Raw genomic sequence first — 144,179 nt, 5'->3', positions numbered from 1 at the left:
CAGACATAGTTCCAAGAATAGATTTATTGTAAGGTCGATGTGAAGTGGTTTCACATCCTATGGAGGGAGCTCGGCTTTTGTCAGGTCTTAACACCACATTTATACCGCACAAATTTAGTTTTGATGCTTAAAGAAAAAAGTGCTTTGCACCAATGCTGAACTTGTAATGTGAAAGAAACTAAGTATGGTCTGACCACTTTCACTGTTCGTATCTGTATGTCCCTGCCTCCTATTAGCTTTTATAATTGTTTTATCACAGTGTCGAAACATTAGAAATGAATCTGCTCTACTCCACTCTGAGGGCCAGTACTTCCCATTTATCAGTATTGAACTGATGCTGTCCACTCTCACTGCTTTCAAACTAGGGAGGGCAAGGTTCAATTCATGCAGGTCTGCTCACTGGCCATTTGCCATAGATGAAAATTGTAATATATTTTCCCAATTTTTTGCTCTCTGTTTCTGAAGGCACAGAATCCTTTGGCGGTACTGTTCCACAGATGCCAGTAACCTCAACAAAGTGTCATTCTTTTCATGGGTGCATTTTGGCACTGAGCAATGTAATGCAAGGCACTTCCAGCTGAGTCTGAGGCTAACCTCATCCCACATCCACATACAGTTTCCAATAAAACACTGAATTCAGTTTCAAACAGGATCCCTAGTTCTCTGTTTATTTGACACTGATCTTTAGCTGCTAAGGCCCTACACTCTGGAATTCCCTCCCAACACCCACCATTTCCCTCTCTTCCTTGAAGATCCCTGCTAAAAGCCACTCTTTAGCCAAACTTCTGCTCACCCCCACCAAATACCTCCCCACAATTTATTCTGATTAACACATCGCTGAAGGGGCAGCATAGTGGCACAGTGGTTAGCACCGCAGCCTCACAGCTCCAGGGACCTGGGTTCAATTCTGGGTACTGCCTGTGTGGAATTTGCAAGTTCTCCCTGTGACCACGTGGGTTTTCGCCGGGTGCTCCGGTTTCCTCCCACAGCCAAAGACTTGCAGCTGATAAGGTAAATTAGCTGTTGTAAATTGTCCTGAGTGTAGGTAGGGAATATGGGATTACTGTAGGGTTAGTATAAATGGGTGGTTGTTGGTTGGCACAGACTCGGTGGGCCGAAGGGCCTGTTTCAGTGCTGTATCTCTAAATAAATAAAGTGCTTTGGGAATTTTTCTATGTTAAAGGTTGTTTAACTTCAAGTTGTTGATTTTTCTCTTCCTACCCCAGAGACACTGAGATCAAATGGAACACCCCACTGAGGTCTGGCCATCGATCTTGTGACTTCCCTGATACATGTGGCTGGCTGTTACACTCACTAGTGCATTGAGGTATGAAGGCATCAGTGTAACTAATATTTCTAATGTTAGACATAATGTGATGCAGTAGTTTCTTCCTATCAGTAGAAATTTAAAGGTGAATCAGCTCAACACCTAAGTTAAAAATGTCCAATAAATTAATTATTTTATAAAAATGGAATCATTTATATTGACATTATGATTAATACAGCCTGATTGACATTTGCATGAAATGCACCCTCATCTGAGGGTTCACAGCCTTCTAAGCACTGGCTTAGTACATTAGTATCAACCAGATGGTGTAATTTGTCCCTTAATTTAATGGCAAAACAAAAGTTGACAGAGAACTTATGAAAAGTATTCTAACTACATTGCAAGATGTTGCAGATCGCAGAGCAGGCAACATCAAGTGCACATTAGAGAAAGAAAGTGACTTGAAATTTCTGCAGCAGTTGTAATTTAAGCAAATTGGAGAGTCTGGATTTTACCATTAGCAGTGAACCCAAAAACATTACAGAATTCAATACTAATACAAACTAGAAATCGAAAACAAAAACAAAAAGTGCTGGAAATACTCAGCAGGTCTGGCAGCATCTGTGGAGAGAGAAAGAGAGTTAATGGGCAGAATTGAACTGCCTTAGTTTTTGATGGAGCGTTGGGTCCATTTTTGGTTCGAGAACCCAAATGTAAGAATAGTGGGCCTCCCGGTAGCTCTTTCCGGAAGGCAAACAGTTAAGAGGCTCCCTAGCCAATTAGGGAGGGTGGGCAGGATGACACAGCTATTTTGTCAGAGGAATTATTTCTACTTAAAGGGACCACACCATGTTGCAGAAAACCAGCACTTGGTGTTTTTAGCCTGCAGCACCCGCAGGAATGGAAAGAAGACCTGAGAAGGCTGCTCCTCAGATCTCTCACTCTTACCTGGAGGTCCTGCTGAGGGATCTGAGGGGCTGCAGTGAAGTGATCTCTCCCAAGGACTGGAGGGAACAGGTCACTCTCCAACCATGCAGGCGTGAGTGGAAGTGGCCGAGGAAGTCAGCAGCAGGAGTGTGCTCCCTACAACCTGGAGACAGTGCATCGAGGATCCAGGACCTCAGGAGGATGGGAAAGGTAAGTGGCATAACACTTTCAGGAGCCAACCCCACACTCAGACTTGTCCGGCATGTTCCTGCATAGCACTCCTCAGGACCACACACCTTGCATCGCCGCTCATTCCTCTCCCTGCAGGCACCTCACATCCCCATCTGAGCAGCCAACATCCACACTCATTCTCAGCCTACTTCCTCTTGCAACCATGTCTCACAGCCACCCTGCACAAATGGTATCCTTCACTCCTCTGCACACAAGACATTATGACAACTCACACCTCTCTGCTTTCCCTGCACAACCTGGCAAGAGACAGAGATGCATGATTGGTGGGTGGGGTTGGTGGTTGGGAGGCGGCAGGGGCGTGGGCCCCCAGTGCCAGGCACCTTGTCGGCAACTGGCTATGAGTTCCCACCTGGACCACTGTGAAGGCAGTCTAGAACAATATGGATGCAGATGTCAGCTGAGCAGCTGATGCAGCCTGAGCCTGCTGAGGCACTGGTGCTCACATGTCGGGATATCTGGTCCTCTGCTAATAGACTCTCTGTTGGAGGTCTCACCTCCTTCCAGCTGCATTTCAATGGCCATCCCCTCTACCCGTGGAGGGACATGTGGCTGACGAGAAGGCAGCTAACGCCTCTGCTGGTCCTGCTGCAGCTGAAGCATGTTGCACTGTAAAGTCCCCTGCCCTAGACCCTTAGCAGAAGTGGATGGGGTTACTGTATAAGCTACTCCATGCCGCTCTAAAGGCTGATGGCTGGTCAGGTGAAATGCCTTCCAGGAGCTGACAATCATCTATCATGCAGTAATAGCACTCTCTAACAGAAGGAGTGCTTTGCAAGGCAGCCTTGCAGCCTTACCATGTCTGTGGTTCTTCAATGTAACTGTTCAAAGAACTTCATAGCTTGTTAATTAAAATGAGGATGTCCCTCCTGCTGTGCTCTCAATTTCTTCAAACTGTTGAGTTGGAGACACAGCATGGGGCTGATCCCCTGTTGGGAAAGAGGGAATCTAAGCGTAAAAACCCTTTTAATTGCCTGCTTAACAACTTTAATTGCAGTACCGCTTCAGTCACGGAGCTTCCCAATTTTACTCCCTACCTTCACTTGGGATAGAAGGAAGGAGGTGGGAGCACGTCAGGATGGCATTTTTTGAAATTTTGCTGGCCCCATTACCTCCAAACCCCCAAAGTTTCCTGTCAATGACCTTTTGCCAGGACTGGAAAAAGTTAGATATGTAACAGTAGTTAAGCAAGTACAGAGGCAGCTAGAGGGAGAGGAGAGGAAAGAACAAAAGGAAAGGTCTGTGATAGGAATAAGGCAGGAGAGATTAAATGACAAAAGGATGATGGTGCAAAGCAAAAGGAGGTGTTAATGAGACAAGAAACAAAATCTAGGTCCTAGTTATACCTGCCTTTTTTAATGGTAGAGTCATAGAGTTATACAGCACAGAAATAGGCCTTTCGGCCCATCATCTCCGTGGTGGCCATCAAGCACCTATCTATTCTAATCCCATTTTCCAGCAATTGGCCTGTAGACTTTTATACTATGACTTTTCAAGTGCTCATCTAAATACTTCTTAAATGTTGTGAGGGTTCCTGTCGCTACAATCCCTTCAGACAGTGTGTTCCCGATTCCAATCACCGTCTGGGTGCCCCTTACCTTAAATCTATTCCCCCTAGTTATTGACACCTCTGCTAAGAGAAAAAGTTTCTTCCTACCTACCCTATCTATGCCCCTCATAATTCTGTGTACCTCTATCAGGTCTCCCCTCAGCCTTCTCTGCTCTAAGGAAAACAACCCTAGCCTATCCAGTCTCTCTTCATAGCTGAAATGCTCCAGCCCAGGCAACGTCCTGGTGAATCGCCTCTGCACCCTCTCCAGTGCAATCACATCCTCCCTATAGTCTGGCAACCAGAATTGTACACAGTACTCCAGCTGTGGCCAAACTAGAGTTTTATGCAGCTTCATCATAAACTCCCTGCTCGTATAATCTCGGCTAATAAAGCTAACATCCCATATGCCTTCCTAACCACCTTATCTACCTGTGCTGCTGCCTTCAGTGATCTATGGACAAGTACACCAAGGTCCCTCTGACCTTCTGTACTCCCTAGGGTCCTACCATCTATTGTATATTCCCTTGCCATGTTAGTCCTCCCAAAATGCATCACCTCAGACCTCAAGATTAAATTCCATTTGCCACTGCTCCGCCCATCTTACCAGCCCATCTATATTGTCCTGTAATCTACGGCTTTCCTCCTCACTATTTACGACACCACCAATTTTTGTGTCATCTGCGAACTTACTGATCATACCTCCCATATTCACATCTAAATCATTAATGTACACTACAAACAGCAAGGGTCCCAGCACCAATCCCTGTGGTACACCACTGGTCACAGGCTTCCACTCACAAAAACAACCCTCGACCATTACCCTCTGCCTCCTGCCACTGAGCCAATTTTGGATTCAATTTGCCAAATTGCCCTGGATCTCATGGGCTCTTACCTTCTTAACCAATCTCTCATGCGGGACCTTATCAAAAGCCTTACTGAAGTCCATGTATACTACATCACCTGCTTTCCCCTCATCTACCCATCTAATCAACTTCTCAAAAAATTCAATCATACCATTGATGTTAGACTCACTGGCCTGTAATTACCTGTTTTATCCCTGCTACCCTTCTTGAATAATGGTACCACATTCGCTGTCCTCCAGTCCTCTGTCACCTCTCCTGTGGTCAGAGAGGATTTGAAAATTTGTGTCAGAGCCCCTGCTATCTCCTCCCTTGCCTCACATAACAGCCTGGGATACATCTCATCTGGGCCTGGGGATCTATCCACTTTTAAGCCTACTAAAACTGCGAATACCTCCTCCCTTTCAATTTATTTGAGTGTATCACAATCCCCCTCCCTAATCTCTACACCTACATCGACCTTCTCCAGCATGAATACAGATGAAAAGTAATCATTTAAAACCTCACCTGCATCCTATAGCTCCACACATGGATTGCCACTTTTGTCCCTAATGGGCCCTACTCTTTCCCTGGTTATCCCCTTGCCCTTAATATACTTATAAAACGCCTTGAGATTTTCCTTTATCTTGCCCGCCAGTGTTTTTTCATGTCCCCTCTTCGCTCTCCTAATTATTTTTTGAAGTACCCCCCTACACTTTCTATACTCCTCAAGGGGCTCTGCTGTTTTCAGGCCCCTGAATCTGCCATAAGCCTCCTTTTTTTCCTTATCCAATCCTCGATATCCCTTGATATCCAGGGTTCCATGGACTTGTTGGTCCTACCCTTCACCTTTACGGGAACATGTTGGCCCTGAACTCTCACTATTTCCTTTTTGAATGACTCCCACTGGTGTGATGTAGACTTTCCGGCAAGTAGCTGCTCCCATTCCACTTTCGCCAGGTCCTGTTTTATCATATTGAAATCGGCCTTCCCCCAATTCAGTACCTTTATTTCCGGTCCATCTTTGTCTTTTTCCATCACTACCTTAAATCTTACAGAGTTATGGTCACTATCCCCAAAATGTTCCCCCACTGACACTTCTATCACTTGTCCGGCTTCATTCCCTAGGATTAGGTCCAGTACCGCCCCTTCTCTTGTCGGACTTTCTACATGCTGGCTCAAAAAGTTCTCCTGTATGCACTTTAAGAATTCCACCCCCTTTAAGCCTTTTGCACTAAGAATATCCCAGTTAATATTGGGGAAGTTGAAATCCCCTACTATTATTACCCTATTATTTTTACACCTCTCTGAGATTTGCCTACATATCTCCTCCTCTATCTCTCCCTGACTATTTGGAAGCCTGTAGTACACTCCCAGCCAAGTGATTGCCCCCTTTTTGTTTTTAAGTTCTACCGTTTGGCCTTATTTGAGGAACCATCTAAGATATCATCCCTCCTTACTGCAGTAATTGACTCCTTGATCAATAGTGCAATGACACCTCCTCTTTTACACCCCCCCACCCCCCATCATGCCTGAAGATTCTATATCCTGGAATATTGAGCTGCCAGCCCTGCCCTTCCCTCAACCATGTCTCTGTGATAGCAATAATATCATAATCCCATGTGTTAATCAAAACCCTCAATTCATCTGCCTTACTTGTAAGACTCCTTGCGTTAAAATAGATGCAATCCAGCCTTGCATTATTCGCTTGTGCCTTAACAGGTCTATATTTGCTCTGTTTTCCACATTGACTTAATTTTTCTTCTATATTTGACTGTGCATCACCCCCTACTGTCCCTCCACTCTGTATCCCATCTCCCCCCCTCACCCCAACAGCACTAACAAACCTCCTAGCAAGGATATTGGTTCAGATGCAACCCGTCCAACTTGTACAGATCCCACCTTCGCCAGAAATAGACCCAGCGATCAAAGAACAAACAAAGAACAAAGATAATTACAGCACAGGAACAGGCCCTTCGGCCCTCCATGCCTGCGCCGATCCAGATCCTCTATCTAAACATGTCGCCTATTTTCTAAGAAAGAACAAAGATAATTACAGCACATCCCCGAAACAAAATCCTTCCCTCCTGCACCATCTCTTCAGCCACGCGTTCATCTGCTCTAACCTCCTATTCCTATACTCGCTAGCTCAGAGATTACAACCTTTGAGGTTTTAAACCTGATATCTAGCTCCCTAAATTCTTGTTGCAGGACCTCATCCCTCTTTCTACCTACGTCGTTGGTACCAATGTGAACCACGACCTCTGACTGTTCACCCTCCCCATCAAAATGTCCTGCAGCTACTCCGTGACATCCTTGACCCGAGCACCAGGGAGGCAACATACCATCCTGGAGTCACGTTTGTGGCCCAGAAATGCCTATCTGTACCCCTTATGATAGAATCCCCTATCACTATAGCTTTCCCTCCCCTCCTGTGCATTCTTTGTTCTAGTCCTACTCAGGCCTCCTCCCTCACCTTTTTTCTGGTACAATGGTGACTGTATCCATGTTATTTACTGCCCTTGCCCTGAACCGGAAAATTTCATTGACTTTGCTTCCAATTTTCACCCATCGCTTGCCTTCACATGGCCCATCTTGGGCTCTTCCCTTCCCTTCCTTGACTTCTCTGTCTCCATTTCTGGGAATAGGCAATCAGCCAATACTCACTTATAAGCCCATGGACTCCCACAGCTACCTTGACTACACTTCCTTGCACCCCACATTCTCCCAGTTTCTCCGTCTCCGTCACATCTGTTCCAATGAGGCAACCTTCCATACTAGCACTTCCCATATGGCTCCTTCTTCCACAATTGAGAACTCCTCCCCCCGCCCCACTTTTTCCAGTTCTGATGAAAGATCTGAAACTCTGTTTCTCTCTCCACAGATGCTGCCAGACCTACCAGGTATTTCCAACATTTTCTGTTTTTATTTGAGATTTCCAGCATCTGCAATATTTTGTTTTTGTATGGGTCTAGAGGAGATGTAAATGGAAAAAGCAGAATCATCAACAGCTGCTGTCTGAAGAAATGGGAGCAGAGGTTATGATCTGAAATTGTTGAACTAAATCTTGAGTCTGGAAGTTTGAAAAGTGAAAGATGAGGTGTTTTTCCTTGAGCTTATGTTGAGCGTCATTGGAAGAGTGTTTTTTATTCCCAGAAAACACATATCATATTCCTAACATTTTAAGATACGAACTTGATTCTATGTGGACACCTTGAAATTGACTTTTCGTTTAAAAAGTGGACAAAGTGCTGCAAAGATGGCTGCTGAAGGTCAGATGACCTGGCTTTTATATTCAAAAACTGCCTCACTGTTTCAAAAGGACAAAAGGATTCATTCCAGACTAAGAGGTATCAACTACACCCATCCTGAAACCATCAAGAGACATTCCTGAATTGAATGGCTTTCTTCTGAGATAAAAAAGGTGTGAAGTAAACACATCAAAGCAGAATGGTACCCATCCAGAGATCAATAGATAGCCATGGATTCCACATCCTGGTCCATTGTGTGGTCACACCAGAGAAGAAGGCCATGTGTCAACTAACGGAAATGCTAATGTGATGAATTTTTACTTTAAAAAGGCAACCCTCTGGAGACAGAGGGAGCGATCACAACAACATCACAGAAAGCATTCCAGCAAGAGGCTGTGGAAAGAGATCCAGCCTAAACAAGGAAGAAGCCCTGCTGTTAAATCTATAATTCAACTTGCTGAAGCAGAGAATTGAAAGTGACCACCGCTTCTAGTCTGCAGTCTTAACCACCAGAAATCTACAATACCTCAATAAGCTCAAGACTACAAACACCTAGACCTGCACTTTAAAAGATACTGTTCTGTTTAGAATATTCAAGAGGTTTACCTTGAACCACGACATGTACCTCACGTTAAACCAATTACCCTTTTCTTCTTCTGTGTAGGCATGCGTGAGTGAATGTGTACGTGAGTGAGGTTGTGACCATATGGAGAATTGTGTAAAAATAGATATTTTTAATCTATAAGAAAGCCTGTCATTTGTCTGTTTATTTGACCCTAAAAAGCATTCAGCGACTAACTTATTGTTTTAAACAAAACACGATTGTGGTCAGTCGGGAGGTGAAAAGTGGGAACCACCGACATCTCTTACCAACTGTTTGTAACAGTAGGAGGCCAAGGACAGAGAGTTCAGAGTGAGAGTGGAGCAGAAAATTAAAATGACTGATGACCAGCAGCTCAGGGTTTGACGAACCTACCTCCACCTCGTGGGCACTGAACGACATCTCTCTGTCACCTCCTCCTATCTCCCCCGAACCACGATCTCACCACCAAATATCAAACCATTGTTTCCAAAATTGTCACTAACCTCATCTCCTCTGGCAATCTACCTTCCCCAGCCTCCAAACTCATATTCCCCCAACTACACACATCTCACTTCTACCTCCTTCCCAAGTTCCGCAAACAGAACTGTGCTGGTAGACCCATCATTTCAGCCTGCTCTAGCCCCATGGAACTGATTTCATTCTACCTTGAATCTATTTTTACTTGCCTTTTCTAACTTCTCCAACCGACATCTATGACTCTTCCAATACCATCTGCCACTTTTACGGTTTTATGTTTCCTGTCCCTAACTGTCTACTTTTCCGCATTTTTTGGTTTAATTATAGAATTTAAACTGGATATAGGAGGTAACGTGAATGTCATATTTCAGCAAAATTTCAAGAAATTACAGCATAGATTTAAATTATAAGAGGCTAAGGTAAAAGTAATTGGATATGTGGGAACAGATATACTCTTTAAAGGAAAGTTTGTTGCCAGTATTATGTATAAGAATGTCACATGCCAGTTTTCTGTTGTAAATGTACCAAAAGATATGCGGTCAATTTTAGGTTTGAGTTTTGGTGGGAAACAATATCTTGTGAAAACTGAGCTCACAGTAAAGGAACAGGATGACATAAGGTATGAAATGCCTTTACAGAAACATATCTCTTTTAGTGATTGGGCTACACATCAGGGGATTATTAAATCAGAATTGTGAAAAAATTAACTCCAGTATTACACCTTTGCAGGAAAATATCAACAGAATGGGCAAACTCATTATTCATTAGTAGGTGACAAAAAAGGTAAATGGCAAATTTGCTTGGACCCCAGAAACTTAACGGGTAAAATTTCAAGATTCCACCTTTTGTGGAAATGGTGGTGGTTTACTAATACAGAATATTTTAGCAAGTTAAATGCATCATCAGGTTGCTGGCAACGAAATGAACACGAAGTGCATTCTAAGTTATTCACATTCACCACTCCTTATGGAAGATACAGATTATTATGGCTAATGTTTGGCATCCTTCAGGTCCAAAATTGTATCATAAACTGAAATATAAGAACGTTGAAGCTGCTGACACATCAAGCTCCAATCGAAGAGAAACTAAGCTCAAAAAGGACTTGAAGTTACCACAGGAATCAATTTGATACTTATTAAGGACAAATGTGCTTTTAAAGTCGCGGAGTTGTCATTTATTGGTGGCATCATTACTGAAGCCATTAAGCTTGACAAGATGAAGCCTTTGGCTATGAGCACATGCATATCCAAAGTGCAAGAAAGAAATGCAGATAGTTGTGGAAATGGCCACATTAAATCTTTAGGAGAAAGTACCGCCTCCCAGAAAACTGTCGAAAAGACTACGGAATTCTGTTGAAATCAGGGTCAAGAAAAGGGTAGCAGACATAAAAGACCAGATTTCCAAACCCCGTTGAGAGCAGGAATGGTTGCGAGTGCAATTTAAAGATAGTGTTCTTGGAGGTCGGCACTGTGTCCTGTCTCCTCTGGATCGTGATGCTATTTTCAAAGTGCCGGTGGCAGGGTAGGAACAGGTCAAGTGTACACCTCCAATTATGTGTATGTTGAGCTTATAAAAGAGCTCATTAACAGGTTTGCCAGTACCATTGAGCAATTTTTAAAGGCTGGGAACAGGGAAGACCCATTGGGGAACAGTGGCCATGAGGGCTATGGGAAGGGCTGATTAAATTAATTCCAAGGCAGCAAATAAAGTTTAGCTGCTTCAGATGTGTCTCAGTGTGGCTATTTCTGCAGCTGGACGAACTTACTGTCAGTGACAGGAAATCAGAGAGGAAAGTGAACCCACTGTTAATACTGTGGCAGCTGGGGTTGGCATGGGAAGACATGGTGAACATTCAAGGCCCAGGTAAGGGAGGTAAAACGGGGAGAGACTGCTCTGACATTGGACAGAGCAGCCAGGGTGAGCTGCGACAGATGTAAACTCCTGGATCGCAGGAGGTCAGAGGAGCACAGATGGGAGCGACTGGGGGATAAAGGTTTTCCCCTCAGGAAGCGTTTCCTGACATCTGTTCGAAATCCAGGGACAGATGAAGAGAAGCGCTATAACATGAGTCATCTCCTAACACAAACTTTCTTAGAACAGATCATTGGCCTCGTGAAGACATGCTTCTGTTGCCTTGATGGGTCGGGTGGTGCTGTCTAGTATGAGCTAGCCGGAGTGTCTCATTTCATGGTCATCTGCTGCACCCTGCACAACATGGCAATGCAAAGAGGCCTGGAGACGGATGAGGAGGAGGAGCAGGAATGCCAATTGAACTCAGAGGAGGACTGGGAGGAAGAAGAGAAGGAGGAACAGGAGGGCGAACTGCTGATTGCCGAGAAGGCCAATGAGCAGGAAGCAGAGGAAGGTTGGCCATGCCATCTCAGAATTCAGGGGTGATCTGCCGACTGGAATGGCAAGGGCCACACTGATTCTGCAGCATTTTACCTGATCTCCAGCTAACCCGACTACTCATCTTCAACATACAGAACTATTACACTACTTACAGCTTAGACTGCGAGGTTGTATTGGCAACCATAAAGATGCATGTGGCGCTTTCCTCCATCCACTTTTCCAACATTGAATAGCTTGGCACATAGCCATCTCAGATCTCCATCCACCCGCCATCGTCATCACAATGAGGCATCCTCTTTTTCAAAGGATACATCAACAACACACATGTCTGAGTGATGACAAGAGATTTGTATTGTGAGGCCGTATAAAGTAAAGACAGAAATGATCATTAGCCCCCAGGTGACCCTAGAGGTGAAATCAACGGTGGCACCTTCCTCTCCCTTACACTTCTACAAGGTGCAACCCCCCCTCCTGTGGTAGAACTGGAGTCAGCCTGCTCCCTATTCTGTGCCACTGGCTGAGCTGCCCTTCGTTTCTGTCCTCGTCTTGCAGTTGCTCTTGGGGGCTCTTCTACAGGCTGCTGTGCCTGCGTCATGGCAGGGGCTGCCTCTGTCACAGGGCCCTGACACACAGTTGGCCCCTGAGTTAGAGGAGGTGAGGGGCCAAAGGGTGATGCTGGAACCCCCGAGGATTTGCCCCATCATCTCCCACTCAGAGTGCTCCTGCATATGGCTCTCCAAGAGATTGCCCAATGTCTCAATGGAAGAGCTCATGCGATTGAATCTCTGAGTCATAATGGTGCAAAAGCACTGCATGGACTCCTCCATTGGCTGCCCATGACACTGCAATGCCTCAGGGAACTCTGACAAATGGGAACTTATCTGCCTCTGGTTGTCCAGGATGCCCCTCCTTGTCTATGACACCTGAGGCGCAACATCTTTGCCCAGCAAAGCATCACTGTGTTTGTCCTCTTTCCTCTGAGGGAGACTGTCCACAGCTGAATCTGCCTCATGCTCATTCTCCTACTCATACGTGATGTGAGGTTTACCCAGTGCTCCCCTTTCTATGCTGCTCTGTGGCTGCCATGGTGGAGGTTGCTGAGGTATGATGTGACAGTGCAGTTTCCATGGAATTCTCCCCAGCCATGGATGTAGGCACCGATATGGTAGGTTTGCTTGAAAGCCTCTCAATGACTGGCCCTATGGGAGACAGAAGACAATGTTAAAAGAAGTGGTTCTAATCAACAAGTGCCCCATGCATTCAGTTCCTTATATGACTGCGGTCTTAGATCCAAAATTTGCATTGGGCAGGAATCTCCTCCATGCCTTTTACCTCAAGAAAGAGCTATTAAATGACACTGCTGCTCACGACCTCCCATCTTGCCATTCCCCCACTGAATGCTGGGATGGCACCCTGGTGATCTCCAGCGCCAATGCCTCCACTGCTGTTAGCGTGTGGAGCTGAGTCACTCCACCTCCTTTGTATTATGGACTCTCTTCTCCTGCAAGGTCAGATGAGAAAGATGCAAAAAATCTGCTGCTCCCCACCCTCCCCACCATCTCTTCCAGCATGACATTCAAGTGGGCTCATGTCCCCTTCAGTTTGGTTACCATGTGAGAGTCTCTGTGCAGCAAGTGCACACTTAAACTGACAACATGAGGGAGAAGTATGGACATGCTGTGAGGTCATCTTATGTGCATTCGAGTGATTAGAGGGTTTGTGCCCATTCAGCCAGCTACTTACCAGATTGTAAAGCTCATTAAACCTTGTCTTGCACTGCACCCTGGTACTTCTTGTGGGTTGCCAGCTGTAGACCTCCCTGCCCACTTCCATCCATGCCCTCCTGGTCTCGCTGAGGGAATTTCTCCTCCCTGAGGCTCGGAAGAAGACCTCTCCCCTCTTGGACACAGCATCTATTAGAGCCTCCAGAGAGGCATTGGAAAAGCGAGCTGCCACCTGGGGATGCGTTCCTATGTCCACACAGGCCCTCCAAAATCCTTGGTGACTCATTTGTATAGGTAACAACAAGCCCAGTGATGGCTTGCCTTTAAAATTGCATTCAATTCCCCATTCCCACTTCCGTAATGCTTCCGGCACCTCTAATTGAGTGCCAGCCTCGCTCCCAGCCCAGTTACTTACTTTACATTTAAAAATAGTGCCGCGTCCCAACCCGAAAATGAAAATCTGGCCCAAAGAAACTTGCTTATGGAACAATCAGCTCTGATGTTCTCAGATTATGAAAGACCAATTGAAATTTCAGTTTATGCATCAGAAGTAGGATTAGGGAGATTCTGCAGCAGATGTAGTGTTCTTGGTGGGACAACCCATGCATCATGTTCACTAACTGATATGGAAATAAGATAACCACAAATCAAGAAGGAAATATTGAGCATTGCACTTGCTTGTAAAAGATTCAATCAGTTTCTGTATGGCTGCTTTATTAGTGCTTGGATCACAGACAATTAGTTAATTGCTCGTTCAGGAAGTCTTTGAATAGTTAGCACTGGGATTACATGGAATGATAACAACATCACAGAAGTGTGGCATCAGGGATTCATATACAGCAAAAAAAATGTACATCACTATGCATTACCTACAGCTATTAATCAGAATGCAAAAATCCAATGACAAGCTTATATGGATACTCAGGTTTATATTTAACATGGTTATTATGACCATGCAAGTGTTGTATGACTTTGAGAGTGATGTCCCTTTAAAATCTCATTATGCCAATGAGCTAAGTATTAGGATGTAGTCATGTAACTAGAAGCCATAGTCTCTCTGCAACTGTAACATCGTAGACAAGGTTTCTGTATATAGTTTGCTCCGTATTTTATATACTAGTTTAGATGTTAATAAACAGGTTAGAGATCTTCAAAGAACTGGGAATCCAAGCACCTCATTGTGCTGCATAAGACAACACAAAGAACCCATGATATGGTGGCAGCTGCGGTGAAAAGACAATATCTAAGCGTGAATATCACGGGTAAAACAGCTGTGAAAGCAACCCTTCCAACAGCCAAAAGAGAGAAAGTTCAAAAGAAATCCTGGCACAAACAGTGGAAAGATGAAAAAACTGACCTCCAGCTGTGGGAGATAGAGCACTGACAACAGGCTGCAAATAAATTCCTGTGATTGGGTGAGACATTTTGCCAATGGTCAAGGAATCCCAGTTTAAAATAAATCTTTGAAGTACTTAAAAAATTGATTTTTTAAAGACTCCATTAAAAAAAATGGGGAAAACCCAATTCTTCTCTCAGGCTGATTGAGGTCAGCGCCATTACAGGAGGGGTCCAAGAATAAAAAAAAAATTGGGAAACACCAAACACTGCAGAGTCTCCATTCATGCAGCCAAAGCTGATAAAAAATAATTAAAGAAGTCAAGTGTGAAGAACTTAAATAAACTCTTAAAAAAAAGAAAGGGAAAAACCCTTGAACTGCCTATCGAACAGCTGTGTAAACATACAAGCTGAAGTGCTGAAAGCAAAGTAAACAGAGAACACTGTCAAACACCTGTTACTCTTCATCAAAGCAGTTAATCTAAATAAAACAGAATTTCTTCAAGGGGGTTAATAGAACAAGTTTTAAAACCAGTTTCAAACCACAAATGGGAAAGTCATAATAAATACAGTGCTGAAGGCACACACAGAGCCAAACAAAGTTAAATATAGTACAGAAAGCGAAAGAACAGCAGAAAGACGGATGTCAAATTTTCCAGCAAAAACTGGAAGGCCACTGATGTCCTATCTGAAATCAAACTTTTTAAACAAAGAATGCAGTTATGATTCACAGACCAAGTGGTTTTAGAACCAGAGAAGCAGGCTGTGAAGATACTAATAGCAGTTGGAAATGAGGGGTTACACAGAATCAATACCTCTGGCTTATCTGAAGAGGACCAGAAAGATCCCACAAAGCTATGGAATGTGCTAGAAGATCAGCTCTGGGTAAGAGTGAATTTTAGAATTCATCGTCCGGAATTGATGTCGTATAGGCAACAGCCACAAGATTCAATAGATCAGTTCATCAGTAGATGCCGTAGTAAGGGCAATGAATGCGATTTTTCTGAAACTGAGCTGTCGGAGCAAATAATGGAGCTGGTGATTGTCTCAACACCTAGTGAAGCTTTTCAAAAAGACCTCTTTGGGAAAGAGAAAGCTCACTGCATTGATGTGCTGCAAGAAGATGGTAGGAAATATGAAGCCATTGTAGCTGGATAACAGCATCTATAAGCACTAGGTGCAGCCAACAGTATCGGCGTGGTAACCAGGTCGCAAAAAGCAAGCAAGCTGTATAGTAAGTGTGGTTTGTCCCATTCATTGCAAATTGCCCTGCATTTGAAGACCTGTACAAGACGTGCGGTGCAAAAGGACACTGCCTATGCAAGAAATCTGGCTCCAAAGGCGCAGTCAGAAGTTACAATAGGACACAAACAAAGAGAAGATGGGTGCAGCAACAGGGCAACAGCAGCAAGGAAAGCGCCAGAGACCTGCGTTAACACGAGCCGATACATGAAGTCCACAGTGATTCAGACCTGAGACAAGACTCAGAGTGGAGCAATTCTCAGCCAGAAGATGAGCAGGCATTTCACATTGTGAAACTGACACATTATGTTGATGAAGTCAAACAACTGGAAGCTTTTGCTACTATCAATATTATGTGCTCAAAGGAAGTTGGGAAACACACACTCAGGATTAAGATTGACACTGGAGCTAGTGCAAATATCCTACCAGTTCGAATCCTGAAGGATATGTACCGGAGACGTTGGAAGTCAATGATGCAACGGACAACTGCAAAGTTAACTCCATACAATGGGTCACCCACCCCTTACAGTGGCACACTAACAATACAATGCAGCTATGGCAAGTTGGCATGGAAACTACAAATTTTTTACCTGGTAGACATGAGTGGACCAGAAGTAGCAGGACTATCAGCGTGTAAGGACCTCAACATTGTTACTATCCGCGAGATCACCAAGGTATCCATTATAGCAGAAAAGCCCAAAGATACCTGCATTGAGTCAGTCCAGGTCTTACAACAAATGTGCCCGGACAAATTCGACACCACAGGAGATTTCAAAGGCAATGCTGTACTGCACCTCAGAGAGGATGCACTCCCTGTCCCCAGCTCCCTGATGTCTGAGATTGAGTCACAGTTCTTCCAGGATCTCAGTTGTTCTGGTTTGGAGAGTATCAGCCCCTTCTCAGAGATGTCGCACCAAGAAAATGAAGATCCAAATTAAGATGGTGGAAGTTCTTTGACAAAGGCAGTGTTTCTTTGTGCTCCAGTGACTCAGAAGAAAAGATTGACGTTGTAACCATTGCGAAGACACAGAGGAGGAGGAGAGATGAAGGACACACACTGTCTTGAAGAGACTGAGGAGGAATGAGTTGAAGCATTGTTTGTTGGCTCTTCGAGATGAGGTGCCGGAACCTTCCAAGAATGACAAGGCCTCAAAAGTTGTCATCCTGAGAAAAATATATTAGCAGGCTGAAGGCAGAGCAACAGAAACTGAATGCAGGGAGGGAGAAACTTCAGAGACGCAACAACTGAGAAGCAAATTCTCCGAGCAAGAGCTGTCAAACCACAAAAACGATATATGGACTCTTACGCTTCTGCACTCATAAATGTTACAATCCCGATCCTTATACCTGTAAATTTTATAATCTCTATCCCGTATAACTAATTTTGATATTATCCAATTTTCCGTGTTTTTACTTGTAGCATATGAGACTTATCTTTGGAAAGAAAGGGGATGTTGTATGATCGCTTTGAGAGTGATGTCCCTTTAAGATCTCAGTATGCAAATGAGCTAAGTACCAGGATGTAGTCATATGAGTAGAAGCCATTGTCTCTCTGCAACTGTAACACCCTAGACGAAGGTTCTGTATATAGTTTGCTCTGCATAGTATATGCTAGTTTAGCTGTTAATAAACTTGTTAGAGATCTTCAACGAATTGGAATCCATGCACCTCATTGTGTTGCATAAGAGAACACAAAGAACCCATGACAGCAAGTATCTGAACAGAAGATGAAGTTAATCTAAACTGAGACAAAAAAGATGACATCATTTGTCACCACCGCTGAAAATTAAAAACAGCTATACAGGTTTTTAGCACTGAAATCTGATTTACCCTAGAAAATACATCACAAATACATTTGCACAGAAAGGTACCATTGAGGACCAAATGTACCCAAGGCCATACTTGATGTTATGTTTTTGTTAAATATCCTTTCAATTCTAAATATTCTTGGCTTCTGTGACTACTCTGATAGGTGAGCCCTCCCTCCCTTTGTTCTTAGTCGTGTTTCAATCTTCCCTGATATTCAGGTAAATTTGATAGCGTTCCCAGGATAAGAATTCTTTAGACTGTTCTAACCACTAGTTCTTCCCATCCCTACCCAGAGTTCTCCTTGTCTTTAAAGAGCAGTAGATAACATTACTTTAGAACTTATTTAGGCCCCAACTTGCAAGTAAATTGTTTGCAACTCTGTTAAACTAATGGTGATCAATCTTTTGACATTGTGAATCTTTTTTCCTTATTCACATCCACTACATCACTTATTCCCTTTGAAATGTTCTCTAGAGGTCTCAGAATGTCTCTGAAAGTGCCAAAGAAATTTCACTGGTGTGTGAAAGTCGGTTTCTAGCTGTTGTTACTGTTGCAATAAAGGTGCTATGAGCTCACAGGACAACAGTCTTGCTTGTACTGTGTCTTTATTGAACTGCCCTCTGATGGATGCCTGCAGTGAGTGCCTCATGGTAGAGGTCACATGACTACGGCAAGCCAGGAGGCACATTAGTACAGTATTGCATTTCTATCCCAAACATCCCCCCTTTCATACAAAAAAACAAACAAAAAAATTGCATGCATTATCATTTACACTGTGAGTTGCCCAAGTTACCCACTACGCACACAAATGTTCTTATGCATTAGCTATTCCTTATTCTCATCTGTCTCTGCACATGCATTGCACACATTGGGCTGGATTTTAAGGAGCCCTCAGTGTCGGGATCTGTGGAGGGGTGCCTGAAGATGGCCCCGGGTGAGATCTGCCATGGACCTCAATGCCGGCAGGGCCTGGCCTGATATTCCCGGCAGCAGCGAGGCACAGTGGTGGCAATAACTTACATCACCTCCTGATGTCCCACTGCGATCTTCAGCCCGGCGGCTGGCACTCCTGCGTCTTTGGATACCCGTCCGGGGAAACAAGGCGCAACACTGGTGGGGAGGGGGGCGGAGGTAGGTTTATCAGCGCCAGGGGTGTGGGGGGGGGGTGTGGTGGGGAGAACAGGATCAAATTAAGATCATGGGTGTAGGGGATCATGGGAAGGGTTATAGTTTAAAGTTTATGCAGTTTGGGGTGTGGGGTAGGTCAGATGGTAAAAGTATGTGTTTTTTGGGGGGAAATGGCAAATAATTAATTTAATTGTTATTGGGGCGATTCTCTCTTTAAATATTTAAATTAGCTGGTAGCGCGAACAGCCCTTTAAAAATGGCATCAGCATCTGCGCACAGACAGCTGATGCCATTGCCGGGGATGGACAGCCCGCCTCCTCCATGTGATTGGGGGTGGGGAGGGGGGTGGTGGCCGGCCATGGCTATTTAAATGGAAGGCCGCCATGTTTGAAGCTCGCCGCCGGTGGTGAGTTTATAAGATCCAGCCCATAGTCTTTGAATTGTGACAGTCTCATAATGGTGCATGTGCGTGCTGCCATTGCCTGTTCATCTGGATGATTTTCCTTCTCCAGGCAGTGTTTTTCCTGGGTCCCTTGTTGCTGGTATGGAAACTGTTGTTGCTCCTGTTATGTCTTTATGTTGTTTTCTGGTTCCCAGATGTTGGAAAGAATCACACTTTAAACTTGGAAAAGGCTGGAGTCAGTCTTGTTATTACAGCACCATGTTGTCTGCTAGAGAACCTGATTTAACTGGTTGTTGTGCAACATATAAGATGACTCCCCAGTGCAGCTGTCATTGTAGCACCCCCCACCCCCCCCCCCCCCCCACCCCACTGGAACACTTACACATAACAACTAGTCTTGCTGGTGTTTTGCATAGATTTTTCTTGTATATCTGCTCCAGTGGACGATGATCACTCTCCATTGTGAACTTTCTCCCATAGAGATATGTGTGGAATTCCTCACAACCATACACAACTGCCAAAATCTCTCTCTCTATGTTGGCATATCTTGTCTCAGCTGATGTTGGAGCTTTGGACACAAATGCTATTGGCTTTCCCTCTTGTACCAGGGCTGCTGCCAGTCCTTTTGTGGAAGCATCTACTTTCAGAGTGACAGGTTTTTTTCTGTCGTAGTATGACAGACTGGTCTCCTTGCATACTACCTTTTTGAGTTTGTTGAAACTCCTGTCATGTGACTCTGACCACTGGTACTCTACATTTCCTTTCATCAGGTCCCGCAGGTTTGCTGTGTGTTCCAACATGTGCGGAATAAAGGAGCTCATGTATTGCATCAAACCAAGGAAACTTCTCAACTCTCTCTTATCTCTTGTGGCTTCCATCCCAGAGATGGCTGAGATTCTTTCAGGGCTTGGCTTAACTCCGGCAGGTGTGTACACCATTCCAAAGAACTGTCATTCTGTCACTTTCACAATGCATTTGTCTGCATTTAGCTTAATCCCTACTTTCCTGGTTCTCTCCATGGCTTCATGTAGATGGTTGTCATGATCTTTTCCATCGACATCATATATCTGGAGAAGAAGGGTCACTGACCCGAAATGTTAACTCTGCTTCTCTTTCCACAGATGCTGCCAGACCTGCTGAGTGATTCCAGCATTTCTTGTTTTTGTTTCAGATTTCCAGCATCCGCAGTATTTTGCTTTTATTCATATATCTGGATATCATCAGCTATGCCGACTGCTCCTTTGCATCCCCGGTATGTCTCATCTACTTTCTGTTGGAACACATCCTGGCTCACTTTGAGGCCAACGGGTAGACATAGGAATTTGTACCGTCCAAAGGGTGTGTTGAATGTTGTCAACAGTGAAGATTCTGCATCTAGCTTCACATTCCAGTAGCCATTTCTGGCATCAAGCTTGCTGAAAACTTTTACCCCTGCCAGTGCTGGTGTGATTTCTTTCAATGTTGGAATAGGGTAGTGATCCCTCTTTATTGCTTGGCTATGATCTTTGGGATCTAGGCAAATTCTTAGCCATCCATTTGGCTTCTCTCTCAACATGATGGAATTTACCCAATCTGTAGGCTCTGTGACTCTGGCGATCATCTTCTTTTCGTCCACTTCTTGGAGCTCTCTTTCAAGCTTTTATTTTAGTTCTATTTACGTGGAGGATGAATCACTGGTTTCAACATTGGGTCAATAGTGATGTGATACTCAAAATCTTCGAAGCATCCAACCGTCTCATCAAAACGTTCTAGGTACATTTGTACCAGATTTTCTTTGCTTCTGATGGAGTGGGCTTTTCAATGGGTGCACTATCTTCATCTCTCAGTGTCGCCTCCTCCACCTCATGGTTTACTGAGATAATCTGCAGCTCTTCACAGCTGGACCATCTGTTTCTGCGACGTAGAACATACAGTTAACCTCTTTTCCTTTGTGTATGGATGTTTTGGTTTCTTTCACTATTCCTTTGCCCTGTTACTCTGGCTCTGATGACTCGTCTACCACCTTCTTGCCTTGTTCTGTACACCTTTTCCCAGTGATTGGTCTTTCTGCAAGCTCTGAAGGTTGATCCATATGCGGGACATTTCCTTCTATCTGTCAATTCATGTGGTCATCCAAAGCTCCTGCACGTCTTTCTCTGTTTGCTGTACATTCTTTAGTTGTCGTTTCAGTGCATCGACCCTGCTGCCTGTCTCTTGGCTTAACTGAAGGATAGTCATTTGGGAAGTCAGAGTCTTCATCTGTCTGCTTGTGGCTTCATGTGCTTTGGCAGTGTCTACGGCCTGCAATATTCTGAGCATGTCCTGTCCAATTAGAGCTTTCTGTACTTCAGGATGTGCAGAGCCCCAAATGAGCTGATCTATCAGCTGTTCATCTGTGTCCTTAAATTTACATTTTCTGGCTGCATTTTTCAATCTTGTTACAAAATTGTCAATAGGCTCACCTAGTTCAAATCTGAGGCCTTGATGCTGAATCTTTCAAAGATTTTGTCTGGGTTTCTGCTGTCTTCTTCGCTTAGGTCCCAGCTGTTAAATAAATTTAATCCTTTATCTCCAGCCGACAGAAGGATATAACTGACCCTTTCCACTTCACTAGTGCCTTTTAGGAAGCTACTGAATGTCAAATTGAACTTTTGTAACAAACTTCTCAAATGCCTCTACGACATCCCAATTCATTATGGGATGTAGCTGTGCATTCATTCCTGTCCCGGCTGTCATTTCGTTTTTTGTTTTCGCACGAGTCACTCAGTTTTTCTTCCTTTCTCTCTGGCACTGACTTGGGTCACTTTTCTCAATCTGATGCCTTTAAAAATGTTCTAGGTTTACTCACAGGCACTCGCTGCCACCATGTTACGTCTTTATGTGGTTTTCTGGTTTCCGGGTGTTGGAAAGAATCACACTTTAAACTTGCAAAAGGCTGGAGGCATAGACTCATAGAGTTATACAGAAACAGGCCCTTCGGCCCATCGTGTCTGTGTCAGCATCAAGCACCTAACTATTCTAATCCCATTTTCCAGCACTTGGACCGTATCCTTGTGTGCTATGGTGTTTCAAGTGCTCAACTAAATACTTCTTAAATGTTATGAGGGTTCCTGCCTCTACCATCCCTTCAGGCAGTGCGTTCCAGATTCCAGCCACCCTCCGAGGGAAATTTTTTTTCCTCAAATCCTCTCTAAATCTCCTGCCCTTACTTTAAATCAATGCCCCTGGTTCTTGACCCCTCCGCTAAGGGAAAAAAGTTTCTTCCTATCTAACCTATTAATGTCCTTCATAATTTTGTATACCTCAATCATGTCGCCCCTCAGCCTTCTCTCCTCTAAGGAAAACAACCCTAGCCTTTTCAGTCTCTCTTCATAGCTGAAATGCTCCAGCCCAGGCAACATCCTGGTGAATTTTCTCTGCACCCTCTCCAGTGCAGTCACATCCTTCCTATAGTGTGGTGACCAGAACTGTACACAGTACTCCAGCTGTGGCCTAACTGGTGTTTTATACAGCTCCATCATAACCTCCCTGCTCTTATATTCTATGCCCCGGCTAACAAAATCCAAGTATCCCCAATGCCTTCCTAACCACCTTATTTACCTGTGCTGCTGCCTTCAGTGATCTATGGACAAGTATACCAAGGTCCCTCTGACCCTCTGTACTTCCTAGGGTCCTACCACCCATTGTATATTCCCTTGCCTTGTTAGTCCTCCCAAAATCCACCACCTCACACTTCTCAGGATTAAATTCCATTTGCCACTGCTCAGCCCATCTTTCCAGCTCATCTATATCGTCCTGTAATCTAAGGCTTTCCTTCTCACTATTTACGACACCACCAATTTCTGTGTCATCTGCGAACTTACTGATCATACCTCCCATAGTCAGGTCTAAATCATTAATGTACACTACAAGCAGCAAGGGTCCCAGCACGGATCCCTGTGGTACACCACTGGTCACAGGCTTCCACTCACAAAAACAACCCTTGACCATTACCCTCTGCCTCCTGCCACTAAGCCAATTTTGGATTCAATTTGCCAAATTGCCCTGGATCCCATGGCCTCTTACCTTCTTAACCAATCTCCCATGCGGGACCTTATCAAAAGCCTTACTGAAGTCCATGTAGACTACATCAAACTGCTCTACCCTCATCTACACATCTCGTCACTGCGTCAAAAACTCAATCAAGTTAGTTGGACATGATCTCCCCCTGACAAAGCCATGCTGACTATCCCTGATTAATCCCTGCCTCTCCAAGTGGAGAATAATCCTGTCACACAGAATTTTTTCCAATAGTTTCCCTACCACTGATGTTAGACTCACCAGCCTGTAATTACCTGGTCTACCCCTGCCACCCTTCTTGAATAATGGTACTGCATTCACTATCCTCCAATCCTCTGGTACCTCTCCTGTGGCCAGAGAGGGTTTGAAAATTTGTGTCAGAGCCCCTGCTATCTCCTCCCTTGCCTCACATTACAGCCTGGGATTCATCTCATCTGGGTCTGGGGATTTATCCACTTTTAAGCCCACTAAAACATCTAATACTTCCTCCCTTTCAATATTAATATGTTCAAGTATATCGCAATCCTCCTCCCTGATCTCTACACCTACATCGTCCTTCTCCATAGTGAACACAGATGAAAAGTATTCATTTACAACCTCTCCTATGTCCTCTGGCTCCACACACAGATTGCCACTTTGGTCCCTAATGGGCCCTACTCTTTCCCTGGTTATGCTCTTGCCCTTAATATACTTACAAAATGCCTTTGGATTTTCCTTTATCTTGCCCGCCAATGTTTTTTCATGTCCCCTCTTCGCTTTCCTAATTACTTTTTTAAGTACCCCCCTTCACTTTCTATACTGCTCTAGTGCCTTCACTGTTTTCAGCGCTCTGAATCTGCCATAAGCCTCCTTTTGTTTCCTTATCCAATACTCTATATCCCTTGACATCCAGGGTTCCCTGGACTTGTTGTTGGTCCTACCCTTCACCTTAACGGGTGCATGTTGGCTCTGAACTCTCATTATTTCCTCTTTGAATGACTCCCACTGGTCTGTCTTGTTTATTACAGCACAATGCTGTCTGCTACAGTACCTGATTCAACTGGTTGTTGTGTAACATATAATATGACTCCCCTGGCCCCCTACTGGATCACTTACACATGACAACTAGTTCCTAGCTAATTAGTTCTTAACACTTTACAGATGGTATAATAATATATAACAGTTCCATTTCTGTTATTGGTGTGCTATGGACCTCTGGGACTGGTGGATGACCTATGGTCTGTGTAGATGGTGAGTACACATCTTCCTGATCGGCTGCCTGCAGTGAAGGAACTGCTTCTCCAGTTGTGCGTATGTGCCTGCGGTTGTGATGGTATATCTGGTCGTTCACTTCCACCGTGTACGATCAAGGTGACAGCTGCTCTATGCAGGTCCCAAGTTGCCACTTGGGCTGACTCTTCTTGAGAGCGTTGAATGCTTGCACCTTTACTGGTTCTCCAATGCTCAATTCTGGCAATGGTTTGGCAGTTTTGCCAAAATGAAATTTGGCTTTCTGCTATTTCACCTTGATTTTGTCACTCACGCCTCTTACTACTTCTGACTTCAGTATCTTTTTTGCTATTGGAAGAGTAGTTTGGGTGCGGAATGACATTAGTCTTTGTACTGGAATACTTTCCTTGCCTTCAGTAGGTGTGTTTCTCCACTCGAGGATTGCCTTGTATACATCTATGCTGAATTTGTTCGATTTCTTTATGATTTCTTTGGTGATTTTCACTGCCGCCTCAGCCTTGCCATTTGACTGGTGATAGTGTGGCGATGAAGTATGGTGTTGAATTTCCCAATCCTTTATGAAGTGGCTGAAATTTTCACTTGTGGACTGAGGGCCATTGTCGCTCATCACAATGTCTGGAATACCATAACAACCAAAGTGTGCTTTCAGGCATTCTACAATCTCACCAGTAGTCATTGAGATCAGCTGTTCTATCTCTCAGTAGTCAGAATAGTAGTCTATGATGACAAGATAATAATTTCTTGCGAGAATGACGAGGTTTACTCCCAGCTTCACCCAAAGTCTGTCCGGGATGTCATGTGTCATCAGCGGCTCTTTAGCTTGCTTAGCTTGGTACTCATTACATGCACTGCACTGGCTGATGTGGTCCTTGATTTCATGGCTTATGCTTGGTCAGTAGAGAACTTCTCTTGCCTTCCTCAGATTCGACTCAATTCCTTGGTGGCTTGCATGGATATGCTTTAGTATCTCTCCTCTCAACTCCTTAGAGTTAATTACTCTATTCCTCTGTAAATGATGCCATCTTGGGCTGTCACTTTATCTCTGCATGCCCAATATGCTGTTGTGACCACAGGAGTGTCCTTGATGCTGTCAGGCCATTCTTTCATCACTACTTCTTACAATACTTGGAAAGTTGCATCTTGTTGGGTAGTTCGCTTGATTTGAGCAAGGTGCATGTCTGTCAGATTCAATGTCTCTGCTGGGTTGATGACTTCCAGAGCATGTCGAGCTGTAGCTTCACACTAGATCAGGAAGATTTCACACTCTGTTGTAGCATCCTCTACTTTCTTCACAGGGAGTGCTGCTCTCAACAGCATGTCAGCGATGTACATCTGTTTCCCTTGCTTGTATGTCACATCCAGATGATATCGCTGTAACTGGAGTAACATTCTTTGCAGACGCTTTGGAGCAGGTAGTAGCAGCTTGAGGAAAATGCTTTGAAGTGGCTTGTGGTCGGACTCGACTATCACTTTGTCTCTTCCAGTAGGTATTGATGAAAATGTTCACAAGCGAAGACAATGGCCAGGCACTCTTCCTCAATCAGAGCGTAGCATCATTCCGTTTGTGTTAACGCCCTGGATGCAAATGCAACCAGTTGTTCTTGCTGCATTAAGGTTTCTCCAAGTCCTGTCTAACTGGCATCACACTGCAGGGTAACTTCATCATTTACGTCACAGTATTTCAGCACTGGCGTTGCTGTCACCAGTTTCTTGATTTTAGTGAACGTTGCTTCTTGTTCTGTGTCCCAATACCACGGCATGTCCTTGGCAGTGAGTTGGTGTAATGGTTCACACTCCGGCGACAAATTAGACAAAATTTGCTAAATAGTTGATGAATCCAAGAAATGGTTGCACTGCTTATACATCTGTTGGTCGCTGCATCGCTGCTACTGCTCTCACCTTTTTGGGATCGGGGTGAAGATCTTTTGCTGTCAGTACATGGCCTGTGTACTTGACTTCGGGAATCTTTAATTGCAAATTTTTCTTGTTCAGCTTCAGGTTCATTTGGTGAGTTCTGTCCAGCAGTCGCACTAGATTTTGATCATGGTCAGCAATGGCTTCTTCCATTGTGTCTCCGCATCCATAAACTAGCAGATCATCCACTGTAGCTTCCACTCCAGGAAGATCACTAACTATCTCATGCTGTCTGCGTTGATACTCCTTTGGAGCTGTGGAAATGCCAAAAGCATGCGCAACCATCTGTATCTCCCGAATGGTGTCCAGAATGTAGTTAGAAAGCTGCTGCTTTCATCCAGATTCACTTGCTAATAACCATCCTTCACATCTAGGGAGTGAAGATTTTTGCCTTTGCAAGTTGTGGCAAAATTCCTTCGATGGTTGGCATGGGGTAGTGAGATCTCTTCAGAGCTTTATTTAGACCCTTTGGGTCGATGCATTCCAGCTTTCAGGGTTGTTTCACTGCTACCATGGTGCTAATCCATTCTGTAGGGGTTGTCACTTTCTTGATTACTCCCTTCTTTTCCAGCTCTTCTACATTGTCTTTCAGGCTGGAGGATTCCTCAGCAGATACTGAATTGGTCTTACCCTCTCATCTACTTCAAGATGATATTCTCCAGGAAGACATCCTAAACCTGTAAACACATCATTGTACTCCTCTGGGATCTGTTCACAGTCAATGGTTTGGTATGCTGCGACACGTTGCAAATCTCTTTCTGCACGTTGAGGGTTACCAGTCCAAGCTTTAGACTTGCTTTGGCTTTTGCTTGCCGTCTATGATCTGGAACTTCAGATCTTCGTTCTTCTCATTGTATTGGGCTCTCAGAGTAACTTGTCCTCTTGGCACGAGTATTGTGCCATCATATAGCCTCAACCTTACTTTCAAGGGTTTCAATTTTTGAATTGCCATGTTGAGCCACTTCACACAGGTCTATGAAGGTCATGATGTTGCATAAGGCACCGGTGTCTATCTGACACTTTATGTTGACTTGATGTTCTCCTTCTGCAGTCATCATTCCAACTATCATAATCCATTTATCACCTATCAACCTGACTGATCCAACCTGTTGTATGGCATATAGTGATTCATCAGAATCTTCAGCTGATACTGCTCCAGTGGCCATCTGTACCTGCTTGTTGTGCTTGCTTCTAGCCAAACATTTTTGTGCAAAATGATTCAGCTTCTTGCAGTGAGAACACTGCTTTCCCCACGCTGGACATGCCTTCTTTTCCTTTGTGTGATGTCCTCCACAGTATTTGCATCCTGCCCTTTGTCCGTGATCTTTCTGCCCTTTTGGCAAGGACTGTCTATCAGCATAATGCAAGACCTAGTCTGTTCTGCCATGAACATGTTCAAGCTGCTGATATACAACCTCAGCATTTCTGCACATGTCGATCACTTTCCTGAGAGTAAGTTTCTCCTTTCTCAGTAGACAAGCTCTCTCTATGGGATCTCTTATGCCTAATATAATCCTGTCTTTAATTAGGTCATCTTTTAGTTGCGCAAATTCACAGGATACTGCGAGCTGTGTTAATGCAGTCACATATTGATCAATGCACTCTTTTTCAACTTGGGCTCTGATATTGAACACATACCATTCATAAGTTACATTCATTACTTGGGGTTCAAAGCGTGCCTTCAAGGCTTTCAAAATTTCTGCTGCCTGTTTTTTTTGTTCTTCAGAGAAATTTAGAGTGGAATATATTTTGTAACAGTCTCTCCCCAACAGTGATAAAAGTGTAGCTACTCGTGGCTGCTCTGGTTTGTTAATTAAATCTGTCGCAATTTTGTAATTTTTCCTTTGCAAGTGGAAAAGCTGCCAGTTCTGCTTCATATCACCTTTCATTTCGACCAGTGGCAGGAGAGGAAAATTTACAGCCATCGTGTCTTACCCAGTGCTTTCTGCTCTCTTTGTTCCTTTTTCTGTGGCTTCCTGTGACTTTTAGCAGCTTTCATCAGCTCATTCCTATGTTCATCTTTTAGTAACTGTGCTTCTATACAGCTCTTCAACGCTCAATTTCAGCTCCACTCTGACACCCTGTTACAAGCTCACAGGACAACAGTCTTGCTTTTACTGTGTCTTTATTGAACTGCCTTCTGATGGGTCCTTGCCATGAGTGCTTCATGGTAGAGGTCTCATGGCTATGGTAATCCAGGAGGCACATTAGTACAGTATTGCATTTCTATCCCAAACAAAAAGGTTGTTAGTTCTGCAATAATAATGTCTGCATGATTCAGGCCTGAGTGGGTTTTAACAATGAGCCTTCAAATATTGACCAATAACAGTATTGTTCTTATATAATTGTACCTGCATGTACACATCTCTGTCTTTATCTCTTAGTCATAAACTATCCCATCATGTTGATTCTATATTAACTGACAGCATATGGATTGTGCCAAGTGTTGTCACCTATTTCCAGACAACCGGCACAAAATTTGGATGCCGAGCAACGGTTTTTTGGGCACAACAAATGGTCTTACAAAATGGCGTCTGTGGTGCATGCGCAAACATCTGGTGTGAGTTGCACTGGAGGGCGTTAGTGCGCACACAGGGAGCATCCATGAGAAGGAAGATCATGATGTGAATCAGCGTATAACGCTGATTTGAAGCCAGCGCTGCTATTTTGGAGCTCCAGCTAACACCCTCTCTTAATCACATACTGCTCAACATGCATTCAGCAGCAGGAAGGACCCACCCCCACACTCCCCCACCCCCAACCCGACCAATGCTATTTTAAGGGATAAACTACCTAAATTACCTTTAGGTTAGTTGCTGATTGATTTCTACTGGCTGTTGTTATGGTGTTTGGTGGATTCTAGAGTCCTTTAGAGTTGCTAAAGTCTATATGCCCTGACTGCAAGGATTCCGCACAAACCAGTTGCTCCCAGATATGGGTGTAGTAGTAGGTATTCCCCTTGGAATATAACATGCTTGAGGGAATGACAGATCATGCAGAGCAAGACAAGCTGCTGGAAGTTGGAGGATTAAGAGGGGGTGAAGGGCTCTCAGCAGGAGGCCATATTCACCCAGGGTGTTCAGGGAACATGTTTTTTTATTCGTTCTGGGGATGTCGCATCACTGGTTAGGTCAGCATTTATTGCCCATTCCTAACTGCCCTTGAGAAGATGGTGGTAAGCTGCCACCAGTTTTCAGTGGTGAATCATCCAGGTCAATGCCCAGTATCCTGGCAGTAGTCATGATGCCTTCCCTCTGCGGCAGTCCATTGTACCATCTGCAAACCAAAGGGGTAACTACTGGGTGACAAGGACTATCTACTGATGACATGGTGGATTATTCCAGTGCGCAACCCACGCATACGTGGGCAGCATGCATACAATAAAAGCCATGCTGCCATATGATATGTGATAGAGCAGACCATTGGAGTGCTGAAGCAATGATGCTGCTGGCTGAATCACTCCAGAGGTGCCTTGCAGTACTTGGCAGAGCGGGTGTTAAGATTCATTGTGATCTGCTGCATGCTGCACAACATCGCCATCATGAGGGCACAACCCTTGCCACCAGTTGTACGAGGAGCAGCAGAGGAGAAGGAGGAGCAAGAGCAGAGGAGAAGGTGGAGCAAGAGGAGGAAAAGGGGCTAAAAGGAAGGGAGGTGGCAATCCAGGCAGCCTCTTTCTGGCCAGGTTGTCCATGACCCACTCATCCGATTGTGGTACCAGTATATGCAACGTCAATTCCCCATTCACAAGCAGGCCCACATACTTTTCTTTTCCTCTGCATATAAATGTCAACTAATCATCCTTCTGCATTCCCTTACGTCCTGTCTTCCATGTGCCTTTGCCTGTCCTAGTGCTCCTATACAGTGTGACCCAAGTGGCTGCAGCATGGCTGGCGGAAGGCTGCTGACTTTCAGTGAGGGAGACTGCAGATGACCTTGGAAAACAACCTCAAGCAGCTCTGGCCCTTGAAGCCTGGCTTTGGATTGCACCATTTTGGCGCCGGCAGCAGCAGACTCGATTGGCTGGCTGACAGGCAACAGCAGGAGGCACTGGTGGAGTGGCAGTGGTGGTAGGACAAATGCTCTCATGCTGAGAGAGGACAGCACATTCATGCTCCATGCTGCCACTGCCACTGCCACTCTTCTGCAGCAAACCTGTCTGTGACCGCAGTCTCTGCTGAGCTGTTACTTGTCCTGCCTTTGCCCCTGCCCTGGCTGCAAGCCATTCATACCCAGTATCACACCATGTGCAGATTCTGCCTCTAAGCTGTCTTCTAAATTATACGCCGTGTCAGTATCTGAGCTGGTAGCTGCAAGTGTGAGATTGTGTGATGGTGTTTCTTCATCATCACTGTCCTTCTGCTTTTGCAACCTGTTGCTCATCCACCATTGCCTGCCTGAGGTTACAGTTTTCAGAAAACTAAGAGGTGGAATCTTACACCATCTGCAGCTTGTTAATCAGGAGGAATTGTGGGGTGTGGTGGAAGGGGAATATGAGAAATCTGCTGCTGGCTAAAGCTTCAGTTCTTCTGTGAAATGCCTTGGGATATTTTACTACATTAAAGGTGCTATATAAATTCAAGTTGCTGTTGCTGTTATATTATCTCTCACTTGCCTTGTTGACCCAAGTTATCTACTTTTATGAAGAGCTCTTGCCCTTTAGGAGTATGTACTAGTCTTGTATTCTACCAATTGTTTTTTTTTTCCAAAAATATACTTTATTCATAAAAATCTGTAAAAAAATACATTACAAAACAGTTCCAAAAAGCACCAAGTCAAAAGAATACAAAGAGTGCAAAGGAGGTCAGTTTTCCTCAATACAGGAGTGAATTGCCTCACAACCCTTCCATTTCAATTTACATGCCATGTACATTTTACACCAAACAAATATTTTCCGGATACAGTTCGAGGGGTTTTCCATGGATCCAGCCCCTCCGTTCAGCTTGGTGGGGGGACCTTACACAGTGGTCTTTCCCCATTGAGCCTTTGCTGCGGCTGCGTCAAGCTTTAGTGCATCCCTCAGCACATAGTCCTGGACCTTGGAATGTGCCAGTCTGCAACATTCGGTCATGGACAACTCTTTGCGCTGGAAGATCAGCAAGTTTTGGGCAGACCAAAGGGCACCTTTCACCGAATTGATAGTCCTCCAGCAGCAGTTGATGTTTATCTCAGTGTGCATCCCTGGGAACAGCCCGTAGAGCACAGACTCCTGTGTTACAGAGCTGCTTGGGATGAAACTTGACAAAAACCACTGCATCTCTTTCCACACCTGCTTTGCAAAGACACATTCCAGGAGGAGGTGGACAACCATCTCTTCCCCACCACAGCCACCTCGAGGGCATTGTGCAGAGGGGTTGAGACCTCTGGCGCGCAGGAAGGATCTGACGGGAAGGGCTCTTCTCACCACCAGCCAAACTACATCTTGGTGCTTGTTTGAAAGTTCTGGTGATGAGGCATTCCGCCAAATGACTTTGGCAGTCTGCTCGGGGAACCATCCGACAGGAGCCACCATCTCCTTTTCCCGTAGGGCACTGAGGACATTCCGTGCAGACCACTGCCTGATGGTTTGGTGGTCAAAGGTGATTTTGCTCAGAAATTTTCCCACAAAGGATAGGTGGTACGGCACGGTCCAACTGGACGGAGCGTTCCACGGCAATGTGACCAGGCCCATCCTTCTCAACACCGGTGACAGATAGAACCTCAGCATGTAGTGACACTTGGAGTTTGCGTACTGGAGGTCTACACACAGCTTGATGCAGACGCACATGAAGGTAGTCATCAGGATGATGGCGACGTTGGGTACATTTTTCCCGCCCTTGTCCAGAGGTTTGAACATCATGTCCCTCCGGACCCGGTCCATTTTTGATCCCCAGATGAAGCGGAAAATGGCTCGGGTGACCGCCACAGCGCAGGAGTGGGGTATGGGCCAGACCTGCGCCACGTACAGCAACAACGTGAGCACCTCGCACCTGATGACCAGGTTCTTACCCACAATGGAGAGAAATCGCTGCTCCCACATGCTCAGCTTATGTTGTACCCTGGCTACTCGCTACCTCCAGGTTTTGGTGCACGCCGCAGCCCTTCTGCACCATATCACCAGCACCTTCATGTAGTCTGACCTAACGATGAAGGGGACAAAGGATTGGTCAGCCCAGTTCCCAAAGAACATGTCCTCGCTCTTGCCATGGTAACTTTGGCTCCTGAGGCCAGTTCGAACTGGTCGCAGATGCTCATCAGTCTGCGCACAGACAGCGGATCCGAGCAGAAGACGGCGACGTCATCCATGTACATGGTGGCTTTAACCTGAGTGCCTCCGCTGCCTGGAATTGTCACCCCTCTTATGCTTGCATTCTTCCTAATAGACTCAGCAAAGGGTTCAATACAGCAAACAAACAAGACCGTGGAGAGAGGACAGCCCTGACTGACTCCAGATTGGATCGGGAAACCTTCCGATTCCCACCCGTTGATTGAGACTGCGCTACTGATGTTTGTGTAGAGCAGTTTGATCCAATTGCAGATTCCCTCCCCAAACCCCATTTTGAAAAGCACGTCCATCATGTGGGTGTGCGATATCCTGTCAAAAGTCTTCTCCTGGTCCAGGCTGATGAGGCAGGTGTCCACCCTCCTTTCCGATTCCCACCCATTGAATGAGACTGCGCTACAGGTCTGATCGGGGTGGATCACCAACTCCAGAGCAGACTTGACTCGACTGGCTATGACTTTGGACAGAATCTTGTAGTCAACATTAAGCAGTGAGATGGGCCGCCAATTTCTGATTTCTGCCCTCTCCCCCTTCCGCTTGTAAATGAGGGTGATGATGCCTTTCCTCATGGATTCTGACATGCTGCCGGCCAGGAGCATACTCTCGTACATTTCCAGCAGGTCTGGGCCGACCCAGTCCCACAGGGCCTAGTACAACTCGACCGGTAAGCCGTCGCTTCCGGGAGTTTTACTCGTCTCGAAGGACTCGACGGCCTTTGTCAGCTCGTCCAGAGTTAGCGGCTTGTCCAGTCTCTCCCTCCTGCTGTCATCTAAGACCTCTGTGATAGATGACAGGAAGGACTGGGAGGCTGTGCTGTCTGTGGGCTTCGCGTCACACAGCCCAGCATAAAAGGATTTGCTGATCTTTAGTATGTCGGACTGCGAAGATGTTACCGAGCCATCTTCTTCCTTCAGGCTGCTGATAACAGAGCTCTCTCTGTGTACCTTTTGGAAGAAGTAACGCGAGCACGTCTCATCCTGCTCGATGGAGCGGACGCTGGACTGAAAGATGATCTTGGAGGCCTCCTTGGCAAAGAGCGAGGCCTGCTGGCTCTTCACCTCTTGGAGGTCCTCCTTGACCTCGACCCCCATTGACTGCAACCGGAGCAGATTTTGCATTCTTTTCTGGAGTCGGGACATTTCCCTCTGTCTCTCTCTCTCGCCCTCTGAACACCTTTGGGGATGAAGAACCTCTTGATGTTCTCCTTAATCGCTTCCCACCAGTGAACTGGAGAAACAAAGAGGGGTTTCACGGTCCTCCAACCTTTGTAATCCCTTTTGAGTTCCTCAACGTTCTCTGGGGTTAGCAGTGTAGCATTGAGCTTCCACGTCCCTCTGCCAACCCGCTGGTCATCCTGTAAGTGACAGTCGGCCAGTAAGAGGCAGTGGTCGGAGAAGAACAACCGGCTTGACGTTGGTGGATCCGACCGTGACGGCACGGGACACAAACAGGAAGTCAATCCTGGAATGGGCAGACCCGTCCGATCTTGACCATGTGTATCTGCGCTGCGCTCCGTCTGCAGGTTTGCTGAAGACGTCGTGCAGTTTGGCATCTTTAACTGTTTCTATTAGGAATCTGGACGTAGCGTCCAGTTTGCTGTCGTCACTGCCGGATCGTCCAGCCGCATCGATGATGCAGTTGAAGTCACCGCCTAGAATGACCGGCCTGGACGTCGCCAGCAGCAGTGGGAGCTGCTGGAAGACGGTCAGCCGCTCGCTGCGTTGTTCCTGGGGCGTACACATTGATCAACCGGAGCGGAGCGTTGTTGTACATCACGTCTGCTACGAGGAGGCGACCGCCCATCACCTGCTTAACTTTGGAGATGGTGAAGTTACCTCCCCACAGCAGAATACCCAGGCCGGAGGAACGGCAATCATTACCCCCCGACCAGATCGATGGCCCGTGGGATCACCATCGCGACCACTGCCTGTAGGTGCTGAGGCGTGGTATTCCACACTCCTGCAGAAACAGTAGGTCGGCTTTGACCTTGGCGAGGTAATCCAAGGTTGAAACACATCGCGTAGTAGATTTAATGCTACGCACATTAATGGAAGCAATCCTTACACCCATTTTTTTAAAGTTAGTTGTTGCTTCCCATACCATTTGTCCTTTCTAGTCCCAGTCCTTCGGGATGTTCCTGCATACCCATCGTGTGCGCAAGCAGTTTCACGTTGGTTGGGCTCAGAAACCCCTCCTGGTTTTTCATGCAGGGTTTGCTCCGCTGGGGTGACATCGGGGGAGTCTTGTAGTCAGCAAGGATTGGGTTGTCCTCTGCTGCTTCCCTCTGTTCCTCCTCGAAAACATCACTGCTCCTGGCGTCCCGGAGCTGAGGTGCGCCAGACGTGTCTTTGCTCTCGGTGTCCCGGAGCTGGGATGCGCTGGCCGTGTCATTTGGTGTGGCGCTTTGGGGTTGGGGAACACCGGGCCCATCACAGCTTCCAGTGCCCGGGGGCTGGGATGCTTTTTCTTCCATCTCCTTGGAGTTCTGCCGCCTCTTTTGAAGGGGCCGTTGTTCCAGCATTTCCCCGTCCAGTGAAGAGGAGCTGCTGTAGTCTGTTTCAGAAGGAAGCCTCCTCTTGCCACTGGTTTGGGTGGTGGCCTGTTCCGCTTTTGGATGTTTTTTCTTGGTGGTTTTCCTTTGTACCACTTGCCACTGACCTGTTTGTCTATCTGCTGCCTCCTCCTCCATTGATTCTGTCTGTGGAGGAGGGGTTTCCGGGTGCAGGGTAGGTGCTGGGTCGCTGGTTTCAGCTGCCTCCCGTTTCTTCTCCTTCTCAGGTTGAAGTTCCTCACTGCGGAGAAGGTTGCTGGTCTCCTTTTGAACACCGGACGCCTTCATCGAACCTTCTCCCGGCCTTTCCTTGGACCTTGCCGCCTGTGGGGGCAGCGATCTCTCTCCATTGTGGGTAAGAACCTGGTCATCAGGTGTGAGGCGCTCACGTTGTTGCTGTACGTGGCGCAGGTCTGGCCCATACCCCACTCCTGCGCTGTGCTCCAGAGCCACTCTTGTGATGGACATTGAAGTCTCCCACCCAGAGTACATTTTGTGCCCTTGCCACCCTCAGTGCTTCCTCCAAGTGGTGTTCAACATGGAGGAGTACTGAGTCATCAGCTGAGGGAGGGCGGTAGGTGGTAATCTGTAGGAGGTTACCTTGCCCATGTTTGACCTGATGCCATGAGACTTCTTGGGGTCCGGAGTCGATGTTGAGGACTCCCAGGGCAACTCCCTCCCTACTGTATACCACTGTGCCACCACCTCTGCTGGGTCTGTCCTGCTGGTGGGACAGGACATACCCGGGGATGGTGATGGCAGTGTCTGGGACATTGTCTGTGAGGTATGATTCCGTGAGTATGACTATGTCAGGCTGTTGCTTGACTAGTCTGTGGGACAGCTCTCCCAACTTTGGCACAAGTCTCCAGATGTTAGTAAGGAGGACTTTGCAGGGTTGACAGGGCTGGGTTTGCCATTGTCGTTTCCGGTGCCTAGGTCGATGCTGGGTGGTCCGTCCAGTTTCATTCCTTTTTATTGACTTCGTAGCGGTTAGGTACAACTGAATGGCTTGCTAGGCCGTTTCAGAGGGCATGTAAGAGTTAACCACATTGCTGTGGGTCTGGAGTCACATGTAGGCCAGACCAGGTAAGGAAGGCAGATTTCCTTCCCTAAAGGACATTAGTGAACCAGATGGGTTTTTACAACAATCAACAATGGTTTCATGGCCATCATTAGACTCGCTTTTAATTCCAGATTTATTAATTAAATTCAAATTCCACCTTCTGCTGTGGTAGGATCCGAAAAAATACCTTAGGTCTCTGGGTTACTAGTCCAGTGATAATACCACTACACCACCGCCCACCCCTACTGTATACCACTGTGTCCCGGCGGCTCCACAAAGTACAGCCCACGTGTGCGGGCCACTATTGCTTACGGCCGCCGCCAATTTCAGTGGCGGCAACGTAAAATCCAGCCCAGCCGCCTGGTCCAAGTAAGTTAATTTGCATTTATTAGAAGTAATTTGACTATGTAAATGAAGGCTTCGCTGCTGTGCGGTGAGGAGTCATCGAGAGAGAGTCATAGAGAGATACAGCACTGAAACAGGCCCTTCGGCTCACCAAGTCTGTGCTGACCATCAACCACCCATTTATATTAATCCTACATTAATCCCATTTCCCTCTCACATCCCCACCTTCCCTCAATTCTCCTACCACCTACCTACACTAGGGGCAAGTTACAATGGCCAATTTACCTATCAACCCGCAAGTCTTTGGCATGTGGGAGGAAACCCACGCAGGGCACAGGAAGAACTTGTGAACTCCACACAGGCAGTACCCAGAACCAAACCCGGGTTGCTGGAGCTGTGAGGCTGTGGTGCTGACCACTACGCCACTGTGCCGCCCAGTGGGGGCCGCACCGAGGCCTGGCCAGTGCTGGTAAAATGAGATGGGGCCTTCCTGGCACCGGGGTCGTGGCGGGCCTCTCCCAGAAGAATTTTCCGGGTTTCCCTGCTACAACTCCCGATGTCGGAGGGCTAGTAAAATTCAGCCCATCATAATGGGATTATTCTCATCGTGCGCCATTGTGTGATCACCATGAGGGAGAGACGAAAGCGTCTCCTACCAGAATCTGATGTGACACATGTTTTACCATAAAAAGGCAGCTCATGAGGCAGACAGGAAGACCCAGAAACAAAAATCACCAAGAAGCTTGTCCAGGTAAGAGCTGGGGAAAAATAATCCAACAAGCCAAGAAGGGAGGTGCCCTGCTTTGAATTCTACATTCTCAACTTGTATAGCAGTGAATTGGAAGTAATCCTCTTGTCACGGAACTATTTTTATTTTTCCTCGCTTTAAAACAGTATGCCTTTAAGACTGAGAACAGTGTGTGCAGTGGCTGCACCTGTTACCTAGGCAACAGCAGGACAGGGAGGTAACAGGGAGGTACTGTAACTTCTGACTGTGTGTCAAAACCAGCTTCAACCGGTTTGAACTAGACACATCAGCAAAGTGTGCTTACTGGAGGAAGGAGCTGTCTAATTCTCTCAGCAGAAATTATACTATGAGCTACAGGCTGCACTAATTGCCTAAAGAGAATAAAAACCCTTTGAAGAGAACATTTGTATTGCTGAAGTAAAGTTTTGACTGAAAGACTACCAATTTTAAAATCCAAATATAGACCTGTCATTATACTTGGTGTTGAAAGAATTGTGTGATGCCTGCTGCAGCCAAAGTGCTTTAAATGCCTATCAAGTAAAGACTGCTCATCGAATTTGCATGGAGACTTCAAATGGCATCTGATTGTTAAATTCTGGGATACCTCACCAATAAGGGATGTAACTCACAAAGACTTATAATCCAGTTATTTATTTATTCTTAATAAAATGCTAATTTTTAGAACATCATTTTTTAAACTAGTTAACTGTTAGATTTTGTATGTATTTGTGTGAAGGGGGAGTTAGGATAAATAAGAAATTATAAGGTCTTTAGACATAAATTTATCTTAATAGTGTTTAAGATTTAGTTTATTAATAAATAGCTAATTTGTTGTTGTTTGAAGATACCTGGTTTGGTCTGTTTTATTCTGGGAGTTACTAAAGTGTTTATTTTGGCTAATTTCTGGTCGGTGGGAAAACTTTAATGGTATGCTGTGACCTGTGGAGTATTGGGACTAAACTGATCGTGCATTCTTCCCACCTCGGTCCTAACATATTAATTGGGGGCTTGCATCTGGGATCACATATAAATTGGGGTCTTGTGTCTAGGATCACATTAATTGCTCTTGTCTCTGGGATGACATATTAATTGCTCTTGAGTCTGGGATCATATTTATTGGAAACTCAATTGTTGGGATCCAAATCTAACGCCAATTACATTAATTGTCAGGGGAGTAATAATTTGAAAGAGAAAAATAAAAGGAACCATGTTTCTTGTATAATAGGATATAGGTTGTACTATCAGAATGGCATTAGCTGTTGCAGCAATTTTCCTGGGAAAGGAGAATGTGTCCCTCAGTGACTTGATAACTTTAACTGAGAATAAACTAAAAGATCTGGCAGGACAATGGGAGTTAGGATTGAAATCAGATGCTAAACAATCAGCGATAATTGACATAATGGCCCAATATTTATTTATTTTTTATTTAGCGATACAGCACTGAAACAGGCCCTTCGGCCCACCAAGTCTGTGTCGACCATCAACCACCCATTTATACTAATACTACACTAATCCCATATTCATACCACATCCCCACCTGTCCCTATATTCTCCTACCACCTACCTATACAAGGGGCAATTTATAATGGCCAATTTACCTATTAACCTGCAAGTCTTTTGGCGGTGGGAGGAAACCGGAGTGCCCGGAGGAAACCCATGCAGACACAGGGAGAACTTGCAAACTCCACACAGGCAGTACCCAGAATTGAACCCGGGGCGCTGGAGCTGTGAGGCTGCGGTGCTAACCACTGCGCCACTGTTCTAAAATTAGAAGAGAAAGATGAGGAACAAGAAGGTAATAAGTCAGAGAGTGATGCAATGGTATTGGCAGTGATTCAGTTAGAAATGAGAAAACTTGAGGCTGAAAAAGAATTAAGAAAACTTGAACAAGAAAAAGAAACAGCAATAACATTGGAAAGATTTAAGCTTGAATTCCAGAAAGAAAGAGAAGACAGGGAATTTAAATTAAAAGAGATGGAACTAAGCCAAAGGGGTAGTGTTGAATCCAGGGAAATTTCTGGTCAGCAAGAGTCTGCATTCAGCCTAGGACCCAGCGAAAGGCTGTTTAAATTCATACAGGCTCTTCCTAAATTGGAGGAAATGGACGTAGAGCCATTTTTCATAACATTTGAAAAAATAGCCAAACAAATGAAATGGCCTAAGGAAATCTGGACACTGCTTATGCAAAGCAGGTTTATAGGCAGAGCTCATGAAGTTTATGCCATACTTCCTGAAGAGGATTCTGAACATCATGAGATGGCAAAACAGGCTATTCTTGCTGCGTATGAGTTAGTTCCTGAAGCTTACCGTCAGAAGTTTTGGAACTTACGGAGATTGGCTGGACAGACATTTGTAGAATATGACAGGGTGAAGCAAATTAATTTTGACCATTAGATACAGGCATTAAAGATGGAGACCACATATGAGAACCTTCGAGAATTGATTCGCTTGGAAGAGTTTAAAAATTCCATTCCTTCAGTAGTGAGAACTCATGTAGATAGCCTGAAAGTTTTAAAAGCTAGGCAAGTAGTGGAAATTTTTTATGATTTTGAGCTTGTGAATAAGCCAAAACCTTTTGTCCGTCACCACCATCAACCCAAGAAGGACAGAAAGTGGGAAAGTGAAAGGAAGGCAAGTAGCCGGGGACAAGAAGGAACAGCTGGGAATGCCCCAGGATCACCTCCTCAGACCAGAAAGGAAGGTGCTGAGGGTAGGAGTGAGGTTGGCAATCCAAAGTGTTATCATTGCCACAAAACGGGTCATCTTCATTCAGAATTCTGGAAATTGCGAGGTAAACCCATAGGACTTGTTGGGGTATGCATAGCTAATGCAGAGAAAGTAGCTCTGACTGAGAGTACAACAGATCAGGCTATAACTTTAACAGCGACTGTAAAACCAGATACAAAAACTAAAGTGAGTGAAAAGGTGAAAAAATAAGATACCTGAAAGTTAAAATGAATTTTTGTCAAGGGGAAAGTAACTTCATATCCTTTAAATGAGGCAGGAAAACCTATCAATATACACAGGAGCAACCCAAACACTCTTGCTGGGGAAAGGTATAATGTTTCCACCAGAGAGAGCCTTGAACGCCAAAGTTAGTTCGTGGAATTGGTGGGGAGGATATACCCATACCTTTATATAAAGTGCACTTAGAGAGTGACTTAATATCTGGAATGGTAACTGTAGGAGTTGGCCACAGTTTGCAGGAGAGGGAATTATCTACTCCTAGGAAATGATTTGGCCAGACCAAAAGTATCAGTTTCTCCTTTAATTACTGAATTAAGTTAGGGAAACAGAACAATTCCAGGAACAAGTTCCATGAATAATTCCTGTGTGTGTGGTCACCCGAGTATTGGCTAAACAGGTTCCATTGTCAGAGGGAAAAGTGGCACCACAAGCAGATAGCCAAGTATCTGAAACCTTATTTGGGGATTTAGATAATCCAAATGAGATGTTTAACAGATCTTCTATAATTGCAGCACAGTAAGCTGATCCAGAGATATACAGAATGGCACAGATGGCTCTTACAGAAGCTGAGGTGAAAGGAGTTCCAGAAAGCTATTATATGGCAAAGGGGGTTTTGAGGAGGAAACGGAGACCGCCTCACAGACCCGCGGATGAAGACTGGACAGTTGTTGAACAGATAATGATACCACCTAAATATCCCCAGGGATTGTTAAGGTTAGCACATGACATTCTTTTTGTGGGACATCTTAAAGCATCCCAAGCCAATATGAAAAATGGGCAGACAAGAATGCAGAACCCCACAATTTTGAACCAGGGGATGACGTATTGGTGTTGTTACCATTACAGAGGGAACCATTAAAAGCATGGTTCCGTGGCCCATATAGAGTGATCAAAGGAGAGGGTAAGGTAAATTACTTGATTGACATCCTGGATTGCTGGAAAAAGAACCAGTTATGTCATATCAATATGTTAAAGCAATATTATCACAGGGAGGAAGATAAGCCAGTACAGGTATGTCAGGTAATCGGGACTGTTGGGAAGGAAAAAGATAGTGAGGATGAGGCAGAAGGAGGCCTAGACAATTCTCAGATTGAACCTCCAACTATCAGATTAGCGAATACAGAATGGCCAGGAAAATTGGACAACACGTTTTTGCACTTAGAGACAAAACACCGTGAAGATCTAACTAGGCTTTACACAACATTTAAAAGAATCTGTCGGGATAAGCCGGGATGTACTACCTTAGCCACACCTGACATGGATGTAGGGGGAACCGTTGCTTTAAAACAACATCCTTACTGCTTAAGTCCAGACAAACAGGCCCAAGTGAAAACAGAAATCCAATACATACTGGAAAACAATTTGATCAAACCTAGTCCAAGCAGCTGGAGTTCACCAGTAGTTCTTGTATCTAAACTTGAGGGGTCAACCCGATTTTGTATAGACTACAGAAAAGTCAATGCAGTAATGAAGGCAGACTCTTACCCAATTCTGCGTTTAGAAGAATGTATCGACAGAGTGGGCAGTGCTAGGTTTCTTACCAAGATCGATTTGCTAAAGGGATACTGGCAAGTTCCTTTGACTCCTCAAAACAAAGAGATATCAGCTTGTGTAACACCAGATGGTCTTTATCAGAGCCGGGTGATGCCATCCAGGCTAAAAAATGCCACAGCCACTTTTCAAAGATTAATGAATCAGGTGGTAGCCAGTGTTCCCAACTGTGTAGTGTATCTTGATGATGTACTAATATACAGTAACACTTGGCAAGAACACTTAAACCAACTAAAATTTCTGTTTAAAAAACTACAAGCAGTGGACTTAGTGATAAATCTGGACAAAAGCAAATTCAGAAAAGCAAAAGTAACTTACGTCGGACACATAGTGGGGCAAGGACAGGTATTGCCAAAAATGGCAAAGGTACAAGGCTTAATGGCATTCCCTATCCCTAAATCTAAACATAGGATAATGAGATTTTTAGGGATGTGCGGTTTATACAGGAAATTTGTATGGGAATTTTAGCACTATGGCTGCTCCATTAACCGATTTGCTACAAAAAAAGAGAAACAAAGTAGTATGGTCAGATGAATGCCAGGCAGCTTTTGAAAAGCTAAAGGCAAGCTTAACTAATGAACCAGTGTTGACTGCTCCAAATTTTGCTAAATCCTTTAAAATAGCAATTGATGCTGGCGAGCTGGGGGTTGGTGCATTCCTATTGCAGTATGACGAATTGGGCACAGAGAAGCCAGTCGGGTACTTTTCAGGAAAACTAAATTGCCATCAAAAAAAGTATTCCACTGTAGAAAAAGAAACATGAAGACTTATGCTTGCTCTCAAACATTTCAAAGTGTATGTCCACCAAGACTATAAAGAAACACTAATATACACTGACCATAACCCAAATACATTTGTGGAAAAATTTAAAAACTGAAATGCTAGGATATCTAGATGGTGTTTATTGTTACAACCTTTTCATTTGAAAATTGTACATATTTCGGGGGAAAAGAATGTTATTACCGACTTTCATTGCAGCAGCTTTTTCGGGAGCAGAGAGTGCGAGTGAGTGAGCAGCTGGGAAGGTCCGTTTCAAAGTAAACTTAATTTCCTTTTGTTTTCGGCGGAGACCAGGGGGCTGCTGGGTAAGTAAAACCCTATATATTTGGGCTGTTTAAAATAACTTGCCTTTCATTGCAGCAGCTTATTCAGGAGCAGAGAGTGCGAGCGAGTGAGCAGCTGGGAAGGTCAGTTTCAAAGTAAACTTAATTTCCTTTTGTTTTCGGCGGAAACCAGGGGGCTGCTGGGTAAGTAAAACCTTATATATTTGGGCTGTTTCTGAACACGAGACACTACTCTTGTAGTGTCTCCCACCCACCCTCCTCCTCTAACCAAAAAAAAACGACTTGGTGGTGTGTAGATAAGTTAAGGCTTTTTCTATTTCTCTTTTTGTTTTATCGTGTGATTGGTAAAAACTTTTAGTTCCTTTTTCATTTAACTAAATTAAGCTTAAGATTAAAAATGGCAGGAGATCTCGGACCCGTGTCATGCTCCTCTTGCTCAATGTGGGAGCTCAGGGACACGGCTGATGTCCCTGACTCCTTCACGTGCAGGAAGTGTGTCCAGCTGCAGCTCTTGTTAGACCGCATGACGGCTCTCGAGCTGCGGATGGACTCACTTTGGAGCATCCGCGATGCTGAGGAGGTCGTGGATAGCACGTTTAGTGAATTGGTCACACCGCAGATTAGAATTGCTGAGGGAGAAAGGGAATGGGTGACCAAAAGGCAGAGAAAGACCAGGAAGGCAGCGCAGAAGTCCCCTGCGGTCATCTCCCTCCAAAACAAGTATACCGTTTTGGATACTGTTGAGGGAGATGGCTCACCAGGGGAAGGCAGCAGTAGCCAGGTTCATGGCACCGTGGCTGGGTCTGCTGTTTCGGAAGGGTGGAAAAAAGAGTGGAAGGGCTATAGTCATAGGGGATTCGATTGTAAGGGGAGTAGATAGGCGGTTCTGTGGTCGAAAACGAGACTCCCGAATGGTATGTTGCCTCCCAGGTGCACGGGTCAGGGATGTCTCAGATCGGCTGCATAACATTCTGAAGGGGGAGGGTGAACAGCCAGTTGTCGTTGTGCACATAGGCACCAATGATATAGGTAAAAAACAGGATGAGGTCCTACAAGCAGGGTTTAGGGAGTTAGGAGCCAAGTTAAAAAGTAGGACCTCAGAGGTAGTAATCTCAGGATTGCTACCAGTGCCACGTGATATTCAGCGTAGAAATGAAAGAATAGTCAGGATGAATGTGTGGCTTGAGAGATGGTGCAGGAAGGAGGGGTTCAGATTTTTGGGACATTGGGACCGGTTCTGGGGGAGGTGGGACTATTACAAATTGGATGGTCTACACCTGGGCCGGACTGGAACCAATGTCCTTGGGGGTGCTTTTGCTAACGCTGTTGGGGAGGGTTTAAACTAATGTGGCAGGGGGATGGGAACCAAATGAGGAGGTCAATTGACAGTAAGGAGGTAGTAACTAAAGCCTGTAAGGAACTAGATAATGAAGTCAGTGTGACTAAGGGGAAGAGTAGGCAGGGAGCAGATGATGAACGCAAAGGGACTGGTGGTCTGAGGTGCATTTGTTTTAATGCAAGAAGTGTAGTAGGTAAGACAGATGAACGTAGGGCTTGGATCAGTACCTGGGAGTATGATATTATTGCTATTACTGAGACTTGGTTGAGGGAAGGGCATGATTGGCAACTAAACATCCCAGGATATCGATGCTTCAGGCAGGATTGAGAGGGAAGTAAAAGGGGTGGAGGAGTTGCATTACTGCTCAAAGAGGATATCACAGCTGTGCTGAAGGAGGGCACTATGGAGGACTCGAGCAGTGAGGCAATATGGGCAGAACTCAGAAATAGGAAGGGTGCGGTAACAATGTTGGGGCTGTACTACAGGCCTCCCACCAGCGAGCGTGAGATAGAGGTACAAATATGTAAACAGATTATGGAAAGATGTAGGAGCAACAGGGTGGTGGTGATAGGAGATTTTAATTTTCCCAACATTGACTGGGATTCACTTAGTGTTAGAGGTCTAGATGGAGCAGAATTTGTAAGGAGCATCCAGGAGGGTTTTCTAGAGCAGTATGTAAATAGTCCAACTCGGGAAGGGGCCATACTGGAACTGGTGTTAGGGAATGAGCCCGGCCAGGTGGTTGAAGTTTCAGTAGGGGAATACTTTGGGAATAGTGATCACAATTCCGTAAGCTTTAAAATACTCATGGACAAAGACAACAGTGGTCCTAAAGGAAGAGTGCTAACTTGGGGGAAGGCCAACTATACCAAAATTCGGCAGGAGGTGGGGAATGTAGATTGGGAGCAGCTGTTTGAAGGTAAATCCACATGTGATATGTGGGAGGCTTTTAAAGAGAGGTTGATTAGCGTGCAGGAGAGACATGTTCCTGTGAAAATGAGGGATAGAAATGGCAAGATTAGGGAACCATGGATGACAGGTGAAATTGTGAGACTAGCTAAGAGGAAAAAGGAAGCATACATAAGGTCTAGGCGGCTGAAGAAAGACGAAGCTTTGAAAGAATATAGGGAATGTAGGACCAATCTGAAACGAGGAATTAAGAGGGCTAAAAGGGGTCATGAAATATCTTTAGCAAACAGGGTTAAGGAAAATCCCAAAGCCTTCTATTCATATATAAGGAGCAAGAGGGTAACTCGAGAAAGGATTGACCCACTGAAGGACAAAGGAGGAAAGTGATGCGTGGAGTCAGAGAAAATGGGTGAGATTCTAAACGAGTACTTTGCATCGGTATTCACCAAGGAGAGGGACATGACGATGTTGAGGTTAGGAACAGATGTTTGATTACTCTAGGTCAAGTCGGCATAAGGAGGGAGGAAGTGTTGGGTATTCTAAAGGGCATTAAGGTGGACAAGTCCCCAGGTCCGGATGGGATCTATCCCAGGTTACTGAGGGAAGCGAGAGAGGAAATAGCTGGGGCCATAACAGATATCTTTGCAGCATCCTTAAACACGGGTGAGGTCCCGGAGGACTGGAGAATTGCTAATGTTGTCCCCTTGTTTAAGAAGGGTAGCAGGGATAATACAGGTAATTATAGACCGGTGAGCCTGACGTCAGTGGTAGGGAAGCTGCTGGAGAAGATACTGAGGGATAGGATCTATTCCCATTTGGAAGAAAATGGGCTTATCAGTGACAGGCAACATGGTTTTGTGCAGGGAAGGTCATGTCTTACCAACTTAATAGAATTCTTTCAGGAAGTGACAAAGTTGATTGATGAGGGAAGGGCTGTAGATGTCATATACATGGACTTCAGTAAGGCATTTGATAAGGTTCCCCATGGTAGGCTGATGGAGAAAGTGAAGGAGCATGGGGTCCAAGGTGTACTCGCTAGATGGATAAAGAACTGGCTGGGCAACAGGAGACAGAGAGTAGCAGTGGAAGGGAGTTTCTCAAAATGGAGACGTGTGACCAGTGGTGTTCCATAGGGATCCGTGCTGGGACCACTGTTGTTTGTGATATACATAAATGATTTGGAGGAAAGTATAGGTGGTCTGATTAGCAAGTTTGCAAACGACACTGATTGGTGGAGTAGCAGATAGTGAAGGGGACTGTCAGAGAATACAGCAGAATATAGATAGATTGGAGAGTTTGGCAGAGAAATGGCAGATGCAGTTCAATCAGGGCAAATGCGAGGTGATGCATTTTGGAAGATCCAATTCAAGAATGAACTATACAGTAAATGGAAAAGTCCTGGGGAAAATTGATGTCCAGAGAGATTTGGGTGTTCAGGTCCATTGTTCCCTGAAGGTGGCAACACAGGTCAATAGAGTGGTCAAGAAGGCATACGGCATGCTTTCCTTCATCGGACGGGGTATTGAGTACAAGAGTTGGCAGGTCATGTTACAGTTGTATCGGACTTTGGTTCGGCCACATTTGGAATACTGCGTGCAGTTCTGGTCGCCACATTACCAAAAGGATGTGGATGTTTGGAGAGGGTGCAGAGGAGGTTCAACAGGATGTTGCCTGGTATGGAGAGCGCTAGCTATGAAGAGAGGTTGAGATTAGGATTATTTTCATTAGAAAGACGGAGGTTGAGGGGGGACCTGATTGAGGTGTACAAAATCATGAGAGGTATAGACAGGGTGGATAGCAAGAAGCTTTTTCCCAGAGTGGGGGATTCAATTACTAGGGGACACGAGTTCAAAGTGAAAGGGGAAAAGTTTAGGGGGGATATACGTGGAAAGTTCTTTACGCAGAGGGTGGTGGGTGCCTGGAACGCGTTGCCAGCGGAGGTGGTAGATGCGGGCACGATAGCGTCTTTTAAGATGTATCTAGACAGATACATGAATGGGCAGGAAGTAAAGAGATACAGACCCTTAGAAAATAGGTGACATGTTTAGATAGAGGATCTGGATCGGCGCAGGCTTGGAGGGCCAAAGGGCCTGTTCCTGTGCTGTAATTTTCTTTGTTCTTTTTTTTGACGCTTTGTCACAAATTTAAACATGTTAAACATGGATGGCGATGGTAAAAAGAAAATACTGTATAATATCAGTAAATATTAGTAGTGTGAATGGGGTCAGGAATGCGAAAATGTTAATGTTTTTTTCCAGTTTCTGTAATGGCGTTTCATTTCTGCAAGGGTGGAGGTGTCACTGAACTATTTTTTTCCCTCCTCTGTTTATAACAGTGTGCCTTTAAGACTGTTAAAAAGAGTGTACCTTTAAGGTAGAGAGAGAAACTTTAAGACTGAGAATAGTGTGTGCAGCAGCTCAGCAGGAGAAGGAGGTCACATGGTGTACTATAACTTTTGATGGTGTGTAAAAACCAGCTTCAACCGGTTTGAACTAGAGACACCAATGAAGTGTGCCTACTGGAGGAAAGAGCTGTCTCATTCTCTCAGCAGAAATTTTACAGGCTGTGTTAATTACCTAAGGAGAAAAAAAACCCTTTGAAGAGAACATTTCTATTGCCGGAGTAAAGTTTCGACTGAAAGACTACCAATTTTAAAATCCAACTATAGACTTGTCGTTATAATCCGTGTTGAAGGAACTGTGTGATGCCTGCTGTAGCCTAAGTGTTTTGAATGCCTATCAAGTAAAGACTTCTCACCGAATTCGTGTGGAGACGTCAAGTGACATCTGATTGTTCAAATCTGGGATATCTCACCGACCAGGAACGTAACTCACAAAGACTCACCTGGATCTTTTTTTATTCTTAAGAAACAGCTAATTTTTTTAAACACCATTTTTAAAACCCGTTAACCGTTAGATTTTGTATGAATGTGTGTGAAGGGGGAGTTGGAATAAATAAGAAATTATAAGGTCTTTAGACATAAATTTATTTTAATAATGTTTAAGGTTTAGTTTATCAATAAATAGTTAATTTGTTGTTGTTTGAAGTTACCTGGTTTGGTCTGTTTTATTCTGGGGGTCACTAAAGTGTTTAATTTGGCTAATTTTCAGTAGGTGGGAAAACTTTAATAATATGCTGCGACCTGTGGAGTATTGGGACTGAATTGACAGTGCATTATTCCCACCTCGGTCGTAACACTCTGGGCTGAATTTTACCAGCTCGCTGCTGATCTCGGTGGCATGTTCCAAAAATGGTGCGCACATGCGCGGGATTTGCAGAGGGGGAGGGCAATGCGTCTCTGGCAACAGCGTCCAGCGCCACTGCGCAGGTGCTGCCGCCATTTTTAGTGGGCTTCAAGCCCTTATATGTAATTGCAATTTTTAAAGTCAGATGCAGGTTAGATTTAAATTTAAAAATTTAATGAGAGATTGAAGCTCCTCTCCCACCCCCCCAATGACCAAACAATTTATTTTTTGCCCTCTCGCTCCAAAAAAAAACTTACCTATAAATTGTGACCTTCCCCCCACCCTCCCCACTGCACTTTATTAACTTTCACCTTCAACCCCTTCCCACCATCCCCTCCACCAATCGCAATGGTTTTCCCCACTCCCCCCGCCCTGAAAATGTACCTCCTCCCCCCTCTCCAGCAGTGTCCCACATCAGATCTGGGTTCGGAGATAGGACAGCGCGGGAGTGCTGGCCACCGATGGGAATATGGAAGCGGGATGGCTGGCGTGACAAGGTAAGTAATTATTCCTTGATTTTGATAAATTAACTTATTTTAATGGTGGTCCCATTGCCGAGTAGCGGGTGGGGGATGGGTTGGGGGTGCTGGCTGCCATGATGCCTCACTGCCGCCGGTAATATTGGGCAGGGCCTTCCCAGCATCGAGGCCCTTTGCGGGCCTCTCCCGGAGGCATTTTCCAGGTCCCCCGCCCCCGCCACAACCCCCGACATCAGGGGGGCTGGTAAAATCCAGCCCTCTGTCTTCAAACTGAACTTTCAACCAGCAGAGAAATTACAAACCTCAGGCCTGCAACCAAAGAGAACTTGACCTCTGAGAGAATTCAACAGGTTTGCTGTAAACCCTGAAACCCTTACTCACTTGAAAACCACTTCCCCTTTTTCCTTTCTATCTGTCTCTTGTGCGAGTGAACTCAATAGTGGATGTGGTTGTGACAATTTCAGGAAAAGGCACATGGCTCAATAAATAATTAATCTTCTGTTTTAAACCCACAAGAAAACCTGTCACTGTCTGTTTATTTGACAAATAAAACACAAAGGGGTTAAACCCTAATAACAAAAAAACACTTGCTGCGGTCAGGTGGGAGTTGAAAAGTGGGAACCACCCAGACTCCTCACCATGTAGCCGAAACACTCCCATTATATCTACTCTGCTTTTGTAACAAGCTTCACTCATCTCCAGATTTCCAAATGAAGCTGGTTTTTAAATCCTTATGTAGCATGACTGATTAAAGTAGCTAAAATTTATATACAAATTGCTTGATGCTCTGACACCCCAATACATCGGTTTAATGCACTTTGTTCTGTTTTTATCAAGTATAGCAAGAGTGCTTTTTTGAAGTCTTGTTCAATGAAGCCTCAAATGAATGACTTCACACAAATGAAAAATCATTGTTCTATCAATGAGTGCCAAGTCAATCTTTTATAACTAGACAGCGGAGTTTAATAGCTCAGAAGAAATGATAAGCTCCAGTTAACACTGACCATTTTTTATCTGGCACTGCTTCGCTTGTCAATGTAAGTATAAACATATATGGATTATTAAATAGAATGATAGTAGGTATTGAATAGAATTATACAATTAGTTGAGTTGGAATACTGTAGGATTGTTAGGTTAAAATAAACATTAAACAGATACACAGATGTACCAGGCAGGTTCTTTAGCACAGCGAGGCAAGTATGAGAAAGGAATGTTAGTCGCTGAATGGACTCCAGGGTAGATATAGAATAAGTCCTTTTTGCAATGAAGATTGGAAGAGATAAGGGATTAAAGGCAGCAGTGAATTGTAATTAGCACTATTGCATGGAAACATTCCATGTGTAAAAAACCTAAAATGTATTATTTGCTATGTGGGCTGAAATATAGCAATTGATTTAGTGACTAAACAAGCTGGCATATCAACAGAAGATATTCAACCCAGTAGTTAGTACAGCATACTCTGTTGTACTTCATGCATTATATAGTCTGACCTGTGTCACGCTAACATGAAGTGCAGTGAATGAAAAAACAGAATCCAATCTGAAGACTTATAAAAATTGACTTTTTCTTTATAAAAGTGGACAATGTGCTGCAAAATGGCCACCAAAGGTCAAACTACCTGGCCCTGTATATTCAAATTGTCTGTTAAGAAAGAGACTCAGATGATGGGTTCTAGTAATGGATTCCGATTCAAGATTTGAGCATTTCATCTCAAAGGTTGTCATTTGCAGAGATCTGCCCTGAAGTCATTCATCACTTTTCTTTCACAGTAATGACACTGATGCAAGCAGGGATAGGCACTGACATGTTGCACCACAGACATTTGACAAAATTATTGACAGCCAAAGACATGGCGGCAAGTCACTTGTATATAAAGTGTATAGCCAACCTAATGCCATCAAAACCCAGTCTGATTCAAAACATATTTCTGCCTATCAATAAAGTAGCTAAACATACAAACATCAATGGAGAGCAGCACAACAGTATTTGCTAACTAGCAAGCAAAACAGTATGCAAGATCAATGTGAGTTACTTTTATTGACAGCATAGAGCTAGCTACAGCATGTCACGGGGTGGTAGATGGATCTTAGCGGAATACCTGTGTGGATTCACACCATTTCAGGAGTGCAAATTCATCCAATTAACCATGAAACTCAAGGAGAGGATTGTTATTGTGGTTATTGAAGTGAAGCAGTAGAAAAATCAGCAACAGGAAGATGGACTATTTCTCACACTGCTGTTGTCACAAGCCAATTTAACCCATGATGTTTGTGCAACTTCTCCACCTGCTTGTAATATGTGTCAGAAGACAGGATAGCCAACGAAATGGCAGTGGTCTCCAAATCAGGAGAATTTTATAGGATGGAGCAGTTAGTACTTCAGAAGAGTCATGTAAAACAGAAAAGCAGAGTGGGACAGAAAGGGACAGAAAGATTAGCGGTAGACTAGTTTATTCATCTTGACAGGCTGTTAAACCAGATCCTGGATTCTAAAATACAGAAACAACAGAATCTCTCATGGACAAAATGTCATTTGCTCATCAAAGCTAGTGACAAAATTAGAAAAACATAATTACAAATAAAGAGCACCCTACAATGAAGCAATTCTCTTAAATTCAGTTATGTCTATATCTCAGTCTATCACTGTCGATTGCGATTCAGATCTGACAATAATTATTAACAAAAGATTTTCTTTAAAAATGTTGAGTATTTGCTCCTGCAGTTGCAAAATGTTTAGTCACTACCCTGTAAGATTGTACTTCAGACTAACCAATTTATGTCCAAGCCAAATCAATTACCTGTTAGCAATCGTGCACTTTTAACATAATGGGCTGAATTTTATTGGGGCGCCGCCGTCTGCGGCGGCACCTTCTCAACTCGGTGGCCCACCCGCAATTGCCGGCCACCACCGAGCCCCCACGTTATTAATCGCAGGGGCTCATTAGAATCACAGCGCCGAGCCCCCCCTCCCTCCCCATATTACGTGGGGAGAAGCGGGACACACGGCGCAGTGAGAGAGCCTTTTACAGCTGTGTAGCAGGTGCTGGGCCCTATTTTAAGTGCCCCAGCACCTGCTTCCTGACAGCTCCCAAAGAAATACTTATCTGATTGCTGAATAGTGGGGCTGATGTCGATCTGGCAGCAAAGCAGAAAGTGCTGCAGAAACCCAGCAGGTCAGACAGCATCTATGGAGAGAGAAGCAGAGTTAACTTGTCCAAGTTCACAGACTTGAAAGTTAACTCTGCTTCTCTCTCCACAGATGCGGCCTGACCTGCTGAGTGACCCAAGCATTTTCTGCTTTGCTGCCACGTACTTATCCTGCTGTGTCCCAGTGTCCTGTGAAGCTGCAATCTTCTTCTCCCACTCAAGTGTAACATTTCTTCTTGTAGACGTGCCACACCTGGGTGAATAATCTTAAACTTGCACATTCCAGGACGTGAGACTTAAATACACTATAAAAGGTATCACAGAGGTTTACAGAGAACACACTGACACAAATGGGAATGCACGGTTGTCACAACAAAGTAAATACGTCTTTCCCTAAATGTTCCTCACCAACGTGTGTCCTTTTCTCCGTGTGAATGATGTGTGCCAGCATGTAACGCCAATGTCACATCCCTTTGCACAGTTGTCCCTTCAGAAGAGCCAATGTATGCAATAATATCATCGCCACGCCACCATTACTCATGACAGTCTCCACGGACTCAGTGACATGGACATTGGCTCTAATGGTTTACACAGCGATGCTGCAGATGTGAACTGGTGCACAGCAGGTGAGCGAGGGTGATGTGTGGCTTGCAGAGATCATGTCGGCTCCTGTGGAGCAGACAGCCTTTGTCTGAGAAGCCACTGTCGTACATCCCTACCTCACTGCTAGACCAGCTTGCAGAGCCTGGGTGCCATCTGCCCTCCCATGCCTCTGTCATATTGTAGTTCCTCAGCGTCCTTATAGTCCAAGGTGAAATCCTGTTGACGTCTCTCCTCATCATGCCAAGCCTATTGAGTGCGTTGTTGGGGCATCACCCCATCCATACAGGCATTGGAGGCACTCTTCAGTATGCCGATCTTCTGCTCGATGGTGGCTCATGTAGCTCAGTGGCTGTCGTTGTATCTCTCCTCTGCAGCAGTGGTGGAGTCTCTCACCAGTATCATGAGCCATGTCAGCAAAGGATAGCCCTATCTCCAAGAAGCCACCCCTCCATCTGAGCCAGTTCAGTGAACAGCGGTGTCAGCCGGGACAGGCGCAAGACCCAGGTGTCATGGCAGCTGCCTGAGAAGTGGTCACACATTCGCAGCAAACATCTGCGATGTTCACATACCAGCTTCACAACATGACCTCGTCAAGATCCTACCAGCTGAATCGATTGCCCCCACCATCCATAAAAACTTAATGCTCCTGCCCTTTCTGGCACCCTCCCCACACACAGGGTGCCTAGTGTCCCATTGCCCCCTCACAAACACAGAGCGTACACTGTTAACGCAGGGATGGTACACGGTACCTCCCTTCATGCCGGCACAGCTTTCTCTCCAGTAATCCCAGATCTCCTCCCTTTAAGAACGCAGAGTTAAACCCTTGTGATCCCTCCTCCCTCCTCCCTTCCATAATGCAGAGTGAGGACCTGCTGGCTTTTCAAATCGTGAACGGGACGCCACGTGATGGCCGCCCGTTCAACGAAAAATCTGGCAGTGTTGGTGGAGAGGTGGCAGGCTGCTTAATCAGCATAGGTAAGTAAGCATTACCATATGCTAATTGTGGTGCTGCCCCTGTGCGATGGTGAGGCGCACCGAGGTCCCACTGCTGTCAGTAATATACAGTGGGTCCGTCTCGACGTCGCGGGTCGAGGCAGCATTTTACCAGTCCTGGCACCGCAACCTACAACATCGAGGGTCCAGTAAAATTCAGCCCAATGTAATTATATGATACAGAGAACTTTCTAATGATATTAGCCACTCAGATTATCTGCCCTCAAACTGGATAGTAAATGGTGCACATTGCAGTTACTGATCTTTGACATAATTGTAAAACTTGCCCTTTAATCCAATTTGCAGCAAAATAAATGACTGTTTCTAATATGGTTACTGAAACATAATAAATTTTTACTTAATGTTCCCTAACAGTTTTTAAAACTACAAATGCAGTATAGATTTTGTTTAGGAATCACAGACAGTTCATCATAGATTAAGGTTTATTAAAGCTATCTGTTACTTTTATTTATTAACTATTGTATATGGGTCAGCAACTTCCTGCTTTTGCCAATACCACTTAGTCCCATTACACCATACTGTTGTATATGTGAGGAATTTACAGTTCTGACGTCTGGAGATTCCTTGGATTTTCTTGCCTGATTTCCCCTCAATAGAAGTTCTGGAACAATGTGATTCCAAATGGATAGCAGCGGAATTGCAACATTTATATACAAGTAAAAGTCCAGCAACTTTCAACGTGCCATTGAGCTTGTGTCCCAGGTGAAAGTAATGTGTGCCAGAGAACAGAAATTGACACATTCCCTAAGTGACTTTTGCCATTCTAAAATGAGTTTACATAACACAAACCTTTAAACAGATGTTTTACAATAACTTAGCTGCCAGGTTAAAGGCTTGAGACGGGGGTGTCCAACCTTTTTGCATGGTCGGTGGGGGGGGGGGGGGCACACTACAACTTTTGTCTTACATGGGGGGCCGGTGAGACCATTTAAGAAAGATCAAAGCATTAAAATTTTAACTTATTATTAATCAAAACAACAACAAATATGCATTTTTGTGAAGAAGCTTAAAATAGAAGACTAATTATATACGAACATATGATTTAGGAACAGAAGTATGCCATTCAGCCCCTCTAGCCTGCTCTGCCATTCAATAAGATCATGGCTGATCTCTTTGTGTCTCAAATTCCACACTCCCATCTACCCCGATCACCTTCGATTCCCTTGTCAAACAAGAATCTATTTACCCCCACCTTAAAATTATTCAATGACCATGCCTCCACCACCTTCCAAGGTAGAGAGTTCCAAAGTCACATTTATTGATTTACTTTCTCGTCACTATGCTGGACACTAATGAAATACCAGGCATTTTTTTGCTTGCACAGGTAGTCAGTGTTTGCCTGCACACTTGTTGTAGCGATGCAGAGTATTCAGATAGATGTTCATCTGTCAGGAATGATTTTTATCATGCTCTCTCCCCACTCTCTCACTCTCTGACTGTCTCTCTCTCTTTCTCCCCTCTCTCTCCCTTTCTTCCCCTCTCTGTGCCCCCCTCTCCCTCTCTCTCTTCCCCTCTCTCTCCCCCTCTCTCTTTCTCTGTCCCCTCTATCTCTTTCTGTCCCCCTCTCTCTCTCCCACTTATCTCTCTTGTCCCTTCTCTCTTCCTTTCTGCCCCTTCTCTCTCTCTCTGCCACCTCTCTCTCTCTCTGCCCCCTCTCTCTCCCTGCCCACTCTCTCACTGCCCCTTCTCTCTCTCGCCCATCTCTCTCTCTCTGACTCTCTCTCTGCCCCTCTCTCTCCCCTCTCTCTGCCCCCTCCCTCCTCTCCCTCCCTTTCTATCTGCCCCCTCTTTGTCTCCCCCCTCTCTCCCTCCCTCTCTCTCTGCATTCCCTCTCTCCTTCCCTCCATCCCTCTGCCCCCTCTCTCTCCCTCTCTCTTTCTGCCTCCCTCTCTGTCCTCCTGCTCTCTCTGCCCCATTTCTCTCGCTTCCCCTCTCTCTCACTGCCCCCTCGCTTTAGCCCTCACTCTGTCGCTCCCCCTCTCTCTCTCTCTCTCTCTGTCTGACAGTTGTAGAGAGCATGAACTCTCGCTGAGCAGCTTTGGCTGGTCCATTTTAAAAACGAATTGCAGCTGTCAGTTTCACAGCTGACAGGTGCTTAGAGCAGAGACAGCATTTCCAAACTTTGGACAAGTTCATGGTTTTCCAGCAGGTTCGTATTTTTTTTAAAGCCTGAGGAAAACCACGGACTTGTCCGAGGTTCGGAAGTGGTGTCTCTGTTCAAAAGACCTGCCAGCTGTGAAACTGGCAGCTGCAATTTTTTTTTTAAAAGTCAGACTGGTCTGGAAGAAGAAGCCAATGGGAAATTTCTCATCCCTGAAATTACCAGTCACGGACCTCAAAATCTTTTAGCATGGACACATTGCCGAACCCTGGATACAAGGAGCATGAAAGTGTAAGGGAAAAACATTAAAGAAATAGATGGAGCTTTAAAAAGCTTTATGCAGATATTAATACTTGTAATATATCAGTGAACACTTTATCCTGTTTAAAGGATGCTTAGCTTCATTTTAATGGAACAAATTGCCTCAGGAACTAGCACCATATTACAAGGATTCTGTGAATTCTGTTTGTACAATTTCACTGAAATCTTGTCATATAATATTTTGTTTATACAACCTGACAATTACAATATCTAGTAATCATTACCTCTATATTATTCATACAATTATCGTTCTGCTACTCAAGCAACTGTCTTTAACAGAAAAAATCATACAAATGAGAATGATGAGCAATGTTACAGATGCTTACCAATTGACTGAAGAAGCTCATAAAAGGAGTATCTCTATAACTGGATGCTGAGGATTTTCAGTTTTTGTAGAAGTCAGAGCTGTGCATCTGAAGTGAATTCTAAATGTACAGTAATATGCCTCAGAAGATGGTTTTGCTTTTATATCGATGACAACCACATCCGTCTACCCTTATCTGTAATGAAAACGGTGTAAGTGCCTTTGAACAAGAACTTCCAGGAAATCTCTGTGAGATACCCTAATTAATTCTCTGGCCAAGAAATTGAATGGGGCTAGCAGCGGGACCACAGCAAATTGGTCCTCTGGCCTCATTTGTTTATTATTGGAGAGTTGCTGGTGCTTGTTGAGCCCCCAGAGGCAGCTTGCTGATTGCTGGAGGGATGGCATGGTCAGCCAGCTTGGACCTAGGCCAAAAAGCTCAAATGACTCGAGGGAGGGGGCAGTTGGAGGAAGTCAATCAGAAGCAAGCAGTGACTCCTAGTTTGAATGTGGAGCTGAGGGGAGCAGTAAAACTCCTCCTGGTTCCGCTTGCACGAAAGTATTTTTTAAAGAACAGCCTCCAGCAGTTCATTTGAAATAGCTGATTAGTCACATACAAAACTGGTAGCCCTGAACACAGCAGGACAGCAGGCGTGCTGCCTTCAGGACAAACTGGTTTCTTGTTTGGGTCTTAAAACAAGCTTTAGATTACAGGGGCAAAAACTGGATCTGGTTGTGCCTGCTTTCCAGATGGAAAATAAATGCCAACATGTCCAATTTACCAAGCTAACCTCCCATATCCAAATAGCTTTGCAAATACTTTTGACACTGCATTGATTCAGGCACCCCTGTCGGCCTCCTTAAACAAGCATTAGGCCCTTTAATATGCCACTAAGGGGAGTGAGTAATTGGGCATGCAGATCAGAAAACTTGATCTTCATTCTGCATTGAGTTAGCTGATCTCTACGATTGGCTTCAGTGCTACTGGGTTGGAGAAAATAATAGGCTGAAGCTCCCAGTCTTGCAACCTTTACTGGAAAGACTTAGGCATGTTGATGTTGAGTAAGTTCAGAATAAAGTTCAGCTGTGGTGCATCCAGTGGTTGAAGAGGCATCTGAGATGCACTGACAAAGGTCAGACATGAATAATGGCCATTTGGATTCTGCCTCTGGCACTGTATCCCAACAACGAGGCAACATCTTCAAAGAAGGTGGGTTGGGGAAACAAAACTGGTAACAAAAATTTTGTTTTTAAATTGACCAGTTTCCTCATTGTCCCCCAAAGCACTGACATTTTCAACAGGAAGTTTTGAACTGTACTAGTGGTAAACATCCCACCAACATCAGGAAAAGGTTATACTGCAACATTTCTAACACTCAAAAGTTTTGATGAAAACCAGTCGCTGTAAAAGAGGTAAATAAGTTTCTGTAACTCTGTTTCATTGTGATTGCTGTTCAATCCATTCTCCATTTACAAACAGCTTTAGTAAACACACGGAGCGGGGAAGGGGGGTTGTGGCAGGAGGGCTTACAGGATAATTAATAATTTTTAATGCTCATTGACCATCATGTGGAATATGGCTTTAGGTGCTTATGATGAGTACTTTGGCAGCATTAAAACTATCATTTTTATATTCAGAGGTTTCACATAGCGGTAAACGTCAGTGCTGAAAAGTTCAACTGAGCTCCTGTTTTGAAGCAGTGGGTGGTAGGGGTGACAGGTGGAGTCTAATTAATCACAATTATAGGAAATGAACCAACATCTTCCCTAGCTGAATGATCACATGACTGAGTTCATTGTCTTTGACAACTGACAGGATCCCCATGGCTTCTGACCTCAATTTCATCACATATTATCTCAAAAACGGGCTCATTTTCTTCTCTATATCTGCTCATGTAACAGTACAACCTTCTTCTACCTCTGTAATACTGTTGACTTCTCTCCTACGTCATTTCTAGGCCCAGGTTCTCCAATAGCCTTCAAATTGGTCTCCTTGTCTCAACTGTCACAAGCTTCAGCTTATTTGAACTACTGCAGTCCTGTCCTCACCCATACAAATGCTTGGACTTTGCAATACCATTCTTAACTTACTCCCTGGTCCAGATTTTGCAGCTGTAATGACAGCGACGCTGTCCGTGTTCTTTCTCTTCCTTTATTTATTCACAGGATGTGGATGTCACTGGCAAGGTCAGCATTTATTGCCCATCCGTAACTGCCTTTAACTGAGTGGTTTGCTGGTTTGCTAGGCCACTTCTGAGGGCAGTTAAGAGTGAAGCACATTCCCGTGCGTCTGGAGTCACACATAGGATAGACTGGGTAAGAGTAACAGATTTTCTTTCTTAAAGGGCATTAGTGAACTAGATGGGTTTTTACATCAAGCTGGTAGTTCTATAAATTCCCCAGTTGTCGTGGTGGGATTTGAACTCATGTCTCCAAATCTTTAGTCCAGTAAATTAACTATTATGCTACTGTTCCTGTGCATTAGTTTGCATTACAGCAGTGAAACTGACAGCAACCTCTGGCGTCTGCATATGCACAGTTAAATGCAGAAATTAGAAGTTGCTGACAGTGATTCCATTCACCCCCACAGGTGTTCTGTTGAAGACCACGCAGATGGAAATCTTTAGAAATCACTTGAATTGACATGAACTTCTGCTTTTCAGACTCTAATTTCACTGTAAACCACACGCCCCTACCCTGAAAAAGTTATGGCTTGTTTAATGAGTGTTACGACCAAGGTGGGAGCAATGCACTGTCAATTCAGTCCCATCACCCCACAGGCTGCAGCATATTATTAAAGGTTTCGCACCTAACTGGAAAACAGCCAAATTAAACACTTTATTCAGCCCCCCTAGAATAAAATACACCAAACCAGGTATCTTTAAACAACAACAAATTAACTATTTTTTAATAAAGTAAATCTTAAACACAATTAAGATAAATTTATGTCTAAAGACCTTATAACTGAACTCCACCCCCCCCCCCCCCCACCCCCATGCACACACACACATACATTCAAAACTATCAGTTAACCGGTAGTTAAAAATGGTGTTGCTTAGAAATATAGTAAGTATCTGGGTTGTAAGTCCTGGTGGATTTCATTCCTGGTTGATGAGGTGTCCCAGAGTAGAATAATCAGATGCCACTCGACTCAAGGTAAATTCAACGAAACAATCTTTAATAGATAGTCATTCAAAGTATTCCAGCTGCAGCAGGCGTCACAGAGTTCTTTCAATAAGGAACACAGCAACAGGACTATTTGGATTTTCAAATGGGCAGTCCTTCAGCCAAAACTTCACTGAGAATTCCAGCAAACATAAACAGGCAACAGACAGTCAATTCTGTAGCAGAGACCTATTAGAGTTTCGAAGTAAAACAGAATTTACTACCTCCAACAATGAAAGTGTTCTTTCCATGGTTTTTTTCCTCCTTAGGCAAACACAGTATGAGCTCAATGTAGATTTTTTTTTTTGCTGAGATACAGACAGCTTCTTTTAAGTAAGCACACTTCTTTGGGCTCTGGAATAGACTGGTTTCAGCCAGTTCTTGCACACAGTTAAATTGAAACATGATAGCATGTCTCCTGATGTTGCCCAGGAACAGGCTGGCTGTGGCACTGTTCTCAAAGAATCTCAAACACTTCTCTCTCTGTCTTAAAGGCACACTGTTTTTAGACAGTCTTAAGGCACACTGTTTTTAAAAAAGAAGAAAAAATAGTTCTGTGACATGAGGTGTAACTGGCTTATTAACTGCATACTAAGTCATAATTATTGCTGAACAACAACCTCTCTGGCACTGTGCAGGAAAAAAAATCCTTTTGTTACGGCCACATGGTATGGTGTGGGTAGTTCCCTATGGTTCAGTTCCCCACATGACCGCAGTAAGTGCATTTATATTAAGAGCTTTGCCCCTTGGGATTTTATATTTCAAATAAACCGACAGAGACAGGTTTTCTTGTAGATTTTATAAAACAGGAAGTCAATTGTTTATTGGTCAATATGCCTTATCCCAAAATTGGCGCAACCTCATTCACTCACTCATTCACTCATATACTCACAAGAAACAGATGTAGGAGGGAAAGAGGTAGGTGGATTTCTGTGGGGGGGGGGGGGTTGGGGGGAAAAGGTTACGATAACCCTGTTGAATTCTCTTGAGACTCAAGTTACTGATAGTTGCAAGATTGAGATGGTTGTAGATTTCTCTCTTGATTGAAGGTTCTGTTGAAGATGATGGGTCACTTCCAGCTCTCTCTCTGTTGTATAATGTAGATGTAGGATTTTTTCAGCAGGGCATGTGCTTTTCTGGCTTACTGGAATGCCAGCTGTTACAAGTAGCTTCACCTTCAGGGTCAGTCTCTCTCTCTGTCTGTCTGGTTGTATTTGTTTTAAGGTAAAACTGTGTCACCTCTCACCTCCTTTAGGAGACATCTCGTTTCTTTCCCATGGTGATCACACAATGGCCCAGGATGTGGCTACTTCACACCTCCTTTGTTTAATAGAAGAAGACATTCAGTTCTGGAACTTTTTAGGATAGGTGTGAGATGAATTTCATTAACACCTTTTGGCTTTGAAGATTTTTCCTTTGTCTTTGTCAGACTGTTTGAGTACACAAAAGGCCAATCCCCTTTTTTCTTTGGCGGTCAATTTGGAACACTGTTCACATTTTAAAATAAAGACTTTTTAAAAAAAAAGCAAGTTTGTTTTTTCAAAACTCTTCAGAGTTAGTCTGAGTGTTGTATCATCACACTTCCAATGTTTTTAGATTAGATTAGAGATACAGCACTGAAACAGGCCCTTCGGCCCACCGAGTCTGTGCCGAACATCAACCACCCATTTATACTTCTTTTTTCTTTTGGGCCTCCTTATCTCGAGAGACAATGGATATGCGCCTGGAGGTGGTCAGTGGTTTGTGAAGCAGCGCCTGGAGTGGCTATAAAGGCCAATTCTGGAGTGACAGGCTCTTCCACAGGTGCTGCAGAGAAATTTGTTTGTTGGGGCTGTTGCACAGTTGGCTCTCCCCTTGCGCCTCTGTCTTTTTTCTGCCAACTACTAAGTCTCTTCGACTCGCCACAATTTAGCCCTGTCTTTATGGCTGCCCGCCAGCTCTGGCGAATGCTGGCAACTGACTCCCACGACTTGTGATCAATGTCACACGATTTCATGTCGCGTTTGCAGACGTCTTTATAGCGGAGACATGGACGGCCGGTGGGTCTGATACCAGTGGCGAGCTCGCTGTACAATGTGTCTTTGGGGATCCTGCCATCTTCCATGCGGCTCACATGGCCAAGCCATCTCAAGCGCCGCTGACTCAGTAGTATGTATAAGCTGGGGGTGTTGGCCGCTTCAAGGACTTCTGTGTTGGAGATATAGTCCCACTAATATACACTAATCCCATATTCCTACCAAACATCCCCACCTGTCCCTATATTTCGCTACCACCTACCTATACTAGTGACAATTTATAATGGCCAATTTACCTATCAACCTGCAAGTCTTTTGGCTTGTGGGAGGAAACCGGAGCACCCGGAGAAAACCCACACAGACACAGGGAGAACTTGCAAACTCCACACAGGCAGTACCCGGAATCGAACCCGGGTCCCTGGAGCTGTGAGGCTGCGGTGCTAACCACTGCGCCACTGTGCAAAGGTAACTTCTAACCTCCAGCACCTGTTTCAATTCAACTTTCCCAGATAGCCAACATGGTTCTTTAATGTTATTAAACATAAATATCATTCATTTCCACAGGGTTCCCCAGATTGGCCACATTATACAACTTCTTTGGGGTTTCCAAACCTTGTGCTCCATTCAAAAAGCAGCCCTCAGCACTATTCAGTATGTGTAATCTCATTACATATTATTATTTTACCTCCCACCCGTCCGCCACCCCCCACCTTCCACCACTTAATTTGGTTCACCTCGTAAAAGTTTGTTATTGGAATGTGGATGTCACTTGCAAGGTTAACATTTATTGCTCATCCCTCATTGCTATGAACAGTTTGATACAACTGAGTGATTTGCTAGGCTACTTCAGAGACAACTACATTGGTGTGGGACTGGAGTCACATATAGTACAGACCAGGCAAGGAAGCAGATTTACTTCCATAAAGGATATTAGTAAGCCAGTTGGGTTTTATGATAATCCAACAGATCAGCCATGATATAACTAAATGGCTGAACAGGCTTGAGAAGGTGAATAGCCTACTCCAGATCCTATATGAGAGAGTCATGGTCACTTATTTATTGACACAAGCTTTTCATTTTAAATATTGTAATATAAAAATTCAAATTCTCAAATAGCTGTGGTGGATTAGAGCTCAATTTCTCTGATTAGTTCAAACCTATACTACCATACCCCCTTAAATACTTATACTTTGCTCTTCATTACCCACACCATCTTTACTTACCTCATACTCAACCACTCACTTACTTCCACTCCATCACTGAGGTCTGAGGATGTACTCATTATTTACTCGGGATTAGTACTAGAAGTATAAAGGGGAAGGTTAGAAGGTTTTTTTCATGCAAAGGATTATTAAAATATAGAATGCATTATGACAAGTAGATACTGAAATCAAGTCAATTTGCACACAAAGAATTAAATAAACACAAAGAAAATAATAAAGGGCAAGGAGAAAGCAGAGAAATGCGATTACATAGCTCTGATATGCAGCTAGCATGGCACAGACTTTGTGTACCAATTGGCCTAGTTTGGTGCCAAAATTTCTATGCCAAAGGCCATAAAGAATTATGCAATATTTTAACTTCTGCTTTTAATTTAGTCACAATTTGCTTGTGTGCGTGACACTTTGTAAAATGAATTCACGGCAAAAAGCTTGACCATATTGGACATATTCCTTGTCATGCTCTGCAACAAAATGAACTAGACTGAAAACAAAATTTTTTGTGCAAATTGGAGCTTTTCTAATATAAACCCACTGGACATGCTGAGCCGAGAAACAACATAAATGCTAGCAGGAAATAGCTACTGAAATAACACAGGCAAGCGAGAAACACTGGTGTTTTGAAATTATGGACGCTAGGCCTTGGAAAGACAGTACAACTTAGATAAGATGAAGCACAGTGATCCAACAAAGTGCAAACATCTTTTTCTGGAAGTTTGATTGCAAGGGGCTTCACATAATGGAAAATTACTGGAGACAGTGAAAGATGGACAGCTTTATGGGCAGATTCAAAACATGGTTTAAACAAAGGGCGCAGGCTATCATTGGGTATTGTGCTTTTAAAAGAAGCTTCATAGGATGATATGGCCTGTCAATGTAGTAAACTAACCCTATTCCCTGAAAACGGTAATAAAGGTTGAACACATTGGAGATCTTGGCTGCAGTCGCAAGAGGCTAGTTGAGGGAAGGAAACCCTGATGAATTGTTGGAAAGAGATCTCATGGAGAAGGAGCCCGGTTGGTCATCAGGAAGAGAACCTACAATCGACAAGGGCTGGCCATTTCGGGTGATACTTCAGGTGATTGAGATCTCAAGGAGACGGAACCCAGCTGATCATCGGGAAGAGAAAGTATAATCAACAGGAGCTGGCCACTTTGGGTGATTGTATGCCTAATAGTTAACAACGTATTTGAGTTGTATATTGGTGAAGCATTGGGAGTAAAGTAATGAAGCAAATGTTGCTTTTTTATTATTACTTTCTTTTCTTCTCTTTCTCAACCTTTTAAATCTTTAACAATTTTCTGTATTCACTTTTAATAAACCGTAACCCCATTAAGTGTAACAACCTTTTGAGTGTGTCATTAATTAGTTCTCATAATTCACAGGTCTATAAGTTTGGTTGAGTGTTTTCAATCCCTACACTAGAAAAAACTAATTTCATATCTCTGGGATGTAGAATTATTTTTGTTTACAGGATGTGAGCATTGCTGGCAAAACCAGAATTTATTGCCCATCCTTAATTGCCCTTGAGAAGGTGGTGATGAGTTGCCTTCTTGAACAGCTGCAGTCCCTATGGTATAGGTACACCCACAGTGCTGTTGCAAGGGAATTCCAGGATTTTGATTCAACGACAGTGAAGGAACAGTGAAATAATTCCAAGTCAGGATGGTGTGTAACTTGGAGGTGAACATGCAGGTGGTGGTGTTCCCATGTGTCTGCTGTCCTTGTCGTTCTAGGCGGTAGAGGTCAAGCGTTTGGATGGTGCTGTTAAAGGAGGCTTGCCGAATTGTTGAAGTGCATCTTGTAGATGGTACACATGCTACTATGTGCCGGTTTTGGAGGAAATCAATGTTTAAGGTGGTGGATGCGGTCCCAATCAAGTGGGTTGCTTAGTTCTCAATATTCCCAAGCTTCTTCAGTATGATTGGAATGGCACTCATCCAGGCAAGTGGAGAGTATTCCATCACACTCCTGACTTGTGCCTTGTAGATGGTGAACAGACCCTGGGGACTCAGATAGTCTGTTACTCACCACAGAATTCCCAGCCTCTGATCTGCTCTTGTAGCCACAGTATTTATATATCTGGTCCAGGTAACTTTCAGTTTTATTGTAACCCCAAGGATATTGATGGCGAGGATTCACCAATGGTAATGCCATTGAATGTCAAGGGGAGATGGTTAGATTCTCTCTTGTTGGAGATGGTCATTACCTGGCATTTGTTTGGTGTGAATGGTACTTGCCACTTAGCAGCCCAAGGCTGAATGTTGTCCAGGTCTTGCTGCATGCGGGCAGAGACTGCTTCAGAATCTGAGGAGTTCCGAATGGTACTGAACACTATCCAATCATTAGCAACCATCCCGACTTCTGACTTTCTAATAAAAATTCCAAAGTTTTTAAGCTAATAATTTTTTTAAAGCTTGTTTATGATAGTTAAGCTTCTACCTTAATCTCATGTGTATGTCCCAATCTTATTTAGCTCTCTATTCGTGATTAAAAAGTGAAGGATAATCTTATTACTTTCTGAGTTGCTGTCCGTGAGAATATTTCAATGTGATTGGCTGCGTAGCATGCTTGATGACATCCCTGTGGCGAGACACCGGAGATCCTCTATAGTCAGTGCCAGCATCAAATTAGTGACGGGAAGGTAAAATCAACCTCACAGAGATTGCTAGATCTTTTTGGGTAGCTTTCTTTGAGCGGTGAGCATTGCTCCAGCCTGCCAAATCCAGTTGAATGTTTTGCTGCCTTTCTAATTAGAATATGTCACAGCGAGCATTGTGGTGAATCACAAGTGGCATGGACAATGTAATAATCCTGCTGCTAATGGTGCAATGGTGAATTCTAGTAATGCTACAAAGAAATATCTTTTTCCCCCAAACATGTTACAAAATGAGACTAAAGTACATAAAGTAAGGCAATTTGTTTATTAGCCATTTTTAAAACGTGCTGGCTATTCTGTGGACATAATCTTGTTCCTAAGATCAAGACGTTAGTGGGCTATGATGTGAGGTGCCTTGGTTGGTGATTCACTGGGTTGACTCTTCCATCTTGATAGCACCAACAGCTGTTTATCCATAGACACACTTTTTTATCTAGTTAACTGCCAATGAAGGCTTGGGTTTGATTAGCAGATGTACAAGCTGAAAATATCAAAAAATGAGAGATGTAATCTTCAGTCATCTTTTTTAGAAGATCAGCAGAAATGGTGAAGGGCTCTCCAGTTTTTGTTCGTCCAATGTGGGGAGGGATAAAACAACACATTTGTGTTTTGATTTACTTTATAATTTAATTGGTAGAGGGACGGAGGGGTTAAATTGTTCAGAAATGTGTAATCTCTTCTATATTTGTGAATTTGACAAGACAAACCAGAGCGATTGAAAGAAGAAAGGTCATTTTAAAAATCATGCCTACATTATTACTTGTTTTGTTATTAAGAGACAAACTCCTCTGAAATTGGTTGTGCAACTAGACTTGGTTTTTGACATTACGGTTAATTAAACTGAAATTTAATTTTAAAAAAACTACTGTAGGCAAAGATAAAAACAAGAAATGCTGGAACCACTCAGTAGGTCTGGCAGCATCTGTGGAAAGAGAAGCAGAGTTAACGTTTCGGATCAGTGACCCTTCTTCGGAACTTACAAATATTAGAAATGTCAAAGGTCATAAGCAAGTGAAGTGGGGGTGGGGCAAGAGATAACAAAGGAGAAGATGTAGATTGGACAAGGCCACATGGCTGACCAAAAGGTCATGGAGCAAAGGCAAACAATATGTTAATGGTGTGTTGAAAGACAAAGCATTAGTACAGATAGGGTGTTAACGAACTGAAGCTTGAACAGCAGCAAGTACAAACATGAAAAAAAAACAGTGGGTAAGCAAACTGAACAAACTAAGATGAAATGAAATAAACATAAAAAAAATTGCAAAAAACGTAAAAAAGAAAAAAAGAAAAAATAACAAAAAATAAAAGTAAAATGGAGGGCCCGTCATGCTCTGAAATTATTGAGATCAATGTTCAGTCCGGCAGGCTGTAGTGTGCCTAATTGGTAAATGAGATGCTGTTCCTTGAGCTTGCGTTGATGTTCACTGGAACACTGCAGCAATCCCAGGACAGAGATGTGAGCATGAGAGCAGGGGGAGTGTTGAAATGGCAAGCAACCGGAAGCTCAGGGTCCTGCTTGCGGACTGAGCGGAGGTGTTCCGCAAAGCGGTCACCCAGTCTGCGTTTGGTCTCGTCAATGTAGAGGAGACCACATTGTGAGCAGCGAATACAGTATACTGCATTGAAAGAAGTACAAGTAAATTGCTGCTTCATCTGAAATGAATGTTTGGGGCCTGGGATAGTGAAGAGACAGGAGGTAAATTGACAGGTATTACACCTCCTGCGATTGCAGGAGAAGGTGCCATGGGATGGGGACGAGGTGGTGGGGGTAATGGAGGAGTGGACCAGGGTGTCTCGGAGGGAACGATCCCTTCGGAATGCTGACAGGGGAAGGGAGGGGAGACCAAACGCAGACTAGGTGACCGCTTTGCAGAACACCTCCGCTCAGTCCGCAAGCAGGACCCTGAGCTTCCGGTTCTTTGCCATTTCAACACTCCCCCTGCTCTCATGCTCACATCTCTGTCCTGGGATTGCTGCAGTGTTCCAGTGAACATCAACGCAAGCTCAAGGAACAGCATCTCATTTACCAATTAGGCACACTACAGCCTGCTGGACTGAACATTGAGTTCAATAATTTCAGAGCATGACGAGCCCCCCATTTTACTTTTATTTTTAGTTATTTTTTCTTTTTTACATTTTTTACAATTTTTTTTATGTTTATTTCATTTCATTTGGTTTGTTCAGTTTGCTTACCCACTGTTTTTTTTTGTACTTGCTGCTGTTCAATATTCAGTCCGTTAACACCCCATCTGTACTAATGCTTTGTCTTTCAACACACCATTAACATATTGTTTGCCTTTGCTCCATGACCTTTTGGTCAGCTATGTGGCCTTGTCCAATCTACACCTTCTCCTTTGTTATCTCTTGCCTCACCCCTGCCTCACTTGCTTATAACCTTTGACATTTCTAATATTTGCCAGTTCCGAAGAAGGGTCACTGACCCGAAACATTAACTCTGCTTCTCTTTCCACAGATGCTGCCAGACCTGCTGAGTGGTTCCAGCATTGCTTGTTTTTATTTCAGATTTCCAGCATCCGCAGTATTTTGCTTTTACTGTAGGCAAAGGGTTTTTTTGGAGGGGGAATTTTACAAATAAAGTTGAATCTACAGATGATTTGCTGAGCTGTGACAGACAACAGAAAATGTGTTAATGGGAGATTGAAAGGTATATTTATGACTACTTGTTATATAAAAGCTTTGTTAGAGGGAAAACTAATTTACTGCTGATTAAAAGAACCATATAGTTAAAAGATTGATAATTACTACCAATTTTGATTCAGTCTCAATCTTCAGCTAAAATAATTGGAATGTTATTATGTTATATGGATAACATTTTAAAGAGATAAATAATTCAACTTTATTGCTAAGGGTTGTACCTGTATTCATTTATATATTACATTTGTTCATGTGTGCTTTCTTTAAACTGAATGTGCACCACTTAGATGAAAATTATATACCAGTTGTTTTTTTAAAGCTAGAACAAGCACATTTATTTATTAATGTGGACTTTTAATTTCAGGTATCTCTTTATTCATATCAGTCCACATAACAACTAGCTATTGTCTCTTTAAGGGTTGTTAAGTGGCTAGTATAAAAGTGACTGCCCGCAAAATTTGACTCTGTGCTGCCGTTGGTCTCTGCACTATGGATGGCTGGAGAGCTGCATATTGTGGCAATCAGCTTCTGTCCATTTTCAGCTTGGACCGCATGGCAGATCATGCTTGTAAGGGTGCTAATGTGAGCATGCCATGCATCTGCTGGAAGCATGCAGAGAGGACAGACTGTGAAGTTACTCAGCACCTAACGCTGATTTGACACCTGACCTGCCAGTTTTGACCTTGTAAGTCCTGATAATGCCCTGTTGTAAACACTCTCAACAACCACTGCCCCTCACCTCCACCATGAACACTATTTGAAGATGTTGGCACGGGACTTTTAGGTGAGGTGCTTCTGACTTTCTTTTGATGCCACAGTGAGGGGAAGTACTGTGTCCTGTGTGGTTGTGGGAACTCTGTGAAGTTTCTGCAGTCAAAAGGGAATGATGCAGGACTTTTCCAAGGTGTTCAGAGGAGTTTGAAGGCCTGTCAGTGGAAAGCCTATCACTAAAAGGGGTTATAGTTGCAGTCCCTTTTGGTGCCTCGTACAACAGAGAGGTAGAGCACAGGCAGCAGAGAGAAGAAGCTGTGCGTAGAGGGAGAAGGAGGAGGGCTCTCAATAGAAGGTCATACTCACTTAGGGTATTCAGGGAGTATGTTTCCTATCTCTACCTCAGCCAGAAGAAATGTCTCAGGTGGCTACGATTCACCAAGGAGCTGGTCACTGAACTGTGCAGTCACAGAGCAGGGTGAGGACGGTGTTGACAATGGCCATGAAGACTAGCATTGCCCTCAATTTCTAAGCCAGCAGAGCCTTCCAGGCTGAAGCCAGTGACATTACCAACGTCTCACAGTTCGCCATGCATCTCTTCATCAGGGAGATAACACAGGCGCTGTATGTCAGGAAAGAGGCGTCAGTCTTGTCCCTAACCAGAGAAAACAGGAGGAGCAAGCACATGAAATTGCCATGGTAGCAGGATTCCCAATGGTGCAAGGAGCCATTGCCTGCACGCATGTGGCTCTGTGGGCGCCACATATTAGCAAGGGGATGTACTGGAACAGCAAGGGATACCAATCCAGTATCATGCAGTTGGTATGCAAGCACACAGTTGCTGTTGGTGAATGCCCATTATCCTGGCAGCAGCCACAATGCTTTAAACCTGTGTCAGTCAGAAGGTCCCGCCATATTCAAGCCACCTCAACAAACCAGAGGTTGGCTGCTTGCTGTGAAGGGTTACCAGCTTTACACGAGGCTCATGCGTCCTCTCTGCCACCATACCACATGTGGGCAGTGCGCATACAATGAGAGCTATGCTGCTACCATGGTGCAAAATATTGTCATTCTAAAACAACGGTTCTGCTGCCTGGACCGTTTGGTGGGGAATCCATCAGTACTTGCGAGAACATGTCTCGACATTCATGATGGTCTGCTGTGTCCTCCACAACCTGGCTCTCATGAGGGCACAGCCCTAGCCTCAGAGGAAGAGGAAGACAAGGAGTAGGAAGGGAAGAGGCGTCACCCTGGCACATTTTCCATGAGCAGCTGATCAGACTCCCATTCCCCCAAAATATCTTCCCCACATCACCATTACACCACAATTCCCTCCTATCCATCCCATTGTTACGGACCGTCACAGTGCCTCTTGGCCAACATCCTGAAATAAAAGGCACGACAAAAAAAGTATTTCACAACAACATTGCCCAATAACACTTCCAATATTATATACAAAACTGAACTATTCACCCTTGTCCATTCCCTTAGTGCCTGTCCTGTGGGTCCTGTTTCCTGTCCTAGTGCTCCTACACAGTGGCTGCAGCATTGCTGGTGGAAGGCTGCTGACTTTGAGTGGGGCACATTGTAGGTGACCTTGCAGACTCGGAGGGTGGAGTTCCAGAACGGTGAGTATATAAAAAAACTTACCTCGGGGATTCTCGGAGCAGACTCGGAGGGTGGAGTTCCAGAGCGGTGAGTATATAAAAAAACTTACCTCGGGGATTCTCGGAGCAGACTCGGAGGGCGGAGTTCCAGAGCGGTGAGTATATAAAAAAACTTACCTCGGGGATTCTCGGAGCAGACTCGGAGGGCGGAGTTCCGGAGCGGTGAGTTTACAGAGTAAGTTACCTCAGGTGGGAAAAAAAACTGAAAAAGTGACTTCACAGGAAAGTTGTGACCTGATTGGCTGGTAGGGAATCTGTACCGAATTTGAAAATAAAACTGATAAAAATTGATTAAAGCACTAATTAACTAATTAATAACTAGAGTAACTAAACCAGAGGGAGGAGATTACTGTATTTAGACAGCATTTAATATTTATTGTAGAAATCTAGCACTAGGGACCACATAGTGAAGTGTATCATAATTTAGTAAGGATTTAATAAGTATTTATTTATTTTATATCAATTAACTAATTAGTGCTAGAAATGACAGTTAGAGGGGTGAAGTGCTTCACCTGAGATGTGGGAAGTCCGTGACGCTTCCAGTGTTCCGGGCGACTACATCTGCAGGAAGTGTACCCAGTTGCAGCTCCTCACAGACCGCATGGATCGGTTGGAGCGGCAACTGGATGCACTTAGGAGCATGCAGGTGGCAGAAAGCATCATAGACAGGAGTTTTAGAGAAGTGGTTACACCCAAGGTGCAGGCAGATAGATGGGTGACTGCTAGAAGGGGCAGGCAGTCAGTGCAGGAATCCCCTGTGGCTATCCCCCTCTCTAACAAGTATACCGTTTTGGATACTGTTGGGGGGGATGGCCTATCAGGGGAAAACAGCAGCAGCCAGAGCAGTGGCACCACGGCTGGCACTGTTGTTCAGCAGGGAGGGACAAAGCGCAGAACAGCAATAGTTATAGGGGACTCTATAGTCAGGAGCACAGATAGGCGCTTCTGTGGACGTGAAAGAGACTCCAGGAAGGTATGTTGCCTCCCTGGTGCCAGGGTCAAGGATGTCTCTGAACGGACAGAGGGCATTCCGAAGGGGGAGGGTGAACAGCCAGAGGTTGTGGTACACATCGGTACCAATGACATAGGCAGGAAGAGTGATGAGGTCCTGCAGGGGGAGTTTAGGGAGTTAAGTAGTAAGTTAAAAAACAGGACCTCTAGGGTTGTAATCTCTGGATTACTCCCTGTGCCACGTGCCAGTGAGGCTAGAAATAGGAAGATAGTGCAGCTAAAAACGTGGCTGAGCAGCTGGCGTAGAAGGGAGGGTTTCAGATATCTGGACCATTGGGCTCTCTTCAGGGACAGATGGGACCTGTACAAGAAGGACGGGTTGCATCTAAACTGGAGGGGCACAAATGTCCTGGCTGCAAGGTTTGCTAGCGTCACTCGGGAGGGTTTAAGCTAGTGTGGCAGGGGGGGTGGGAACCCGAGCAGTAGGACAGCTAGTGAAGTAAATGAGTAGGACAGAGTAAATAAGGCCAGTAGGACTAACAGGAAGAGCAGGCATGGAGATGTTGCTGAGCACAGCGGGGCTGGTGGTCTGAAGTGCATTTGTTTCAATGCGAGAAGTATAACAGGTAAGGCAGATGAACTTAGAGCTTGGATTAGTACTTGGAAATATGATGTTGTTGCTATTACAGAGACTTGGTTGAGGGAAGGGCAGGATTGGCAGCTAAATGTTCCAGGCTTTAGAAGCTTCAGGTGGGAGAGAGGGGGATGTAAAATGGGTGGGGGAGTTGCATTACTGGTGAAGGAGAATATCACAGCTGTACTGCGGGAGGACACCTCAGAGGGGTCATGCAGCGAGGCAATATGGGTGGAGCTCAGGAATAGGAAGGGTGCAGTCACGATGTTGGGGGTGTACTACAGGCCTCCCAACAGCCAGCGGGAGGTAGAGGAGCAGATATGTAGACAGATTTTGGAAAGATGTAAAGGTAACAGGGTTGTAGTGGTGGGTGATTTTAACTTCCCCTATATTGACTGGGACTCACTTAGTGCTAGGGGCTTAGATGGGGTAGAATTTGTAAGGAGCATCCAGGAGGGCTTCTTGAAACAATATGTAGATAGTCCAACTAGGGATGGGGCCATTATGGACCTGGTATTGGGGAATGAGCCTGGCCAGGTGGTGGAAGTTTCAGTGGGGGAGCATTTCGGGAGCAGTGACCATAATTCCATAAGTTTTAAGGTACTTGTGGATAAGGATAAGAGTAGTCCTCGGGTGAAGGTGCTAAATTGGGGGAAGGCTAATTATAACAATATTAGGCAGGAACTGAAGAATTTAGATTGGGGGCGGCTGTTTGAGGGTAAATCAACATCTAACATGTGGGAGTCTTTCAAACGTCAGCTGATTAGAATCCAGGACCAACATGTTCCTGTGAGGAAGAAAGACAAGTTTGGCAAGTTTCGGTAAGCTTGGATAACACGGCATATTGTGAGCCTAGTCAAAAAGAAAAAGGAAGCATTTGTAAGGGCTGGAAGGCTAGGAACAGATGAAGCCCTTGAGGAATATAAAGACAGTAGGAAGGAACTTAAGCAAGGCGTTAGGAGGGCTAAAAGGGGTCATGAAAAGTCATTGGCAAACAGGATTAAGGAAAATCCCAAGGCTTTTTATACATATATAAAGAGCAAGAGGGTAACCAGGGAAAGGGTTGGTCCACTCAAGGACAGAGATGGGAATCTATGCGTGGAGCCAGAGGAAATGGGTGAGGTGTTAAATGAGTATTTTGCATCAGTATTCACCAAGGAGAAGGAATTGGTGGATGATGAGCCTAGGGAGTGCAGATAGTCTCAGTCATCTCATTATCAAAAAGGAGGAGGTGTTGGGTGTCTTGCAAAGCATTAAGGTAGACAAGTCCCCAGGGCCTGATAGGATCTACCCTAGAATACTGAGGGAGGCAAGGGAAGAAATTGCTGGGGCCTTGACAGAAATCTTTGCATCCTCATTGGCTACAGGTGAGGTCCCAGAGGACTGGAGAATAGCCAATGTTGTTCCTTTGTTTAAGAAGGGTGGTAAGGATAATCCAGGAAATTATAGGCCGGTGAGCCTTACGTCAGTGGTAGGGAAACTATTAGAGAGGATTCTTCGGGACAGGATATACTCCCATTTGGAAACAAACAAACTTATTAGCGAGAGACAGCATGGTTTTGTGAAGGGGCGGTCGTGTCTTACTAATTTGATTGAGTTTTTTGAGGAAGTGACGAAGATGATTGATGAGGGAAGGGCAGTGGATGTTGTCTATATGGACTTTAGTAAAGCCTTTGACAAGGTCCCGCATGGCAGACTGGTACAAAAGGTGAAGTCACACGGGATCAGAGGTGAGCTGGCAAGATGGTTACAGAACTGGCTCAGTCACAGAAGACAGAGGGTAACAGTGGATGGGTGTTTTTCTGAATGGAGGGATGTGACTAGTGGTGTTCCGCAGGGATCAGTGCTGGGACCTTTGCTGTTTGTAGTATATATAAATGATTTGGAGGAAAATGTAGCTGGTCTGATTCGTAAGTTTGCGGACGACACAAAGCTTGGTGGAGTTGCGGATAATGATGAGGATTGTCAGAGGATGCAGCAGGATATAGATCGTTCGGAGACTTGGGCGGAGAAATGGCAGATGGGGTTTAATCCGGACAAATGTGAGGTAATGCATTTTGGAAGGTCTAATGCAGGTGGGAGGTATACAGTAAATGGCAGAACCCTTAGGAGTATTGACAGGCAGAGAGATCTGGGCGTACAGGTCCACAGGTCACTGAAAGTGGCAACGCAGGTGGATAAGGTAGTCAAGAAGGCATACGGCATGCTTGCCTTCATCGGTCGGGGCATAGAGTATAGAAATTGGCAAGTCATGTTGCAGCTGTACAGAACCTTAGTTAGGCCACACTTAGAATATTGCGTGCAATTCTGGTCGCCACACTACCAGAAGGACGTGGAGGCTTTGGAGAGGGTACAGAGGAGGTTTACCAGGATGTTGCCTGGTCTGGAGGGCATTAGCTATGAGGAGAGGTTGGAAAAACTCGGATTGTTTTCACTGGAACGACGGAGGTGGAGGGGCGACATGATAGAGGTTTACAAAGTTATGAGCGGCATGGACAGAGTGGATAGTCAGAAGCTTTTTCCCAGGGTGGAAGAGTCAGTTACTAGGGGACATAGGTTTAAGGTGTGAGGGGCAAAGTTTAGAGGGGATGTGCGAGGCAAGTTTTTTACACAGAGGGTGGTGAGTGCCTGGAACTTGCTGCCAGGGGAGGTGGTGGAAGCAGATACGATAGCGACGTTTAAGAGACATCTTGACAAATATATGAATAGGATGGGAATAGAGTGATATGGGCCCCGGAAGTGCAGAAGGTTTTAGTTTCTGCAGGCATCAAGATCGGCGCAGGCTTGGAGGGCCGAATGGCCTGTTCCTGTGCTGTACTGTTCTTTGTTCTTTGTTCTTTGATGTGCTTGGGTAATTCTGGGACGTCAGGGCCTGGCTTTGGTCTGCACCACCTCAGCATGGGTGACAACAGTCTGGGCTGAAAGAGAACAGCAAGGGAACTGCTGGAGTGACAGTGGTAGGAGCATGAATGCTGTCATGCTCAGAGAGAATACCTGGTTCATGCACCCTAGAGCCACTGCCGCTTACCTGGGGTGGCAGCTCAACAATCCTATTAATCTGCTGGAGCACAGATTGCTGGATTACTGTGACAGCCTACATGCCCCTTTAAGCACTCATCCACAGTCTTGATGGCAGCAGTTTGAACCTGCTTGGCACCAAGCTGGGCTTGCATGGGGACAAGCAGAGACCCCATGACCTCAGTGTGAGCTTCCACTGCTGCACTGAGACATTGGCCAGCTTCTGGCTGTACTGTAATGTACTGAAATATCGGCCATCTGACACTGCATCATGGGTCTGTCCATAAGTGCTGTCATGGAGTTCATCACCCCATCTAAGCTGGAAAGGATGAACTCTAAATCTGCACAAAGCAGGGGTTGGCAACATATCTGTACACTGACACCAGTGTCCGTTGTAAAATCTTTAAAGCCCATGGAATTTTAGCTGCTAGGTTATTTTAAAACACAAGTTTATAGCCTTGGAGCAAGACATTTACAATTACCAGGAGCAAAAATAATTACAAAGGATTGGGATCATCAGGCTATCGGGCTACGTCCAACAATCAAAAGTGTGAATGGTTTGCCTGTGCGCAGACTTCCTTCGAATAGGAGCATGGAGGAGCTGGGAAGACCGGTGCCATCAGTCAAGTGCTCCCTGCCTGTGTTCAGCCTGCGGAATCAGCCAGGGAAAGTGTTGGTGAGAATAGAACAGATAGGATAGCGCACAGCAAAGCAAAGATGGAACTGGAAAAGCAAGACTGCTTTGAGCCAGAGCAAGCTGCCCTTTTTTTAAGCAGACCGACCACTTTCTCAGCTCTCTAAAGGCCCTGGTTTCTCTGAGTGCGAGGCTGGTGCTGAGCAACAATGTGCTTCCACTCCTGGTGCATGGTGGGTGAAGTGGGGGTGGGACACAGAGGATGGAGAAAGAAAGGGGGGAAAGAAGGGGCTACTGAGCGGGAGAGAGGGAGGGGGTAGAGAGAAGGAGACTCAGAGGAGAGAGAGAGGAGGGGGATAATGAACGGGGAGAGTGGAGAAAGAGAGGGGGAGAGTGAAGCAGAGAGAAAGGGACACAGAGTGGGGAAAGAGAGAGACAGAGAGGGGAGAGAGATGGACACAGACAGGAAGAGAGAGGGAAGAGGAATGTACACAGAGATGAGAGAGAGAGAGAGGGCAGCGAAATGGGTGCAGAGAGGAGAGAGAGATAGACACAGAGAGGGGGAGAGAGGTGGGCAGAGTGATGGACATGGAGAGGGACAGAGGGGACAGAAAGAGATCAAGATCACTCCTGACAGATAGACAATTATCTGCATTTTTCGCATCACTACATCAAGTGTGTGAGGAGACATTGACTATTTGTGCAAGCAAAAGCAATGCCAGGTATCGCACTTACGGAGTAATGTGTTTTCAATCAGACTGTGTTTTGATGGCATTAGGTTGACCATACACTTTATATACAAATTAATTGTTCCCCATGTCCATTGCTGAATCAATCATTTTTTCAAAAGTCTGCGGTGCAACATGTCAGTGCCCATCCCTGGCACAAAGCCCTGTGCAAGTTAGAGTCAGACTCCTCCATGCTCCATGACAGTGACAACAGGCTCTGTCGCAGGATTAGCAATGCGCCAAGCATCTCTGTGTTGATGCCTATCAGTGTTCTCCTATGCACCACTCCATTGAAGTCCTCAGCTGAGTTCTTTATTTATAGATACTACACTGAAACAGGCCCTTCAGCCCCTGTGCCAACCAACAACCACCCATTTATACTAATCTTACATTAACCTCATATTCTCTACCACATCCCCACCATTCTCCTACCACCTACCTACACTAGGGGCAATTTACAATGGCCAATTTACCTATCAACCTGCAAGTCTTTGGCTGTAGGAGGAAACCAGAGCACCCAGCAGGAACCCACAGAGACACAGGGAGAACTTGCAAACTCTGCATAGGCTGAACCCAGAACTGAATCCAGGTTGCTGGAGCTGTGAGGCTGTGGTGCTAAACACTGCACCACTGTGCCACAGCAGTACTCATCTGTAATTTTAACCTTCGGGGAGCTGGCACACAGCCTATCTTTTCCTCCTTCCCTGGCTGCAGCCCACTCGTGTGCAGTGACGCACCATGTGCTGATCATACCTCTATACTGTTATCTATACTTCATATAGTGCCTGTTTCTGAGCTGGTGGCCGTAAGTGTCCGATCAAATTACAGTGTGTCTGCTCTTGGTAACACCCTTCATGGTGAGCCTGCAGTGAATGATTAGGCTGACGGTCTTGGGTATCTGAAAGCATAAATGCAGAAGAGGAGGATTGGGGTGAGGGAAGGGGGGGTGGGATTGAAATTCAAGAAGTCCATGTTCATACGATCTGCAGCTTGCCTTTCATGCCAGACAGCAGGATGGGGGTGAGGTGGGATTTGAGAAGGTGCATAAGGCAGGAACAGACCATCATCCTGAATATTCTCAGTGACGCTGGTTGCAATGTCCTCAATCACTGTCAGCCCAATAACTCACAGCATCATTTCCTCCAACAGAGCTGAGGACATGCAGGTTTGCCTGTCTCCTGCTGGTTCTCTGCTGCTGCCTCCTGTTAAGTGTGATCTTGTTCTGCAATAGAGAGGGAAGAGTGTTTGTGAGTGTGTTGCGACATGTTTGGGTGATGTGCCTGTCATGGATGAAAAACTGGAAGTATGTGGAAGCTGCGTGTTGTGGGTGTGAGGCTTTCAGGATTGGTAAATGTGTGGGTGAAGTGACACATGTGAATGTTAGGTGTGAGTCCTTATTGGTGAGTGATGGCAGTGTGCTGCATTAAGCAATGTGTTAGGTTGGTGGTGCAGTGGGTAGGAGATGGCATTTGAAGATGCCTGACTTTGACCACCTGTGTGAAGTCATTGAATTTTTTTGTGGCACTGCAGCCACGCCCTTGGGACCAGACTTCTTGAATTGACCTCCATGGCTACCTGCTCCCATCCCCTTCACAGTGTGTACCTGGAGGGCCTCCTGGCCTACTCTGGAAACATGACTTCACTCCTTCTTTCCACCTCCTGGACTAAGGCCTCCAGCACCGCATCAGAGAACTTGGGAAGCTTCTCTCTGGCCTCCTGCTCCACAGGTCGTCCTGTTCCTTCCCTGAAAGACTTTCAAAAACAGTTTCACCAACTGCTGCAGCAAAAATGCACCATCAATTTAACACGTGTAAGCTGCCTTTAAGAAGCGCAAGCTAGCTGTAGCTCGTTCTAGCCACACACACATCTGGGCTCTCTGCTGAGTATGCAGTCAGTTAGCAATGCATTTAATGCTGGACTGTGTGCCACAATCATGATGATTTTCAGGCATTATGAAGTTTGTGTGCTCCCTGCATCACCTCGATCAGGTAATTACACATTGTGCTCTCCGCGGCCTCTAACAAGCCATATTGAATTTTTAGCCTATGATCAGAGTTTCTCTTGGACTTGTGAAGATGGAAGGCATGAATATATATCTCGCAAAGCGTGCATGTTACTTCCTAAGTTGACAGCTCTTTGTATTGATTAAGAGAAAGATCCATATTGCTTAGCTCATTTCCCAATTGTATGCTAATTTGAATCTATAGCCAAGAGCTGATGTGTGACCTGTGCAAGCTCCACAAAGACTCTTAAAGTTTCCTGAAGTTTGAGACCACAAATCACACAACAGCCAGATATCTAGTGTCATTATTTTTATGTCTTAAGTGCAGCAGCATGAAAAATAACTAAATGCAAGAAAATAGTGATTGATCATTGTGGCTTTTAATGGGAGCTATGAATAACATTTCCTTTCAACATGTTCTCACAGGCTGTGCAATGTAAAAAGTGTTAAATGTTTGTGAAGATGTTTATCTCTTTATGACTCAGTTTGGTATCATAAAGTGAACATCTGACTGCATTCATTCTTATTTTAAGTTGGATTTACTGAACAAGCTGATAAAAGGTGATAACAGCTCTTCAAAGCGTGTCAACTGCGCGTGATCTTTAATCTTTCTTGACAGTTCTGGGCAGACCTTGGCCTTTATGACTTGGGTGCTATAACTTAGTCTATAATTTGCCATTTGCAGAATTGGGTGACTCAGTGATTAACAATCAATCCTAGTTTCTATGATCTGCCTGCAGGATTAAACATAAGTTTGCACCATATTATTGGATTGGTAACTGCGAGAGCAACATGTTTGTCTTTGTGCATCTGGTGCTAAAATTCACAGATGGAAATTGTGGGTAGGAAAATTGGGCACACTTTCAAATTCTAAACATGCTTTTCTGAAAAGGTGGTTTTCAGTCGTTTTTTGGAAAACAGGGAAGGAAGTGTCAAGGCAGAGAGAACTGTTAAATTCCAGAAAGCTTGTTGTGGAAGGATGATGCTGGAGCCTATCTTTACTCATTTTCACATCTATTGTCCAGAGTAAAAAACAAACAGCTCCTCACTCAAAACCTCCACAAGTCTCAGTAAGAGTCTCTTTATAAGTGCTCAAGTAGGACCCCAATTAATACCCTCCACCTGCATATAATTAAACAATTGATACACAATTAACCAATTATTTTCTTTCTTTGACAATATAACTTGTATTAAAGGCCTGCTCAGGTCTGCAAATGAAACCCAACCCAAGCCCAACAGAACCACGTCAAACCCAAGCCTGACCCGGCCCGAGTCCTTTCTTTTTTCCCGCGCCCAACCCGACCCGATCCGACCACTGGAATATAATCAACTTTACTGAAGAGGTTGTGCTCTATCTTGGATGGAATCACTCACTGCAGACGAGTGTGGAGTGTTTCCCGCCCTTTCATAACTCTCTGCTGTGTTCAGGTTGCTGCCACTGGATGTTTAGCATCATCATCTTTATCCTCTTGCTCTCTTGCTTCCCTAATCTGAGGCCTCTGTTGATGACAATATCCTGAATGTGCTCCACAGTAACAATTTTTCCAATGTTCAATAAGTAAACTTCCACCCGAATGATCAAAGCATAGCAATGTCTTTCCTTGATCGGTTTTCTCACTGACTATGTTAACACTGAATTTTTTTGGAAATCGAAGTTTGTGATTTTTTAGAGAACTCTCTTTCTACTATGATTCACATCCACAGTGCACAACTACACTCATAATTTGCACTTAGATTGCCATAAAAATTCTTCTCAAGAAGATTAAACATGGTTATACGATTATAATAGAGCTGGCTATTGCTGGAATAGTGGTAGACGCAATTTTTTTTGAATTACAAAATTGAAAAGAATTTTTTTTTTAAATTGTTGTGTAAAAAATCATGTGTTTGCATTTTTATTGTTTGGTATTTAGAAGTGATGAAGTTAGATAGAACTAGTTGTCACATACATAAGTGGAGAAAGAAGGAAGTGACATTCAATGTTCAAAGGTTTTACATCTCTCAGAATGTAACCAACCAATGAAATGCGGTCAGAGGTTGTAATGAAGACTGACACATTACACTCCTTCCCATTTATGGAAAATAAGACAGATCACAGCAGATTGAAGGTAAGCCTTCTAATTCTGTAAACAACTAATGGTCAGAGGTTTCCTGAGGAGTGCCTGATCACCTATGAGGAATGAATGAGGAACTTTTTGACAAATGATGTCTGAAATCCTCTGACTTTTTTTTAACCTCTCAAGGATGATAGAGAGAGGGAGGACTGACACAGAATGATGAGAACAGACAAAAAAATTAAATGAATGTGTATGATCCTCACTCATTCCAAGCTTGTTCAACCTCTCTTTGTCCTCCTGACCCATTACAGCTCTTAGGGTAGCTTTCTGGATTGTCTTTGGCTTCTTATGCAGTTCTGCAGCCACTAGACAATCTTGCCACGATCCTTTAAAAACTTTCCAGGTCGCCTCTAAATTCCCCTTGCAGCACAATGGCTGTGGTGCCGGAATCTGGCAATATGCCATTTAGACTACAGGGGTCTATTATCAGACGGTACTCACTGCTCTGTGCCGAACTTTGTGTAAAGACAGGATGCGAATCTCTCAGGCTGCTAAACCTCTGCTCCCAACATGTCAGCAATGTCCTAAACTTTCACATTTAAACTTTCACATTCAAACATTAAACATGTTATGTTTGGTTGACACAAAAGTAGCACAAGTTCAGCATTCTAACATGTGTTTTACTCCGTAAGCATCCTTCTTAATTCTGGTCTGTCTGTGTGTGTGGCCCTAGCTGCTGGAGGGAGCCAATATAAATGGACTCACATTAAGTTGTACGCAGGGTCTTAAAGGTATCCTACTCTGTTATCAGAACAGCACAGCAAACAGGTCATGATCTCCTCACATACCATAACTCACAGTTCTCTAGGATAAATAATTCCAAAGATTCACACCCCACTGAGTGAAGAAATTTCTAATCATTTTAGTCCTAAATGGCTGAATCCTTATCCTGAGATTATGATCCTTGGTTCTAGAGTTTCTCCAGCCAGGAGAAACAGCCTCTCAGCATCTATAGTGTCAAGGCCTCTAGGATGAGGCCACCTCTCATTCTTCTAAACTCTAGCGAGTATCGGCCCATTCTACTCAATCTCTCATAGAACAACCCATTTATTCCAGGAATCAATCTATTGAACCTTTGTTGCACCCTCTATGACAAGAATATTGTTTCTTACACAAGGACCAAAACTGTACACAGTACTCCTTGTGTGGTCTCACCAAACCCTATATAATTGCAGCAAGACATCCTCATTCCAACCCCCATGCAATAAAGGCCAACATACCATTTGCCTTCCGAATTGCTTCCAGTACCTGCAAGTTAACTTTTGGTGATTTGTGTAGAAAGACCCCCAATTTGTATTCTCTTTCTCAGTCTTTCATTTAACATTGGTTGAGTGTACCTGATAAAGGTTGTTCCACATCATTTGCTGAAGCTTATAACTTTAAAAATTGAAGTTTAAAAGAATAATCTCTGGTATCCACTGTGCAGGGTAGATTATAGCTGACAGGATAGTCAGTTTGTACTCTGTCAGAAGAGGCAGGTGTATACTGTTCCATTGGTGTATTTGAATGCAAGTGGATGGAGCTCCACCTTCCCTTTCAGTCAGGAGTGATGCAAAATGGACAATAAAACCAGAGGTGTCCACTTGCATTGATGTTGAAAATACTGCTGGTTTTGGCTTGTCGGCAGCATCCTGTTAGTGGTGAACAGTGATGAAAGACATTCTGCCTATCACACAAACAAGTAATGTGATATATAAATTTCAATGTCAGTGTGATGCTAGGTATGTAGGCCGCACGTCCCAAAGACTGGTGGATCATTTCAAACAACTTGTCCCTTCCGCTGTTCACAATGGGTAAGGTACAGGACGTACCCAACCAGCCCGTGCTTGCAAAACTCAAAACACAGTCTCCAACATTAGATGTGATTCCGCGATTGGACAACATTTGCTAAATAATCCTCAGTGTGCTAAGAATTACGCTGACAACCAATTTAAGATCGTCAGTGTGCCTGGCAGTGTAGCGCATTTGCGTGTACTGGAAGCTACATATATTAATACACAGGGCCCTGTTCTTTGCAGACATTGACATGTACACACATTGCACTTGTTTCAGATAAACAAAATAAGTGACAGCCATTCGCTGGTTCATTCCTCAGGGCAATGCTTTGACTAATCAGAGTCAATCTGCCTGGTTTAAATTTCAGACAAAGCTTAGCAGTTAACTGGCAGTCACCGTAAACTGGTGCATTCTCCATGGCAACACCCAACCAATCAGAGTTCACGTGCTAAATCTCTCTTCTCATACAGTATAAAGTTATTGTTTTCCCTTACATTGGTATTCTTGCAGATTGTCCTGATGAGTGTAAGATGAAAAGCTTCGACAATATGTCTCTATTTTCAGCAAAACTCATGTTCTGTACTACCAAATGACTAAATATATCACTGTTTTCTATAAAACGTAAATTTTTTATTCTGCTCTTGCTTCTTTGGTTACACTGTCTGTCGATCCTGTGTGCAGAATTTTCCGTTCGTAGGCAGGAAACATAAGTCAGAACTGTTTGTGGGTTCTGAACCCGCCTCTGATAGGAAATTGACTAAATCATGATTTTCATGTGGGTGGTGAGGGAGGTAGGGGGAAAGGGGGTGTCCTTAATTGATATGGAAACAGGTTCCCTGTCAATTGGAGTCTGTGAGGTTGGGAACGGAGGGCTGGGGGGTGGTCAGATGAAGTGTGGGACTGATTTGCACAGCCATCACTGAGGCTGCTGGTTGTCCTAAGGGATAAATCTGTTGATTGTGCCAAAGCCTTTCACAGCACCAGAGGAAAGTGAGATGAGTCAGGAGAGCCGGAGGCCTGACACCCAGGGAAGGGCTGCCCCTGGCTTCATCGATGCTGACCTGGATGTAATGTTGGAGGCTGTGAGGGAGAGGACGGAGGTCCTCTTCCTAGAGGATGGCAGGAGGAGGCTACCGATTGAAACTAAAGGGCTCTGGGTACAGATTGATGCTGTTGTCAGCAGCAGAAGCAAGATTAGTAGAACCTGGATTCAGTGCCAAAAAAGGTCAATGACTTCATACGTACTGGCAAGGTGTGACCCCCAACCCTCCGGACAGGTCTCAGAACGTGCACACTCCAGCAGACACATCACCTGAGGAGCCTCAGTGCACATGCTGCTCATCAACATGGGAGGAGTGCATGCCTAGGCCACTTACTGACTCCTCAGAATGGCTCACATTCATAGTGCTGCTGAGGACCTGTCACCACTGCAACATGTAGCTCCTGATAGATAGGGGCAGATGACATTGGAGACATAGGACAACAGTGCCTTATCTCGCTCTCCTTTGTCCTTTCAGGAGAAATGGGCACACAATGCGTGGAAGAGGACCCATACAGGAGGAAAGATGCTGTTCTTCTAACTTTCATGCTTGAAAGGAGCTGAATTATGACAACAAAAAGTCAACCTTTAAACTGAACCATAAGAAAATGGGGACAGTACCACAAACAAAGTGAAGTAGAGGTCAGGTGACCCCTCCTGTACAGGCAATTAACAAGCCTGTTTGCAAAGACAAAGCTCATTAACTGCTCTGGGGAAAATGCATTGAAATTAAAAGGAGCCCATTACAAGTTAATGACTCCTACTTACAGGAAGGGACCAACAAAGGTTCTGTAAGAACTGACTCCACAGCTCAAACCCAGATGAATGGGTGTGAAGTACCACCATTGTAACAGAATGGTTCCCATTTATACTCCAAGATAGCAAAGGTTTTCATATCCTGGACCATTGTATGATCCCAAGAGGGGAGAGGTCCCTGTGTCACCTAGAGTGAAAGGAGGGATCAAGAAAAGACCACAGAAAGCCAGTTCCAGCCAAAGGCTGTAAGATCGGTCCAGCTAAGGAAGAAGCCCTGCTGCTAACAATATCCTTCAACTTGCTGCAGCAGAGAGCTTAAAAAGTGGTCACCACCTCCGGTCTGAAGCTTAACCACCAAAAATCTACGACACCTCAGCAAGTTCATGACTACAAACATCCAGGTCTGCACCTTTAAAAATACTTTCCTCCTGAGAAGACTCAACAGTTTTCTGTGAACCACGAACTCTTAGATCACTTTGGACTTTGTTTGCATCCTACCCTTTTCCTTCTATCTATCTATTCACACACACTATGCGTGTGTGTGTGAATGCGTGAGTGGGTGAAGGCTATGAACAATTTGGGTTTTGCTATTTAAATAAAAAATTAACCTTCCTTTTTTTAAACCTATGAGAAAACCTGTCATTTGTCTCTTTATTTGACCCGAAAACACTCAGGGACCAACATACCATTTTTAACAAAACCCTATTGCGGTCTGTCGGGAGGTGAGAAGTGGGTGTTACCCACACCATTTACCGCTTGTCCATAATATACCACATATCGCTCCATTGGAGCAGACAGCAATTGAGATAGTCAGGAATGCAGAAGAGGAAGCAGTCGGGCCTGACGAAACAAGAGGTCGTGGTGGAATTGGTGGTTACAGAGGGCAAAGTGGTCACTGAGGAGATGCAATGCATTCCACCCCGTCTGATAGCGTGTCATGCACTGATTAATATTGGGTGGCCTCAGCATATCTGCGGATTCTACTCTCCTTGTGTTTCCCACAGGTTCAGGTGTTCAACCCACGGCAGTCTCTTTCCCTTCCTCCGCAGGCCCAGAACAGCCTTATGACTCTAAAACACTTAAAATGACTAAAATATGCTAACTATCCACACCCACATTCACACAAGAGCCACACACACAAATAGATTACAGGGGGAAAAACATAGTTGGGAGGTTGGAGTAGAATCTGTGAAAATGGAATTGAAATACAGTTCTGTAGTCTTAGAGTCTTTGGTTGAAATTGTAGTCCTGAAGTCCTCGCTGGGCCACATGCACAGTTGCAGACTTGCTTGTACCATAGTTGGTGGCTGTGCTGGGCTGTACATTTGAGGCTTCCCTGGATCTCCACTGGAGAGAGGGAGAGAGGAGAGAGAGTTGTTCCCTTGATCAATTTCAGTTACAGTCTGCCTTCTTTCTGACAAAGCTTAGCCTCTCCAAAGCTGCACAGTGGTCACATGATATTCCCAAACCTCTTTGTTGGGTTAGTGAGGCCCTTCTGGAAAATTCATTGAGATTCAAGGATCCACACTTTAAGCTGTTCAGTCACACTTGGAGGGGGTTGGCTCTTTCAAAGTCAATGGGTGTCATTGGCTCTTGACAACCTTGTTGACAAAACCATTTTGGTAATTTGATCAGAGAGCACCCCATTGTTCTGGCTAGGCTGAATCAATCAGGTTTGTCTCCAGTCTGCTATGTTGTTGATTTATGTGCAAATTGCCATGTCCATCTTGGCTGCTAGATTTTCTGTTTAAAAAGTTATTTGTAACAATTTCCAGTAAAAGTCTCAGGCAAAGTTCCAATCCATGAAATTAATATTTCCCATTTGGCATGTGGGGTTTTCATAAGATCTCCATACCATGCAGAATGAAATGCAACCATGGGAGCATTTCATTATAGGAATTAAAAAGAAAAAAACAGGAAAACACATGCATTTTTTCATTCACCCTCATTCACTCAGAAACCTTAATTATTGCAGCTTGTCTTTTTTTTCTCTGCAGCAGTGCTAATTTTTTTAACTGCCCTTTTCCCTTGAGGTTGGTCTGGGATTTTTAGGTGTTGTCCAATGGTTTTAAAGTTTTTTTAGTATCAGTTTGTAATAAGCTGGAAATCGGCATCTCAATAAACATGTGGTTGTTGGGGAAGCTTGCTGTCTGCAAATTTCCATAATTGCCTAGGGTAAGTTCTCTTTTATGCACAAGATTTAACTCCTCAGCTGCTGTTTCTGCAACACATGGTTCTAACCCTTCAGGTTCCAGTACCTTGATAATTTCTCTCCCAATGGTGTTAAATTGGTTTCAAGCCCCTGTGAGGTGTCTAAGATTTCCTCTGGGCCTTTGTTCTTGCAGGAGTCTGAAATGAGATTGTTAGATCAAATTAGGTCTGGGCGTGAGCCTTGATCATTGGACTCTGCAATGGGTAGATCCACCTGGACCTCACTCTTAGTGCTTTGGTGAGTCACACAAGTGCTGCTCACTTTCGTGCATGTTTGTTTCCCATTTCTTTTTACTGTGGGGAGGGTCTCTTGTCTAATCTCCCCCATGTCCTCTGGGACATTCCTGCTCATAGGCATCTGTCAAGCTTTCTCTGCACACCCCTGCAACACTTCAACTAGGTGAGACATTGCCCTCACTGTTGGTTGGCCCTTTTAGGGACTTTCTTTGTCCCTGCAGGTTTCTGTAAAGGTTGTTAGAAACCCTGGTAGGGTGCTCCATTTCTTGTGTTTAGGTAGGAGGGTGTGGTATCTCATTTTTCCAACATTTCGGGGTTGGCTGACCGGGCAGTAGGGGTTCCAGTTGGGAATCCTCTTTTAACCTGTCCTCACTGTACTTCTCATCCCCTCCCTCCCTAACTCTCTGTCAGACCTGTGCTTGTCTGTCCCCTTTTATTCTCAGCAGGGGTGCCTCACTATTCACAAGCCCTCTGCTGGAGGGTTCCCCAAAAGCCGGTACAGGAATTAGGGGTGCAGATTTTACTGCAGGTTGGGGCTTCCCCTGAACCTGGCACATGTGGCTAGTTTTACAGTACTCCACCACATCTTTGTGGAGTTTTGGCCGGTCAAACTGCTGTCTTATGCGATCTTTGGTACACCAGCATGTACAGTCATTGTAAACTCGTGGACCATTCTTAATATTTCTTTATGGTATCTTGGCAGCACCACCAACTGGTGAATCACTGTCCAATCTTTGTGTTCAGGTCTGTGAGGAGAACTCCACTTCCTCATCAGCACCTCATTCTTTACATAGTAGCAATCAGGGACTCTATCTGCTTCAGTTTCAGTTTGGGCAGCCTGTGCTAGCTTCCTTAATACTGGGTCGGCTTGCTGAGCCTCAACTAGGGAAGATGCGTTTAACCCATTCCTTGGATCGTCTAACTTACCAAAGAAAGTTTCAGACAACCAGACAGCATGGTCATCTGTCTGCAGTGCCATTTCAGTCTTCTCTGAGGGAGTTGGTTTGGCCATGGTCCGAGTCACCACACAATCAGGGGAAATGCAGGGGACCGTCTACAGCAACTGTTTCTCTGACCTCCTTCGCTCTCTCTACCACTACTAGGGAAACTACCACCTTCGCCCCCACCAGATCATTACCTAGGAGCAGGTCGACCCTGTCCACAGGCAAACTAGGGACAATCCTCACGGACACCGTTCCCGAAACTAGGTCGCACTTCAAGTGCACCCCATATAAAGGTACGGCTGTACACTGCCCTCCGATACCATTCACTGCCATTCTCGTATTCACTGCACTTTCTGGGGGAAAGTCATGCCTTTTCCCAGCAAAAGGGATCTAGTGACCCCTGTATCTCTGAGTTGGATGATGGGTTTGCTTGCCCCACTCGAGCAGTATGGGGCGACTCTCCCTTTGGGCACAAAATCCTGATAACCTTCAGGGATCTTATTAAAATTTCCTGCACCCACAGCAGTATGCTTCCCAGGTCTTACAGCTGTTGCAGTTAATGCCACAGCCTGCTCTGTTGTGCTTTCCATCAGGGTCCCTTCTGTTGCACTGGGTAGGTGTGTCCTGATTAATCCTACAAGCTTTCCCCGTAGTTTCCAGCAGTTAGCTCTGAGGTGACCTGTCCTGATACAATGGAAACACACAGGGTCTCAGGGTCTTACTCCTGCTCTCAGCACTATCTTTTTTGGCTTGAGGAGGGCCCCCTGTGTATCCAGCTTTCCTCTCCCTCCCAGGACTGTTTGGGCTGTTATCACCTTCCCACCTTTTATCCTTTTTGGGTTGTGGGGGTGACTAGGGAAGGTTTTTCCTTGGGGTACAGACTTGTATATGAGAGCAAACTCATTAGCCAGAACTGCGGCTTGCCTCTCCCTTTCAACTTTCTGTTCCTCCACTTGGGTTTTTATAGAAAGGGGGAGTGACTTTTTAAATTCCTTGAGAAGAATCACCTCTCTCAGGTTTTCATACATGGGCTGTACTTTAAGGACCCTTCACCACTGCCAAAAGCCAGTTGCTTACTTCTCTCAAACTCAAAGAAAGTTTGATCAGGCTGTTTCCGGAGGGTTCAGAATTTCTGGCGGTACACTTTCAGTACTAGCTCTTATGCCCCGAGGATAGCATTTTTAGTCAATTCATAGTCTGCTGAGCTTTCATCTGGCAACAATGAATAAAACTCATGGGCTTTTCCAGTTAGCTTGCTTTGTAGCAATAGTGTCCAGCTGTCAGCCAGCCATTTTAACTGCCTTGCAAGCTTTTCAATAGGTCAAAAAATGCTTCCACATCTCTTTCATTGAACTTTGAGATCAATTAGGAAAACTTTAAGAGCTCAGCACATGGTCCTGAGTTAAGTATAGCTTCCATATTGACCACGCTTTCACTTGGGATACCATGTCGCCCCCTCCCCCAGCTAATTCAAGCCGCCTTAGTTCCTTTTCCTTCTGCTCCTTCTGGAAAGTTCTTTCTCTTTCCTTTTCTTCTCTCTCCTTTTCCTTCTCTGCTCTCTCTCTTTCCCTCTCCTCTCTCTGGAATTCAAATTCAAGTTTCCTCTGTTCTAATTGTAATTTTGTTAACATTATCCTGTATGTGTCTGACTCCAATCCTGCTCTGACTCTTCAAGTTCAAGGGAAAAATGTTCATATTTCTTATCTTTTGCATGGAAAGTGATCCTACATTGTGCAGCTACATGTCTCAACTCTTCCATGGACAGGGCCTTTAACTTATCCCAAGTTACTTCACCCTGGCTTGAGGAGGTACTGGCTTCGGTTGCGGATATTCTAGCAGCTCAAACCACAAGAAAACCTGTACTGAGGTTTCTTTTTTTTTTGATTGGGATCAATTTGGTTTCCCACTTCCAATTTCTCGTTTGTTTGTGGGTTACAATGCTGGACTAGAGCCCCCACGTTTCTGTTATGACCAGGTGAGGAAGGGGTCTCAGGCTCCCATTTTGCCCCTTCTCTGGTTTGACCGCAACACCGTTTCTACTTTTTTTAACACAGTAATTGAAATTAACACCTCAGTGAGCGCTTGCTCCTGTTCCACTAATATAATTGCAACCAGTCAGACAGGTTTCATTGAGTTTAAACAAGAATGATGTAAGTTTATTATCCTTATCACTCTAAACGGGTTAAAATTACTAAAATACGCCATGCATTCATGCTCACATTCACACAAGAGCCACACAAACAAATAGATTACGAGGGAGAAACAGAGTTGGGAGGTTGGAGTAGAGTCTGTGATAAATGGAATTGAAATACAGTTCAGTAGTCTCAGAATCTTTAATTGAAGTTGCAGTCCTGAAGTCCTTGCTGAGTCACATGCACGGTTGCAGGCTTGTTTGTATCCTAGTTGTTGGCTGTGTTGGGCTGTAGGTTTGAGGTTTTACCAGCTGCAGCTTGAGGCTTCCCTGGATCTCTACTGGAGAGAGGGAAAGAGGAGAGAGAGCTGTTCCTTGATCAATTTCAGTTAGAGTCTGCCTTCTGACTGACAAAGCTTAACCCCTCCAAAGCTGCACAGTAGTCAGATGATATTCCCAAACCTCTTTGTTGGGTTAGTGAGGCCCTTCTGGAAAATTCATTGAGATTCAAGGAGCTACACCTTAAGCTGTTCAGTCACACTTGGAGGGGGTTGGTTAAAGAGTCATAGTCATAGAGTCATACAGCACAGTAACAGGCCCTTCGGCCCATCGTGTCTGTGCTGGCCATACAGCACCCAACTATTCTAATCCCATATTCCTGCACTTGGCCCATAGCCCTGTATGCTATGGCTTTTCAAGTGCTCATCTAAATACTTCTTAAATGGTGTGAGAGTTCCTGTCTCCACCACCTCTTCAGGCTGTGCATTCCAGATTCCAACCACCCTCTGGGTGAAAAAATGTTTCCTCAAATCTCCCCCAAACCTCCTGCCCCTTACCTTAAATCTATGCCCCTGGTTCTTGACCCCTCCGGTAAGGGAAAACGTTTCCTCCTATCTAACCTATCAATGCCCCTCATAATCTTGTACACCTCAATCATGTCCCCCCTCAGCCTTCTCTTCTTCAAGGGAAACAACCCTAGCCTTTTCAGTCTTTCTTCCTAGCTGAAATGCTCCAGCCCAGGCAACATCCTGGTGAATCTCCTCTGCACCCTCTCCAGTGCAATCACATCCTTCCTATGGTGTGGTGACCAGAACTGTACACAGTACTCCAGCTGTGGCCTAACTAGCATTTTATACAACTCCATCATAACCTCCCTGCTCTTATATCCTATACATCAGCTAATAAAGGCAAGTAAACCATATGCCTTCTTAACCACCTTGTCTACCACTGCTGCTGCCTTCAGTCATCTATGGACAAGTACACCAAGGTCCTTCTGACTCTCTGTACTTCCTAGGGTCCTACCATCCATTGTATATTCCCTTGCCTTGTTAGTCCTCCCAAAATGCATTACCTCACACTTCTCAGGATTAAATTCCATTTGCCACTGTTCCGCCCATTTTACTAGCCCATCTATATCTCCCTGTAATCTAAGGATTTCCTCCACACTATTTACAACACCACCAATTTTCATGTCATCTGCGAACTTACTGATCATACCTCCTATATTCACGTCTAAATCAATAATGTACACTACAAACAGCAAGGGTCCCAGCACTGATCCCTGTGGTACACCACCGGTCACAGGCTTCCAGTCGCAAAAACAGCCCTCGACCATTACCCTCTGCCTCCTGCCACTAAGCCAATTGTGGATCCAATTTACCAAATTACCCTGGATCCCATGGGCTCTTACCTTCTTAACCAATCTCCCATGTGGGACCTTATCAAAAGCCTTACTGAAATCCATGTATACTGCATCTACTGCTTTACCCTGATCGACACATCTAGTCACCTCCTCGAAAAATTCAATCAAGTTAGTTAGACACGATCTCCCCCTGACAAAGCTATGCTGACTATCCCAGATTAATCCCTGCCTCTCCAAGTGGAGATTAATCCTGTCCCTCAGAATTTTTTCCAATATTTTCCCAACCATTGATATTAGACTCACCGGCCTTTAATTATCTGGTTTATCCCTTTCAAAGTCAATGGGTGTCAATGACTCTTGACGACTGTGTTGACAAAACCATTTTCAGTAATTTGATCACAGAGCACCCATTGTTCTAGCTAGGCTGAGTCAATCATGTTTGTCTCCAGTCTGCTCTGTTGCTGATTCATGTGCAATTGTCGCGGCCATCTTGGCTGCTAGCTTTTCTGTTTAAAAAGTTATTTGTAACAATTTCAGTAAAAGTCTCAGGCAAAGTTCCACTCGATGAAATTAATATTTCCCATTTGGCATGTGGGTTTTTCATAAGAAGAAGAAGAAGCACTGTCACACCTTATGAGTGCACCGTCCACCAGTGTAAATACACTCACCTCAGTGAGTCCTGGAGCAAATACAGATAGGGTGGCACAGGGTGATGATCATGTAAGTAGTGTACAGGAGGAGGTGTCAGAAGCACAGTCAGCTGTGGGCAGTTTCCCTTGGCAGAGGAAGGATAGACAAAGCCCTGCTCTGCTGGGCACAGTTGCAGGGCTTCAGGATTCCAAGAAAGAAGGCTCTACCTTGATAAGCAGCAGGAGATGTACTCCCACATGTCAGAGTTCCCTGAGGCAGTGCAAGGTTGTAGCCAGAGGATGGAGGAGTCCACCCAGCTCATGTGTGCCACAATGTCTCTTATGCTCCTCCATAGAGAAAGTGGCCAAACTCCTGGGGAGTCATACGCTGCATCACTTGCCGTGGATACAGGAACTGTGCACACTGATGTCCACAGGATACTTGAAACGCTGTACAGCATGGACTGTTCAGTGGCACTGGTGGTGCAGAGATCTTTGGAGTGGATGCTAGCTGTGCCAAAACCGTTGTCCTCCTCTAGGCATCCTGTGCGCCTAGCAAGGCCTGAGGATTTCACAGAAGAGGATGAGGGTGCCACCCCTCATGGGCACCTTCATCATCTTCGGCCTCCTGGGCCCTCTGACTGAGGGGCTATCTGTACAATAGGGTCAAGTGACAGGCACTGCCCCTGCAGTTATGCAGGTGTAGCAGCCTCTGGAGATGCCCCCAGGGCCACATCCACGATGAGGACGACCGCCACATGCATCTTAGCTGCAAGCCAAGACAAGTGAGCAGGCTGCCTCCACCTCCTCCGAGGCTATGAGCGGAGGAGTGTCCGAGCGCAGAGGCCAACGCATCGCCTGGAGCACTTAGTGGATCACTGGGCTGTCTTCTTACTGTCTCTGTTAACTGTTTTCCTATACTTGATGACTCTTTAAGCCACACACCTGGGAATTCTTTTATTGCTGCCATGACAGATAAAATGGTATGAGGTGATGAAGGAGATAACGGGATCCTCTTCCGGGCAGCTGTGCTTCCTTCACTGGTGCCATGTGATGAGATATTCCAGGCTGTGTCTTCCATTAGCAAATATCTCAGATTCACTTCCATGCCACGCCCATCAACCTCGCTTAGAGGTACTCAGGTGAAACACTCCTGAATCAGATGATCCCTTACATTCATAGCAGGGGGATGAGCTGTTTGCTCCCTGAGCCGTGCCCAGTCAACTCATTGTGCAGCTGGGGCATCTCTTAGTTCAGCGTTACTTCCCTCTATCTCCACTTCCTCCTCTCTCACCTCCTGCTCCAGCTCTTACCCCAATGAGCTGTCTCCTTCCAGGGCCTCACCGTGCTCAAGGTCCACACATCTCTGGAGGGCCACATTATGGAGATCACAGCAGACCACCACAATAACATGGATCCTTGCAGGAGGATATTGGACGGTGCCAAGTGACTGATCCAGGCACCAGAATCGCATCATCAGAAGCCTGATGGCCTGCTCAATGGTAGTCCGAGTGAGCAGGTGGCATTGGTTTATCAACTCTGTGCCTCTATCTGGGGTTCCCACAGAGTAGCCATCTCTTCAAGGGATTTTGCTTGTCTCCTATGATCCATCCATGCACTTAAGGGTTGAAGATCTGAGGCAGCATGGACTGGTGGAGGATGAAAGATTCATGGCAGCTGCCAGGAAAGCAAGTGCACACATGGAGGAAGCTCTAGTTCTGGTCACAGACCAGTTGAACATTGAAGAAGTGGAAGTTCTTCCTGTTGATGAATCTGATTGTGCAGTTGCTGGGTGCCTAGATGGCCACATGGGTGTAATCAATCATGCCCTACACCTGGGGGAATCCAGCAATGGCACTGAAACCCATTGCCCTCTGTGCCCATGATGTTACATCTGTCATGAAATGAATATACTGTCCAACTCTGGCAAAGAGGGCATCAGTGACTAGCAAGATGCAGTGGGGTATGCCTGTTTGCCAGATAACAATAAGGTCCGCAATTGATCCTTGAAAGGAGCCAGAAGTGAAGAAGATCAAGGCCACAGTGCCTTTGACAGTTCCTGGCAGGGCATGGTGACCAGTGCTGCAAGGTGCCAAATCTTTGGCGACAATATCACAGATGTCTGTGACCATCTGCTGGAGAGTAGCAATCTTCTGCGACACTGGGTCCCGGTCATCTCCAGAAAGAAGAAACCAAGAGTGGTGCAAAAAGACAGAAGTGCTTCAACAAAAATGGCAAAAAAGAAGATACTATAAATAAAAATGAAGACTTGAAAAAAAGAAATAAACATTTAAAACATGGCCACGTTTAAAAGACAACAATGAGATCTCCATTATGCATCCCAAAGGAAGAGCTCTCCCCACTCCTCCAAATTAAAGCTGTACTTAAGATGCAATGTCTTAGGCACAGGAATGAAGGCATGTATCATACGAACAATGATGGATAGAAAATGTCACTGGTCCACGCAGCTTTTATGAATTTTTTCTTGGGCTGAAAGATTAATTTATTAATATCAGGGGATTGGTATTAGCTGGCTGAACAATGAGGCAACTTCTCATGTATGACTTTGTTCCACAAAAATTCTAGTTAATTGTCAGGAAATCAGATAATTCCAAATTTTAATTCAAGCTATTTTAAAATTATAGAGTCATAGAAAGTTTAGGGCACAGAAAGAGGCCAACTTGACCCATTGTGTCTGCACTGGCTGAAGAAAAAGAGCCGCCCAGCCTATAAATTATATACAAAAGCAAAGACAAAAGTATTCTACTTTCATTATGATGAATCAAGACATGAAGCTTATGCTACAATTTAGGCTATTGAATCTAATTCACCCAATTTCCTTTTATGTCAGTCCTCTGTTGCTTTATTTATCTTTAAATCTTATTGGTTAAGGTGATAGACTGTTGGCTCATTGGGTCCCAGATGCCCCACTATTAGTCCAGCAATCTATGGCATGAAACATTTTCAAGCTGAAGGATGAGGGAAAATGTCTAACTAAGTGGGTATCTACGAAACAATCTACTGAAACAATAATCACAGCTGCAAGGATGAAGCCTCAGCTTTGGGATTTCAAATCACATCTGTGCCCAGTTTGCTCCTATAATTAATTTTTTCATCCAAATAATTTATGCCAATTATTTACCAGGATCTGAAAACTCTCTTTTAGTTTATGAAACATAATGTGAACTTGATGCACTAGATGATGTAGTAATTGAGAATACGAGAAGTGGGCTATGAGAGTTTTTGGCAACCTGCCAGCCAGAGGCAGGCAGGCAATTAGGATAGTTAAGGAGGCAATTGACAGTGATATTGACAGGCGAATGGATATTTCCTAATGGCGCATGGATCCACACTGTTTCAGAAGCTCGCAGGAGGTGAGGTAACAGCAGGCAGTCATTGTTGGCTGAAACTGAAAGGCAATTAGTTCGGCAAAGGTTCAAAATGACAAGGCTGACAGCAGCCATTGGAAGGGAGTGGGGTGGAAAGGAACCGCTGTGTAGAAGCTGTGCTGCCGAGGGCGGTGACTAGAAGGGATTCTCACAGGATCAAAGACAGGCATCCCATCGGAGAGGGGGAGAGGAGAGGGGTGGGGGTAAAAATCGGCGTGCAGCGCAATAGGCTGTCGTCTTCTCCGAGGTTGGATCCTCCAGTCAGGAGAAGAGTGAGAGCCAAGATCATCAGCAACCACATGGGGAGGGGCCACAATGGGACACTGTGTGGTCACTCACAGCTAAACAGTGCAGAGGGGCAGGATGTCAGCCAGAGGCTCAAAGAAGACGGTACCCATTGCGCAGGGTCTTCAGTAAAAAGGTCAGCAGTGTCTCTGAAGACTGTGTTTCTTATGGCAGGTAGTCCCTGTCTTATGTGACCTTCTGGAGGAGTTGGTGAGACACCTGGGAGGTGGTGGCCACCCATTGTCCATAGTGGTGAAGGTGATCATGGCACTGAATTTCTTCCCTACAGGATCTTTGCAGGGGGCAGCTACAGACATTTTGTAGGATCTTGCAATCTACAGCCCATAATTGCATAACTCAGGCGATGGATGCCTTGTTTGTGAGGCAAGTTCTGAACTGATGCTGCCAGTAAGGCCCAGAGGGTACAAAAGCAAACTACTGCGGATGCTGGAAATCTGCGGTTCTGATGAAAGGTCACAGACCTGAAATGTTAACTCTGTTTCTCTCTCCACGGATGTTGTTAACTCTGCAGAGTAGGCCTAGAGGGCAGTTGGCTTTGCTTCCATGGCAAGATTTCCTCAAGTCCAGGGGGTCATAGACTGCATGCATGCGGCCATCAAGAGTCTGTCAGAACAGCCAGATACTGCCCTCAACAGGAAGGGTTACCACTCCATCAATGTGAAGCTGGTATGTGACCACTGCAAAAGTATACGGCAAGTGTGCACTAGGTTATTAGGAAGCTGCCATGACTCTTTTATACTGAGGCAGTCTCAGGTGCCTCAACTGTTCATACCACCTGAACGCCTTCATGGATGGCTCCTGGATGACGAGCGATATCCGCTGAAGACACAAGTGCTGACACCAATGCAGAACCCCACCACAGAGGCACAAGAGAGATACAACCCTTGCCATCTCATGACAAGGGTGACCATTGAGCAGGCCATTGGCCAGCTGAAAATGAGGTTCAGATGCCTACATTGGTCTGGGGGCACCCTGCTCTTCAGTCCTTCAAGGGTCTTATTGTGGTGGTGTGTTGTGCTCTGCACAACTTAGCACTACAGAGAGGAGTGGAACTTGCAGCTCAGGATTTTCATGTGCGTGCCACTTCCTCAGATGAAACAGAATAGGAGAAGGGGGGCACTCAAATTGGCCCAGCAGTGAATACCCTGCACTGAAGGCAATTATGGGTGTGCCCATTGACATGCATGCCAGGGAGTCCTGCGACACCTTATTGCAGAGTACATTCACCTGAAAGTCAGCATGCCGCCACTGCACTCTTGCCAGTCTTGACAACCTCATGGACCCCTTCAGAGTTGCATCCCAAGGACAATGTGCATCTTCTTGCTACAGTGAGAGGCATCACATTTAAGGACTCCAACTCCTTGCCTCTCCAATTGCTCAGGTCCTCTGGGGAAGTGAGAACCACAAGAAATGTTGCAGTACGGCAGAACACATGGCTTCATTACCAAATTTAACATTGACTTGACAATAAAAGCACACCAGTGAGACTCTTTGTGCTACTACAACCATTTACGCTGCATTTATGCATGCTTCTACATTGTGCTCCCTCTGAGTCTGGAGCTGATGTGGGGGTAGGTTGCTGGCATGTCTGCATTGGTACAGTAGATACCCGTGGCAATTGTCCGCTGGTTACATACAGTCTGGACCACCTGCATCCATGTGGAGCTGAACATTGTTGGGCCTGTCCAGATTCCTCTGAGGGGTGCTGGCCACAGCTGTCACTGTCTCCATTACCTGCTCCTACTTGCCATGTTGTCCACATCACCTGGTGCCACTCATTCTAACGGTGCTGCTGGCCCCATCAAGGTGAAAGTATCTGCGCGGGTGGAAGGTACGCTCGGCTGTTGTCACACTGCATCCTCAGAGTGCACCTCCTCTTCTGAGGTCTACCGTGTCTCCAATTTGTCTCTGGTGTGGTGCCTCTGCCAATGACCCTTTGGGAGAGAGAGAAGACCTCAGTTACTGAAATACCTATGCACCCTCGTCTTTCAGTCTTTACATGTTGTTGAGCTTCATATAATCAGTATTGTACATACAAGTGCCATTGAAGAGTTGGATCAGAAGGATTCAAGTCCTCAACTTATGCAGCTGTCATTCACTGTGACTTTCACTTTCAGGACTATCTTCAGATCCATAAAAAGGAGGACTGGGCCAATTCTATGCTTAGAGGCCAGTATTGATACCGAGCAGTGATCCATCTCACTTCTTCCTTCCACTAGGGCAATACATAGAAGGGACACAAGGTTAGGAAGTAGAAGGCCAGAACTATGCACTTTGACTAAAGGAAAGCACCAGAGAAAAACACAACCATACCATACACAAAAGTTTAGACTGATAATAGAATGTGTCTTGACAGTCCTGTTGGTGCGAGGCAGGTTCAGGATGTTGGGAATAATTTAGGTTGCATTTTGATATACAGCTGGGCCCAATGGAGGGAAAGCCTCATTTAAAATGGAGAGTTATCACATACAAGGAAGACTACTAGACATTGACAGAAAAAGTTATTAATGAAAGATTTTAGGCACCAGATTTCTCTGTTGCCTGCTGAGACAGCTGCAGCCAACAATGTTAAACTTCATTTTAACTATTTCAACACCAATCAAGGAATATGTCTGTTGCCCACTCTTCCTTACTATTATATCAGCTTACATTTATATAGCACCTTCAGTGTAAAACAAAAAAGTCCCAAAGCTCTTCACAGTGACGTAGGCCAGAATTTCGTCAGAACGTTGGCGGACCTTGCAAAGGGATGTTTGTGGGACCCCCCCCACCAGCCGCATTTTCCATTTGTCCGGCAAATAATTAGTTACTGTCGGGGCTCCCATCCCTTTAAAAGACAGGCATCTGACCCCACGAGCTGCTGGCCAATCAGAGGACCACAACGCCACAGGGAGCACTGGCCACTGCTGGGACTGCACCAACAGAGAGGATGTCCTTGCAACTAGTATGTGGGTTCTGGGGTTACCGGGGCCAGTCAGGCAGGCCCTGATGAGAGGGAGTGAGGGTTGGTGAGGGTTGCTGCTGGGGCGGCCATTGCCACTGGGGGCCCCTCTGTGGGCCACAGAATGCCCAATCAGGAGGCCAGTAAAAAGCCAGTGGCAGTGGGAAGAGGCCCTTAATTGGCCACTTAAGTGGCTCAATTGGCTTCTTGGTGGGAGGGCCGTCCTGTATCTTCCCCGCCACACTCCACCTTCCCTTGCCATTGTACAGGTCCTCCCTGGCTCTGGGCCCTTCCCTAACGGGCTGGTAAAATCCATCCTATATTCAAAAAAATGGATGCTGAGCCAAAGAAGGACATATTAAGAGATGAGCAAAAGCTTGGTCAAAGAAGTGGGTTTTAAAGAGCATTTTAAAGAAGGGGAGTTGAGTGGGGAAGCAGACAGGTTTAGGGTGAGAACTCCTGAGTACGGGAACTAGCATGCTGAAAGCAGGGCTGCCAATGGTGAGGCGAAGGGGAGGGGAACTGCAGAAGAGGCCAGAATCAGAGGAACAGATTGTTCGTATGGAGTTATAGGGTTGGTGGAGGGAAGATAGGCAGGGATAAGGCCATGAAAGGATCTAAACATGAGGATATAATTTTAAATTTGGGGGAATGGGAACCACCAGAGTGTAGCAAGGACAGTGGTGATGGGTAAGTAGGATCTGATGTGGAATGAGATAGGGCAGCAGAATTCTAGATGAGTTGAAGATTATGGAAGGTGGAGGTAAAGAAAGAGAAATAAAAGAGGGAAAGAAAGATTGGATTAAGGGAGACAAAAAAGTGGCACTAGGTAAACTGTTCTTTCAGAGAGCTGGTGAGACACAATGACTGAATGGTCCCCTTCTGTGCTGTAACGATTCTGCGAGTGAACTGATTTCTATATACATTTGAATCATTGTGCAAGGTAATCATGCTTCAAGCATAGTTCTGTATTCAATGTTGCTCCTTTCATAGTATTGGATGTTCCAGCCTGGCTACATGCACACGATGCTACATTCATACCAATTACTTGGACAGTTGATTTTCTTAAAAATAACTTGTGCAATTGGCCCATGAGCAGCATTGCTTACTTGCATTTGAGTTCAAAAGGTTACAGCACAGCCTTTCTAGAATTTATCACGCGTAACGTCTCCTATCACTGAAAACTATAGCCAATATTACATTTGACAGTACAGTACAAAAGTGGTAATTATATATTCTTCTCTGATTTCTATGCTGACAGGCATTGCTTATCATATGACTCCACAGAATTACCTTGAGATGCTAACAGCTGCCAGCAGGAATATCTTTGTTCATGCGAACTTCTAGTTTTCTTAATTTCATTAATAATTCTCGGAAAACTGGACAATTTAATCAAATATGTGTTGCAACTAGGATTCAGAAGGATTGTCCTTTATGTAAATAAAACTGCCTCATGAGTTAGTCCTATAACATAGAGTCATAGGGTGGTATTTTCAATTGCCCATGGGGGCTGCAACAGGAGCTAGTGCACATTGAAAACAGTGCTCCCATATGGCGCGTCAGTTTCCCAAAGTCTCCAGGACGTGCTCCAATTTTCAAAGTGAGGGATGGGGTGGGGGTTGGGATGAGAGGTGTTAAGTTGGGAACCCACTCATCTCCAATTAACAGCCAGTTAAGCTCCTTGAGGAAAATGCATTACCTCCCAATTCTCTGTATTAAATTCCATCTGCCACTTGTCTGCCAAACACACAAAGTCTTTTGGCGGCACCACATAATGCAAATGTCAAACTGTTTAATTATTGATGAAGGTGAGTTCCTTTAATTTATCTTATACACATTTTCTGTTGTGATAAAGTAGGGCTCAGTGGATCAGTAAATTCAAGTCTGTTGGATTCCAAGGGAATTAATTTGCAGTTTCCAATACAGCTAGCTCATGCATAAAGTGAGCATTAATATAAGCATGAATGGAACTGGCACTAACTTTTGCCCACATTCCTACAACAGCTTCTGGGAGTAAACAGATGTATGACATATTAACAGGCACTGCCTCCATTAACTGTGTTTTACATGCTAAGAGCCTGTTAAGGGGCAATTGAAGTGATTCTTCCAAAATTCCTGATGCTTTACTTTTAGTGGAAAGGCATTATTGACAACTATTTAGGACCAGTGTTTGGACAGCATAAGGAACGAGAAGGTGAATAAAGTGACCTGAAACAAACAGAACTATTATTTGGAACTGTGGAAAAACTGAAGAAAATGTATAGAATGGCATGCATTATTATTGATGACAAAGCCATTAGTTGATTTGCTGTGATACAGCTTGGGTTCAACTTTCTGATCCCAGTCAAAATGAGTTTGTGCTACCCAAATCTTAGGTGCTTGTAGTGCAGGGTGTGGGCCGTGCCCAACTTTTCAATATAAGTTCTATCCCTTACTTTGACTAGGCTAGAAGAGCCTTTGACCTCCAGCACATTTTTTTAAAATGTTGATTCGCTAGTAATATGATTTATATACTAAAATGTGAACAAAGTGTTTATATTCTAAGAGATTCTACAAAAGTATTATTCACTTCGTGTAACATGTATATAATGATTAGTTTGTAAGATGAAGTTCTTCATTTGTGCCTGTTGTGCCTGTAATAGAACATAGAACATATAACAGTACAGCACAGTAAAGGCCCTTCGGCCCACGATGTTGTGCCGACCCTTTAACCTACTCTAAGATCAAACTACCTACATACCCTTCATTCTACTATCATCCATGTAATCTGGACAGATTGATAATTAACCAAATCTGGAGGCACCAGAAGATGTTCCACTCTGACTGTAGCTGTCAGCTTTGCTACCAGGGGGTCGAACACGCGTGACATGGAAGCTTCCTGCTTTGGTAAGCTTCACTTCTACAGGAAGAGCCAGCTAGACCCAGGTGTTATATGTTGACCATGTTACAGCAAATAGCACAACTCAGTGGAAACTTGCTTTATGAAGTGGAAGCAATGAGGACATGTTCAGGTAAAGGTCGTAAATAGGAGGTGATTGGAATACTTTAGGGGTCACTGTACTTACAATTTTTCTCTTCCTCCTTTCAATTATGCAGCATGTATGGAACGCATTCTCATCTCTTTATGGCACAACATCAAACTGAATAGAAACCAAAATTATGAAGACAAGTGTTAGAGAGCAAACAAAATGCAACAATGGAATACTTCCCACTACGACTCAAAAAATCACCATCTGTATCGCCATCTGAGAAGCCAGAACTGAAGACTGATGGCAGATAATTCTGTTCAAGTGTTAACTTTACATAGTGAAAGATTATGTACTCAGGATCAGCGAAAAAGACTTACACGTGTTGGCATTCAATCTGTTATTAGCACGAAATGATTGATTTTACTTTTCCGTACAACATAGGCATTCTAATTGTGGATATAAAAAATGGAAACAACCTCTTTATAGTTTGTGCTATATTAAAATTATTCCTGAACTGAGCATAAGACTTAGCTGCTGCTGCTGCTGAAAGTTTAGGAATACTTGAATGCTTTGCCACTTTTCCATTAAACAGTGTAAAATAATAAAAAATGCACAAATATCATAAATATGTAAGACATATAAAGACTTTCCAGAATTCCCTGATATAATAGGCACTACTTAACTGTATTGGAAATATATAAAGAAAATGCTGCAAATACACAGCAGATCAGTCAAAATGTGAAAAGAGAAAAAGACAGGTTAATCTTTCAGGTACAAACACTGGGCGGGAATTCCCTCTGAATAGTAGGTTAGTGGCAGGGCTGGACTCTGCCTGTTCATTTGACCCCTGCCACCATGTAACCCACTGTAGTTTCCGTAAGTGACCCGGGTTATGTTTATGGGGCAGGTTTCTTGCAGTAAATTCGCTGCTCATTGGTTTACTGCTGCCAGGTGAGAGGGAAATCTATTTGTTTAAAATGTTGTAGCATACTTTTCAGCAGGCAGAAGCAGAATGGAGCAATTATGAATAAGAAAGGAGCAGCCTTGGGGGGAAGATCAGTAGCAGCAAGGGATCCCAAATTCTCAGATGTCCTGCTAACCGACATAGGTTAAAATGAGAAGGACAATTGGAGACTGAGAATGGGAAGCCACAAAAGATACTTTTATAGCAGATGGTGACAGCGACAGTGAGTATGACTTCCACCATGCCACAAAAAGCCGCAATGTACATGGAGAGGTTTAGTGACGTGGTAAGTGTGGTCAAGGTAAGTGATCATTGTTCAGGCAAAGCTTCACAAAAGTTTCAAAAATATCAACAAAATTGCCTCTTCGGGGATACTTCTTTGCTGCTCAATATCACTTAGTGCCGTGTTTCTTGACATTAGGTTGGGGGGCTCTAATTGTGATAAATTGCACCAAGATTTTGCTCATGTCCATCTACCCTGCACACTTGACGTGGGCAGACAGGAATGATAACTGGTGGAATTAACAGAGGAGAATTTTGGTAAGCATTTTGTAGTGGCAGGATTGTAAAAAAAACCACTCAATTTTAGTATTTATTTATGTTGAAAAGCTGCCTGAAGATGCCAGTTTTAGGAATGAAGATCTATCCCATTTTGTTCTACCTGAAAAAAGGTTATGAAATTAAAGCTTGCCCTTTATTTTCTCTTCAGATGCTGACTGACCAGCTGTATATTTCTAGTGTTTGTCTTAGGTATCCTTAATTCATAGATTTCCTTCTGAACACTCCATTCCATTTCCTACATATGACTGGGTTAAAAATGTTTGCATACCTGCTCTTGAAGTATGTTGTGCAATTTCACTTTTACAGTTTTGAATGAATCTCTTTCATGAATTGCTACATGTGAATTTTTTTTTAGCTGGTGATAAGCCATATGAGAAAGGAATGCTCCTCCAAATGATTATTTCAGCACAGGCTTCGATATGTTAGAATTAAAGAGAAGGATGGCTGCAAGGACTTCTGGCTAAATCAAATTTCCCACACTTTTATCTAAGGGCATCAGAACAAAAGGCATCAAAGGCCAGTGCACAAAACAGGTAGTTGAGCCAACTTCCACAAGTTTGAGCTCACAGGATGCACAATTAACAGTAGAACAAATCCTATCAGCATTACTGTAGGTACACTCTAACTGTCATCCCAGTTATGCATTAGCTTGTTGGCAGTTAGACTTGGCTCACTTACCAAAGGCACCTCCGGTCACTGGAGAATTTCCACCAGTGCGTCTCTGCAGGATACTGAAGGCTAAGTGGGAAGACAGATGAACAAACTCCAGCATCCTCACTGAAGGCAATTCCACCAGCATCACAACCACGATCATGGAAAATCAGCTCCACTGGTACCAGATTGCATCCGCATGCGAAATAATCGGCTTTTGAAGCATATCTTCTTTTCACAACTTAAGGATGGCATCCGATCTCAAGGTGGAGAGAAAACATTTTAAGGACACTCTGAAGGTCTTATCGAAAGGGGGACAAATTGACATCAGTACAAGGGAGGAACTTGTCCTAACCATGCCATGTGGCTCCACCTCATCCTCCAAGCCACAACGCAGTCAGAAACTAACTGCATAAACTCTGCTGCAGAGTTAGCATGGCAAGTCTTACTGCAGCTGTACAGAACTTCAGTTAGGCCACACTTAGAATATTACATGCAATTTTGGTCGCCACACTACCAGAAGGACGTGGAGGCTTTGGAGAGGGTACAGAAGAGGTTTATCAGGATGTTGCCTGGCCTGGAGGGCATTAGCTATGAGGAGAGGTTGGATAAACTCGGATTGTTTTCACTGGAACGACGGAGGTGGAGGGGCAACATGATAGAGGTTTACAAAGTTATGAGCGGCACGGACAGAGTGGATAATCAGAAGCTTTTTCCCAGGGTGGAAGAGTCAGTTACTAGGGGACATAGGTTTCAGGTGCGAGGGGCAAAGTTTAGAGGGGATGTGCGAGGCAAGTTCTTTACACAGAGGGTGGTGAGTGCCTGGAACTTGCTGCCAGGGGAGGTGGTGGAAGCAGGTATGATAATGACGTTTAAGAGGCATCTTGACAAATACATGAATAGGATGGGAATAGAGGGATATGGGCCCCGGAAGTGCAGAAGGTTTTAGTTTAGGCAGGCATCAAGATCGGCGCAGGCTTGGAGGGCCGAATGGCCTGTTCCTGTGCTGTACTGTTCTTTGTTCTTTGAAGCGCCGAAAGCAGAAGGAGAGAGAGCAGGACCCTGGATCACGAACCCCTCCCCCCCCCCGCCCCGTCGCCCCCCGCCCCCCAATCAGGGCAACACTTGCTCTCTCTGTGCAAAGACTTTTGGTTCCAGATCGGCCTGTTGAGTCACCTGAGGACACACAAATCATGATATCTGGCAGATGTCATTCTTGTTTAGAGGGACTGATGATGACAATGATGGCATTAGTTAGTAATGCATCTGCCTTTACAGGCAGAAGTTAATAAAGTTGTATCAACCTGCCAATTTGCTAAGTAAAAGTGAAATTAACTCTCAGTTAAAAAAAATCCCAGTGTACTATGAAGAAACTAGCTCCTCGAGAATATCAAATTAGAAATGTACAGTAATGCTCATTATTTATTCTCAGGATATAGCTGACATTTGCAAGGCTGCATCTCTTGCTCATTCCCAGCTGTCCTCAAAAGGGCTGATGCCTTCTTGTTTTTACAACTGAATGGTTAGTTAGGCCACTTTGAGGTCATCAAGAATCAACTATGTACTGTGGACTACAATCATATGTAGACTAAGTCAGACAGTCAGACTAGTGAAGGATAGCAGATTCCCTTCCCTGCAAACATTCAGGAGCTAATGGGGATTATGACAATTCTACAACTTTCATGGCAGCCTTTAATTAACCACATTTGTTGCATATAATTTTGCAGCTTGCCCCAGCCTCTTGTCCAGTACAATAATAACAATTCTCTCCTTAGAACTGAGAAGATTAAGGGGAGATTTAATAGAGGTGTTCAAAATTATGAAGGGTTCTGATAGAGTAAATAGGGAATAACTGTTTCAACTGGCAAGTAACCGGAGGACATAAATTTAAGATAATTGGCTAAAGAACCATGCAGGAGATGAGAAGAAATGTTTTCAATGTAGTGAGTTTTTACAATCTAGAATGCACACCCTGAAAGGGTCATGGGAAGCAGATTCAATAGTAGCTTTCAAAAGGGACTTGAATAAGTACTTGAAGGCAAATATTTGCAGGGCTTTGGGGAAAGAGCATGGCTGTGATACTCATTGGGTACTCTTAATCCTCACCAATGGGATTGAAGGAGGTGTCGACAGTGCTATCAAGCAGCACTTACCAAAAACATGCTCACCGATGCTCAGTTTAGTTCCACTAGGACCATTTGGCTCCAGACCTCGTTACAACCTTGCTCCAAACTTGAACAAAAGAACTGAATTCCAGAGGTGATGTCAGTATGACTGCCTTTGATATCAAGATAGTATTTGACCGTGTGTGGCATCAAGGAGCCCTAGTGAAGTTGAAGTCAATAGGAATCAGGGGAAAAATTCTCCAATGATTGGAGTTACACCGAGCCCAAAGATGTTTGTAATTCTTGGAGGCCAATCATCTCAGCAGCCCCAGAACATTGCTGTAGGAGCTCCTCAGGGTCGTGTCCTAGGCCCAACCATCTTTAGTTGCTTCATCAATGACTTTCCCTCCATCATAAGATCAAAAGTGGGGAAGGTCACTATAATTGCTATGTTCAGTTCCATTCACAAGTCCACAGATAATTAAATAGTCCATGCTCTCATGCAACAAGACCTGGACAACATTCAGGCTTGGGCTGATAAGTGGCAAGTAACATTCGTGCCACAGAAATACCAGGTGATGTCCATCTCCAACAAGAGAGAGCCTAACCATCTCCGCTTGACATTCATTGGCATTGCCTTCATTGAATCGTACACCATTAATAATCCTGGGTGTCATCAGAAACCTAGCTGGGCAGCCCCATAAATACTGTAGCTACAAGAGCAGGTCAGAGGCTGGGCATTCTGTGGTGAATAACTCACCTCCTGACTCCCCAAAGCCTTTTCACCATCTACAAGATACAAGTCAGGAGTGTGATGGAGTACTCGCCACTTGCCTGGATGAGTGCAGCTCCAGCAACACTTAAAAAGCTTGACGCCATTCAGGACAAAGCAGCCTATTGATTGGCACCCCATCCACCACCTTAAACGTTCATTCTCTTCACCACTAGTGCACTATTTCTGCAGTGTGTACCATCTACAAGATGCACTACAACAACCTGCTTAGGCTTCTTCAACAGCACCTTTCAAATTGTGACCTCTACCACCTAGAAGGATCAGGGTATCAGACACATGTGAACACCAGTATCTGAAGTTCCTCTCCAAGTCACACACCATTCTGACTATATCACTGTTCCTTCATTGTCACATGGTCAAAACCTTGGCATTCCCTATCTAACAGCATTGTGGATGTACCTACACCAAATTAATTGCAACAGTTCAAGAAGGCAGCTCACCACCACCTTCTTAATTGCAATTAGGGATGGGTAGTAAATGCTGGCCATGTCAATGATGGCCACATCCCATGAACAAATTGAAAAAGAGAATTGCTCTTTCAAAGATCCAGCACATGCATGGCGGGCAAAACAACATCCTACTGTGCTCTATGATTCTATAGTAATCATGACCCTAATATGGATGCAAGAAATTTGTGGCACATTTTGAGGATGAGCACGTTGATATATGACCAACATTTATCTCTCAATCATCGCCACCAAACAAACTGACCATTATTCCCCATTACTGTTTGTGGGACCTTGCTACGCAGAACTGTGCCAATACTCCAGAATAACTAATCGGCTGTAAAGCACTTTGGGATATCCTGAGGATGTAAAAGGTGATATATAAATGCAAGTTTAAGCTTTCTTTCTTAAACCTACCATTTGATTGAGTTTTCTCTGTTCAGTTCAGAGACATATTTAAGCTGTTTCTATATCAGGCACTTCCCTGACCCCTATTCACACAGAGAGAAGAGGCTGTAAATGCTGATGCCCATACAAAAGATGAACAGTTAGCAACTATGTAATATTGGCATTTACAACTTGGAGCACCACACCACACCACACAGCCTTTAATTTATGAAGTCAGACGATTCCAGAAATTCTTCTTGTGTCAGCTTTAAATGAATTGCCTTATTTTTCCCAAGGCAATCACAAATTTTGTAAGTCTCTCAGAAAAATGATTTAATTAAATCATCTTAAATTATTTGTTAACATAAAGCCTTTCAATAAGAATTCCATCATTTTTACTGTGACAGTTCTGTGATTGTTCTTGCTTCTCAAGTGTGTAATCGTTCACTACAAGAATTCAATCATTTACTGCAGGAATTCCATTACTCTCAACCAACGTTGAACAATTCACTAAATCATCAACTTTATACCTAGTCCTGATTCACAGGAGCTGATCCCTTAATCTGCTCTCTTTAAAAAAAAATCAATTTCTTACAGTTCAGGCTTTTCCTGAGCATCTTTATTCCTGCTTATGGTCAGATATAGCTTCCATTACTTGACAGGGAGGGACATTGGGAAGGGTAACTTTCAACTTCCGTTGGGGCTAAGAATGGGTGGTATTGGATCAGCTGCGCTTTATTCACCTTGCTTAAGTTTCCTTTCTATTGAGCTCAAATCTGCTGTCAACATCTTTCACCACAACAAACTGCCCTTGACCCTCTGTCCTTGCAAGCTACCATCCCAGCTCCAACCTCCCACTCCTCTCCAAAGACTTTCAATTTGTTGCCGGCTCCCAGATTCATGCCCACCTTTCCTACAATTCCATGTTTGACTCCCTCCAATCAGGTTTCTGGCCCATCCACTGTACTGAAATGGCCCTTATCAATGTCACAAATGACATTCTATGTGACTGTGACCATAGCAAACTATCTCTCCTCATCCTTCTTGATTTATCTGCAGCCTTCACCACAGGTGACCACACCATTCTCCTCCAGTGTGCCTCCACCATCATCCAACTGGGTGAAACTGTCCATATCTGAACTCTCACCAAGTCCCGTTCACCCATCACCCATGCTTGCTGACCTACATTGATCCGCTTGTCTGACGATGCCTCAGTTTTAAAATCCTCATCCATGTTTTCAAATCCCTGCATGGCCTCACCCCCTCCCTATCTCTGTAACCTTCTCCAGTGCTACAACTCTCCAAGATCTGTAGTACTGGGACCTTTGCTGTTTGTAGTATATATAAATGATTTGGAGGAAAATGTAGCTGGTCTAATTAGTAAGTTTGCGGACGACACAAAGGTTGGTGGAGTTGCGGATAATGATGAGGATTGTCAGAGGATACAGCAGGATATAGATCGGTTGGAGACTTCGACAGAGAAATGGCAGATGGAGTTTAATCCGGACAAATGTGAGGTAATGCATTTTGGAAGGTCTAATGCAGGTGGGAGGTATACAGTAAATGGCAGAACCCTTAGGAGTATTGACAGGCAGAGAGATCTGGGCGTACAGGTCCACAGGTCACTGAAAGTGGCAACGCAGGTGGATAAGGTAGTCAAGAAGGCATACGGCATGCTTGCCTTCATCGGTCGGGGCATAGAGTATAGAAATTGGCAAGTCATATTGCAGCTGTACAGAACCTTAGTTAGGCCACACTTAGAATATTGCGTGCAATTCTGGTCGCCACACTACCAGAAGGACGTGGAGGCTTTGGAGAGGGTACAGAGGAGGTTTACCAGGATGTTGCCTGGTCTGGAGGGCATTAGCTATGAGGGGAGGTTGGAAAAACTCGGATTGTTTTCACTGGAACGACGGAGGTGGAGGGGCGACATGATAGAGGTTTACAAAGTTATGAGCGGCATGGACAGAGTGGATAGTCAGAAGCTTTTTCCCAGGGTGGAAGAGTCAGTTACTAGGGGACATAGGTTTAAGGTGCAAGGGGCAAAGTTTAGAGGGGATGTACGAGGCGTTTTTTACACAGAGGGTGGTGAATGCCTGGAACATGCTGCCAGGGGAGGTGGTGGAAGCAGATACGATAGCGACGTTTAAGAGACATCTTGACAAATATATGATTAGGAAGGGAATAGAGGGATCTGGGCCCCGGAAGTGCAGAAGGTGTTAGTTTAGGCAGGCATCAAGATCGGCGCAGGCTTGGAGGGCCGAATGGCCTGTTCCTGTGCTGCACTGTTCTTTGTTTTTTGTTATCTCTGCACTCCTCCTATTCAGGCACATTATGTAATCCCAGTTTTAATCACTCCACCACTGGCAGTCATGCTTTCAGTTGCCTAGGTCCTAACCTCTGGAATTCCCTTCCCAAACCTTCTCTACCTTTCTCCTCCTTTCAGATGCTTCTTGAATCCGACCTCTTTGACCATGCTTTTGGTTAGCTGTCCTGATATCTCCTTCTGGGCTCTATGTCAAAATCTTTATTGATCACACTCTTGTTAAGCTCCTTGGAACATTTTGCTATGTCAGAGGCACATTAGAAATGCAACTTGCTGTTGTTGTGTTTAATACCATCAATTTTATACCCCTGCCAACGTTCAAAGATACCACCAGTATCTTCCCTTTTAAGAGTTTAAAGCTGTCTTTGTTCGCTATCATGTATAGATTGGCTTAGTCCAGGTTGAACAATTAACCCCTAATCACAGTCAAGTTTTACTGGAAAATACATGCGATGCTCATCAATTTCTTCAGTTAGATAAGAAGGCAGCAAAAATAGCATGTTATCAGTGCAGTGCATACAAGCTAAAACTACATACTCGGGTTTATTTTTAGGGAAATAAATACGTGTGATCCCAAGCTTCGGGTCACCTGTCGTTTTAATTCTCTGCTCTGTTCCCTCTCTTACCTCTCTATTCTCAACCTCCTATGCTGTTTCAATGAAGCAGTTTGTTCAGGCAGTTAATATTCTTCTGGACTCAACACCAAGTTCAAAACTTTCACATCATGATCCCTGCACCCCTTCCTCTTCTTTTTTAGATGGCAACTGTTGGTGATGGTTCTGCCTTTCCTCTAGAGCTATCTTTTGTTTCTTTTCTTGTGCCCTTACCATCTCCTTTTGTCTTGCACCATCATTCCTTTTGTCATTTATTCTCTCCTGCCTTCCACTCTATCACAGGCTGTTCTCTATTCCATCCTCCCTCCCACTTTTTCCTGCCTCTGTGTGTCCTTAAAACCTCTCTAATTTTTTTCTGATGAAAGGTCATCAACCTAAAATGTTAACTTTGCTTCTCTCTCGACAGATGCTGCCAGACTTGGTGTGTATTTCCAGCATTTTCTGTTTTTATTTCAGATTTCCAGCATCTGCAGTGTTTTATTTTTGTAAGAGCCAATTCTGTCTGGATGGGGCATACTTCAGGCTGGAGTTTGATCTCAACAGGCAAATAGCCCTTTCAAAGGAAAATAATGAGTTATGGTGCTTTAATGTAATAGTATGTATGATTACTTACATCCGAGAACATTGATGTGTAACGTAGTGAACCCCAGGAAGCAGAATTGATTCTTTGCCATACAGACAAAGCCAAAGAGCCAAAAAGTATGCATTCTACTCTAACTGACAAATATGGTCAAATAATGATAGAAGCTTTTATTTTAACAAATGCAAAAACTATATCAAAAGGTACTTTCATATACAGTACACCACAATCCATTCAGTTCAGAAAATAGTTAACTTTTGACAGAAATTTTGCTTTTCTTAAATGCTGTCATCACAATCTTTGAGCCTGCTACTTAAAATTATACTGGTGTGCAGCCCAGTGCAAAATGCACTGCTGAGTGGCTGCAGGCCACAGCAAGGGGCCAAGCTTGTATGAAGCTAGCGCCACTTAAAGCTAACTTGTACTACTTAAAGCCAGCCTACACTTCTGAAAGATGAGGTATATTTTGGCTACAGCAAGTGCTGGAAGTCGCTGTGGAAGAGTTTATGAGTCATAGGAGGAGTGAAAGTGATGCAACAGGCTAGAGAACGTGTCTCAGCATGCTCCGGATAACACTAGAGGCCTTGGTACAGGAGGTGGAAAGGAGAGTAGTCCTCTTGCACCAGGGGACCAAGAGCGACCACCACCCCCCCAACCACCCCCCACTCCCCCCCGCACCAACAGACATTATGGAGGCACTAAGTGCCATATTCTTTCTGAACTGCACAGCTGCATGGTCGCGAAGCAACCCAATGGTTCCTGCACAGGGAAAACACAAATTGGCCCCTTTAAGTTATCGCGCATGCACGGTTGCTTAAAAAGATTTAAAGGAGCCATGCACTTAAAGCATCTGCGCAGTCAAAAAAGAAATTAGAGGGAACATTTAGTGGGAGCAGGTAGCCACCATGGTCAATGCTAGCAATCTAGTCCCAAGGACCTAAATGTAGTGCCTCAAAAAGTTCAATGACCTCACGTTAAAGGTCAAGGTCAGTGAATGCATCTCAACATGCCATATCCATACAAATGAACCACTAGCTTCACACACACAGTTCAATTCACCATCTCCCCTTCATTTATCTTCCAAAAATTTCGATCAAGCTTGATTCAAACCTAACTGTCATTGCATCATCTCACTCTTACACACTTAGCACTGCTGCAAGACTCATACCCACACCTCATGGCTTGCACACGCTGCCATCTATCCAACTGTGGTAGACACATCACCCAAACAGATTGAACCACACTCATTGGCACAGTTCCCTCTCTATTGCACATCAAGATGGCCCATGATCAAAGACAGCAGCACCTAACCAGCAGGGGACAGGCATGGCTGCATACCTTCACCCCCATGGAGGAGACGGGTGCTGGCAATCATTGATTCGGCCATGACTGAGCCCGTGGCCAATGGTGGGGCTGAAACCATGGAGGATGAGGATATGTTCCTACCTAATTGACATTCTCACATCCCACTTCCCTCCCATCCCATAATTTCTTCTACAAGCTTCAGATGCTGTAAGCATGCACCTGTTACTTACACCACCACTCCCCCTTCCCTCACTCCAACTCTATCCTTGTGCCTTTATCCTTTCATGTATTCAAGAACTGCCATCTGTTCAACAATGTTAAACTCCAGAAAGCTTGTGTTGGAGGAATAATGCTGGAGCCTATCTTCACTCAGTTACATATTTATTGTACAGAATAAAAGGATTCCAAACATGTAGCTCCTCACTCAAACCCTTTACCAGTCTCAGTGAATGTCTGCTTTTAAGTGCTCAAGTAAGACCCCAATTAACATCCTCCATCTGCATATAATTAAACAATTGATACATGATTATCAGATTCCCTTCTTTTTTTATAATGAAATTTGGATTAACATATTCAAACATTTCAAAATAAAATTCCATATTATGTACAAAGTATTAACATGCTCAAAGACATTCTCTCCCTCCTCATCCTCTCTCTCTAAGCAGTTTGTTCTCTTCCTTGCTGCCTCAACTCCGTCTCCCTCTCATGTTGCAGCCCAAGGGGAATTGCAACTATCACACCCAAAACTGGAGCAGACGGTTTGACCAGAGCCCTGGCAGTCACAACCAAGGTCTTCGGGCTGGATTTTTGCAGCTTGCTGCCGTTCTTGGTGACGAACTTCAAAGAGTGCGTGGTGCACACATGAGACATGTGCCATGGAGCTGCCGCGATATTTTGCGCAGCGGCTCATTAACATGGGGCGGAGAACGACTTATTGTGACTTAAAAATAGTGAGGACGGGGGGCTTAATATTCAAGGATACAAAGTGTTATGAAAAGATAGGGAAGGAAAAAGGGAGGTGGGGTGGGAGTACTGATTAGGGAAGACAGCGGAAAGAGAGGATGTCATTGATGGGGCAAAGACACAATCCATTTGGTTAGAGTTGAGAAGCAAAAAGAGTATGATCATGCTACTGGTGGTATTGTATAGGCCTCCAAATAGGGAGAGAGAGAGACATAGTGAAGCAAATCTGCAGGGAAATGACATAAATGTGAAAGATATTGGGGGACTTCAATTATCCAAATATTGATTGGGATAATGTTAGAGTAAAGGGACAGGAGGGGGAGGAATTTCTGAAATGCATTCAGGAGAACCTCCTTGATCAATATGTGCTCAGCCCAACTAGAAAGTTGTACCTGTCAGGCAGGGAGGAAGTTGTCGAGCGAGGGAGCCGTGGTTTACTAAAGAAGTTGAAGCGCTTGTCAAGAGGAAGAAGAAGGCTTATGTTAGGATGAGACGTGAAGGCTCAGTTAGGGCGCTTGAGAGTTACAAGCTAGCCAGGAAGGATCTAAAGGGAGAGCTAAGAAGAGCAAGGAGAGGACACGAGAAGTCATTGGTGGATAGGATCAAGGAAAACCCTAAGGCTTTCTATAGCTATATCAGGAATAAAAGAATGACTAGAGTTAGATTAGGGCCAATCAAGGATAGTAGTGGGAAGTTGTGTGTGGAATCGGAGGAGATAGGGGAAGTGTTAAATGAATATTTTTCGTCAGTATTTACAGGAGAGAAAGAAAATGTTGTCGAGGAGAATACTGAGATTCAAACTACTAGGCTAGATGGGATTGAGGTTCACAAGGAGGAGGTGTTAGCAATTTTGGAAAGTGTGAAAATAGATAAGTCCCCTGGGCCAGATGGGATTTATCCTAGGATTCTCTGGGAAGCCAGGGAGGAGATTGCAGAGCCTTTGTCCTTGATCTTTATGTCGTCATTGTCGACAGGAATAGTGCCGGAAGACTGGAGGATAGCAAATGTTGTCCTCTTGTTCAAGAAGGGGAGTAGAGACAGCCCTGGTAATTATAGACCTGTGAGCCTTACTTCGGTTGTGGGTAAAATGTTGGAAAAGGTTATAAGAGACAGGATTTATAATCATCTTGAAAAGAATAAGTTCAGTAGCGATAGTCAGCACGGTTTTGTGAAGGGTAGGTCGTGCCTCACAAACCTTATTGAGTTTTTCGAAAAGGTGACCAAACAGGTGGATGAGGGTAAAGCAGTGGATGTGGTGTATATGGATTTCAGTAAGGCATTTGATAAGGTTCCCCACGGTAGGCTATTGCAGAAAATACGGAAGTATGGGGTTGAAGGTGATTTAGAGCTTTGGATCAGATATTGGCTAGCTGAAAGGAGACAGAGGGTGGTGGTTGATGGCAAATGTTCATCCTGGAGTTTAGTTACTAGTGGTGTACCGCAAGGATCTGTTTTGGGGCCACTGCTGTTTGTCATTTTTATAAATGACCTGGAAGAGGGTGTAGAAGGGTGGGTTAGTAAATTTGTGGATGACACGAAGGTCGGTGGAGTTGTGGATAGTGCCGAAGGATGTTGTAGGGTACAGAGGGACATAGATAGGCTGCAGAGCTGGGCTGAGAGATGGCAAATGGAGTTTAATGCAGAAAAGTGTGAGGTGATTCACTTTGGAAGGAGTAACAGGAATGCAGAGTACTGGGCTAATGGGAAGATTCTTGGTAGTGTAGATGAACAGAGAGATCTTGGTGTCCAGGTACATAAATCCCTGAAAGTTGCTACCCAGGTTAATAGGACTGTTAAGAAGGCATATGGTGTGTTAGCTTTTATTAGTAGGGGGATTGAGTTTCGGAGCCACGAGGTCATGCTGCAGCTGTACAAAACTCTGGTGAGACCGCACCTGGAGTATTGCGTGCAGTTCTGGTCACCGCATTATAGGAAGGATGTGGAAGCTTTGGAAAGGGTGCAGAGGAGATTTACTAGGATGTTGCCTGGTATGGAGGGAAGGTCTTACGAGGAAAGGCTGAGGGACTTGAGGTTGTTTTCGTTGGAGAGAAGGAGGAGGAGAGGTGACTTAATAAGAGACATATAAGATAATCAGACGGTTGGATAGGGTGGATAGTGAGAGTCTTTTTCCTCGGATGGTGATGGCAAACACGAGGGGACATAGCTTTAAGTTGAGGGGTGATAGATATAGGACAGATGTTAGAGGTAGTTTCTTTACTCAGAAAGTAGTAGGGACATGGAACGCCCTGCCTGCAACAGTAGTAGACTCGCCAACTTTAAGGGCATTTAAGTGGTCATTGGATAGACATATGGATGAAAATGGAATAGTGTAGGTCAGATGGTTTCACAGGTCGGCGCAACATCGAGGGCCGAAGGGCCTGTACTGCGCTGTAATGTTCTAAAAAAAAAGGAGGCATTACTGGATCTAGTACTGGGGAATGAGGTGGGCCAAGTGGGCCAAGTGGACCAAGTGTCTGTTGGGCAACAGTTGGGTAAGAGTGATCATTGTATCATAAGGTTTAGATTAGCAATGGAGAAGAGCAGGGAACAATCTAAAGTAGAACCTCCAAATTGGAAGAGGGCTAATTTCAATGGGATGAGAGCGGATCTAGCCAGGGTAAAATGGAACCAAAGTTTGACAGGAAAAATTGCAATGGAGTAATGGGGGACCTTTAAGGAGGAGATGTTTAAGTACAGGCTAGGTACATTCCAACAGGGGCAAAACATAAGGGAACCAAAGGCAGGACTCCTTGGATGATAGGGGAGATAAAGAATATGACGGAACAAAACAAGATGGTGTCTGATGCATGTCAGGTGAATTCTTCAAGCGAGAACAAGGCACATACTATAAGTTGAAAGGGGTAGTGAAGAGGAAAATATGACTGGCAAAGTGAGAATATGAGATTCAAATGGCAGTTAACATAAAAGGGAACCCAAAAATCTTCTATCAGCATGTAAATATTAAGTGGGTAGTAAGAGGTCGGGTGGGGCTTATTAGGGACAAGGAGAGTGATATATGCTGAGAGGCGCATGGCAAGGCTAAAATAATTAATGAGTGCTTTGTATTGGTGTTTACTTAGGAAAAAGATGCTGACAAAATATCAGTAGAAGTGGAGATGGTAATGCATAAGGTAAAAATTGAAAAGCAGGATGTGCTGGAAAGGCTGGCTATGCTTAGAGTGGATTTGTCACCTGATCTGGATGACTTGCAGGCCAGGTTGCAAAAAGAAGTGGGAGTGGAGATAGCGGAAGGACTTGCCATAATCTTTCAATTTGCCCTAGATGTGGGGGAGGTGCCAAAGGATTGGAGAGTGGCAAATGTGACATCCTTATTCAAAAAAGGAAGTAAGGACATTCCTAGTAACTACAGGCTGGTCAGTTTAACATCAGTGGTGGGTAAGTTTTTAGAAACAATAATTAGGGGAAAAAATCAACAGGCATTTGGAAAGGTTTGAGTTAATTAGTGATAGCACAGATTTATAAAAAGCAGATTGTGCTTGACTAATCTAATTGATTTTTTGCTGAAGTAACAGAGAAGGTTGATGAAGGGAATGCAGTGGATGTTCTTTGTGTGGATTTTAAGAAATTGACAAATACCACATAAAATTGCAGTTCATGAAATGGGAGGGCCAATGTCAGCTTGGATAAAAGATTAGCTTAAGGACAGGAAATAGTGAGTCGTGGTAAATGGGTGCTTTTCAGACTGGAGGATGTGAGCTGCGCAAAGGCCACTTTGGGTGGGGAGAGGTGTGATTGGGGCTGCTGGCAAATACACGAGATGTGTTCAGTGGAAGAATGCAGAGTAGACAGATCATGACAACAATTAGCATGTAATCTCAGCGCTGCAATTTTGGAGCTCAATGCTAGAGCTGATGTTGTCTCTTAAGCTTGCACAGCTGAGGAGCAGGAATAATGCTTCACCAAAGCTATTCAAAAGGATCATCAATTAGAATCAGCGAATCAGAGAATGATTACAACACAAAAGGAGGCCATTCGATCCGCCGTGTCTGTGCCGGCTGTCTATAAGAGCTACTCTTCTAGTCCCACTCCCCAGCCTTTTCCACAAAGCCCTGAAAATTTTTTCTCTTCAGATAATTATCCAATTTCCGAATGGAAGCCATGATTGAATCGGTCTCCACTACAGTCTCAGTCAGTGCATTCCAGATCCTAACACTCGCTGTGTAAACAAGCTTTTTCTCATGTTGTCATTGTTTCTTTTGCCTAGCACCTTAAATCGGTGCCCTCTGGTTCTTGAACTGTCTGCCAATGGGAACAGTTTTTCCCCTATCTGCTGTGTCCAGATTCTTTACAATTTTGAACCTCCATATAATCTCCTCTTAATCTTCTTTTCTCCAATGAGAACAGACCCAGCTTCATCACACCTCTCTGTTACAAAGAACAAAGAACAGTACAGCACAGGAACAGGCCATTCGGCCCTCCAAGCCTGCGCCGATCTTGATGCATGCCCAAACTAACACCTTCTGCACTTCCGGGGCCCATATCCCTCTATTCCCTTCCGATTCATATATTTGTCAAGATGTCTCTTAAACGTCGCTATTGTATCTGCTTCCACCACCTCCCCTGGCAGCATGTTCCAGGCACTCACCACCCTCTGTGTAAAAAACTTGCCTTGCACATCCCCTCTAAACTTTGCCCCTCGCACCTTAAACCTATGTCCCCTAGTAACTGACTCTTCCACCCTGGGAAAAAGCTTCTGACTATCCACTCTGTCCATGCCGCACATAACTTTGTAAACCTCTATCATGTCGCCCCTCCACCTCCGTCGTTCCAGTGAAAACAATCCGAGTTTTTTCAACCTCTCCTCATAGCTAATGCCCTCCAGACCAGGCAACATCCTGGTAAACCTCCTCTGTACCCTCTCCAAAGCCTCCACGACCTTCTGGTAGTGTGGCGACCAGAATTGCACGCAATATTCTAAGTGTGGCCTAACTAAGGTTCTGTACAGCTGTAACATGACTTGCCTATTTTTATACTCTATGCCCCGACCGATGAAGGCAAGCATGCCGTATGCCTTCTTGACTACCTTATCCACCTGCGTTGCCACTTTCAGTGACCTGTGGACCTGTACGCCCAGATCTCTCTGCCTGTCAATACTCCTAAGGGTTCTGCCATTTACTGTATACCTCCCACCTGCATTAGACCTTCCAAAATGCATTACCTCACATTTGTCCGGATTAAACTCCATCTGCCATTTCTCCGCCCAAGTCTCCAACCGATCTATATCCTTCTGTATCCTCTGACAATCCTCATCATTATCCGCAACTCCACCAACCTTTGTGTCGTCTGCAAACTTACTAATCAGACCAGCTACATTTTCCTCCAAATCATTTATATATACTACAAACAGCAAAGGTCCCAGCACTGATCCCTGCGGAACACCACGAGTCACATCCCTCCATTCAGAAAAACACCTATCCACTGATACCCTCTGTTTTCTATGACCAAGCCAGTTCTGTATCATTCTTGCCAGCTCACCTCTGATCCCGTGTGGCTTCAGCTTTTGTAGCAGTCTGCCATGCGGGACCTTGTCAAAGGCTTTACTGAAGTCCATATAGATAACATCCACTGCCCTTCCTTCATCAGTCATCTTCGTCACTTCCTCAAAAAACTCAATCAAATTAGTAAGACATGACCTTCCCTTCACAAAACCATGCTGTCTCTCGCTAATAAGTTTGTTTGTTTCCAAATGGGAGTAAATCCCTTCCCGAATAATCCTCGCTAATAGTTTCCCTACCACTGACGTAAGGCTCACCGGCCTATAATTTCCTGGATTATCCTTGCCACCCTTCTTAAACAAAGGCACAACATTGGCTATTCTCCAGTCCTCTGGGACCTCACCTGTAGCCAATGAGGATGCAAAGATTTCTGTCAAGGCCCCAGCAATTTCTTCCCTTGCCTCCCTCAGTATTCTAGGGTAGATCCCATCAGGCCATGGGGAGTTATCTACCTTAATGCTTTGCAAGACACCCAACACCTCCTTCTTTTTGATAATGAGATGACTGAGACTATCTGCACTCCCTTCCCTAGGCTTATCATCCACCAAGTCCTTCTCTTTGGTGAATACTGATGCAAAGTACTCATTTAGCACCTCGCCCATTTCCTCTGGCTCCACACATAGATTCCCATCTCTGTCCCTGAGTGGGCCAACCCTTTCCCTGGTTACCCTCTTGCTCTTTATCTCCGTATAAAAAGCTTTGGGATTTTCCTTAATCCTGTTTGCCAATGACTTTTCATGACCCCTTTTAGCCCTCCTAATTCCTTGCTTAAGTTCCTTCCTACTGTCCTTATATTCCTCAAGTGCTTCATCTAGCCTTCCAGCCCTTACGAATGCTTCCTTTTTCTTTTTGACTGGGCTCACAATATCCCGCGTTATCCAAGCTTCCCGAAACTGGCCAAACTTGTCTTTCTTCCTCACAGGAACATGCTGGTCCTGGATTCTAATCAGCTGACGTTTGAAAGACTCCCACATGTCAGATGTTGATTTATCCTCAAACAGCCGTCCCCAATCTAAATTCTTCAGTTCCTGCCTAATATTGTTGCTTCAAAGAAAAACTCAATCAAGATGGTTAAACATGAATCCGTGCTGGCTTTCCTTATTTAATCCACATTTGTCCAAGTGGCTATTAATTGTGTCCCAAATTATCATTTCTAAAAGCTTTTTCATTACCGAGGTGAAACTGATGGCCTGCAGACACTGGGCTTATCCTTATACCCTTTCTAGAACAAGGGTGTAACATTTGCAATTCTCCAGTCCTCTGGCATTACCCCTGTATCTAAAGAGGTTTGGAAGATCATGACCAATGTCTGCCATTTCCACCCTTATTTCCCTCAATATCCTCAGATGCATCTGATCTGGTCCTGGTGATATATCAATTTTAAGTATAGCCAGCCTTTCTCATACTTTCTCTTTATCAATTTTAGCCCATCCAGTGTCTCAACTAACTCCTCTTTCACTATGACTTTAGCAGCATCTTCTTCCTTGGTAAAGACAAATGCGAAATACTCATTTAGTACTTTAGCCATGCCCACTACCTCCATGCATAAATTCCTTTTATGGTCCCTAATTGCCCAACCATCCTTTTACTGGTTATATGCTTATAGAAGACTTTTAGATTCCCTTTTTACCTTAGCTGCCAATATCTTCTCATACTCTCTCTTTGCTTCTCTTATTTCTTTTTTCACTTCCCCTCTGATCTTTCCATATTCAGCCTGATTCTCAACTGTATTATCCACCTGGCAACTGTCATACTCACCTTTTTTCTACTTTATCTTACTCTCTATCTTGTTTGTCATCCAGGGAGCTCTGTTTGTCCTAGCTTTCCCCTTCATGAGAACGTTCTTCAATTATATCCAAACTATCTTCTCTTTCAAGGCAGCCCATTGTTCCGTTACAGGTTTGCCTGCAAATCTTTGATTCTAATTTACCTGGGCCAGATCTATTATCACTCCTTTGAAATTGGCCCTCCAACAATTAAATATTTTTACTCTGCATTTCTCTTTGTACTAAATTACTCTCAGTTTAGTTGTCGATTGATTTAAATAGCGGTTGCTGTGATGGTAGAAGTGTTTGGTTTAGTTCCAGAGTTCTGTAAAGTTGTTAAAGCCCACAGGGAGTGGTGTGGAACATGCTGAAGGACTTTATTTTGACTTCAAGGAGTCTGCACACACCACTTGCTCCCAGACATGGCTGCAGTAGTAGGCATTTCCCATAAACGATAGCATGACAGGGAGAATAAGCAGAGGCAACACAGAGCAGTACAAACTGCTCGAAGAGGGAGGAGGAGGAGGGGGAGGAGGGCTCTTGGCAGAAGGCAATATCCTCCCACAGTGTTCAGGGCATAATTCTTATACCTGAACTTCAGTGAGGAACAGTGTGTCAGGAACTTTATACGTTTCAAAGGATACCATCACTAAAATCTGCCACTTGCTGCAGCCACAATTGCAACCTCAGAGTAGGGCAAGGACAGCATTGCCAGGGGCTGTGAAGGTGACTGTGGCTATAAACTTATGCTTCTGTCTCCTTCCGGACTGCAGCACGTGCCATTTGCAACATCTTCCAGTTTGCCATTTATAGTTGCATTGATGATTTCTATTCAAAGAGTTAAATACATTTCTTTCTTTCTGCTCAGGGAGAAGCAGGCTGAGTATGCATACAGCTTTGCAAGGATTGTAGGCTTTCTCATGTTGCATCATGCCATTGATTGCATGCAGGTCACTTGGAAGACGCTGCATGTCAACTCTGAGATGTACTGCAACTGAAAGGGATGTCTTGCTGCAATTATACAGGGCCTTGGTGAGGCCACACCTGGAATATTGTGTGCAATTTTGGTCTCCTTATCTGAGGAAGGATGTTCTTGCTATAGAGGGAGTGCAGCAAAGGTTTACCAGACTGATTCCTGGGATGGCAGGACTGATGTATGAGGAGAGATTGAGTCCATGAGGATTATATTCGCTGGAGTTCAGAACAGTGAGGGGGAATCTTATAGAAACCTATAAAATTCTAACAGGACCAGAGAGTGGTGAGTCTGTGGAATTCACTACCACAGAAAGCAGTTGAGGCCAAAACATTGTATGTTTTCAAGAAGGAGTTAGATATAGCTCTTGAGTTTAAAGGGATCAAAGGGTATGGGGCGAAAGCGGGAACAGGTTATTGAGTTGGATGATCAGCCATGATCATAATGAATGGCGGAGCAGGCTCAAAGGGCCGAAAGGCCTACTCCTGCTCATATTTTCTATGTTTCTATGTTTTATTCCCTCAACAGCCAACTAGTGTGGAACCATCTGCTGTGTATCATACACTGCCTGGTATACTGGCAGCAGTCATGATGCCTTCATTCTGTGGTAGTCCACTGTTCCATCTGCATTGAACCATAACGGTAAACTAGAGAGTGTCTACTAGGCAACAAGGGCTATCCTTTGATGACATGGTTCATGACTCCAGTGTGCAACCGACAAACATGTGGGCAGCATGCAGACAAAGAAAGCCATGCTGCCACACAAAATATGATATATCAGAACATTGGAATGCTGAAACAATGCTTCCATTGCCTGGACAACTCTGGAGGAGCCCTGCAGTACCTGGCAGAGTGCGTGCCAAGATTTGTTGTGGTCTGCTGCATGCTGCACAAACTCATCATCATGAGGGCACAGCTCTTGCCACCTTCTATATGGCAAGCAGCTGAGCAGGAGGAGGAGGAGGAGGAAGGGAAGGAAGAAAAGGAAGCGACGAGGAAACCTGGAAACCTAGACAACCATTTTCTGGCCAAGCTGTCTGTGATCAACTCATCCAATTGTGATACCAGTAAATGCAATCCCAATTCTCCATTCACCAACCTTACCTTCTCAATCTTACTGACCAGCACATCATCTGCTTGGCCACTATCCAAAAATAAAAACCACCACTAAATAAACATTCCAAACCATATTTATAAATGAAATCATTCCATATTGCATACAAAAGCCAACTAATCACCCTTGTGCATTGCCTTAGTGGCCATGTGCCTTTGCCTGTCCCAGTGCTCTGATGCAGTGCTATTCCAGTGGCTGCAACATGACTGTTGGAAGGCAACTGATTTTCAATGGGGGATACTGCAGATGTCCTTGGAGGATGACCTTTAGAAGCTCTGACCCTAGAGGGCTTGACATCTGACTGCATCATCTTGATATGGCTAGCAGTAGTCTGGGCTGGCTGACAGGCAACAGCAAGGGCATTGGTGGAGTGGCAATGGTGGGGGGACAAATGTTGTCATCCTGAGAGAGTAATCAATTGGAGGACAGATTGCTGGACTGCTGTGACAGACTGCAAGCCCCTTTGCACACTGGTATTGGCAGCCACAATGGCAGCAGTATAAGCTTGTGTGCAGCAAGCTTAGCTTGCACAACTTCAGTCTAAATTTCCACTGGAGCACCCAGATGATGGGTTGGCATCCTCCCATTTATGAAAGATGATGGACTTGCAGCAAACAATCCATTTAGGTGGGGTGTCTTCTCTTGGTGCACCTTTGCTGATGGCTGTGAAGGCTTGATGATTGATGGCTTCTCTTTGTGCTGCAATGGAAGCTGTGATGTCGACTATCAGGCGCTGCATCAAGGTTGGGTCTGCAAGTATGCTAATGGAGTTGGCCAACACTTACACGCTGGAAAGGATGGGCTCCAAGCTCTGCACAAAGCCCTGTGCCAATTTGATGCCAAACTCCTCCTGCTCTTTGACAAGAACAGCAGGCTTTCTGGTAGGCCTGCCAATGCACCAAGCGTTTCATTGTGCATACCCATCAGCCTTCTTCTATAGACTGTCCTGTTAAATTCCTCAGCTGAGACCTCTGCAGCAGAACTCAAGTGCAACCCTGCTTCAGCAAGCTGGCACCTGCGCTACCCTTTCTGCCTGCCCTGGCTGCAGGTCACTTATAACCGATGTGTCACAATGTGCAGATCCCATCTCTAAGCTAGCCTCTAAATTACATGCAGTGTGAGGATCTGAGCTGGTGGCTGCAAGTGTGAGTGACAGAGTTTCTTCTTCATCACCATCTTCCTAAACTTCCATCTCTGCTTGACCAGGTTGCATTTCTTGGGTATCTGAAAGCAGAAAGGCACACAAAAGGGGTTGTGGTGAGGGAAGGGGGGAAAGCAAGAGCTGCCTGCTTACACCATCTGCAACTTGTAAAGCAGAAGAGATTGTGTGATGAAGGGGAAGTGGGATGTTAAAAGGAGAATTATGTCTGAGGATACCATCATCCTCAATGGTTTCAGTCCCACCGCTGCCAACGGCCTCAGTGTTGGCCACTCCAATGATGGTAATCACTGTCTCTTCCATCGGGTTAAGAACTTGCAGCTGTTCCCGTCCTGTGCTGGTTAGGAGCTGCTGCCTCGAATATGTACCACCTTGTCCTGCAAGAGATAAGGAAGTATGTCAGTGAGTGTGGTGCAATGTGTTTGACTGATGTGGCTGTCATGGGTGAATAGCTGGCAGTGTGTGCAAGCTGTGAGATGTGGGTGTGAGCCTTGCAGAATGTTAAGTGTGTGGGGATGAGGTGAAGCTTTGCATGTAGGTGTGAATCATGATAGATAGAGATTGTCGGTAGGTGAGTGATAGGGGTGTGGTCCATTGAGCAGTGTGTGAGGCTAGTGATGCAATTGGGATATGACATTTGAAAATACATTCACTGATCTTGACCACTCATGTGAGGTCATTGAACGTTTTGTGACACTGAATCCACGTCCTCAGGGCTAGACTCCTGGCATTGACCACCCCAGATATCTGCTCCCATTGCCTTTGAAAAGTTTGTCTGGAGGGCCTCCTGGCCCCCTGTGGCTAGATGACATTTCTCCTCCTATCTCCTTCCAGCACCAAGGCCTCACGTGCAGCGTTGGAAAATCCTGTTTAATAAAAATTGGGTTTTTTTCTAATTTTTCTTCTGCAATCCATGAATTAAAATAGGTACCTGGGAATATTTATGAAACTTGAATTTTATCGTGCTGATGCCAGAAAATTAGACAATCATAATTTATCTGAAATAAGCTGCTTTAGCATTTCACAAAGAACTAAACTGAAAGTTAATCACATTAAATGACAATAATTTTATTCAGCAGGCTGTGGAATACATAAAAAATAGAATAACTTTTCCATATAAATGACTGTTGAAAGTGTCATGTATAACTGACAGATGCTCTCGTTTGAGTAGGTTGTTAAATGAGGAACAGTTTTTTTTTTGCTTTTTCTCAGCAGTGTACTGCTGTAATGCATCAGTAATGACTCTCAGGGTCAGAAATCATTGCTGCAATGTTAATCCCACCCCACTCTGCCACTGCCCCACCACCTCCTCCACCCCCACATGACAGGTGGGATAGAATCAGGGAGAGGGGGTGGTTAAAAGTTGAAAATTGGAGAAGGCATTCCCAACACATTGCATACATGTCTGCTGCCATTCTTGCAGTGACGAGTTGTAAGACGTGCGTGTGTCCCCTCTTGGAAAGACAGAACACTTCATTAGCATATTTAAATCAGGTTCCCACAGTGCAGTTGGCCATGTTTTCCAGGGCTCGTGACACCTAGCAGCACAATGGAGGCAACAGCTACAGGCTTTTGGAGCACTCCTTGTGGGTCAGGTGGAATAAGAGTGCTCTCCCCAACCCCAGCCCCTCAACAAAGATTTTGACCTACTTTCTGCTGATTTGGCAGTTTTTTGCAAATAAGATTGGCAACACCCCAACCCTAGCCCCCAACCCCGCACACCAAATTCCAATCCCAAGACTCCTGATGGGCACTGACATCCCCACCCATCAAGCATTGATCTCTTCATAGTCCCAGGGTTTCTGGCTGCAGCCTCTGGCCATTTGTTCTCTCACCTGGCAGCCGCTAGCTATCGAACTGGCCAGCTGTTGGGTGAGAAATGTAAGCTTAAAAAAATGTTACTGAGGTCTGGTATTAATAACAACGGGACATCTGCATCTTCAGCCTTTTTGATTTTCAACGAGTTATCACACACTCCTGCACTCTCCCTGCCTCCTCGTAAATATTAGAGCCCATGAATCACTAGCAGGATGTCCCTAAAACATGCCATAATATGAAATATGTGAAGAGCCCAGATCCATTGAGCAGATGATTAATAGAGTTGTGAACCCTGGATGTCTGCTGGAGGCCAAGATATGAGTGACTTGGATCTTCAGTCAGCCACTAGAAAGTTGCAAAGACAATGTTAATCTGAATAATCAGAACCAGATGGTTACTAAAAGGGTTAAATTATATTGCCAGGTTGCATAGACTAGGCTTCTATTTCCTCGAGTATATAAGATTAAGGGGTGGTCCAATTGAACTGTTTAGACAGAGAAAAACTATTTCCTCTACAGGAGGTGGCTATGAGAGGAGAGGGGTAGTCCACAACAAGAGGGCACAACCTTAAAATTGGAGCTTAACTATTCACGGGTGATATCCGAGAGCATTTCTTCGCATAAAAGGTAGTGGAAATCTGGAAAACTCTCCCCTAAAAAACTCTTGGGGCTAGGCCAATAAACAATTTCAAAACTGTAGCTACTTGTTAAATAAGGGTATTAAGGATTATGGCAGCAAGGCAGACAAATAGAGTTAAGATACAGATCAGCCATGATTTATTGAATAGTGTAGCAGTCTCAAGGGGCTGATTAGTCCACTCATGTTCCTATGTTCTAAATGCATCAACGCAAATCTGGAAGGGACACTGCCAAGTATCATACCTGCAAAGATTACTGTAATTGTTTGTGAACTAATGTATTTCACAGTAGTGAATTAACAGCTGTAATACTACTCAAAGCACAATCTAGTTTCCCCATTAGCTTAGTTCTGCTGATTCATAAAAGTAGGTGTGGGATGACCTTAAGGGCGGACCTCCTTAAGGACTGCAAGTGGACATCATCAGAGGAACTGATGTAGAGTGACCAGTTAGTTGTGGATGGAGCCCAAGATAGTCAGACGTGTTCAAGACTAGCTCATGCAATTACTGTTGTGTATATATGTTCCAGTTCTGTTATACCCCATGTTTATTTTGAATATTACTTGTGTTCCCGTGACTCTTAACAATAGATCACACACCAAGGAAGAAAGTAATATGACAGTAGGTACATGTTAGACTTTGGATATAACCTGCCAAAAAAATTATGTTCCTACTAGTCCCATTTGTTTTGTATATGTAATCACATATCGTGGAAATTAGCTTTAATAAAATATAGTTTTCATGCACAAACCACTGACTCCCACTTCTAATTTTAGCTCACTGTTCAACACTGTAATAGAACAAGTCTGTGCATTTAAGCAGCTTTAACAGATTTAAAACTCTTGTTATTAGTACTTTAAACAAGCAAACCAATTAATTTTTTTAGGCTGTGATTAATGACAATGGAAGCGAGTTGAGATATTACCTATTTAATCTTAGACCAATTTAATTTAACAAAATGGGTGATATCCTCTGTGTCCTATGTACAAATTATAAATCTGTTTGCACTTTTGTTATACAATCTTACAACTAGCCAGATTTCTTAGTTTCGTGAAAGAAAGTCTTTTCTTAGTGTGATTCTTTATGAATTTTAATGCCCCTTAATCAATATTTTACTGCTGATTTACTGCCAGCATACACAGGTTTGATGACCAAACATCCAGAAGTAAGTGCCAATTAGTTATGATGTACCTGAATAAAATTGTGGTCACACCTACAGTGGCTTACATAGTCATTTAATCCCTATCAATACCCAATAAATGCAATCAGTTATGCGATGCATGGGGCTGACAGACTTTCAGAAATATATCCATATTTATAATGGAAACTAGCAAATACACTTGTAATGTGGTAACTCTTCCCTCCTGCCAATGTGGCACTGCAGCACCTCTGTTTCACATCTCTAAGTTCCTCAGCTTGTGCTACAGAGAAACTGCTGTGTTTCAGCCAACTCTGCTTCCCAACTTGGATCAGTTTAACTATCTAACTACAAATAATAATAACATAAAATCAAAGTATTATATAAAAGCAAGGACAGAATGTTGGACTTTAAATGGAGCCTGTAGTACATGCTCTGGTATCCTTCATCGACTCACCCTACTTTCCCCTCAACTCCCTGAAAATCAACTAGTAATAAACTAAATGTTTGTTCTGTTACACTGCCAAAAAAAAAGTTTAATCAGGATATCTGATATTTTCAATATAAGAGTCCAATCAATTGATTAAAACCGGATTGAAACATTAAAATAGAAGTTCAGGTCCTCGAGGTTAGTGTGTTCGATTGCTCTGTGATTGATTTCTTTGTGCAGTGCTTGTAAGACTGCTCCCTATGCTGTCAGTCAACCCTGGGGGACATGGTTCCAAAAGTGAAGTTAAAGCAGATATGTGCTGCCAGCTTGAATAAAAGCTGATGCACAAACAGATGTTGTGAGTCTAGTTGCTTCATGCTTGGGGTACAAAACATAACATCTGGCAATGAAGATGGCGAGTAATTTAAATTTTCTGGCCCAGTGCCTTACCTGTCATTGCCAGGAGATCCCTTCATTCTGTAAGACAGATGGATTTCTTGGTTTGAAACATTCTTTCTTGCTTTTTTTTTATTCATTCATGGGATGTAGGCAACACTGGCCAGGCCAGCATTTATTGCCCATCTCTAATTGCCCTTGAGAAGGTGGTGGTTAGCTGCCTTCTTGAACCGCTGCAGTCCATTTGGGGTAGATAGACCCACAGTGCTGCTAGGAACGGAGTTTCAGGATTTTGACCCAGTGACAGTGAAGGAACGGCGATATAGGTCCAAGTCAGGATGGTGTGTGACTTGGAGGGGAACTTGCAGGTGGTGGTGTTCCCATGTATTTGCTGCCCTTGTCCTTCTAGTTGGTAGAGGTTGCGGGTTTGGAAGATGCTGTCTAAGGAGCCTTGGTGCATTGCTGCAGTGCATCTTGTAGATGGTACACACTGCTGCCACTGTGCGTCGGTGGTGTCGGGAGTGAATGTTTGTAGATAGGGTGCCAATCAAGCGGGCTGCTTTGTCCTGGATGGTGTCGAGCTTCTTGAGTGTTGTTGTAGCTGCACCCATCCAGGCAAGTGGAGAGCATTCCATCACATTCCTGACTTGTGCTTTGTAGATGGTGGACAGGATTTGGGGAGTAAGGAGGTGAGTTCCTCGCCTCAGGATTCCTAGCCTCTGACCTGCTCTTGTAGCCACAGTATTTATATGGCTACTCCAGTTCAGTTTCTGGTCAATGGTAGCCACTAGGATATTCAGGGGGGATTCAGTGGGGGATTCAGCGATGGTAATGCCATTGAATGTCAAGGGGAGATGGTTAGATTCTCTCTTATTGAAGAGGGTCATTGCCTGGCACTTGTGTGACACGAATGTTACTTGCCACTTATCAGCCCAAGCCTGGATATTGTCCAGGTCTTGCTGCATTTCTACATGGACTGCTCCAGTATCTGAGGAGTCACGAATGGTGCTGAACATTGTGCAATCATCAGCGAGTATCCCCACTTCTGACCTTATGATTGAAGGAAGGTCATTGATGAAGCAGCTGAAGATGGTTGAGCCAGGGACACTACCCTGAGGAACTCCTGTAGTGATGTCCTGGAGCTGAGATGATTGACCTCCAACAACTACAACCATCTTGCTTTGCACTAGATATGACTCCAGCCAGCAGAGAGTTTTCCCCTTGCTTCCCATTGACCTCAGTTTTGCTAGGGCTCCTTGATGCCATACTCAGTCAAATGGTGCCTTGATGTCAAGGGCAGTCACTCTCACCTCACCTCTTGAGTTCAGCTCTTTTGTCCATGTTTGAACCCAGGCTGTAAAGAGGTCAGGAGTTAAGTGGCCCTGGCGGAACCCAAACTGAGCGTCACTGAGCAGGATATTGCTAAGTAAGTGCCGCTTGATGGCACTTTTGATGATACCTTCCATCACTTTACTGATGATTGGGAGTAGGCTGATGGGGCAGTAATTGGCCGGGTTGGACTTGTCCTGCTTTTTGTATACAGGACATACCTGGGCAATTTTCCACATTGCAGGGTTGATGCCAGTGTTGTAGCTGTACTGCAACAGCTTGGCGAGGGGCGCGGAGTCTTCAGTACAATTGCTGGAATATTGTCAGGGCCCATAGCTTTTGCAGTATCCAGTGCCTTCAGTCGTTTCTTGATATCACGCGGAGTGAATTGAATTGGCTGAAGTCTTCCATTTGTGTTGCTGCAGACTTTAGGAGGAGACCTAGTTGGATCATCAACTCAGCACTTCTGGCTGACGATTGTTGCAAATGCTTCAGCCTTATCTTTCACACTGATGTGCTGGGCTCCATCATTGAGGATGGGGATATTTGTGGAGCCACCTCCTCCAGTTAGTTGTTTAATTGTCCACCACCATTCACGGCTGGATGTGGCAGGACTGCAGAGCTTAGATCTAATCCGTTGGTTATGGGATCGCTTAGCTCTGTCTATCGCATGCTGCTTACGCAGTTTGGCATGCAAGTAGTCTTGGGTTGTAGCTTCACCAGGTTGACACCTCATTTTGAGGTATGCCTGGTGCTGTTCCTGGCATGTCCTCCTGCACTCTTCATTGAACCAGGGTTGGTCTCCTGGCTTGATGGTAATGGTAGAGTGGGGGATATGCCGGGCCATGAGGCTACAAATTGTGGTTGAGTACAGTTATGCTGCTGCTGATGGCCCACAGCGCCTCATGGATGCCCAGTTTTGCATTGCTAGATCTGTTCGAAATCTATCCCATTTAGCACGGTGATAGTGCCACACAACACGATGGACGGTATCCTCAATGTGAAGGCGGGACTTCGTCTCCACAAGGACTGTGCGGTGGTCACTCCTACCAATACTGTCATGGACAGATGCATCTGCGGCAGGCAGATTGGTGAGGACGAGGTCAAGTATGTTTTTCCCTCGTGTTGGTTCTCCCACCACCTGCCGCAGACCCAGTCTAGCAGTTATGTCCTTTAGGACTCGACCAGCTCGGTCAGTATTGGTGCTACCGAGCCACTCTTGGTGATGGACATTGAAATCCCCCACCCAGCATACATTTTGTGCCCTTGCCACCCTCCGTGCTTCCTCCAAGTGGTGTTCAACATGGAGGAGTACTGAGTCATCAGATGAGGGAGGGCGGTAGGTGGTAATCTGTAGGAGATTACCTTGCCCATGTTTGATCTGATGCCATGAGACGTCATGGGGTCCGGAGTTGATGTTGAGGACTCCCATGGCAACTCCCTCCCTACTGTATACCACTGTGCCACCACCTCTGCTGGATCTGTCTTGCTGGTGGGACAGGACATACCCGGGGATGGTGATGGCAGCGTCTGGGACATTGTCTGTATGGTATGATTCCGTGAGTATGACTACGTCAGGCTGTTGCTTGGCTAGTCTGTGGGACAGCTCTCCCAACTTTGGCACAAGCCCCCTGATGTGAGTAAGGAGGACGTTGCAGGGGTGACAGGGCTGGGTTTGCCGTTGTCGTTTCCGTTGCCTAGGTCGATGCCGGGTGGTCCGTCCGGTTTCATTCCTTTTTATTGACTTCGTAGTGGTTAGGTACAACTGAGTGGCTTGCTAAGCTATTTCAGAGGGCATGCAAGAGTTAACCACATTGATGTGGGTCTGGAGTCACATGTAGGCCAGACCTGGTAAGGACAGCAGATTTCCTTCCCTCAAGAACATTAGTGAACCAGATGGATTTTTTTTTTTACAACAATCGACAATGGTTTCATGGCCATCATTAGACTAGCTTTTAATTCCAGATTTATTAATTAAATTCAAATTCCACCTTCTACTGTGGTGGGATTCTAACCCATGTCCCCTGAGAAATACCCTGGGTCTCTGTGTTACTAGTCCAGTCATAATACCATTATGCCACTGCCTCAAAGCTTGTGCATTGCCTTGGAGCAGAGGGCCAGTGTATATTCGAGCAGCTAATGGATGACACATTGAAGTGCTCTCAAGAAATACTTTGGCTAGAGAAATGTGTGAGGATTGAATGATACACGTTCCGCCACAGATGACAGGGAAATAGTGAGCCCATAGAACAGTATGTGGCAGCGTTGGGACAGTTGGCTTCTAAATGCAAATTTGGCACACTAACTGATGAACTAATTTGTGACCAACTAATTGGAAAAACTTCAATTCCATGAATTAGGGAATGCCTACTCATGGAGGTTGATGGTTTGACTTTGGAAAAGGCCATGACGTTGGCCATCCGAATCGAATCTGCCATGTTAGATTTGAAGATGTTACACAGGCTCAGGGTCACAGACACAGCTTGCCCAATGAGTTCAAATGCGAGGGTTACGGTCATGAAAACATGCTATGCTGAATGATGATTTTTAATTTATTGGTTGGAAACCTAAATTAAACTTTTTTTAAAAAGCAGTTAATATGGCCACCGCAATTTGCATTAAAATACCTCACATTCCAAGGTATCGAGGTAGAGTCACATGTTAAAATAACCCTCATCCAGCTTGAGCAGTTGAATGAGCTACCTGGTATTGTTTTTATCAGCACGATATTCAAAGACATTTTGGAACATTAACACTAGTGGAGACGAACCTCAAAGGGTAAGCATTGACACAATAAGACCTGACAGAGATTGGAATTTTTAGACTTGGATCTCATTAAAGTGCAAAAGAGAATACACTGGAATAATCATGTGACAGTCTCCCCATCTGTGTGAAAACTTGGCGTTTCTTTTGGGCACATCAGACAAGCATCTGTATTAACCAGTGCAGGACACCAGTGGGGCTCTTTCTCTCCAGGTAACACTAAGTTTGAACCCTGTCTGTGGCTACAAAACATCTAAGTCTATCATTGCTACAGACAGAGACTCCAGGGAGAAAGCCGTCTACATTACTGTCTCCAAGAAAACTCTAAACCAGGTTGTTACCTCTACCAGCCAGAAACTTCAAGACCACGAATTCAGCTGGAAGACAACTGAATTACCAGACACCACAGACTGTATATTCCTTTATTTGTTCTGGACTCTAATCCAACCAATCTATCCTTCTTCACTCTGTAATCTACTTGTGTGTGTGTGATTCTGATATGTGTGTCTGTGTGTGTGTGAAAGTTGAAGTGTTGTTTATTCTTTTTATGTAGATCAGGGTTTGGTTTTTTACGTATGATAAACTAACCTCTTTTTTCGTTTCAGTTCAATAAAACCTGTCCAATTGGTTCTTTTATGATTGTAGCACCTAAAAGGGTTAAACAGTCACTGAATTGGTAAGCACATCCACTGTTTAAAAGAAATAAACTCTGTTGCGATCAAACAAGGAGAGGGACAAGAGGGGAGCCTTTTGACCCCTCCTCATCTTATCATAACAGTTACGAACAAAGAGACCTCAGCTGGCTTATCAACACTTACCCTAACATGGCCAGGCACTCTCAAAAACATGCCCAAATTGTGGGGGTACCCATGGATTCAAAGTACCATGTCTGGCACGAGGGAAGAAATGTAACTCATGCTCAAAGATGAATCACTTCGCAAAGGTATGCAGTTCATTGAAGATGAAGACTTTGTCACTTTGACAGATGGAAGAATCTATTCCTGAGAGCAAAATATGGTATGTGTATACTATTGCAACCTAGGTAGATCAAGCAGATGCTTGGTACCAACGTTTAACTCTTGGATAACACCAAGTGGAATGTGAAACGCTTGATTGTGAGCAGACCTGGAGATTTTGATGATCATGACTTCGAGGATACATTTCCTTTTCTGATTCACAATCATGATGTTGATCATTTATCTCATTAAGATGATCACACTGAACCACAAACACAGCTTTGCCGATCTTGGCACTGTGTTACAACCAAGGCAGGAGTAATGCACTGTTAATTCAGTCCCACTACTCCACAGATCACAGCATATTAGTAAAGTTTCCACCTACCAGAAAAATGGCCAAATTTATTTATCCCCAGAATAAAGCACGTCAAAGCAGGTTTCTTTAAACAACAACAAAATTAACTATTTATTAATTAACCAAGTTTGAAATGATTGAGATGAATCTATATGTATCAAAAGATTTTATAACTCCTTAATCTTCCTAACCCTCATGCACACATACATTCAATTACCAATGGTTGACCAGGGAAAACAGAAATATTGACTTTACGACAGTTTCTTAGGAATAATAAAATAACTGGGTTGGATCTTCTGGTAATATTTTCCGGATCAGTGAGGTGTCTAGATTCGAATAGTCACATGCCACTCAGTGTCTCTCCAGGTGAAATTAATGAACAGTCTATGGTGGGTAGGCGTTCAAGTAGTTCATCTGCAGCAGGTTGTAGCAACAGGTCTATTCAAATTTGAAAGCAGCAGTCTAACAGTAGAAACTTCCTTGAGATTTCAGGAACTTCCAAGATAATTGATGAAGGAAGGGCAGTGGATGTTATCTATATGGACTTCAGTAAAGCCTTTGACAAGGTCTCTCATGGCAGACTGATACAAAAGGTGAAGTCACATGGGATCAGAGGGGAGCTGGCAAAATGGATACAGAACTGGCTCGGTCATAGAAGACAGAGGGTAGCAGTGGAAGGGTGCTTTGCTGAATGGAGGGATGTGACTAGTGGTGTTCCGCAGGGATCAGTGCTGTGACCTTTGCTGTTTGTATTATATATAAATGATTTGGAGGAAAATGCAGCTGGTCTGATTAGTAAGTTTGCGGATGACACAAAGGTTGGTGGAGCTGCGGACAGTGATGAGGATTGTCAGAGGATACAGCAGGATATAGATCGGTTGGAGACTTGGGCGGAGAAATGGCAGATGGAGTTTAATTTGGACAAATGTGAGGTAATGCATTTTGGAAGGTCTAATGCAGGTGGGAAGTATACAGTAAATGGCAGAACCCTTCAGAGTATTGACAGGCAGAGAGATCTGGGCATACAGGTCCACAGGTCACTGAAAGTGGCAACGCAGGTGGATAAGGTAGTCAAGAAGGCATACGGCATGCTTGCCTTCATCGGTCGGGGCATAGAGTATAAAAATAGGCAAGTCCTGCTGCAGCTGTACAGAACTTTAGTTAGGCCACACTTAGAATATTGCGTGCAATTCTGGTCACCACACTACCAGAAAGACCTGGAGGCTTTGAAGAGGGTACAGAAGAGGTTTACCAGGATGTTGCCTGGTCTGGAGGGCATTAGCTATGAGGAGAGGTTGGATAAACTCGGATTGTTTTCACTGGAACGACGGAGGTGGAGGGGCGACATGATAGAGGTTTACAAAGTTATGAGCAGCATGGATAGTCAGATGCTTTTTCCCAGGGTGGAAAAGTCAATTACTAGGGGACATAGGTTTAAGATGAGAGGGGCAAAGTTTAGAGGGGATGTGCGAGGCAAGTTCTTTACACAGAGGGTGGTGAGTGCCTGGAACATTGCCGGGGGAGGTGGTGGAAGCAGGTACCATAGAGACGTTTAAGAGACATCTTGACAAGTACATGAATAGGATGGGAATAAAGGGATACAGACCCCGGAAGTGCAGAAGGTTTTAGTTTAGGCAGGCATCAAGATCGGTGCAGGCTTGGAGGGCCGAATGGCCTGTTCCTGTGCTGTACTGTTCTTTGTTCTTTGTTCTAATACAAAAGTCAAGAGAACTTACTCTCAGGAGCCTACTCCACAGAGCATAGCAACTACAGAACTCACTCTTCAGGCAGGGATTCTTAACTGGAGGCAACAGCAACCTGCCCCACCCGAAACACTGGCTTCCTTTCTCCAAAGCAGTGTTTCTCCACAGAGTGTAGCAATTCCTCTTTTCTCTGGGTCTCTTCCTCTCTCTTCAGGTATAAATAACAAGGGTTCTAGCTCCCATACACTTCATGAAGAGATTAGAATTTTACTTGATACAGGAATTATTTTTCAAGAGAGAGAGTTGTCTGAGCTGTAACCCTGGCCGGTTTCCTGCAGTAATTCTTTTTGCCGCTCACAGCTCCCTTGGTCACTTTTACACTGCCAAAATGTAACTGAAAGCCCCCAACAATCCACATCACAAGGCTACCATAAATCCTTCAGGTTACTTGAATACAAATTGCCTTGCAGCCTGCAAACACCAACTGTCAACATTCAGTCGCTGTTCATAGAAAATAGCCACAGGCCTTAAAGGCACTCAGACCTCTTAGTTTAAAAAAAGGTCTATGACAACTGTCATAGGAGACCGCCATATTACGAAGATTATTCATGTACTTAGAGGGACAAAAGGACTCCTAGAAATGACTCAAAATATATCTGTTTGCTACTTATGAAGGTTTAGTTTAAAATAAGCTCCTTAGTCTACAAGGGGGGGAAATAGATTGTGTCCAATTGCTCTGTGATTGTTGCTTTGTGCTGTGTTTGTAAGCCTGCTCACTATGCTGCCAGTTACCCCTGAGGCAGCATGGTTCAAAAAGCGAATCTAAACAGATCCGAACAGCCAGCTGGAATCAAAGCAACACACACAGAAATTGTGAGTCCAGTTTCTTCATGCTTGGGGTACAAAACAGAACACTAGTGATGGGTTGAAATTGAGCACTAACTTCCAGACATAGCAATGCTAGGTGTTAGGTGATAATGTACAATAAAAAAACTCCAACCATAGAACCAGACACTGAACTTTCTTTTTACTCTTCCATTACATTCTGATACATCCTAAAGTACATCGTGTCCACGTAATAAAGAGGAAGGTTAAGTCTGGAGGGAGAAGACGTGAATTTTCCGTGATATCATCTCAAGTTAAAAATAGCTGAGTCAGAAGAAACAATTCACACATTAGCAGAGCTGGTGAAGATTCTTAAGGCTTCAATATTTATTCTGCTTGGGTAAAAATCTAGCAACACAGTGGAGTAGCCTTGGAAAAGGTAAGCTTAGGAGATAGAGAGAAAAGTAGAATGAAGTTCAGCAGCTATACAGGGGAACTTAGGAAATATAAAGCACACTGCCTCGGGACAGAAAACAACAGTAACCCTGGGGGATGTGATAGCAGCTTAGAATCTAAAGCAGCAATCTGATAACAGGACTATATGTTAGGAAATGCATGGGAGGATACTGATTCTTATTCAATGAAGATCAGTTCTTATTTATTTATTATTATTTATTTAGAGATACAGCACTGAAACAGGCCCTTCAGTCCACCGAGTCTGTGCCAACCAACAACCACCCATTTTTCCTAACCCTACAGTAATCCCATATTCCCTATCACCTCCTGACACTAGGGGCAATTTACAATGGCCAATTTACCTACCACCTGCAAGTCTTTTGGATGTGGGAGAAAACCAGAGCACCCGGCGAAAACCCATGCAGACACAGGGAGAACTTGCAAACTCCGCACAGGCAGTACCCAGAATCAAACCCGGGGCCCTGGAGCTGTGAGGCTGCAGTGCTAACCACTGCACCACTGTGCCACCCACTATCTGTTGAATAGTGAAAGACAACTGATCAGTTTCTATTCTCATAAAGACCGTAATGAGGCTCAGATCAACACATAATTAGAAGACAGAAAATAATGCTATTTTACTGAAAATGGTATCACAGTTGAATGCTGAAATAAGAAGACAATAATGCTGGAAATACGTAGCAGATTAACGAGCAACTGGAGAAGCTAGGTTAATATTTCAAGTTCTATGATTATTCTTTGATCAGGGTAACTCCTGAAATGTTTACTTATCTTTTTCTTTGAGATGTTAATCAATTGTTGCAAGCTTTGTGCATTTTCAATTTTTATTTCTGATCTTCAGAATTCAACAATTTAGCCATAAATTTAACCCTAACATCCAGCGGGAATGGTGGGTTTTAGGGGGGTGGGGTGATCGGAGATTAACTCATTCTCAGCCATGCCAGCAATACCTAGGAGCAGACAGGATCATGAGTGGTCGAGGCCCAGTTAAGTTTCATTTTTGAGATTTCCAAGGTTTCCTGGTGGTCTGGGAGTGCTTCTCTGGGCCCCGTAAGAAAACCTTGGGCCTCCCCTGCCCTGGGCTTGCCTTACCATCCCTCGACCACAGTCGCCTCAGGATCACACTTCTCCACAACAACCCCCCCCCCCCCCCCACCCCCACAGCCCAACCCTTAAATGGACTAACATAATTGGTTGAGACCATCTCAAGTCCCCGTCACGCAAAATTCTGCTCTCATCTGCCGACTTCCATCATTTCTGCCAGCTTCAGTGGGAGACCATTTAACTGGCAAGGAGTTAAAATTTCCCGAGACTCATGTTGCGAGGGCCCAGACCAATTGCTGTCTTCATTGACCCCCTGCACACTTCATTCCTGCCCCAGGTTTAAATCAGGGTTTTTTTAAAAATCTAATCAATTTGAAACACAATCCTAACTTAACATAGCATGTTGCACCTCTAGACAAACTGTTACAGTGCAGCTATGACACTGGCATCCACCTAAAAGGGTGGAAGATTGCCCTGGTATCCAGACCTATTAGTCTTCTTCCTATTATCGGCAAAATAATGAAAGGAGTCATTAATAATGCCATCAAACAATACCTATGGAACAATAACCTCCTTACTGATGCTTTGTTCAGATTTCCAGAACCACTTGGTTCTAGACCTCATCATAACCTTGATCCAGGAAAGGACACAAGAGCTGAATGCCAGAGGAAAAGTAGCTGCCCTCGTCATCAAGATAGCATTTGACTGCGTACAGCACCTAGGAACGGGAACAAAATTGATCAAGGGGATAACCCTCCAGTGGCTGGTTTCACATCCAACAAATAGGAAGATAGTCATAGTTTTCTGAGTCCAATTATTACAGCTCCAAGGCAGGAGTCACTCAGGACGGCATCCCCAATCCAGCCATCTTCAGCTGATCTTCCCTTATTATTAAATCAGGAATGGGCCTGTCCTCTGAAAATTTCAGTGTGTTCAGCTCCATTAGTAGCTCTTCCGATAATGAACTTCACCAAGCCAGATTTTGGCAGGTTTGCAGCAAGTAGCAGATAACATTTGCACTACATAGCTGCTAGGCAATGACCATTTCTAACAAGATAAAAACCCAATCACCTCTCCCCTTGATCTTCAACAGAGCAATGAGCCCCCCATCATCAACATCTTTGGAGTCAACAATGACCAGAGGTTTAACTGGACCAGCCATCTCAATACAGTGGCTACAAGATTAAGACAAAGGCTGGGTAATCTGCAATGAATGGCTCACATTCTGCAATCTCACAGACTTCCCACTATTTATCAGGTTCAAGTTAGAAGTATAATGGAGGACACCACTCCCTTGGACAGATGCAGCCTCAATGGCACTCAAGGCATTCAAAGCCGTCCAGCCAGAGCAATCCTCATGATCTGTGTCCATGCCACATAACTCATTATCCATCTTTACTGCATACTATTGCTGGGCAAGAAATTCATTTCCTAGTGTCATTCAGCTGAGGCCACTGAACTGCCAGCCACTTCTGGCACAGCCTATTGAGGTGGTTGCCTGTGCTAGTGTCCCCAGTGGTGCAAGAAGGTTGTGAATCAATGCTATCTTGATGTCACACAGCCCAATTTGCTGATGTGATGCCAGGATACCAAATTTGGACCATGCATGTCTAGGCAACAAACTCATCAATCACTCATCAAATAACATACATTAAGCTGCAAGATGGGCCCTGCACTAGCATTCCTTAAAGGGTCAGGCACACAAATTGCAGGTTAATTTTTAAGAACGTCTGCAATTGCAAATTTTCTGGAAGAACTTGATCATTTTTTGGAGAGTGCTTCTGCATCCTCACAGGGATAGTAAAGGAGGAGGTGACCTGTCCATGCAAAGGCTGCAACAGGTATGGGGGCAGTAGTGGCAGTTTCTCTGGATCTGCAGCATGACAGGGACATGGAACACAGACTGCAGAGAGGACAAGTTCTGTGTGATGCTCTCTGCTAACTTGGAGCTGCATTCCTCCATGCTCCTTGACTATGACAGGAGGTTGGCTGGTAGGCTAGCCAATGTACCCAGCATCTTAGTGTACATGCAAATCAATGCTCTCCTGTATGCCACCCCATCAAGGTCCTCATCTGAATCATCTGCAGAAGAACTCATCTGCGACCTCACCCTGGGCCCACCACTCCTCCCGCAGAACCATACCATGGCATCTCTCGTCCTACCCATCTCCAACACCAGTGCATCCAGTGCTGCATCTGGCACCCTGGAACCCTCTTGCTGCCCTCGTGTTCCATTTTCCATCTTTTAAATTCCATCAATATTATTCAATGCAGCTTTCCTTTAAAAGGGACAGCCTGTATTTAAGAACAGTTGAGTGCAGAGGTAGCTGGCAGCTCGAACAGGATGCCAGCAGTGCAGAACCCTCTCAGTTCCACGCTACAATCAGTTAAATGAGGTGGGAACACAAGCTTGTGTGCTGCCCACATCCAAAAGAATTGGCATGGGCAGGTCGCGAATTGTGACCCCTGCTCCCAAAAAATGGAGCAAACCAATTTTTATCCTGTAGCATCTACAGGATGTGCACTGCAACAAATTACCAAGCTTATTTCGACAGCACCTCCCAGCCTCATGACCTCTTTCATTGAGAAGGACAAGAAAAGCAATATCATGGGAATTCCAAGTTCCATTTTAAGTCACACACCATCCTGATTTGTATGTCTAGTTCTATTCCATCATTATTGCGCAGTCAAGTTACTGGAATTCCTTCCCTAATACCATAATGACAAAGACTATAATGGTTCAGGAAGAAGGCCCACCACCACTTTCTCAGAATAACTAAGGATGGACAATGAGTACAGCCTCCATATACATGTACCTCTTCTACTTACTGTGAACAAATTACTTTAAAATATCAAGTAATTCATCACATTTCAAATTCAAATCATGCACTGCTTTATATTATAGTATTGCAGTAGGAATAAATGATTATACAACAAGGGTATGCTGGGAAGTTCGGCCGGTTCGGTTACGATCAAATCAGATAAACGGCACTGTGATAAATGGAATACAAGTACCAGCAGATTAGAGAGAGGAAATTATACAGTGCTAATAGCTTATTTACTCCGCTGACATACACAATAAAGTGAAAAAAATTGGGAATGATGCTAACAATTTATCTAGTGATTCAAGATTTCAACACCGACAAGATACAAACATGGATGTGTATGAAATTCTTCAATGGGACTGTGCCTCATTATTCTTCTTTCCAAAGACTGAATTAACCCCACGTCACATTCAAACACAAACCAGTATTAAACCTATTTAAATATTTCACAGTTTCAGTTCTTACTGTCACATTAGTGTTTATCCATTGCTTCAGGCCTACATTCACAAGAGCAAGAAATAAAAAATATGCAAGCAGTCTAACTGGGTAACCAGGTACTATAAATGGTGGATGAGGCTGGAACTGTAAATTTTAATATGTTGAATGAAAAGTGCTCTTATTTTAATATACCTTTCATGTAAGAAAATAAGTGCTGAAGTCATAAGGGATGTAAAATTGTTCGGAATAACAGATGGATTGCTTAGAACTCTACCTAGTTCTTCCATTATTTCTGGATCCTCTTGTCACATGCCCTAGAGTCACAACAGACCGTCTTAAAACTGTACATGCAGAATATAAACAACAACATTGATCTTCATTATACACTCACAAGAGAGTTACTTTTAAAGTCACCATAGAAAACTACATAGAAATACAGGCAAAGGAGTAGACCATTCTGCCCCTGCAGCCTGTTCTGCCATTCAGTTAGATCATGGTTGAACTGTGGGCTGGATTTTCAATCAAGAGTTGGGAACCGGAAAGGAGAGCTGGTTCCGGGTCAAAAACCTGCAGGGCATGCGACAAGCAGGCCATGGGGATTTTCAAATCCTCAGCCAATTAAAGGCCAGGTAGCGTGCTCAGTGTCCAATTAGGGATGGCGGGCAGGCTCCTGATGCTGGAGGGCCAATGAGACGCCATCCAGCACTAGTGATTGGCAGGCCCACCGGCCGAGCTGAGAGCTGCTGATCTGAAGAGGGAAGGAGGGAGAAGGCCAGGTAAGTTTTTTTTGATTTTTAAAACAGCCACAGCTGATTGACCATGGTCCTGAAGGGGCAACCACTCCAGGGGATGGCCAGCAGTCGCAACTGTGGCCGAACAGCCACAATGGGTTGGGGGAGATTTCCTAGCATGAGTCATCGCCCCCCGCACGCCCGCCCTGAGGCAACCACCATGGTCCAGGCCAATGTGGGGCTGAATTATTTGGGCCCTCTGAGATGGGTTTGGAGGCGGGGGGGGGGGGGGGGGTCCATAGAATGGCGACAGGAGGCACGGGGTGAGATTTTGTTGGAGGTGGGATAGGCCGACGACGGCCTTCCCGCCCAGAGACCAATTGAGGCCCTTAAGTGGCAAACCTCTTCCTGCCACCGTTGGGATTTAACCGGAGGTGGAGGGGGTGAGGGGGGGGGGGGCTGCTCCGCCACGCGGGGAGGTTGCCTGGTAAAGCAAGGCAATCCCGCTGTGGGCTCGGGAGGAGCACTCCTCCATGGGCAATCTGTGGCACATGGAGGGCACCTGCTGGGAAAACATTCAACTCTCTCAACCCCCCCTCCCCCTGCACTTAATGCCCACACTCCAATGCCACTCCCCTCCCCCCACCATCTCACTTTACCTGGATCCAGGCTGCAGTGCTGGGCCTCTTGCAGTACAGGCAGTGACCACTGCTCCCGGTGGTGTTGCAGTTACTGCTGCGTTGCCGGCCCTGTGATTGGCCAGCAGCTCTTGGAGGCGGGATCCCTGTTTTCAAAGGGACAGGGATCCTGTCGCCAGGCTGTTAATTGGCATGGAATTGCTCTGGGGGTGATTCCCTCTGACATTTTGTCCCGGTGTCGGGAGCCCTGCCCATGGACACAAAATCCAGCCTGTGGGCTGCCCGCATTTCTGATTGGAAATTCCAATCGGCGCATGAACAGGACTTTAATAGACCCCTTAATTACCAATAATTGGCCTCAATTGGCCTAATTCAAAATGACCCAGGGTAGGGATCGTGGCAGTGACTTGACATGGAGGCAGGCAGTGCCAAATTGCACACCTGCCCGCCTCCAATCTGGATCCCGTAAGCATTTAAAAATCCAGCCCTATATCTTAATTCCATTTACCAGCCTTGGTTCCTTATCCTTTAATATCCTTGCCTAACAAATATCTGTTAACCTTTGCCTTGAAGTGTCCCATTGTCTGAGCCTCAACAGCTATTTGAGGGGAGAAGGAGAGAGTTCTAGATTTCCACAACTGTGTGGCAATTTTTTTTGTTTGTTTACAAGCATATGATGCATGAATGCAAAAGATATCAAGAAAGCATCACTTTCAAGTGATTTGTGATGTTTCTGACATAGGACAAGAGTGGACCTGCAGGAGGAACATGGAGCAGGGAGCAGTTACATAATGGCTGAGTATCACAGCCTGCAGCACTTACCTTCCAGGAGAGAGGAGTCCAGGCACATCTGAGTTTGAAAAAGACAGTGAACAGTGACTGTTCTCAGGAAAGCTGCAAGGTATTGGTGACTACTGTTAGGGTGTATTTGTAAGTAGCCAGGTTAGTACACCACTGTGAGGGTGCATGTGTAAATAGCTGGGTTATAGCATCTCAACAACTAGCAGACTAAAAACAAGTAAAAAATTAAGTACCGACAATAAGGAACAAGTGGGTAGCTGGTGAGTATTTTTTTTTGAGTAAGGTTTATTTTAACTAGTGAACTGTATTGATTATTAGTAGGATTTATCAGTACTAGTGAAGTTTTATGAATAATTCTATAGGTTTTGTAGTACTGGTAAGGTATTTTTTAGCAGTAGCAAAGGGTCAACTAATAAATAAAGGACTGGCAGGGGGGCTTCAACCTCAAGAGTGCACCTCCAGTGCTTTGTGGGAGCTCCAGGATGCTTCCTGTATCCTGGAGAACCATTTGTGCAGGAAGTGTCATCAATTGCAGCATGAGCTCCGGGTTTTGGAGCTTGAGCGGCAGCTGATGACACTGCGGTGCATTCATGAGGATGAGCTACATGGATAGTATGTTTATAGATGTGGTCACCCCACAGCTTAAGAGTATGCAGGGAGAGAGGGAATGGGTGACCGCCAGGCAGTCAAAAAGAATCAGGCAGGTAGTGCAGGAGACTCCTGAGTGCATCTCACTCTTCAACAGGTATTCAGTTTTGAATATTAAGGAAAGTGATGCTTCACCAGAAAAGTGCAGCCAGAGCTAAGTCCACAGGTGGCTCAGCTGCACAGGGGCATACAGGGAAGACTGGAAGAGCCATAGTGATAGGTGATTCAATAGTCAGGGGAACAGACAGGCGTTTCTGTGGCTGCAGACGTGAATTCAGGATGGTGTGTTGCCTCCCTGGTGCCAGGGTCAAGGGTGTCACTGAGCGGCTGCAGAGCATCCTAAAGAAGGAGGGTGAACAGCCAGCAGTCATGGTCCACATCGGAGCTAACGATACAGGCAGAAAGAGGGATGTGGTCGTCCAGTCAGAATTTAGGGAGCTGGGTAAGAAATTAGCAAGCAGGACCTCAAAAGTAGTAATCTCCGGACAGAGGAAACGAGGGTTAGAAAATAAAAAAAAGAGTTTGGCAG

General features: G+C 44.5%; 1 long non-coding RNA gene across 1 annotated transcript; it reads left to right on the top strand.

Moving 5' to 3' along the window:
• Positions 1-49,818: 49,818 nt before the first annotated feature.
• Positions 49,819-101,946, top strand: LOC137374856 (uncharacterized). Its single transcript, XR_010975909.1, has 3 exons — positions 49,819-49,880; positions 63,648-63,890; positions 101,606-101,946. It is a non-coding gene; the product is annotated as an uncharacterized lncRNA (long non-coding RNA).
• Positions 101,947-144,179: the final 42,233 nt, after the last annotated feature.

The sequence above is a fragment of the Heterodontus francisci genome, chromosome 11, assembly GCF_036365525.1.
Source record: "Heterodontus francisci isolate sHetFra1 chromosome 11, sHetFra1.hap1, whole genome shotgun sequence".
NCBI lineage: Eukaryota > Metazoa > Chordata > Chondrichthyes > Heterodontiformes > Heterodontidae > Heterodontus > Heterodontus francisci.
Note: the sequence above shows the minus strand (reverse complement) of the source record. Positions and strands in the feature narration are given on the sequence as shown.